The sequence below is a fragment of the Dipodomys spectabilis genome, unplaced genomic scaffold (genome assembly GCF_019054845.1).
Source record: "Dipodomys spectabilis isolate Male_0828 unplaced genomic scaffold, ASM1905484v1 ptg000071l, whole genome shotgun sequence".
Taxonomy (NCBI): Eukaryota; Metazoa; Chordata; class Mammalia; order Rodentia; family Heteromyidae; genus Dipodomys; species Dipodomys spectabilis.
The window spans coordinates 6,891,377-7,003,540 of NW_024870748.1; the positions used below are offsets into that span (position 1 = coordinate 6,891,377).

The 112,164-nt window shown below is 41.8% G+C and overlaps 2 protein-coding genes across 4 annotated transcripts; one reads left to right on the forward strand and one right to left on the reverse strand.

Annotated features, from left to right (window-relative positions):
* The first annotated feature begins 7,043 nt into the window (after positions 1 to 7,043).
* Sash3 (SAM and SH3 domain containing 3) lies at positions 7,044 to 21,465 on the forward strand. The gene is made up of 8 exons (XM_042682407.1): positions 7,044 to 7,321; positions 15,525 to 15,620; positions 16,018 to 16,164; positions 17,855 to 17,996; positions 19,202 to 19,350; positions 19,498 to 19,707; positions 19,826 to 19,976; positions 20,525 to 21,465. Exons 1-8 carry the CDS (start codon positions 7,265 to 7,267, stop codon positions 20,713 to 20,715), a joined length of 1,143 nt encoding a protein of 380 aa, XP_042538341.1. The 5' UTR covers positions 7,044 to 7,264; the 3' UTR covers positions 20,716 to 21,465.
* A 17,898-nt stretch (positions 21,466 to 39,363) lies between these two features.
* On the reverse strand, positions 39,364 to 75,106 carry Zdhhc9 (zinc finger DHHC-type palmitoyltransferase 9). Of its 3 annotated transcripts, none has more exons than XM_042682440.1 (10): positions 74,899 to 75,106; positions 73,048 to 73,345; positions 59,847 to 60,007; positions 54,852 to 55,010; positions 46,623 to 46,760; positions 45,422 to 45,470; positions 44,048 to 44,150; positions 42,432 to 42,535; positions 41,941 to 42,037; positions 39,364 to 41,456 (listed from the first exon to the last, which is right to left on the reverse strand). In XM_042682440.1, the coding sequence occupies exons 2-10, from the start codon at positions 73,212 to 73,214 to the stop codon at positions 41,340 to 41,342; spliced, it is 1,095 nt and encodes a 364-aa protein (XP_042538374.1). In that variant the 5' UTR covers positions 73,215 to 73,345; positions 74,899 to 75,106; the 3' UTR covers positions 39,364 to 41,339. The 3 variants fall into 3 exon arrangements, with proteins under 3 accessions (XP_042538374.1, XP_042538375.1, XP_042538376.1); XM_042682441.1 differs by lacking the exon at positions 74,899 to 75,106 and adding an exon at positions 73,972 to 73,991; XM_042682442.1 differs by lacking the exon at positions 46,623 to 46,760.
* Positions 75,107 to 112,164: the final 37,058 nt, after the last annotated feature.

Here is a 112,164-nt window from a genome sequence, read left to right on the forward strand (position 1 = left end):
TCAGGTTTGGGAGTTTATTACCTGAGCAGTCACTCAGGCAGTTGGGCTTAGAGAGGCTCCAAGGTAAGGTTCTTTTTTTTTGTGGGGTTGGGGGTAGTGGGGAAGGTTCCCAGGGGCTTGAACTCATGTCCTGGACACTATCCTTCAGTTTTTTGCTCAAGACTAGTGTTCTACCACTTGAGTCACAGCTCCACTTCCAGCTTTTTGATAGTGAATTGAACATAAGAGTCTCCTGACTTTCCTGTCCTGGCTGGCTTTGAACCATGAGCCTCAGATCTCAGCCTTCTGAATAGCTAGGATTTCAGGCATGAGCCACCAGTGCTTACCCCAAGGTGAGTTTTAATATTTTCTTCCTGTCACCTGGCGTGAAATTCTTTTTATTAGGGGGAGGAGGTAGTTCTAAGATTTGAATGCAAGACTTCACACGTGCTAAGCAGGTACTCTACCATTCAAACCATGCCGGCATCATCTAGCCTGAAATGTTTGATCTTTTTTTTTTTTCTTTTCTTTTCTTTTTTAGAGCATTTGTCTTTTTTTATTTTATTTATTTATTTTTTATTTTTTGGGTCCAGTCATGGGGCCTGAAGTGTGGGCCTGGGCCCTGTCCCTCAGCTCTTCAGCTCAAGGCTAGCACTCTACCACTTAAGCCACAGCGCCACTTCTGGCTTTTTTCTTTTTGCTTATGTGGTGCTGAAGAATCAAACCCAGGGCCTCAGGCATGCAAGGCAAGCGCTCTACCACTGAGCCACCTTCCCAGCCCTGATCATTTTTCTAAAGAGGACCTTACATTTCCATTTTGCACCAGGCCCCACAAATTCCATCTCCAGTCTATCTAAATAGTTGCTGAATGACCACAAAAACAACAAACATCCAATTCAAACCCCCTATATACAGATAGAGAAACCTCCATAACAGGCAAGATTGAAAAAAGGTCTTGTCCAAGTCCCATAGCCCATTGAAGCCGGAACCAGGGTTAAATCCACAACATCCTGCTTCAGCTCTGCAGTGGCTCCTGTATTACCTGTAACAAACAGGCCTAGGGAGGCCTGCTGTCATATCTATGACAATGGTGATGGTTTACATACCACCATACCCTGCTCTGAGCTATGTTTCTTGAGGCTTTCAATACTTTTGGGAATAGAAAATGGCATGGGAAAGATGATAAATACATATACAGAGAGAGTTTAAATAGTTCATTTTAAGATAACTAAATCAGTCCTCCATCATTTGAGTGCTAGGTGGCTCCAGCTTTTAAAAAAAAAAAAAAAGTTAAGGCCTAGGAAGTGTCTGGGCTGTCTACACTTCACCATCTAACCCACGTCAGCAACGCATTTTACCAAGTCATTGGGCACTTCCTCAAACCAATAGTTGGGCATTTTAGTGCTCAAAAAATAGAACTATGAAAGATGCAGTAGCAATTGCTTCCTCCCTGTCCATCCTTCCTCCAGTCCCCCACCCCAAGGCTCATGAGAGCTGGGAGTGGGAGGTACTCCCTGCCCCCTGAACTTCTACCCAGCCAGCCCTTGCTCTGAGGCCCACCCAGCTCTTCACTTCCTTGTTTCTTTGTGAAACAGGAACTTAGCAAGCAGCTCCAGTGGGGTAGGATAGGTGGTTGAGACAGCCCCAATGGGCCGTGGCAAGGCTATAAGCTGAAAAGCTGGTTTCTCTCATAGTAAGTCTCAAGCAGCTTTAGGCCGTCCTCCTTGTCACATTTCCTATGTTCTAGGGTTGTTTGGACAGGATATAGGCCAAGAGAGTAGTGTGGCACACAGGACTCCCTCTGTGCATGTCATCTGAGTAGTGAACCTGGTCTCTATCACATATATACACACTATGCTCATATGATTATTGTCTTCACAAAAGCCCATCAAAAGTTGTCACTTGCCCAAGGTCACTCAGCCAGTTGGTGATCACAGGATAATTTGAATTGCGTTTGACTTGCCTTCTTTTCTGGGAACTCTAGCTTCTCTTCCTCTGTAGAGCCAAAAAGAACTGTCTTGTTGAGGCCAAGGACCCACTGCACAGAGACCTCAAAACCTTGGGACAGACTCAAAGGTCAAGCAAAAGCAACCCAACCCTGCCCCTCCCTGCAGATAGGCCCTCCAGTGAATCTTGATCATGTTTTGATATGAGCAGTAAAGTCCAGCCTACTCTTCTGAGGATAATTACCACAACTGCCTGTAGGTGCTTTTTGTTTTGTTTTGTTTTTTAAGCTGAGACCTTATTGTAAAGTCAGAACTTTGGAGATGACTGTCTTTGCCTCCTTTTGTGGCTCCAGAGTGTTTTATGACTGAAAACGAGGTGCCTTTCTGTATGTGCCTGAGGAATGGAGGCTCAAGTCTCCTGCCCCTTGTCTTCTAGCCACTTCTACCCTGATTCTCTCCCTTCGCCCCAACCATTTTGCTTTTCCACATGCTCTATCTAAGTTGACCACCATGAAGTTTGCTTGTGGCTTCTAAGGTAGTCTATTTGTCAAAATATAGCTATTTTAAGGGACTATGTGGTCTCTGATTGGATATTAAGAAGATCACTATTTACTATGGCTTACTTAATTAGTACCATCTGAATATCCAATGTTTCTTCCCTGGAACTAACCCAATCCCATTTACCTGTTCCTGGTCATTCCTAGCCACACAGATGCATTGCATTCTTCCACATACTTGTTGGAAGTCAACTTGCATCAAATCCCCAAGGGCAAATTCCATAGGTGTTTAGTTGTTCACCTAACATGGGCCTGTCTATCTGTATATCACTCCCACTTAACCAGTCCATTACTACAGTGCAGTGAACATGACGCCATTTCCAGATGCTCTTGTCCAATTTGCTACCCTCTGGGCTTGCTTCAGAGTGGCCCTGAAGCACCTAGCCTAGCACAGGACACTAAAAATGCTGTAATGGAAACGCTGCAATTCTTTTACCTCCAGCATCAGAGACACATTAGATGAGGGGTTAATAGCATGGGCCCTGGACCAAGGCCTGACCTGCATTTAAAACTCAGCTCCCACCACTTACTGTCTATGCAGTCTTGAACAGTTCATTTAATCCCTTTGTGCCTCAATTTTCTCTCTACAAAATGGGGAAGACAGAGTTGTAAATTTCAGAGTAATTACAATTTTCAGCAGGAATGTGTGTAGGATTAGGGGTAGGAAGTGAGAGGAAGAATCTTTTGGGAAGACTTCCCAAATAAAGGTATTTCTTCATGTCCAATATCTTCATCTCAAAGCAGAAATGTACCCATTCAAGGATGTGAAGGATGCTTTTACATGTGTCCAGATCCCACCTGACCCAAATAGCCATTCATGAGCATCTACCAAAGAAGAATCTTCAGGGCTGTGTTGGTCAGGGCTGCTCAATGTCAATGCAGACAACAATGACTTTGGTGTCTTTGACAATCCTACACCCAGCCTCTGAGGGTTCAGACTGATTTTGCTATTAGTGAGACCCCCCCACACACAAATACACACATCCCACAATCTTGCACTAAATCAAGTTCTCTTGCTTGGCATTTATACTTCCAGACACATCTTTGCAATATGCATCCCACTTGAAGCTATCTTCCTGAGAGAGTTGTGGCAGAATTAAGGAATATTCCCAACGTCTTAAGGTGGTACTTAAGAAAGAACAAAAGTGCTAGGCAAAGGTGCAAGGAAACCTGAGAGTGATTTATTTCTGTGCCTATAGTAAGCTCCAGGGTCCTGCCTGACAGCCCATTATCAAATTTAAGGTTGTTTTGTTCACTGAACTACTAACTTGGGCCACCTCTTTAGCTGAAGGCTCTATGTAATTGGAATGGAACTATAAAATGTAAATGAACTGCCAGGAAGTGGAAATAAGACTATTAAACAAGTGTTTAGGGCCCATTAGCCCACTGGGGCTTGACCCACTTGGGACTCCAGCCAGTATCACCTGTTGATAGAATAAGGCTGAGGAAAGGCAAGTCTGTATTAAAGAGACCCTGGACCCTCAGAGGGTAGGCTGCTGATCAGAGATCAGATCTGGAAACGGGAAAGGAAGACAGGACTAAAAACATTTATTATCTGTCCAGGGGTCCGTCACCTTTCTGTATTCTCTCCCAGGTGCCTTCACCTCCACATTCCTGCCTTTTCCCCCAAGCCTCAACTACCCAGGGGCCTAGTTTGCTGGTGGCTTTTGAAGTCCCTGCGGTTGGTGGTATGCGAGCTCTACTCAATGCTGGGGCTGAGCAAACAGGAAGTGGGCACATCCTGCCCTCTTGCTGGGGACCAGCCACTGCTTGCTGCACAGACCCAAAAGGCTCTGTGAACTGCTCCGTCCCCTGTGTCTACTGGCTGCCAAAGCTGTAGGTATCTGGAGCCAATGAAATCTAGCCTCATCCCAGTCCCAGACTCAGGCTAGGCTGCTCTCCCACCCCAGATCATGCTGGGCCCCAGGCCTGATAAGTCCATTTCCTTCATGGTGCTAGGCTCCTGCAGGCACAGGTCTGCAAAGCCTTAACTAGCCGCCAAGAGCCTTGGGCAGCCTGGCAGGGTCCTTCAGGCGGGAAAATGATAGCCACTGGAAAAAAAATGATCTGGATCTGAAGCCCAGTATCTTGTTATAAGTCTGCCTTGCAGGTGGAGGAGATGGAGCTAAATGAAATATGGTTTCAGCTTGGGAGAGAAGGATCTTATCTTCCTTTAGCACACCTCCCTCCAACAGAAGGATAGTCTAAGGGTGTGGAGTAGGGTCAGGGAAGGAAGTCATAAGAACATCTTGGGAACTGTGGTGAGCTAGGATTTCACAAGTGCCACAGAAGTCAAAAGCCTTTAAAAGATGTATCTCTGAGGGTTCTTTATGATGTCCCAAGAGGTTAGGAATCAAAGTTTGTGATAGATTATGAACTTCAACTCCTCGTTGAAAACAAATACTCAGATTCATGTTACTCCATGTTTATTTCTCTTTTGTTATCTTTTTCTTTTTTTTGCAGTACTGGGATTTAACTTCAGAGCCTTGCACTTATTAGGCAGGTTCTCTAACACTTGAGCCATTCAACCAGCCCCGAGGTATAAATAAATGATTATGTATGTATGTATGTATTCCCTTATAGCACAGTAATTCCTTTTCTAGATTCTTCCTAAGAAAAGAACTAAATGTAAATGAATATTTAACTTAAGGATGTTCAATGAATAGTTAAAAAACAAACCAGGAAGTTCATCAGCCTGGTGAAATAATCATAGTTTCTCTACCCAATGAGATGCTCAACAGTGAACAAATAACACAGTCAAATGCAGGAGTAATACTCATTAGACACTATGTTAAAAATGAACTATACAACTTGTGGGTGGGTACAGGAGGGAAACACTAGGAGAGACAGGGAAGGAATGACATTGTCCAAAAAGAAATGTACCCATTACCTGACTTATATAACTCTACTCCCCTGTATATCACCTTTATAATAACAATTTAAAAAACAAATACAGTTAAAAATATCTCATAGCATGAGAAAATATCAATGAGTTCCATGTGAAATGTAGATAATGAGAATTTTCAAAATATGTTTTTATTTTTACAACTGCTTTTATTTAAAAGCCTGCTTTATTGAGGTATAATTGACACTCAATAAAATTCACATTTTAAAGTGTATAGTTTGGAACCATAACTATAATCAAAATTGTAAACATATCCATCACTCTCAAAAGATTTTATGTGCTCTTTATGATCTCCTCTTCTCCCTTTCTTACCTCCCCAAACCAATGATCTGCTATCTGTGCAGTATGATCTTCATAAGAAGGAAAAAGGTGTGTAAACAGAAAGGTAACGGATTAAGCCAGACGTGGTTGGCTCAGTCCTGTGATCATAGCTACTCAGGAGGCTGAGACCTTGTGGACTGAAGTTAAAGCCAGTCCAGGCAGAATAGACTGAGATTCTGTCTCCAAATAGCCAGCAGACTGCTGGGCTGGAGGTATACCACACAGTAGAGCATCATGAGCAAGAAAGTTGAGAGAGAGCCCAATGGCAGTGGCACACAAAACAGAAAGGTAACATCCTTAAAACAGAAAAGGATACTCATCTAAAAAGGAAGAAATTATGACCGTTTTTTAAAAAAAAATCATTAGCACACAGTTGTTGTACAAGGAAGGTTTCATTGTGACATACAATGTACCCCCACAACCTCCCTCTGTCCCTCTCCCTATTCTCCCCTCCCCCTGTAACAATTTCAACCGGTTTCATTATTCTATTTTCATATATGCATAATCTATAGACAATTCTAAAAATTTTTTATGTGTTTGCTAAATTCTATGTGATGGATATCACATGCTTTTGTAGTAAGAATAAGTCATTGAAGTTATTAAAATATTTGCCACAAGAGAAGAGAATGCAGCTGAGTTGATAGTGCACTTGCTTAGCATGCAGAAGGCTTTATGTCCCATATTTAGGATTGCAAAAAAAAAAAGTCTTCCACAGATAATCCACAAAATGAGCACATAGACATCTGGTAAATTCTTGAAGCTGGAATGATGTCTCTAGAGTGTCTGCTGCAGGGAGGCATGGTGGTTGAAGAAGTGATGACTGTAGTGATGAGGGTTGGAGGGCTGAGAGCGTCATGCAGATGATTATAATGTGTAGAAGGTGATAGAAGCAGTGCTGATAGCTGGGTGCTGAATGCCGAGGTGGTGGCCGTAGGAGCGCCAATAGCTGCAGGGATGACGACTGTGGGGCTGATGGTAATAGGGGGTGGTGGCTCTCTGGTGATGGCTCTTGATAGGAGTGATGGTAGCAGTGGTGATGGCTATTGAAATGATGGCTCTCAGGGTCATAGTAATGGTAGTGTAGTGATCTTGAAGATACAAAATGATCAGGGGCACTGACTCAGGAGCAGTGAGATTGTCCATCTTCTGTTTCTGGATTTTGATTAGTGAGTATAAGGCTTGAGTAGGAACTTCTAGCAGGATCAATGATGATTGACAGGCCAACAACAGGGTAGGGTGTTTTCTGTGATTGTTTAGCCAAAGAGCTGTCTGTATCAGAATCTCTGGAGACTGAAGCTGGGACTTCCTTCCTCCCTAGGGGCCAGCAGGGGCTGCAATTGCCGTAAGAGCAGGTCACGTGGCAGGGCTTCCTGTATGCTGTTGCTGCCGGGTGTCCATGGCCTGCACCCCCAAGCTGTCAGTACAACAGTCAGAGTAGCAGCCAGAGGCTCGGTCCATGCTGTGCCCCCTAGACAGTGCTGGCAAGGCTGAACAACAAGCCTCTGCATCTTGACACCTAGGAGAGCAGGGCTAGAGTTTTGCCAGGGTGGAGAACCATGTTGCGCCGTAAGCCCTCCAACGCCAGCGAGAAGGAGCCCACTCAGAAGAAAAAGGTGAGGAGCATCTTTGGGAGCTAACTTCTTCCTTTCCCCTCTGTGCTCTCCACCTGTGCTGTCCATAATTCTTAAGAGGTGAAAAGAGCAAAAGGCCATATGTTGAGCCTGTAGGTGAGGACCATTCTCCCAGGGGGAAACCAGACAAGGACCCAAATGTTACTACAGTAACTGGAATATAAAAAGGACTTTTAAAACTCTGGAGTAACAGAACTACAGGGTAGAATCCTAGAAATTTGGAGCTACAGAATCTAATCCTACCACAATGGAATAAAGAAGTAAAAATTCGGAGTGAGAATCACAGACTAGAATCTGAGAATTCCACAATGCAACGATCAACTTGATTCCTCAGACTGTACTTAATTCTAACTCCCTTACACTTGGTTTTGCTACCATGTTTGCCCAAGCATAGCCTCTCAGGAACCATCCCACTCTCTGGGTGGCTCCACTAAACTATCCAGCCAAGATATTACCAGATCCTCTGTCCTTTGTCTGGGGCCCACCCCCCCCCACCCCCCCACCCCCCCACCCCCCCACCCCTGCCCAGTATGCTTAGCTCTATTTAGCTCCCAAGGAGATGGGTGGTGTCTGAGTTGATTTCCAGACTCAAGGAAAAAGGGCACCAAACTGTGTGGGATGCAGGGTGACTTGACAGCACAGGGAAGGGGGAACTTGTTTGTAAGGCATGAAAAATGAAGCTGGTGAGATGGTGAATAGGCATGAAAGAGCTAAAAAGGGGAAAATCAGCGTGGGGTGGGGGAGGGGCAGATTTGAAAGGCCAGGAAGGAAGACCTCTGACATAGGTTGCTGAGATGCTCACTCTCCTGGGACAGAGGCTGGACTGGGAGATTCTTGAAAGCTCTGCCAGATCTAGGTTTCTTGGAGGTTCTATCAGATGTAGATTTCTCTTGTTGAAATTGATTTGATGATAGGATTCCCCAGGCAATCAGCTAAGTGCATCCTGCACATCCAGTGGGACCACAGGTCCACTCTAAAAAAGCAGAATGGAGCCAGATCCAAAATCTCAAGCCAAGACCAGGGACTCCACACCCTCATTCTGTCCTCTCTATTTCCCCTGGAGTTCACACCAGGTGTTCTATGGGGGAAGCCCCTATGTCAAGGGAACAGCTCCCAGGCAGTGACTGAGACTGAGTCTCAGGGCAGTGGGGTGTGCATCCTGCCCTATCTCTCAGGTCCTGGATGGCTGCCACTTCCGGCAGTACTGTCCCCACCCCAGCTGCTTCTCTAAGGTTGCAGTTGTGGGGGTGAGGGTGGGGGAGATTCACAAATCTTCCCATGGGCCCTGTCACCTCTGCCCAAACCTTGCATAGTACTAGGTCTAGCAGGCCTGCTATTGGCTGCCATTCCTCAGCGGTGACTGGGGCCACTTCCCCTTGCTCTCTGGATGACGATGGTAGGAAACAGAGACTGCTCTACAGACACTGCTAGGCCCCAAACCACAGGGGAGCTGAGCTGGAGGAAAGAGTCTGAGAAAGAGCTGACACTTTGACACTAGTACCCTGTGCCACCTCAGGTGAAGGTGTCCAATGACCCAGAGAATCAGATGTCATCTTCCTTCTTGCTTGGTTTCCATTACCCAGATTCTGTGTTTGTTAGGTAGGCCTCTGGAATTTCGCCTATGGCTCTTCCAGGAAAAGCGAAATCTATGTGACGGTCTGGTCTGAGACCTTTAGAGGAGGGTAGTCAAGGCAAACTCGTCTCCACCCCTACCAGAGTCTATGCCAGTCTCCAAGAGCCAAAACGAGCTTGCTTCCATGTGCTCTAAGCCACATAATTGTGCAAATGTTCTTAGAAAAGCCAAGCCTCTATAGGCTGGGTGCTGGTGGCTCACGCCTGTAATCCTAGCTACTCAAGAGGCTGAGACCTGAGGATCATGATTCAAAGCCAGCCTACGCAGGAAAGCCCATGAGACCTTATCTCCAATGAACCACTAGAAAACTAGAAATGGCACTGTGGCTCAAGTTGTAGAGTGCTCACCTTGAGCTGAAGAGCTGAGGGACAGCGCCCAGGCCCAGAGTTCAAGTCCCAAGACCAACAAAATCAAAAAACAAAAATAAGCCAAGCTTCCAGAAGGGAAGGACAGCTCCATCACCACTTCTGTGATGACTGTGGGCAAGTCCCTCTCCTCTGGAGACTGACAAAATATGGTGGAGGCAAAAGCATAAATGCAAGGGAAGTCTCTCTTTCGCCCCTGCTTCTCCTCAGTTCTGCCAAATGGAGATTGTGCCATGTAGGGGACAAGAAAGTAGACTTTTGAGTCTGTCATGTTTTAGGTATAGGGTCTTGGACAATTCACTGACTTATTAGCTGCCTTTGGACTTCATTTTCTTCATGTCTGAAAAGGAGAATAACTTCTGATTTACCTCAGGAGGTTATACTGATCACCTGAAACAATAGTATGAGTGCTCACATGTACTCAAGAGCACAAGGTGGGGCCTGCTTTGACATAGACAAACTAGAGAGCACTCTACAAAGAAGAGCTGTGGTCCCATCCCTTAAGGAGAGGAAACAAGACTTAACAGCTCTAGGAGCCACCATGAGAAAGAGTTCCTCAGGTGCCAAGCACTGTGCTTTGTATGTGCCCATCTCTTAGCTCTCAGACATCTCACGGTACCCTGGCAAGGTAAAACAGATAATGTGGACCACCCTATTTTATACCCAAGACTCAGATGGGGTTTTTCTGAAGGTCACACAGCTATTGAGCTGTGGAGCAGGGACACAAGCCAGGATGTATTGACTACAAATTTGTTAAACTCCTACTACTCTCTTGTCCCTTTAATGATTTCCAAAGCATGAAAAAAGGGCCTGAAGAATGGCTCAACAAGTAGAGAGACTTCATAACAAGCATTAGGCTCTGAGTTCAATCCCCATTACCCCCCCCCACACACACACACCACCACCACCACCACCACTACCACAACAACAACCACCACCACCAACAACAACACAACAAACTACTACTAAAAAAAGTCTGTTAAGCATAAAATACTAAGCCCACCAATAGGAGAGCTGTTCAGTGCATATCCAGATGGCTGTAGGGTAAGAGATCTTCCAGACAGCACAGCAGAGGAGGGAGTAGGACTTCTCCAATGGTGAGGATGCAGTAGCTACTGTAGATCATGAAGGAATAGGGCAACCCTGAGGTCAGAACACATCACTTAGTTGCTCATCGGAGTCTTGAATCTCTTCCAAGTTCTTACTTATTCCGTATTGCCTTTCATCTTATTTCAGTCACAGACCAGTGCTGGGTACAGGAAGTGACTTGTCCCTTTCCAATTCCCTCTCAGACTTCCTACTAGGGATATAGAAGAGAATGTAGGCTTCTGTTCAAGTGGTTAGTTGCTCCCTCCTTCCAATCTTTTCTTTCCTCTAACTTTTCCAGTCTAGGACACTACTTTGCCCATGTTCTCTTGCTATATCACACCTCTATCAAGACAACTTCACCAGCATATGCTTCATAATTTCAGTACACGTGGAATATCCATAATCTGAAATCTAGAATCTCCAAAATCTGAAACTTTTTGAGCACCAATATGATACCACAAGTGGAAAATTCCACACTTGACTTTATGCAACATCGCAGTCAAAATGCAAGCATGCTTAAGTATTGTATAAAATTACTTCAAAGCTAGGCTTGGTGGTGTGCAAATATCAGTACTCAGGAGGCTGAGACAGGAGGATTAAGAGTTCCAGGTCAGGCTAGACTACCTTGTGAGACTCTGTTTAAAGAAAGAAAGGAATAACTGGTGCTGGTAGCTTATACATATAATCCTAGCTACTCAAGAGGCTGAGATGTGAGAATCATGGTTCAAAGCAGCCCAGGCAGGAAAGTCCATGAGACTTATCTCCAATTAACCACAAGAAAAACAGAAGTGGAGCTGTGGCTCAAAGTGGTAGAGCACTAGCCTTGAGCCCAAAAACCTTAGGGACAGCTCACAGGCAGAAAGAAAGAAAGAAAGAAAGAGAGAGAGAGAGAGAGAGAGAGAGAGAGAGAGAGAGAGAGAGAGAAGAAAGGAAGAAAGAGAAGAAAGAAAGCGAGGAAAGGAAAGGAGAGAAGAAAGGAAGTAAGGAAAGAAGGAAGGAAGGAAGAAAGTAAAGAAGGAAAGGGAAGAAAGAAAAAAGGAGGGAAGGAATAAACAGAAAAGAGAGAAAAGAAAGAAAAGAAAAGGACATAGAGATAAGAGAAAGAAAAAGAAAAGAAAGAAAAAAGATAAGAGAAAGAAAAAGAAAAGAAAGAAAAAAGAAGAATAAAATTTTCAAGCTATGTATATCGGGAATACATGAAACATGAATGAATTTTGTGTTCAGACTTGGATCCCATCCACAAATACAAATATCACAAAAATTAAAATCTGAAATATATTTAGTCCTAAGTATTTCAGATGAAAGGCATTCAACTTGTAGGCATCGCTGCCCACAGGATTCCTTGGAATGGCTGGCAAATGCTTTCTACAGCTTTTTGTACTGTACCTTTCACCACAGCCAGTGGCATACCCAGCACTCCACCATGCTCCAATCATCCTCAGTTCTCATTCTTGTTCCAACTCCACCTGGAGAAATCCTATCTCTAGTACCTGGTCCATCATCCTCTGAACTCTTCCTCTGCCATTTCTCCCTACAATTCTCCTGGTGGCTCCAAGCAAACTCCACCTGCAGTCAGCGCTGCACTCAATCTCACTTCTCTTTTGGGGTGTGGGCAACTGCATGAGTTCTGAGGTGGCCCAGCACACCAACACTCATGACCTTCCAGAGTCACATCTGGATTTGAGTGACTTCTCTTTCCACTATGAGCTGCGTAGAACCCATCATTTCTCTACATGTCAGTCTCTTAGATGAGATGTAACAAAGGGCTGCCGAACCTGGGACAAGCTGACATACATGTAGCACTTGGCAGTGTGTCAGTCACATGAGTGATGTTTAACTTTTCAATGGCAAGTCTCTCTCTCTCTCTCTCTCTCTCTCTCTCTCTCTCTCTCTCTCTCTCTCTCTCTCTCTCTCACACACACACACACACACACACACACACACGCACGGATCCACAGCACTGAAGGAAATGAGAGAGTTGCTCAGGAGACACTAAGGAGGGGATGAAACCCGAAGCAGTGTGGGTCTCTACAGTGATCAGGGAAGGATTTCTGTAGAATGCTACCTTTGAAACTGCGGTGGAAACCCTTTTTTATTGAAGTTTAACATCCATGTAAATAAGTGCATGAATCATCAGTGTATCACTCAGTGCGTTTCTATAAAATGGACACCCAGGAAGCACCCAGACCAAGAAATAAACACTTCCTGAAGCTTCTCTCATGTCCCTGGCCAGTAAGTATATACTCTCCTACTCCAAGAATAACCAATTTCCTGTTTTTGAATAGCACAGATTTCTTCTGCTTGGTTTTGAACTTGGTGTAGGTAGAGGCATATCACATATACTTTGTGGGCTGGCGTCTTTTTCTCAATAGTGTATTGATGACATCCATCCATATTGTTGGGATAATTGCACTGTCTCACTGACTAGTACTGTTCTACTGTATGACTCTGCCACGATTGATTTACTCATCCTACCATTAATGAGCGTTTGAGTTGCTTCCAGTGAAATTGGAATTTGTAGGAGGAAAGAAACCATGGGTGACAGAGAGCAGGTAGAATTTTTCAGAGGGAGAAATTCCCAGGGTATGAGTGTGGATCTGGGTCACCATGAGGCCCTGGTTTTAATCTCCAGTATATTGGAGGTGGATCACACAGAAGGCTAAGCATAAACTAGCACTGAGTGAGGGACTGTGGTGTCATGTGATGCTCTTAGCACTCTGTGTGTGTTCATTCATTTCACTTTCAACAGCCCAATGAGGTAGACGCTTTGGTCTTCCTTTTTATTGATAAGAACACAGCACGTGAGAAACACTAAGTAACTTATGCAGCTGGGCAGTAATAGAGCCAAATGAGAAAACTGGGCTTCTAGAAAGTTGAATAAGTCTCCCAAGGTCACACATCCCACAGTTGAACTTGGAAGTGTCTAATGCCAGAAATGTAGCTTTCCACAAGGCCATGGACTTGAAAAGGTCAACAGTACATGATACTTGCTCACACACTTGCATGACTCCCAGTGAGTATTCCCCGCCAAAGACAGAATATGCAGAAAACCAAAATGAGTTCAAGGATTTCAATCTAGCCCTGAGTGTAAGCACCCTAGGGTCAATGAAAGGTAGTTACAGTGTTTGGCACTGCCTCTAAGATTGGAGATGGGCCTGGAAAAAGACAACCCTGACTGGCCCTTTCCATTGGTCAAGAACCTGTGATAATCTTTTCCATCATCCTTGGCTAGGGAGTTGCACTGGACTCAAGCCCTAGCACCACCTCTGTGGCCTTTTGGGATTGTGGCACTTGCTTTGGCCTAAAGCTGGGACAGAGGTGCCCTTACACAGGGCTGGAGAGCCAAAGGCCCCTCCTCCCAGCCCCTAGACTGCAGATTAATGACAGGAAAAGGCCCAGGGAAAGAGTTACGATTAGAAAGCAACCAAGCCATGAGCTTACTCTTCCCTAACAAAGCCTGCTTCCGGCCCCACTCCTGCCCTTCTGCTTGCTTTCCAGCCTCACCATTCCCCGGGGCTTCAGGGGCGACTCTCAGCCTCCTAGTCTGCAGACATGGCTAAAGAGTAGTGGAGGGAAGACCATAATAGGCCCCATAGCCCTATAAATAGTGGCCTTGCCTGCCCTCCTTGGGCCCACGCCAGCCTGGTGCCCACCCTCTCTCTGTTCCTTCTTTTCCATGTAATAAGAAGAGGAAGTTATCCAGGCAGCTGCATCCTAGCATACAAGAGGAGGAAATGAATGGAAGATGTAGAAGATGGGAAAGAAAGGGAGAAAAGATGGAAACAATAATAGGAAGGGAAAAATATTAAGGCAGGAGGATGGAGGAGATGCATGGGAACCACAGCAGTCAACCCATGGTCACACTTTCCCCTCTCTATACCCATTCACAACCCCTTAGTGACCTAGTTTCTGGTCAACTACCTCTAGGAATGTGTGACCCTTGACCATCGAATCCTGACTGAGCTTTGATCAAGACCCAAAAGGAATACTGTTGTGCTCTACTACAGTCCACAAAAGTTAGGATCAATTGTACATGTGCTGAGGGACAGGTGATTGTGCCTCTACTCGGTGGGTCCGCCACTAGACACACACCTCATTTAGTAGGAAAGAGGATGCGAAACTTTTGGCTTAGTGTGGGTTTGGGGCTTCAGTTCCTCATGGTCTTATCTTGGGTGTCTGCAGTCTATCCTACTCTATCTGTCTGGCCATCTGTGAACCCTAGTTCCTGTGTGTATCTTCTAGTATTGGGTGTTTATCTTGATACAAGCTCAGCCTCAACTTCTTGTGTCTATGGCCTGCTCTGCTTCATGCTTTGCCCTGGTTTCTGGCTGTTATCTTCATATGCTCATGCATATACAGTTAAGAAAACTCATTTCCTGCAAGCAGTCTCATCAACACAAACATGTCATTCTTGAAAGCCTAAACACCAGCCATTGTGAACAGTTGCTAGCTCATTCCATCAGTGATGAGGTTAAGCTGAGATGAATAAAGAGAAAATGGCAGCTTTGTTTATTTAAATTAGCTGCAATCATTTGTGTTCCAAATCTGTAGGTACTTTCTCTGAGTAAACCTCTACTGTAGTTTTCCAGAAGGTATAATCCCAGGTCTTGCTAGCTTCTGGCAGGATTGTTTTACTTTTCCTGGGACAAAAGTTCATCCAGCTGCATTATGTCTGCCCCTATTGTGATAAGTACAGAACAGGCTCAGTGCAGGTCCAGGGCATGAAGGCCAGAGCCACTGGGTTCCGGAGGAAATTGTTCTGTTAACCTATGGTGAAGTTCTCATATATGCAAGAGCATGTATTTGCTCTGACTCATTCAGTCTTTCACACAAGAATGTGGGACCAAAATTTCAGGCACTGGGGAAAATTTGGACTTAGTCTGAGTTCTTGGGTTCCGCAGTATGGAGCTCGGTATGTGGTCAGCGATAGGGCCAAGAACAAGATGAAACCATGTAGTTCCAAGTACATCTTGACACTTCACCTCATTAGCTCTGGGGCCCTCAGGACACATGTGGCTCTGCCCTGCCCTGGCGTGCACTGATCAGTCCTAGGGCAGCCATTTTAACACCACTGATTGAGACACTCTGCTTCTTCCAGCTCTCTCTTCAGCGCTCCAGCAGCTTCAAGGATTTTGCCAAATCCAAACCCAGCTCCCCCGTGGTGAGCGAGAAAGAATTTAATCTGGATGATAATGTGAGTTTCAGTGCCTCCTGGGGGATCTGGCTGTGGGTTCTGGGATAAGATGTGGGGGGTGGGAGAAAGGAGAAGGGAAAGGAGATATTAGGATTGAGGAGGAGTCAAAGCCCCCTTTAACACAGAAGACCCCAATTTTCCCATGCACCAAACTTCTGGACACTCATTTACATTCTTTCGATTATAAATTAACAGATTAATTAGCAGATTCATGATAAATTAATAGGGCTAAGGAGAAGGTTGGAGCTAACGAGGAAGGGAATGGGGGGGGGACTTTCAGTCCCATCCCCTTTACCATCTTCAGAGACCCCAAAGCTTCTTCATATTCCAAGTCCTTTGACCAAGCAGAGTCTCCAGTGGTTCTGGATCTTCTCTCTTTTTTTTTTTTTTATCATAGATTCCGGAAGATGACTCAGGTGCCCCTACTCCAGAGGATGTCGCAAAGAGTGGCAAAAAACTGGGGAAGAAGTGGAGGGCAGTGATTTCCCGTACTATGAACAGGAAGATGGGCAAGATGATGGTGAAGGCCCTGTCAGAGGAGATGGTGAGTCTGCGGCCCAGAAGAATAGGGACCAGGGGCTAAGGAAGCCACTCAAGCACGGGGTGACAATGAGCACCTGAACAGCCACTACTTAGGCATGAAAACCCTGTTCAGTGCCAGCAGAAAGGTCACATAGGAAAGAAAGGTACCAGCAGCCATAAAAAAGCAGCCAAGAAGTATTGATAGGAACAGAAACACGTTGGGGAAGGAATGAGGGTTAAGGAGGGCTGAAAGTCTGGGTGGTTAAAGCTTTGTGCAAAGGCAAGCCTTTGGGGGAGGGAAAACTGAAAGGGAGATGAGATCACCTGAGGCAAATCCAGTCACCTCAAAGTTTTGCTTGGAACTAGCTCCTGGAATGGGAAAGTCTGATTCCAGGAGGATATAGAGGAAAAAATGCAAATGTTGCTCAATTTTCCATAGATTTATGTCCTGGTAAAGCCATCATAAGTGGAGACTATCCCATGCTAAAAATACATTGACTATACCTGCCTACTGAACATCAGATTTTGGCAACACGGCACCCTGTAGAGTATCAGTTGTTTCCCTTCATGATTTTGTGGCTAATGAGGAACTGTAGTTTGCTTCTGTTGCCTGGCATCACCAGACAGGACCAAACTGCATAGTGCAAGCCTGGGCAAAGATCCAAATTCCATTGCTTTCACACCATCAGCAAGACACATGATTGTAAGTCAAACCATTGTTTAGTTGAAGAATGTAAAGAAAATCAAGAAGGCTGGCCTCAGACCCATGGACAGCTGTGGGGTAAGCACAGTCCAAGTAGTTTAAAGCACATGGGGTGTCTAGGGTGCTGGGCTGGAGGCCCTGAGAAGTAATGTGCTGGAATTAACGACCAGCTTGAGAGAGCAGCTGGTTAAATTGTCAGAAATCTTGCAAGCCAGTTGTTGAATACAACCATCACTAAAAATCAAGTTATACATAGTGATGTTGAAATAAATTCCATTGCAAACAGGGGCCATAACATACCTATATTGAGACTATTTGTGTCTATGGTATCTATGTAGCAGAAATGTCTTAATCTCTTCTACCACCTCAACTGGTAGTTTAACCCAGTGATCATGATGAGGGAGTATTTATAATACAAAAATTGGCAAAGCGTTGGGGCCTTTATTCCCAGATAGTCAGCTATTAAACATCATCCCATTGAAATGCAGTGAGGTGGGAGGAGCTATGGAACAACTTGGTTATGGATTCTCATGAGCCTTGGTAAGCTTACTCTTCATCTCTTAACTCAGGCCAACCATTCTTCTTGTCTTCAAGAGTTTTATTCAAGGAAATAGTGAGGTCTGGCACACAGGAGGACACAGTAAGTTGTTCTTTAGCACCACTGTGTTCGACTAGGCCATAGCAATAACTCTGAGTCCAAGCTCTGCCACCATGGCCTTTTCTGTGTGTATAATAGCAAACTTTCTTCATGTACATTGGCACTAGAAGCTGAAAAACCCCATTCACTTAGTACTAGTGAAACTCATTCTGCAACATAGGCAGGATAGGGGTTGGAGGCATGGCTCAATTGGTAGAGAGCTAGCCAATGAGTAAAAGCGGCTTGAGCCTTGGTCTCAGACCTAAAAATAAGAAGAAACTAAGGCAGAGGTGACAGAGTTCCTCTGCACTTGGGCCTGGTTTATCTGTCCCCCAGTGAGTCTGCTCAAGACTTCTACCCACCTCTTTGCAGGGAGACACACTGGAGGAGGGCTCAGCCTCCCCAACATCTCCAGACTTTGGCCTGGAAAGTCCTGGACATGAGAAGATGGCCTTGGCCTTTTCCGAGCAGGAAGAGCATGACCTCCCAGTGCTCATTCGCCAGGCATCAACAGGTGAGTAGAGCAGGTAGAAGAGTACTTGCTACATCTAGAGAAAAGGTTAGAGTAGTGTCAGTGGGATGGTAAGAAAAATGAATGTTTATTGACTGCGTGCTGGAACTTTCCCAACCTTCACATTGAACTATCATAACAATCTCATAGAATTATATTATCGTCCCCACTTCACTGATATGGAAACTGAGAGGAGTTAAGTGACTTGTCCAAAGTGACTCAGGTCTGCCATAGAGGAGTTTTCACTAGCTGTCTTCAGGCCTTAGAGGGGCCCACAGGGGAGGAATATCATTGCTGTGTTGGAACAGCCTGTTCTCACCCTTCCAGGGAGAGGCAGAGACTATAGCTCTCTGGGCCTCTGATATCCTAGACTGATATAGGAACATAGGATGTCCAGCTATAAGGAGATATCTTGGCCCCAGACTTTGGTTTGGTGGCTTAAGGCACCACTTAGCATTTTCAGTAGTGTGCTGTTTAACAGCTGGTTCTGTGGGGATAAAAACTTGATGAGCTTCCCAGCCTGGAGGAGGGGCCATGGGGCTCTGGGAGGGAGCCCTAAAGTACTGCTTTTCTTGACCTTCAGGCCCATTCCAAATTTTCCTCTTTGTCTGGGTCTACAGACACTTCTGTGTCCCCAACAAAAATCCACTTAAGATGCACATCACTCTGCCCTTCCCAGGGAGAAAGAGTATGTCTGGGTTTCTGCGAGATAGTGTAACTAAATCTTGAGTCTTACTAAGTAGAGAAAGTAAAAATATTAATGCAAAGTGTGACTTTCCTGAGCACTGGAATGGGAGTGAAGAAATGTAGTCTATGGGGTTAGTGCTGCCAAGTTTCAGCAGAGTAAAAGGCCTTGCGTAAGTCACTCGGCCCATCTGTACTCCAGTTTCCTCATCTGGTCATTGGGGATATGAACCTTCTAGGGTTCCAGCTTGCTCATACTTTGATCTGTGAACAATTTCTCTTCCTATTATGAAGTTTTCATTAGCTGCGACCCCAGAGGTGAAGTTCACCTTCTCCAGGTGTCCAAAGGGATGGGTTGACTTCCCCTCCCCCTTCCCTAGCTGCTGCAGTGTGAGGCTTGCCAGAGTGTTTTTCTCCAGCCTGGATGTAGGCATTTCCAAGGAAAGCACCTGTTAGGCTCAGACTTCCCCGGGTGTCTTAGGACAAAGCTAAAACTGCTCCACTCCCTACCCTATCTCCTGCAGGTAGTGAACTTTGTAGCCCCAGTCCAAGCTCTGGCAGCTTCGTGGAGGAACCACCAGCCCCTCAGTACACAGGGCCCTTCTGTGGTCGGGCACGAGTCCACACTGACTTCACTCCCAGCCCCTATGACCATGATTCACTGAAACTGCAGGTAAGGTTGGCGTCCAGGCCCCTCAAGAATCTGGACGGCTGAAGCCACAAAGAAGGCTAGACTGAGCCAGGGTAGCAGAACATCAGCAGAAGCCACAGGACCCTACCCCTCTCTTCCCTACCCTCTTCTCCTCTCCTCCCCAAACAGAAAGGAGATGTGATCCAGATCATTGAAAAGCCGCCTGTGGGCACATGGCTAGGCCTGCTGAATGGCAAGCTGGGTTCTTTCAAGTTCATCTATGTGGATGTGCTGCCTGAGGAGACCGTGGGGCCTGCCCGCACCAGTCGCCGCCAGAGCAAGGGCAAAAGGCCCAAGCCGAAGACACTGCATGAACTGCTGGAGCGCATTGGCCTGGAGGTTTGACTTTAGGCCCACTTGCTCCTGAGTTGGGGGCCTAAGGCTACTGCTACATGTAGGGGGAAAGTTCTAGACAGGGATGGCTTATAAACAGTTGGTGGCTTGCCTTTGTCCCCAGGAGCACACATCCACCTTGCTGCTCAATGGCTACCAGACACTGGAGGACTTCAAAGAGCTGCGGGAAACACACCTCAATGAGCTAAATATCATGGACCCACAGCACCGGGCTAAGCTTCTCACAGCTGCAGAGCTGCTACTGGACTATGACAGTGAGTGGCTTCAGGAGAAAAGATGGGCATTGAGGCCTGTTGGCATTCCAGGGGGCAAAGGCTTGCCCTGGCCTTATATCTTGCATACACATACTGTCCCAGAGCCCCTCCGCATTAGAGAGGCAGTCTCTGCACTTGAATTTGAATGTCAGGGAAACTTGGTGGGGGGAAGAGATAGGGGAAGAAGTTGTAGAGGTGATTGGGCCCCATCCCTTTTTGGTTCAAAGGGGAGACTAAGGTTGGAGAAGGGAAAGCATTTATATAAAATGTCAAATCTGGGTAACAGAGCCAAGATTCAAGCCCCGGTTGCCTGGTTCCACTTCAGAACTAGAAAATTTGGATCTTGTGGGCCTGGAAATAACTCCTATCTGCTTTTTAGCTGGAAGTGTAGAGAGGAGAGGAAGAGGTGGTAGAGGAGGCTAGGGGAAACCTGACTGTATACATGAGATTTCCACCATCACTGCCTCTAAGAGACATCCCAGGGCTTCCTGACCTCCCAAATTAGGACCAAGGCCCCACATTCTATCTTTTCTTCTCATCCTTGGCAGCTGGCAGTGAGGAGGCAGAAGAGGGAACCGAGAGCAGCCAGGAGCCAGTGGCACACACAGTATCAGATCCCAAGGTGGACATCCCGCGTGACTCAGGCTGCTTCGAAGGCTCAGAGAGCGGGCGAGATGAGGCAGAGCTGGCCAGCACTGAAGAGCAACTACATGGCCTTTCCCTGGCTGGAGCACCTTGACATGAAGAAGGCATGGGCTAGGGCTGGGCCTGAGCTACAGAGGCCACAAGGATTGATCCAGTCTCCTATAATGGCCTGGACCAGAAGACTGGTGGAAAGCCTGATCCTTCTTTCCCAGAAGGGCTTATGGCCAATAGCCTGGCCAGAGCCCTACAGGCTCAGCTGAAGTGGGTACGGTGTTGTCTAAAGGCACATCCCACCTGCCCAACCCCTCCTTCCACCAGCAACTGACAGCACAGCCCCCTCCTAGGACCATCCACTCCCAGGCTTGGCCACACCAAGTGGAATACCAAGAGATTTTCTCATGTCCCTTGTCACCAAGACCCCCAAACCCTTCTCATTCCCACTCTGCTGCTGTACTGCTCCTACAAAGGGTGCCGAGTCAGTGTTTCAGGTCATTCTCAAACCCCTAGGGAGGCTGCCCATTTTGTAGGACGCTTTTTAGATATAGGTGAATCCAGAGTCCCCAAAGGTCTGAAGAAAGTTACAGCTACCATTTCCACTGTCTTCCTTAACTTCTTAGAGGTTTGGGCCACTGTATCACTCTGAGACTTGACCCAAGTGGCTATCCCTTGGACTTCTGACCTTAGGACAGGCTGGGGTTAAAATGAATGGCCATCAAGAGCCTTGTCAGCTCTTCATCTTTAAGTGTCTACCCTTTTGCTACTTTCAGCCTGCGACACCAGTGGAATTTATTGAAGAGCCTGGTGGGGCCTTGGGTTGCAAATGAAATGACTTCTGTTCACCTTTTTTGTTGTGGCTGTTTTTGTTTTGCTGGTCCTGGAGCTAAAACTCAGGGCCTGAGCCCTGTCCCTGAGCTTCATTTTTCATTCAAGGCTAGGACTGTAGCACTTGACCCACAGCTCCACCTCCAGCTTTTTCTGAGTAGTTTATTAGAGATAAAGAGTCTCACAGACTTTCCTGCCTGGCCTGACTTCAACCCATGTTCCTCAGATTGCAGTCTCTTGCATAGCTAGGATTACAGGTGTGAGCCACCAGCACCCAGCTCTGTTCATCTATTTTATAGCTTCCCATGAAAGTATGAGCTCAGGTGGAGCCCCAACTTCTCCCAGCTTAAAGAATTATCCATACCTCAGTCAATATATGCCTCCCTTCTGTTCTTATCTTCCTCAAATGAGTTTTCCCAGGTGATAGATGACAGGTGGTCACATCTTGTTTCTAAAGACACAACTGGCCCTTAGAAGCCAAATGCAGATATGGGTATAACCTTGGCCATTTGTATGGACCCTCACAAGCAAAGAAAGGACTGTGTTTGACGATGAGAGTCCACTACCCTCAACATTGCTTTGCTAAAAGTTCTGGTGATGATGAAGTATAGAACGTGGGAAGAGTACCTGTTGGTGGGGCCTCCCTTTATCCCAGTAGCAGTCTGTGCCTTCAATCATTCTGAGAGCTCTCCCCATGTGCAGGACAAACACTGCCTACTATATCTAGGATTACCTAGATGTGACCATGCTTGCTGGCCTACTATCATGAACTTCAGTAAAAGCTAGCTTTGGAGAAGGAGTTGGATGTAAATATGAAGGGGTGGAGGGGGACTTGTTGATAGCAATAAATATAGGAACAACTAAATGTCTCTGTTTACTTGATTAATTTAGTTGGTCACAGGGCTTGAACTCTGGGCCTGGGTGCTGTCTCTGAGCTTTTCTTGGCTCAAGGCTAGTGCTCTATCACTTGGCCCACAACTCCACTTCTGGTTTTTGAGTGGTTAATTGGAGATAAGAGTCTCAGAGCCGGGTGCTGGTAGCCCACTCCTGTAATCGTAGCTAGTAAGGGATTGCAGTTCAAAGCCAGCCCAGGCAGGAAAGTCTGTGAGACTCTTATCTCTAATAAACCACTCAGAAAACTGGAAGTGGTGCTGTGGCTCAAATGGTAGAGCTAGAGCACTCGCCTTGACCTGAAGACCTGAGGGACAGCACCCAGGCCCAGCTCCATGACTGACCAAAAAAAAAAAAACCAAAAACAAAAACAAAAAAACCCTGCAGTCCTTAGATCTAAGTCTCCTGAGTAGCTAGGATGACAAGCATGAACCACCAATGCTTGGTTCTAGCCTTTTTTCTTAATGAGAGAGTTGGGAAGAGGAGCAAATGGTTCACCTTCAAAGATAGTCTCAGCAAAATATCCTTCCACTGTCCTCTTAGGGCCATCTTTTCCTTCCCCAATTATGCCCTTGACTCTATAGACCTAAAGCTCTACCCAATGCCCTAGGTAGTTATGCCCTTCCCTCTAATCAGCCTTCCTGGTAAGAAGGTTCAGGCTCTCATGACCACAGGCTTCACAGAGGTCTGAGAGCACACAGTAAGACAGCTATTTTCCTTATCCCATAACCATCTTTGTGTGTGTGTGTGTGTGTGTGTGTGTGTGTGTGTGTGTGAGTTGGTCCTGGTGCTTGAACTCAGGGCCTGAGTGCTGTCTCTGAGCTTCTTTTTCTCAAGGGTAGTCCACTTCTGGCTTTTTCTTAGTAGTTTATTGGAGATGAAAGTCTTACGGACTTTCCTGCCCAGGCCATCTTTGAACCGCAATCCTCAGATGTCAGCTTCCTGAGTAACTAGAATTATAGGCATGTGCCACCAGTGCCTGGTATAACCATTCATTTTAATAAGAACCTGGAAGAATTTTCCCCCTTGCAAAGAAGGGCCTGCCTGGGGTTGTTCAGAGTGAAAGAGGGGGAGAATTGAGACCAGCAAGGCTTTGTCTCTGAAAAAATGGGGCTCCTGCTGGGCCCCATTAAATGCCCAGTATGATTATACCATCTTCTGGGACGTTCCTGGCTTCCTTTCTGTTTCTGCAGCATTAACTGCGCTTGGGAGAGCAGACTGGAATGGCAGCTGCTACAAGAATGAGGACAAGGCCACCCTCATTCCAGGTCATCTTCTTTGAGCATTATCCTCACCCAAGAAACAAGAGCCCTAATAGCTTTAAATCCCCCAAGGGGACTGAATAATTGCTGACTTCAGTGAACCCAGGACTGAGCACTTTATCAGCACATACATTATCAGTGTCCTTCTGAGTTAGGTATCATCATCCCAACTTGCAGAGGAGGAAACTGAAGCTCAGAAAAGTTGAAGAGGGTGACTAGGAAACCACAGAGCCAGAGGAAAGCCTGATTCCCAAGCCCAGGTACTTAACTCCTATACTTCACTGCTTCTCAAAAGGTTTTGGCTATGGGCACTTCAGAGGACAATCTGAACCTTTGATTCATCCTTTCCTCTTCCAAGTTTTGCCCTACAGAGACATACAAAGACACACAAATACATGGACAAGGATCTTCACAACAGCTCTCTATATAATAGCAAATACTTTAAAACAACTCAAAAGGAGAAATAGGTACATTAATGGTAAATTGATTTGCCATGTAACCATAAATCATAATGTTATAGAAAACTATTTTAATGGTATGGTGAAATCTTGATTTCTTTTACTCTGAAGTTTAAAACTATGTAAACAATACATAGACATTTTGTGGTAAAATAAGCTTCTATTCTATCAAGGAGAAAAGCAAGTATTTAAAATTATTTCTAGGATGTTTCTGCTTTTAATAAAAAAAATGAAAACATTCAGAATAAAGACTGGAAAAATCAGCACCAAATGGCTATAGGCAGTGGTCTTGTGAGAGATGAACTAGGAGATGATCTAGGGTTCCACTGTTCACTTTTTACATTCTTGTTTCTTTTGAATTTCAAAGGAAAAATAAGCATTTTAATTTTCAAAAATTAAAATGCTGGGTGCCAGTGGCTCACGCCTATAACCCTAGCTACTCAGAAGGCTGAGATCTGAGGATCACAGTTCAAAGCCAGCCTGGGCAAGAATGTCCGTGAGACTCTTATCTCCAATAAACCACTAGAAAACCGGAAGTGGCATTGTAGCTCAAGTGGTAGAGCATTCACCTTGAGCTAAAGAGCTGAGGGACAGTGCCCAGGCCCAGAGTTCAAGCCCCACAACCGACAAAAAAATTTGCCAAGGGCAATGAAGCATACCTATAGTCCCAGAACCAATGAAGCTGAGGCAGGAAAACTTCAAATTAGAGGCTAGACTTAGCTACATAGCAAATTTCATGCCTGCCTGGGGTATGTAGCAAGATTCAGTCTCAAAATAAACCAAATAAAGTTGGGCAATGGTGGCTATTGTTTGTAATCCTAGCTACTCAAGAGGTTGAGATCTGAGGATCCTGGTTTGAAGTCAGCTGGGTTAGCAAAGTTTGTTAGACTCTTATCCCCTATTAACCAGCAAAAGGCCAGAAGTGGAGGTGGGGCGTGAGAAATCTAGCACCAGCCTTAATGGAAAAATAACAAATAAAAATAAACTAAATTAACCAACAATAAGGACCAAACCTCTGGTCTCCACTGTAGGTAAGCAAAAAAGACTTCTGGAAAGATGGGAATTAGTAGAAAATAACATACAAAGGGCTTTAAAATTCTACACACCCATATTGGAGGCATTCTTCAAGTGGTAGATTGCCAGCTTAGAACTGAAAGCACCATACACCCAAGGAGCCCCAACCTTTTAAAACTCCTTGGTAAGGCTCAGCAATAGACCACTTGCTTAGCATGTACAAGGTCTTAGATTCAATCTCTTGCATCACAAAACAGAACAAATAACAACAGACCAACTCTGGGCAATTACTTTCAGCTCTAAGCTGATGAAAGGAAAATATCAGAAAAAGAATATCTCTTTCAGAAACATTGAAGTTATACCTTGCATACTCTCAGACCACAAGGGAATAAAATTGGAACTCAACACCAAAAGCCACCAAAGAAAGTCTTGTAACACATGGAGGCAGTAAAAGTCCTGTAACACACTGTTGAATCACCAGTGGGTCATGGAAGAGATTAGAAAGGAAATTCAGATGTTCACGATATTCAACAAAAATGAACACTCAAATTACCAGCTCCTCTGGGACACAGCAAAGGCAGTACTCAGAGGCAAGTTTATAGCTCTGAGTTCCTACATCAACAAATTGGAGAGATCTGAAACCAACAATTTATTTTTTTAATTTTTTTTTAATTTTTTTGGGTCTGGTCGTGGGGCCTGAAACTCTGGGCCTGGGCGCTGTCCCTCAGCTCTTCAGCTCAAGGCTAGCGCTCTACCACTTGAGCCACAGTGCCACTTCTGACTTTTTTCTTTTTGCTTATGTAGTGCTGAGGAATCGAATCCAGGACCTCAGGCATGCAAGGCAAGCGCTCTACCACTGAGTCACCTTCCCAGCCCCTGAAACCAACAATTTATGAGACATCTGAACCTCCTTGAAAAAGAGCAGCAAGATAAACTCCAATCCAGTAGGCAGAAATAAATAAATCAGAATTAAACGAATTAGAACCCCCTGCCCCCAAAAACATAGAAATAATCAACAAAACAAAGAGTTGGTTCTTCAAAAAAATTAACAAAATTGACAGACCTTTAACAAATCTTATCAGAAAAAGAAGAGAACACACCCAAATAAACAAACTCAGAGATAACACCACAGAAACAACCAAGATTCAGAACATTATCAGGGAATACTTCTCAAACCTTTATGCTAATAAGTTTGAGAACTTGGCAGAAATGGACCTTTTCCTAGCAAATATCGACATGCCAAAACTAAACCAAGATGAGTTAAACCAACTTAACAGACCCATATCAAGCATCGAAATAGAAACAGCAATAAGAGACCTCCCATCTAAGAAAAGCCCAGGACCAGATGGATTTACAGCAGAATTCTACAAGGCCTTCAAAGCAGAGCTCACACCAATACTACTCCAAATCTTCAATGAAATTGAAAGAGAAAGTTCACTACCGAACTCTTTCTGTGAAGCCATAATAACCCTCATCCCAAAACCAGGCAGGGACTGATCAAAGAAAGAGAACTATAGGCCCGTTTCTTTGATGAACATTGATGCAAAACTTCTCAACAAAATTTTAGCCAATAGACTTCAACAATTCATCCAAAAACTCATACACCACGATCAAACAGGATTCATTTCAGGGATGAAAAGCTGGTTCAATATACGCAAATCAATTAACATAATTCGTCACATCAACAGGAGCAAGGATAAGAACCACATGGTTATCTCAATAGATGCAGGAAAAGCATTTGACCAGATCCAACACCTCTTTATGATGAAGGTTCTGGAAAAACTAGGAATCTAGGGAACATTCCTCAATACAATAAAGGCTATATATGACAAATCTACAGCCAGCATTATACTTAATGGTGAGAAACTAAAGCCATTTCCTCTAAACTCAGGAACGAGACAAGGATGTCCACTCTCTCCACTTCTCTTCAATTTAGTATTAGAATGCCTAGCAACAGAAATAAGACAAGATGCAAACATAAAAGGGATCCAAATAGGGAAAGATGAAGTAAAACACTCTCTCTTTGCAGATGACATGATCTTGTATTTAAAGAATCCCACAGAATCCACTCCCTACTTACTCAAGCTGATTCAAAACTTTGGCAAAGTAGCAGGGTATAAAATTAACCCTCAAAAATCAATGGCTTTGGGCTGGGAAGTTGGCCCAGTGGTAGAGTGCTTGCCTAGCATGCATGAGGCCCTGGATTCGATTCCTCAGCATCACATAAGCAGAAAAAAGCTGGAAGTGGTGCTGCGGCTCTAGTGGTAGGGTGCTAGCCTTGAGCTGAAGAGCTGAAGGACAACACCCAGGCCCAGAGTTTAAGCCCCACAACCAGACCCAAAAACAAAACAAAACAAAACAAAAAATCAATGGCTTTGGGCTGAGAAGGTGGCTCAGTGGTAGAGCGCTTGCCTTGCATGCATGAAGCCCTGCGTTCGATTCCTCAGCACCACATAACAGAAAAAAAAAGCCGGAAGTGGTGCTGTGGCTCAAGTGGTAGGGTGCTAGCCTTGAGCTGAAGAGCTGAGGGACAGCGCCCAGGCCCAGATTTCAGGCCTCCGACCGGACCCCCTCCCCCCAAAAAAAATCCATGGCTTTTCTGTATGCCAACAATGAGAAAAGTGTGGCTGAAATCAGGAAAGTAACTCCATTCGTAATAGCCCCATAAAAATAAAATACCTAGGAATTAACCAAAGAAGTGAAGGAACTCTATGATGAAAACTTTAAAAACCTGAAAAAGGAAATCAAAACAGAACTTAGTGGAAAAACCTCCCATGCTCCTGGATTGGAAGAATCAACCTTGTGAAAATGGCAATACTTCCCAAGGCTATCTACAAATTCAATGCAATATCTATCAATATCCCAACCTCATTCTTCAAGGAAATAGAAGAGGCAATCCAAATATTCATATGGAACAATAAAAGACCCCGAATAGCAAAAGCGATCCTTAGCAGAAAGAACAGTGCTGGAGGAATATCAATACCAAATTTCAAACTCTACTACAAAACCATAGTAATCAAAACAGCTTCGTACTGGTACAAGAACAGACCTCAGGACCAATAGAATAGAATTGAAAACCCAGAAATGAACCTACAAACCTATAGCCATCTAATCTTTGATAAGGGAGCTAAAAAAATAGAATGGAAGAAAGACAGCCTCTTCAGTAAATGGTGCTGGCAAAATTGGTTAATCACTTGTAGAAAACTAAAGCTAGATCCTTATATATCACCCTGCACCAGAATCAACTCCAAATGGATCAAAGACCTTGGAGTCAAAGCAGACACCCTGAAAACATTACAGGGTGGAATAGGAGAAATCCTAGGTCTCCTTGGCACAGGCTGAAATTTTCTTAATAGAGACCCGGAAACACAACAAATCAAAGAAAGGTTGGACAAATGGGATTGCATGAAATTGCAGAGCTTCTGCATGGCAAAGGACATAGCTAGCAAGATCGATAGAAAAAGCCCACGGATTGGGAGAAGATCTTCACTAGCCTTACAACAGACAAGGGTCTCATATCTAAAATATACCTGGAACTCAAAAAATTAAATCCCCCAACAACAAATCCTCAAAGAAACAACTGCCCAATAAATAAGTGGGCTAAAGACTTTCAGAGAAACTTCTCTGAAGAGGAAAGAAGGATGGCCAATAGACACATGAAGAAATGCTCAACCTTCCTAGCCATAAAAGAAATGCAAATCATGGAGCTGGGAAAGTGGCTCAGTGGTAGAGCACTTGCCTTGCATGCCTGAGGCCCTGGGTTCAATTCCCCAGCACCATATAAGCAAAAAGAAAAAAAGCCAGAAATGGTGCTGTGGCTCAAGTGGTAGAGAGCTAGCCTTGAGCTGAAGAGCTAAGGGACAGCACCCAGGCCCAGAGTTCAGGCCCCACAACCCCCCCCCCCAAAAAAAAGAAATGCAAATCAAAACAACATTGAGATACCACCTCACCCCAGTTAGAATGGCTATAATCAAGAACTCTAATAACAACAGATGCTGGAGGGGATGTGAACAGAAGGGAACCCTACTGCATTGTTGGTAGGAGTATAAACTTGTTCAACCACTTTGGAAAGGAGTATGGAGGTTCCTCAAAAGACTCCACATAGAGCTCCCCTATGACCTAGCAATCCCACTTTTGGGCATTTACCCAATTGATTACAAACAAGACCATATTAAAGCTACCAGCACAACTATGTTTGTTGCAGCACTATTTACCATAGCTAAGATATGGAACCAACCCAGATGCCCCTCAGTAGATGAATGGATCAAGAAAATGTGGTATATATACACAATGGAATTCTATGCTTCCATCAGAAAGAATGACATTGCTACATTTGTTAGGAAATGGAAAGACTTGGAAAAAAATTATATTAAGTGAAGTAAGCCAGGTCCAAAGAAACATAGGTCCCATGGTTTTCCTCATTTGCAATAACTAGTATATGTCTGAGACAAGCAGAAACGGTCAACTAAGTTGATGTTAGGCGAAATGAACCCCAAGATAAGGATTCAAATGTTTTTTCTTTCTATTGTTTCTAACATATTTATAAGATGATTTCTTTGTTGCTTTGTATGTCCCTCTCCCACAGTATAACTCCTGTTTTCACTGTATTTGATGTTTGTATAATTTGTGGAGGGGAAGGGAAAAATAAATTGTTTAAATAGGGATACAGGTAGACCCATTGTAACAATGAGATGTACAAGACATTATGTAGAAAAATGAACTTTAGGGGCTGAGAAGGTGGCTCAGTTGTAGAGTGCTTGCCTTGCATGCATGAGGCCCTGGGTTCAGTTCCTCAGCACCACATAAGCAAAAAGAAAAAAGCTGGAAGTGGCTCTGTGGCTCAAGTGGTAGAGCGCTAGCCTTGAGCTGAAGAGCTGAGGGACAGCGCCCAGGCCCAGAGTTCAGGCCCCACGACCAGACCCCCCCCCCCAAAAAAAAAGAAAAGAAAAGAAAAATGAACTTTACAACTTTGGTGTGGGGGAAGGGGGAGAGGGGGGTGGGGGGGGACTGGGAGGTGGGGAGATGGGAAGGGATGTTAAGAGGAAACAAAGGAGGAGGCAGCAATGCTTGATAAGAAATGTACTCATTACCTTGCTCATATAATTGTAACCCTTCTGTATGTTATTTTCACAATAATAAATAAATAAGAATATATGAAAAATGATATTTTGGAATGCTGTCCTGAACTGGAGGAATGGCTCAAGAGGTCGAATGCTTCCCTAGCATGTACAACACCTGGGTTTAATTCCTAGTACCACAAAAAAAGAATAACTTAGGTATAGTCATTCCAAAATGTACACTTATCACTACATCAGTTGTAGTTGGGTAACAGTTCATGCCGGTAATCCTAGATACATGGGAGGCTGAGATTGTTGGCATCATAGTTCAAGTCCCAACTGGGCAGTAAATAAAGTTTGTAAGACCTCTTCTCAACAAAAAGCAGGACTCAGTGGTGTGTGGCTGTTATCCTAGCTACTGGGATTCCTGATGGAAGTGGTTCATGCTCAGATGCACACGCAGACAGGAAGGGAGACAATGTCACTAAGAACCAGTCAAAGCCAGCCCAGGCAGGGAAGTTTGTAAGACACTTATCTACAATAAAATACTCAGAAAAAGCTGGAAATGGAGCTGTGGCTCAAGTAGTAGAGCACTAGCCTTGAGCATAGAGAGGCTGAGGGACAGAGCCCAGGCTCTGAGTTCAAGCCCCACGACCGGACCAACAACAAAAAAAATAAAAATCAGACATAGAGGGGCAGCTCAGCATCAAAAGTGCCTGCTTACCAAGAACAAAGCCCTGGGTTCAAACGCCAGTACCACCAAAAAATTTGTATTTGCAAACAAGTAAATAAAAATAACCTCCCTCAATAAAAGAAAGAAATGCTTTCCTACCTGGGGACAAGGTTGGGGAGTGGGAGGATATCTCAAGAGATATGGGGCTCAGTTTGGTCTAAACAGGGATGACATGATGAAGTTGTCACACAAAGAATCCAATGATCGCAGAGTTTGGGAAGTTCTGTCAAGGAGGAGAATCAAGGAAATGCAGACAACAGGCCAGCAGTGACTGAAAGACAAGAAAGACTGCTCAGTAGATCTCCAGTTCAGCCCAGATCTCCTGTTCAGCCCAGATCTCCTCATCCAGCAGGGGTTCCAGCACCACTCATCCAGCCCCTCAGACTTCTAGAAGATAATTAGTGCCATGAACACAACAGATCAAGATCTGAGGCTTAAAAAGCTTACTCTTCATATCTACAGATATACCACAAGAAGTCTGGGATGGCAGAGGCCCAAAGGACTGTAGCCTCCCCCTTGGCAGGGTGAGGATAGGCTGCTGTAATGATATTCTTCCTCCATTCACAGACCTCTCCAGGGCAAAGGGACAAGTGGAATCTTCTCTACGGAAGGGAAGTTCTAGAATTTAGGAGTTTGGGCCAATCTGAATTCAAGGCTTAGCTGTTACTTACTAACTAGGTGTAGGGATTGAATCCAGTCTTGGGAACATGAGGCAAGTGCTCGACCACTGGGCTACTTTCCCAGCCTACCTTGTTGGGTTACTTTAGAGTTACTTAACTAACTTAAGCCTCATTTTCCACATCAAAAGATGGGGAACACAGTGCTAGTTCTATAGGGCTTTCGTAAAGATGTAATAGACTAACATGCTAGCACAGCCTCCAGCATAAATGCCCAGTGAATGATAATGTATATGATTGCTTCCATTTGTACTATCCTTCAACTCTGTTTTCATTACTTCAAGGCCCATCTAGTTAATATAGTGTACAAAAATACCTAGCTCTGCCACTTATTGGTTGCATGATATCAGGTAAATTATATGCATATGTGTTTATTTTCTGTAAAATTAGAATAGTGGTCTAGTAATACCACTTGGGATCATTGAGAAGTAAATAACACATTGAGTTTCTGACAATGGCAGTAGATGGTAATTATTTGACCTTTCTATAATCTTCAAGGTACTGAGCTCAAAACTGGGTACAGAGGCCATTTACGTGCATATCTGCTGATTCTTCTGTAGCCCAGAATCAAGCTTATTAGGCTCCCAGGAGGTATTGGGCTTCAAGGATTGACTGAGGATGTCAGATCTTGTGCTCAGAGAGGCTAGTAATAGAAAGTCCTTCTAAAGAATTCAGGCCAGCCATAAATCTTCTCAGTTTGTAGTTGAAGGATCATTCCTGAGCACAAGACTTCCATTGGGCAACTCTCTTGCACCTTCAGGGGAGGTCTGACTCAAGACCACAAAGTTCAAGTCCAGTTCACAATGAGCCATCTTTCCCTTCTCCTCCCATCAGGGCAGGCAGCTTAGGGCACTGATACATGCCTGCTGAACCTTCTTCCCTCTCAGTTACTGGCTATTATGTCTCATAACTGTTAGTATTATCTCCACCTTTGGTCCTCAGCTCCACTCAGACCTGAACTCCTCCCAGCTCTGGAGTTCCTGCCATAGAGCTAGCCCCTCCCTCTCTCCAACCAGACCCACCTGAGCTCCCATCTACCTCACTTCCTACTCCCCCAGACCCTCCTGCTACCTAGATAGCGGAGGCTGCCATGTTCTCTCTCTCTGGGGGAAATATAGCTCCTCTAATAAACCTTATAATAATCTTTCTCCTGTGCCTACCTGCCTCTGCGTGGTGCCCTGGGATGGATGTGTGGGATCCTTTCAATAATCCTACCTAATACAACCTCAGACAGGTTCCAACCAGCTCCCTAAAGTCCTCCACACACTCTCTCCAACCACCTTCAGCCTCTATGGCAATGTGGTCTGATACATGGCACTGCCAGTTGCCTTTCAATTTCTCACTCATTGAGCTCCCCACACAGGCTTTTCACAGAAGTGGAGGCTGTACATTGCCCATTGGAGGCCAAGGGCATTGAAACAAAAGCTCCAAAGTTTTTTCTAAGGGAAAAAAGCATACTGATCACCATAGTTACTGCAGGGCCCAACATCTCCCTTCCCCCACCCCCACCCCTGCCCCATGCACCAGTCAGGAAATTCAGGATGAGGTATGAGGTTTCCAAGCTGGGAAAAGAAGTAGCTCCCTCAGCTCTCCTTCACAATAGAAACCACCTTCACTTCTAACACAAAAGGTGGCCACATCTTATTCAGCCAACAACACAATCAAGTGGGAAGGAACTGCCTCCCCTCTAGACCCAGCCAAGACTCCTCGTCCAGGAAGGACCTTAATAAATGGAATTCTATAGTACTTGATATGTAGGCTTCACCTTTTCCTATAACTTCACAGTGACCAATATAGCATTTGTATACCATTGCCTCTGGGACCTGCCAGGGATAGCGTCAGAAAGGCAGAAAGAGCCCCTGGGCAATGGTCCTCACAAAGGGACAGCCAATTTGACTGTGGGAACCTGGCAAGGCAACTTCCTGACTTTCAGCGCTAAAGAAATCCCACCATCAGTTCAACCTAAGTGCAGGGGTCTAGAGAAAGATTGAAGAGATTTAAGTTTAAAATAAATCTCAATAACCACCCCTATGTCAACCCTCTGTATACCTAAAATGGACAGCTCACCAGCACTATTAATCCAAAATGGCAAACAATCCTAAAGTCATTGTTTCTCAATGAACTTAAAAGGCAATGAGGTCAGCAACAATTTCTCCTAATGTTAACTCTAGTGTGAGTGTAGTCAGTATCCAGTAAGGATTTATTGAATGGTAAATAAATGAGAGACTAATTTCACTCAAATGACATTTGCAATTATTCAGATTTCCCTTTCTGTCTATATCTGCTTAGCAGAGAAGCAGTAGCTTATGCTGGAACTCTGGACTCTAAGTCTGTGTATGCTTGATTTCAATTTTGGCTTGAAGAGTAACTCCTTATGTGGACATGGGCAAGTCACTGTACTTCTTTTGGAAAGGAGTAGAGGGAGAGGGAGAGTAGCAAGGGAAGCAGGGAGGGGGAGAGAGACAGGGAGGGAAGGAAGGAGAGAAAATAAGAGAGGACCAGCAAGCAGTATGGACTACATCAATAGGTATCAATATGTCAACTATGATTAATATGCTCCTTTTGGCCCTGTTTTTCAACAGAGATTATATGTTCTTACAAATAATCATCGTTATCTCTTATTTGGGCACAAAATACCAAGTCAGTAAAGCCAAATAGCTGTTGATATGTAGCCAAATAGATGGGCAATAACTGGCAGCAAAGATGGTGGTGGGAAAAGGGGCTTAAAGAAAGTAAAGGAGCATGGATGTCAAGAAGGTAATTCTACTCAACAATCCAGAATTCTAAAATGACTTCTAAATCAAGGGTGCTCCCATGTCTTAGTCCATGGTAAAGTGTGAATTCTATGTTCTCATGCATTAATTGGTTGTAAAAAAAACATTTAATATTAAAAGAAAAACAGATAAAGGACTTGGACAGATAGTTTAAAGAAATACAAATGGCAATGTGTGTGTGTGTGTGTGTGTGTGTGTGTGTGTGTGACAGAGAAGAGGCAGAATGTGCAAGCTCACCAATGAAACAGACTACACTACACTGAGCTACAAATTTACAACTATTAAATTACTGTATCAATGCTTAAATAAGATGGATTGAGGCAGGCTTTCTGATAAACTGCAGCAGAACAAGCTGAACAGGCTTTCTGTAAGGCAATTGGCCTTATTGAGTCTTTTTTGTTTATTTATTTATTGCCAGTCCTGGGGCTTGAACTTAGGGCTTTGGCACAGTCCCTGAACTGCTTTTGCTCAAGGCTAACATTCTACAACTTGAGCCACAGCACTACTTCCAGCTTTTTCTGTTTATGTGGTGGTACTGAGAAATCAAACCCAGGGCTTCATACACACTAGGCAAGCACTTTACCATAAACCACATTCCCAGCTCATCAAGAGTCTTTAAAAAAGCATTCCCTTTGACTCACCTCCACTTCTATTATTCTAAAGATGTAATCACAAGATATGCTCATATATAAGGAAGTTCACCACAACACTATTTATAATAAAAACTGGAAACTTCTAAATGTCTGACTCTAGGGGGAAAGGGTTTTATTCATGTTATAGAATCATTAAGTATTTTCAAATAGTTTCTGATGATATGGAAAATGCTGTTAAAATGAGATTTTAAAAACTACACTTGTAATTGAATTCTTGCTATGTTTAAACATATACATGTGTAGAAAACAAGAATAACAGGAAACACAAAGCAGCAATGCTTATGTGCATATATATGATAAATGATATCATATATACAGGAACTCCAAGATATGGAAACAAACTAGTTATTATGTCTTGGTGATAATATTATGGGTGATGTTTTTTAATCTCCTTACTTTCCTATACTTTAATAGTTTTTAACAATGAAATATATTTGGGATTTGGTTTTAGGTCTCTTTTTTTGCTGATAACAGAACTTCAACTCCTGGCTTGCACTTGTTCAGTTTCCTTGGTCATAGTTGTCACTCTACCACTTGAGCCACAACTCCAGCCTGGCTTTTTGCTGGTTAACTGGAAATGGACTTTTCTGCCCAGGCTTACTTCCAACTTTGATCCTTAGATATCAGCCTCCTGAGTAGCTAGGATTATGGATATGAGCCACAGACACTCAGCAGTAAGTTATGTTTTTGTTTTTTGCCGGTCATGAGGCTTGAAGTCTGGGCCTGGGCAACTATCCCTGAGCTTCCTTTGCTTAAAGCTAGTGCTCTGCCATTTGAGCCACAGCACCACTTCAGGCTTTTCCTGGGTAGTTTATTGGAGATGAGAGTCTCATGGACTTTCTTGCCTGGGCTGGCTTCAAACTGCAATCCTCAGATCTCAGCCTCTTGAGTAGCTAGGATTACAGGTGTGAACCACCAGCACCAGTATATGTCTTGGTTTGTTCTTAATTTAAAGCACACCAAAGATGTAAATGGAGAGAGAAATGTTCTTTTTTCCCTCTAAGCTTTTCAGATACTTCAAAATAGAAAAGAACCTCTGAAGTAATTTGGTCCAGTGGTTCTCAACTCTAGCAATCCCAATGTTCCCTTGCTACATAATATTTTCTTATGCACCATTTGCCACCCTGAAATGAACTTCAGAATTAAATCTACTTATACTTTCAAGAACAGCAATGATATACAATCATCTTGCATTATCCATGGGGGATTGGTTCCACTGTTCCCCATTCCTTCTCAAGAATACGGATATCTGCTGATAGCAAGTTCTTCATGTAAAATGATACAGTATTTGCATGGAGTAATATGCATACCCTCCTATGTAGTTTAAATCATTTCTCCAATAATTATAATATATAATTCAATGTAAATCCTATGTGAATGGTTTATACACTGTATGGTTTAAAATGATGAAAAAATGTATATATTTAGTACAGATGAAATTTTTAGGGTGCCAATATTGGGTCTTGTACTCAGGGCCTCAAGCTCTCTCTTAGCTTTTTCACTCAAGGCTACCACTTGAGCCATAGCTCTTCTTGTAGCTTTTTGGTGGTTAATTGTAGATAAGAATCTTTGGAACCTTCTTGCCCAGTCTGGCTTCAAACAGATCCTCAAATCTCATTCTGCTGAGTAGCTACCAATGAACACCTATACTTGAAATTTTCTTTGGTTGGTTGTGGGGCTTGAACTCAGGGTCTGGGTGCTGTCCCTGAGCCTCTTTGTGGTCAAGGCTAGAGCTCTACCACTTGAAACACAGTATACTTCTGGTTTTTGAGTGGTTTATTGGAAATAAGAATCTCACAGGGACTTTTCTGCCCAGGCTGGCTTTGAACTGCAATCCTCAGATCTCAGTAGTTAGAATTACAGGTGTGAGGCACCGGTGCTGAACTTATACATGTGATTAAGAAAAATATTTCCTTGGATATGGAGCTGTAGTTGAAGTGGTAGAATGCTAGCCTTGAACAAAAAGAAGCTCAGGGACAGCATCCAAGCCTTGAATTCGTCCCAGGGCCAACAAAAAAAAATATCTTCCACACTAAGGCAAGTTAAATCTGTGGATATAGAACCTACAGATGTGGAGGGCCAATTATACTAATTGTACCATAGGGGAAAACAAAAAGAAAATTATTTAAGATAACATGTATTTCAATATACAAATACCTAGGAAATATAATAAATCCTATAATAAAGTATGGCAGGCTTCCACCTATCTATAGAATCAGTTAGATGCAATCACTAAAAACAGACTAGATGCAATCTCTAAAAACAGACTTACATAGGCAGGTTGTATTGGCAACTTATATATCCATGAATGCTGGCAAGTGGCATGATTTTCCAAAGTTATGAAGAATTCAGTGAATTCCCCAATTTACACAGCTGTTGCATTCCTCAAAACAGTAATATTATAAGATCATTGTGTTTATGAAAATCTAGGCCAGGCTAAATTTTACCAATTTTTTCACCTATATTCATGTTGTATAGGACATCTGAAAATTTTACAGATACAGATTTATGCTTTCCATTCTTTCATATTTATCCAAAACATGAAATCCACCATTTTTGTGTGTGTGTGTTGGGCTTGCATCCTTTAAAACTGGAGATAGTGGGCTGGGAAGGTGGCTCAGTGGTAGAGCGCTTGCCTTGCATGCCTGAGGCCCTGGGTTCGATTCCTCAGCACCACATAAGCAAAAAGAAAAAAGCCGGAAGTGGCACTGTGGTTCAAGTGGTAGAGCGCTAGCCTTGAGCTGAAGAGCTGAGGGACAGTGCCCAGGCCCAGAGTTCAGGCCCCATGACCGGACCCCTCCCCCCCCCAAAAAAAAACTGAAGATAGTCAGAACTTGAGTCCTTGAAGCTATTGCTAAAATCTATCACCTAAAAGCTACAAGAGATTCCTAGAATGTATTCTCAACAGTGATGCAAATGCTTTTTGCATTATTGGAATCATGGCTCTTCTTTAGTAGCACCAAATGAAAATAAATTATTTTTAAAAATATACTGATCCCTTGGTGACTTTCCTTAACTTGGCTTCCCCTTCAGGAGCAGGAAATGACCTGAGATAGAAGAACAGGGTCAGGCTGGCCATGGGAACAAAATGCCAGGTCACCACTGGAGCCAATCCAAATGGTTCCAGAGTAGAACCAGATAGAGGACAGGTCTCTCTTCTCTGGCCCACTACACTGAGCTCTCTCAAATGAAGGGGATCAAAAGGTAGAGGAGGGGCCCAACCATTCACACTAGGCACAAGAAATGAGGCAGAGGCACAAAGAAACAGACAGCCCTGTATTTCTAGAACCATTCAAGTCTCCTTCATTAATTGGCTTCCCCCCGAAAGAAAGATTTCTTTATTAAGAAATACCAGAGAGTGAAAAAACTCCAACACATACACATTTGTAGGCTCACACAAAAGTGCAGAGATTTACATATTAAATTGCATTAAGTCAGAAAATAGATTTAAAAACAAAATACTTTTTCCCAACAAGGTAAAGAGATTTGGTCAGTAGGAAAAGGGGTCTTAGGGGTAAAGGCAGGATGGTCAGAACAGAAAAATGAAATTTAGCTGCTATAGAAATAGAACCCACATCTAACCCCACCCCGCTCCTGGGGAAAATGCAAAGGGGGACATGATGACCTTAGCTAGGGCCAGGAGGACCCCAGAGTCAAAAGAACATAAATTCCAACCACTCCCAGAGGTTTTGGATCTGGGCCAACTATCCTGGCCTGGGGAAGTGGGGTGGGTACATAGGAAACATGAGGAATGGGGAGGAAGGGGAGAGTTGGAGAGAGTGGCAGCCATTGAAAAGATCAAACAATATATGACCTTTTTCCCTGGGGAAAGATCATTCCTTCAACCTCTCCTCTGATTAGAGCTCAGACTAGGGTATATGGGATGAATGGGGCAGATCTTAAGGCCAAGGTCTTGAAATACCAAGAATTATGAAATAAAAGAGAGCAAAGAATAAAGCAGAAATTTAACAGTATCATTTTGCATTAGAAATAAGAGATTTCCATTTTGATCCTTCCCATCAGAAAGAGAAAGCTCTTCTGACTGGTCTAAAGGACAGCAAACGAGTAGCTGAGGTAAATAGAGGGAGGAGAGAATGCCATCCTGGCCCAGGAGAAATGGATTCAGACAGAATGGACTGGCAACTCGAAAGGGGCTCAACATGAGTGACAGGTAGACTGAAAAAACAAGTAACTTCCACAGTCTCCAGGCTTGGTCTTATTATGAGCTAAAATATAACTCAGAGAACAAAAGTGACAGAGGCAGAAATAGAATGAGAAAGAGAAGCAGACAGGAGATGAATCTGAGTCAATCTCCCAGTTTCTCTTCCAATACTCCCTCCCCCCTCTCTCTTTCTCTCTTTCTCCTTTCTTCCCTCTCTCCCTCCCTCCCTCCCCCTTCCCCCTTCATGCTAAACTCAAATTCTACTACAAAGAAAACCAGAAGACACAAGAGAAAATTTGGGAGCAGCCAAATTTCACCAATTCCAATTAACTGGGAAGAGTAAGATAGAAGTTGGTAAGGAGTCTTGATAACAGACCATTTGAAAAGAAATATATACTATCACTTGTAAAGATCACTAATGAAGTATTTCCAAGGTGAGGACCTAGTGAGCCTTTTTTAATAATCAAGATTTATTTGCAATTAACAGTGTCCATCAACCTAAGAACTTCTCCTAAACAATTATAATCTCTCTACCACCTGATCTTGTTCACACTGTATATTGCTTCAAAGTTCTTTCTTCATAGTCAAGAATAAGATAAACTTCGGCCCAGAATATGTTACAGATCAATGGAAAGTTTGAGAGCTATCTCTCCAACCCAAAGGTACCCTGGAAAATGGAAGTATGGATAGTAACAAGCAACCCCTTCCAACCCCCACCCCCCACCCAACACACAAACACATTCACAACCCCGTGGTGGTTCTTGAAATGGAAGGGGAAGGAGGAGGCAGGCAATTTGCATTAGACACAGTTTAATCACCTTCAAATAGATTAAAAGTTCTGGTTTACACCCGCGCCCCACCCCCAACCCCCATAAATCATCCAGACAGGACCCTGGCTTAGAAAGAGAAAAACACAGGTACTCTAGGAAATATAGCCACATATAATACATAAATCTTCTTCCCTGAAATAGTACAGGTCCTGAGCAGAGCTGACCAGGGGGGCCACAGCATACCCCCAGGGTGAAGTGGCTCTAGGACTCTGCCAGTGGAAGTGCTGGAAGAGTGGGGCTTGGAGGAAGCCCCTAGTGTGGTTACCATTGCCCGAGGTGGGCTGAGGCCTTAGAGTGGATTACCCGGGAGGGCAGCAGTGCTGGGCTTTCCCTCACTCAGCCGAGGCTTAATGGAAGTACTGGTTAACCTTTTTTTTTCAGGGGACATAGAGGGAGAGGAGAGGAGAGCCTCTCTGTGCCTTGGTTTCCCCATTTGTGCATTTAGGACCATTGCAGGCCTCACACAACGAATCTGAGGGGGTAGTGTTTAAGTGAGCACTTGAGCTTCCTCTGAGGAAAAGGAATACCAAAGCTCAGACTTTTATTACTGCCATTCCAGCTCCTAATGGGAGCAAGAGTCAAAGGAATAAAAGTAAAGTGGGCTAATGAGAAAGGAAGAGAGATGAGACAGAGTATGAGGGGCTATGCTGTTGGCATCGTATCAATTCTTATTGAGAATAGCACAGGTATTGAAGTTTCTGGAGAATCTACAAGAAATGTAAATACTGTTATCTGTACTACAACTACTTACATATATCTAGTGGGGAAGAGTAAGGATTGGATGTTAGAAAGTTGATGAGGAGAAAGGAGAAGCTACACGAATAAATATAAGTAGAAGGTACCTGCTCTATTCCTAAAAGGACTGGCTGGCAATGCTTGCATTTGTGGCCAGAAGAATCCTCCAACCTCACACTTCAACCATCATCAATGCTAAAGGAACAAGAACCCAATTAGGATTCCCTGGCCGGAGGTCTCTGAGACTGCCTCTGGACTCAGGACATGCACCAGCTTAAAAGGATTTGAGGCAGTCTCAAGAATCTTTAGCCCCAGAATGAGACCAATGACCCCCAAGCAGGAAAGCTGAGATCTGAAGGGAGGAAAGGGGAATTCAGGGAGGTGCCATGACCAAGGCCATGGAAAACCAGTACCAGGGCCTCAGAGACCCATTTGTACAGTTGTCAGAGGTGACTGACATCTTCTGCCACTGCCTTGAGTCCAGAAATTTAAAAAGCTTGCAGCAAGAAAATGCCAGTATGCAATTGGGTGATTAAAGACCAAAGAAAAACAGTAAAAGCTTATTTGTTCTCTGTCTCAGATTTATCTTCTCCCCTGAACTCTTTCATAGCCCTAATTAAACACAAACAAAAGTCTCTTCCATAGATAGACTACTTCTCAGCTTCAGTTGCCTCCTGTGGTGGCTCTGGGGGCTCTGGAGGTGGCATCTCTTCTGGAGTGCTGGTGTCCTCTGGCATCTCATTGGAGTTCATATGATCTGTTGAGGCCTGAGAAGGAAAAAGATAAGATGTTCAACACAAGCTGTGTTCCAAAATCCAGTGCAGAAGTCACAGACACTGAAGTCTTCCTCTGAGGCCTTTGAGCAGAGCGATACTAAAGATGTGCAGCTATTGTTGCCAAACTCAGACCAAAGACCAAGATATCATCTTCTCAGCAAAATACACCTGAAGCTTATTTGAGTTATTTCTTTAAAACTGTCCACAATATTCCTCAAAATTGAGAGGGAGGGAGAGAGAAGGGAAGGTGAAGGGGAGGGGGAAAGGAAGAGGGAAAGGACTGGCTCAATATATGTCAAAAATGAGCAAGTATTAATCTGTTTCAAGGACACAAAGCACTAAAGGCAATGTCAGGGCACACGCAAAGCCAAGGAAGCTGGAGAAATTAGGATACCAAGCTGTCTAATTCTATTTCTAAGAAGTAATTGTAATCTATATGTTATCATTAATTCAGTCATAAATCAGGAACACTTACTGGGCTCTGTGGCAAAAGGCTGCTGCTGGTCTCTTGAGTACTAGGAGGTCGACTTCCACTGTCCTCCAATGGTAAAATACCCCTCCGATCCAGCACACTGAAGAAGACAAAAGAGTTAATCATGGATTTGCCACTGGCTTTCACTCTTCTTCCCATACACAACCATGCTGTGTATATTGAAAAACCTAAATATATATTTGGTAAATCTTCTTAGCACACATCTCCTGTCTTCCATTCACTTTTTGTTCTACAAACCAGTGACTGTCACATTAACTAAAGAACAAACAAATGAAATAAGAATGAAAGACCATCCCTTCAAAATAATCAGCCCATGGCCTATGGTTCCATGTAGACAATGGTACCATGTAACAATCCCTAGGAAATCTATTTGACAACATGAAGCCCCACTCAGAAATGCCTCAGACCAGGTAACAGGATGGGATTGAATGGTTTGTGCCAAGAATCCCAGGACTTTTTAGACCCTTAAGTACCTGGGGGGCAAGGGACCACACAGAACTTCACAGCAGTTCTTTACAATGTTGCCATGACTGTAGGGATTCTGGACACGATTCTTCCCTGTCCAAGATCCTTTGATCTGCAAAATAAAAGTCAAAGCTTACATTTTAAAAAATGATGCTGAAGAAATTCACGCACCATGGGATGATGAAAAAGTTCAGGAGGTAGATGTGGCAATAACTGTACAATTGTGTGAATGAATTAAATGTCAACAAACAGTATATTCTAAAATGACTAAGATGGTACATTGTGCATATTTTATCACAATAAAAAGAAACACATGAAGACAGAGGGATAGAGTGGGTGAGATTAATTGGAATATATTGTAAATAGGTAAGAAGATGTCACAATGAAATCCCACCTGTATAACACATAGAAACAAAAAAATAAATGCATATATAGATGTGAAAATACATTTCCAAGACAAAGAAAAACTCAGATACATGAATATGCACTATTTTCATTAAAAATATATAGTATAAGCTGTGTATGGCCTCAAACCTCTAATCTTAGCTTCTTGGGAAGCAGGGATTGGGATATCAAGGTGTGAGGCCAACATGGGCATAAAAGTTTACAAGACTCCGTCTTAACCAATGGCTGAGTATAGTGGTATAAGCCTGCCATACAAGCTACTGGGGAAGCACAATTGCTGGGCACTGTGGCATATAACTCTCATCCCCACTGAAACAGAGATGTGCAAGTAAAAGGATTACATTCCAGGCTGGCCAAAGGATATAAAGCAAGAAAAAAAATCTAAAGTATAACCAAGGTAAAAAGGGGCTAGAGGCATGACTCAAGTGGTAGAGTGCTCACATAGCAAGCTCAGGGACCTACCTAAATTCAATCCCTATTACCATCAAATACACACACATGCGCATGCGCGCGCACACACACACACACACACACACACACACACACACACACACACACACACACACACACACACACACACACACACACACACACACACACACACACACACACACACACACACACACACACACACACACACACACACCCCAAGTCCAGAAGCCTAAAAATCATACATTAAATAAGATGATGCCTACAAGGTAAAGTTATAGGGATTTATTTTCTTTTTTATGTTCCAGTGTATTTTCTGAATTTTCTACAGTAAATGTGAATGAATTGGTAAATTTTAGAAAGTAAAGATTTATTCCTATCCTTCCCCATTCCAACCCAGAAGCATCAACTAGCCGCTTGTTGGAGGAGAGACTGGAGCAGCATCACACTATGTAGCACAGACTGGCCTTGAACCCAAATTTATGATCTTCCTGCCTCAGCTTCCCAGTAGCTGTGATTACAGGCATGTGTCATCACATCAGGCCTTCAGCTAACCTTTAAGGATTATGAACAGTTAAAGACCATCTAACTTTTGAAATTCTTCTTAATACTCCAACAAGCATTCAGCTCCAAACAAAGCAGTCCACCTTCATTTCCATAGATCTGATTTAACAACCTCTAATATCAGTCCTCAAACTTCCAGACCCTAGAGACTTTGTTCTCTAGCAGGTAACAAGAGCATATGCTTTTGGGAAAAGAATATATGGTACAAAACAGAAAATTGACTCACATCTTCATTAGTTGTCTGGTTGAGAGCCACGAGGAAAGTGTGAAATCCAGTCAGTCCCACAACAGACCAGAGTGTGAAGAAGCAAATGAGAACTTCTAGAACAGTGAGGCTAGGTTAAGGAATTTTGAAGAAGTCACACTAGGGAACTTGATGTATCAATCCATCAAGTTATACCATCCTTACCTCTTACAACAACATCACAAAAGTCAAATATTCATATAAAACAATAGATGAAGTCTAAACTTACTAGACAGATCCTTTATGAAAGATAAAGACTTGTTTATTCACTATATTTTTCTAGCATCTCTAGTATATTTAAGTATTTGCCTGTTTGTTCACCATTGGCTCTTTAAAGAGGATACTTAGGAAGGGGCAAAAGCTAACCACTGTTGACCATCACTGGCAATGGAAAGTTCATCAAAAAATAAAATTTTGGCTGGGTATCAGTGGCTTACACCTGTAGTCTTAGCCACTCAGGAGTCTATGATCTGAGGATTATGATTTGAAGCCAGTCCAGGCAGGAAAAGTCTATGAGACTCTTATCTCCAATTAACCACAAAAATGCCGAAAGTGGAATTATGTCTCAAGAGTTTTAGAGAACTAGCCTTGGGTAAAAGAGCTCAGAGACAGCACCCAGGCCCTGAGTTCAAGCCCTACTACCAACATACACACACAAAGCACAGGGACAGAACCCAGATGCTGACTTTCAAGCCCCTGGTCCAGCAAAATTAATTAATCAATGAAAAATTAGCAGGAAAGAAATGAGATATGAACTGGGCGCCAGTGGCTCACTCCTGTAATCCTAGCTACTCAGGAGGCTGAGATCTGAGGATTGCGGTTCAAAGGCAGCACGAGCAGGAAAGACCGTGAGATTCCTATCTCCAATAAACTACTAGAAAACCGGAAGTGGCGCTGTAGCTCAAGTGGTAGAGCGCTCGCCTTGAGCTGAAGAGCTGAGGGCCCAGGCCCAGAGTTCAAGCCTCATGACCAACAAAAAAAAAAAAAAAGAGATATGGTTCTAAATATCCTTTTCAGAAATGAAGTCACTGTACAAAACAAATCCTAGTGGAGCTTCCAGTAAATGACATACATACAAGGTGTACTGAGGCAAAGTACAACCTGCTAGAGAGACATAGGTCTGAGCTTGGGAGAATCTGGGGGTAGGCAGATGAGAAAGAGGCAAGGGAAAGGCCTTCCTTTTAAGTCTTGGCCATCTTCTAGTCTGGTTGCTACCGTTAGACTATATTTCATAATTTTAGGCTTTGGCACACTCTGATGTCTAGAAACCTAGAAGGTGGGAGAACTGGAGGGAGAAAACATGCTTCAAAGTAGTTTAAGAAGGCTTTACAATGACATAGTGCCAGGAAAGGATATGTTCCAGGAGTTTCTTTCAGCGTCTCCAAGAAGCCAATTTTCAAGGATTCTGTGAAATTAGAAGGAGGAATAGATAGAAAAATTAGTGAATTCAGTCAAAACTATAAAGCACTCTACTGTCTATTCACTTCTTTTCCTCTCTACCTCATGCTATATATAGGCAAGACAGGAGCTCTCACTGGGTCAAGAGTGAAGAGTCTTGCCTCCGTGCAGGCAGCCTCATGACTGAGGAGTTTGTGTTTCCAATGCATGACCACACACAAGATTACAGTTGGGCAGAAGCCAAACTTTGTACTCACTTCCCCTTTTCCAGTCCCCAAATATAGGTATGTAGAGGGATAGTAACCGATGAAAGAAACCAGAAATTGTCCCAAAACACCCTCTCTACCTGTCTCCTGCAAATTCAACTCAAAGCTCCTTTCCAGGAAGCTGTCTTCATCAAGAGAATTCCCTTTACTCCACGCTGCATCTGCCCCTAGCTTGGTCGTAAGTGTGTCTAGTCTGTGTACATGTATACATGTGGGCATGTATTACCAACCTCTCAAAGTAAACTCTGAGCTACTAAAATGCATTTCTTTGGTTAAAAAAAGAAAGCAGCCAGGCTCCAGTGGCTCATGCCTGTAATCCTAGCTACTCATTGGTTCAAAGCCAGCCCAGGCAGGAAAGTCTGTGAGACTCTTGTCTCCAATTAACCACCAGAAAACCAGAAGTGGCTCTGTGGCTCAAGTGGTAAAGTGCTTGCCTTGAGCTGAACAGCTCAGGGACAGTGCCTAGGCCCAGAGTTCAAGCCCCAAGACCAACAAAAAGAAAAAGAAAGATAGATAAAAACCTTCCCCTCCTCCCCAGTGCAAAGTAGGACTTAAAGGCAGAAGAGGAAAGGTTATGCAGAGGAAAACTACATTCCCAGACCTTGGCATCAGAAATGCACAGTTCTCTGGATATAGACCAGTAATCAGGGCTCCAGTCTTCAGAAGAGGATTAGAGTTAAGGCCAACACATACAGCAAATATCTATTGATATGAGCTGAGGTTTATAGGTCAGCTTCAAAGTGGCCCATAGTATTCATTGCTAAGTGGTCCTGAGGTGCCTTCCTAAATGGCAAGTTCCCACCAGAAACCCAATCGCCCCCCATACTCAGCCCTGAAGTCTTATCCCACCTCACCCCATTCTGGCCACAGAGACAACAGCCCTGCATACTCACTGAGGGCCACATAGACGATGTTGAAAGCGAAGACATAAATTGTGAGGAGGGAAAGAGAAAGAATGAAGAGGTAGAAATAGCGGTAGTTCCTCTTTCCAACACAATTTCCTACCCAGGGGCAGTGATGGTCGAAGCGCTCTGTGAGAAAAAGAGAGTTCAATGACAAAGCCTCCTTAGCAAAAGCAATCCTATCATCCATATAATATCTCATTCAAAGACCCCAGGGTAAGCATCTACTTCAGATATATAAAACACGATCATTATTCTTTTCCAAAATATCTTCATAACCATTTCATTAGATTCTCAAAAACACTGAGTTACGTGAAAGGAAAAGGATATACTCTTCCCCATTTTACAAATGGAAAAACTAAGGCTCTGAGGAATTCATCTGCCTTACTCTGCAAAGGCATTGCTTTTACAAATAAAAACCTTCACAGTGCTGAAAGCACATTTCTTGCAAAAGGCCTTGAGTTCAAATCCCAGTACCACTTTAAAAAATCCTTAGCAAGGGGCTGGGAAGGTGGCTCAGTGGTAGAGCGCTTGCCTTGCATGCTCGAGGCCCTGAGTTCGATTCCTCAGCACCACATAAGCAAAAAGAAAAAAGCCGGAAGTGGCGCTGTGGCTCAAGTGGTAGAGCACTAGCCTTGAGCTGAAGACCTGAGGGACAGCGCCCAGGCCCAGAGTTCAGGCCCCATGACTGGACCCCCAAAAAAAAAAATCCTTAGCAAGTTGGGCCTACTAAGTTTAGGAAGAAGAAATAAGTGAAAACAGTCAAAGAAATGTTGTAAAATGAGTAGTGTGGTCTCTATTGACCTCAGCATATTAAAAATATATGTCAACCAGGTGCCAGTGACTCATGCCTGTAATCCTAGCTACTCAGGAGGCTGAGATCTGAGGATCACGGTTCAAAGCCAGCCTGGGCAGGAAAGTCAGTGAGACTCTTATCTCCAATGAACCACCAGAAAACTGGAAGTGGCACTGTCTCAAGTGGTAGAGTGCTAGCCTTGAGCTGAAGAGCTGAAGGACAGTGGCCAGGCTGAGTTCAGACCTCACAACTGACAAAAATAATAATAATAATAATAATAATAATAATAGAAGAAAACACTTGACATTATCAACTTTAGAAAATATATTAAAGTAATCCTGTAGTCCAGCTTCTCCTGATGCAGAGACTGGGAGAATAGCGTTCATGGCTAGTCCAGGCAAAAAGTTAATGTGATCCTATCTAAACAAACGGAGTATAGTATTACCTGTAATATCAGCTATGCAGGTAAGAGGATCAAGGTCTGAGAATTACCCTGGAAAAATCAAGAGCCTACCTAAAAATAAACTAAAGCAAGAAAAGCTAGAGGCATGGATCAGGTGGTAGAGCACTTGCCTTGCAAGCATAAAACCCTGAATTCAAACCCTAGTACCATACCATAAAAAATGGTTTCTGTACATTAAAAAATATTAGAGTCAGGTCCTGGTAGCTCATGCCTGCAATCCTAGTACTCAGGAGGCTGAGAACCAAGGATCACAGTTTGAAACCATTCTGGGCAGGAATTAACCATTGAAAAGCCAGAAGTGGAGCTGTGATTCAAGTGATACAGCACTAGCCTTGAGCAAAAGAGGTCAGAGACGGTGTCCAAGCCCTGAGTTCAAGCCCTAGGACCAGCATGCGTGCACACACACACACACACACACACACACACACACACACACACACACACACAACATAGAAAGAGAAAATTAAAGAAAAAATGGCCATATATATATTTGTACATGACTAAATGAGAAGGCCAGCCTAGGCAGGAAAGTCTGTGAGACTCTTATTTCCAATTAACCACCCAAAAAAGCCATAAATGGAGCTACGGCTCAAATGAGAGAGCACTAGCCTTGAGCAAAAAAAGCTCCAAGACTGTGGCCAGGCCCTGAGTTCAAGCCCCAAGACTGGCACAAAAAAATCTAAGTTCAATTTTTCTCTTTCTTTCTTTCTCTTTCTTTTTCTTTCTTTCTTTCTTTTTCTTTCTCTTCTTTCTTTCTTTCTTTTTTCCCTTCCTTCCTTCTTTCTTTCCCTTCTTTCTTTCTTTCTTTCTTTTTTTGTCAGTTGAGGGGCTTAAAATCAGGGTTTAGTCACTATCCCTGAGCTTTTTCTCTCAAGACTACTCCTCTACCACTTTGAGCCACAGTGATACTTCTGGTGTTTTCTGAGTAGTTTATTAGAAATAAGTCTCACAGACTTTTCTGCCTGGGCTGGCTTTGAACTGCAATCCTTAGATCTCAACCTCCTGAGTAGCTAGGATTTCACGCATGAGCCACCGGCTCCCAGCTTAATTCAATTTTTTATTTAAAATTTTATCCTGGTAAAATATCTATAACATGTAAGTTGCCATTTTTAACCATTTTAAGTGTACAATTCAGGGTATTAGTTGTACAATGTTATACAACCATCATCACTATTTTTTTTAACCCAGATAAAAATTCTATAGCCATTCAACAGTCATTTTCCAGCCTCCCTACCCCCACACTCTGGCAACCTTGAGTCTTCTGTGTCTATGAATTTGCCTATTCTAGGTATTTCATATAAGTGGAATCAAACAATAGTCATCCTCATGTGTCTGCCTTCTTTCACATAGCATTGTTTTTAAAGTTCCTCCATGTTTTAGCATATTTCAGTATATCATTCTTATTTTACATGAATAAGATTAAATTGTATGTTTTTCTTAGTTCACTCATCAGTTGATGGGCACTAGGTTGATTCCTCCTGTTAGCTATTATAAACAGTCATGATACTATGCTCTTTTAGAGGAGGGAAGTATTAACTACCAGGAGGGTGTGGGGCTTAAAAAGACAGTGGATAGAGATGAATATGGTGGTCAAGTAGATTGTTTCATGTATGAAAACAGAGCAAAGCAATAGGTTGGCATTATTTTAGGAAGGGGAAAGTGGGTAAGACAGAGAGAAGGGTATGACAGAGTGGAAGACATTCTCTGCATGGCTATGCATGTCATGATGAAAACTACCTCCTTATGTAATCAATGTATGCTAATATAAACAAACCAACAAATAAAGCTATGAACATTTGTATACAGCATGTTTTGAATAGTTTTCAAATTATTTGGTGTATTGTCATGGGCTGAATTATATCCCCCTGGCCAATTTATATATTGAAGTTCTAATCTCCAATGTGCCTGTACTTGGAAATAGGAACCTTAAAGAAATTATAAAGGCTAAATGAGATCATAAGCATGGGTCCCTAATCCAATAGGTCTAGTGTCCTCCTAAGAAGATGATACAGAAGGAGTGTGTTATCACAGAGAAAAATCCAAGTGTAAACAGCCAGAAGAAAGCCATCTGCAAATCAAAGAGAGATCTCAATAGAAACTAACCCTATTGGTTAGAATTGTGAGAAAATAAATTTATGTTGATTAAGATACCCATGCTACAGTATTTTGTTACAGTAGCCTGAAAAGCCTAATATAAATAAGTACTCAGGAGTAAAACTACTGGGCAACATGGTAATCCTACAGTTAATTAGTTTTGAGTAATTGTCAAACTTTCTTCCACCAGGCTATGCCATTTTATGTGAAGCTTCCAATTTCTCCACATCCTAAGCTTAATAACTTTGATTGCAGTTTTAGAGTCATGAATAAAATAGAACCATGAAAAATACTGAATAATAGTAGATTGCCTAAATAAGCTAGAATCTAACCATATGATGCATTACAGTCACTAAAGTAATATACTCAAAAATATTTATTAAATATTTAGAAGAAAGTTCAGGATATAATGTTAAATCATAAAAGCAGGATTATTAATTCTTATGTGCAGTCTCATTTCACAAGGGACAGAGAACTAGAAGAAAAAAACAACAAAATGGACAGTAAATTTAGGACTGTTTATATTTTTGTACTTCCCATATTTTCTTAAACAAATGTTATGTAAATGAAAAGAGAAATCACTTTTTTTTTTTTTTGCTGGTCATGGGACCTGAACTCTGAGCCTGGGCACTGTCCCTCAGCTCTTCAGCTCAAGGCCAGCGCCCTACCACTTGAGCCATAGCACCACTTCCAGCTTTTTCTGCTTATGTGGTGCTAAGGACTCGAACCCAGGGCCTCATGCATGCAAGGCAAGCACTCTACCACTGAGCCACTTTCCCAGCCCCGAGAAATCACTTTTATATATGCTATGTAGTGATCAAATATACAACTGTAAGAATGATACTTCTTTGGTTAAAGGGCTACAATAAATTTTTTCAGAAAAGTGAAGGGAAATGAAAATAAGAAAGACATGCTAAATGGTTAGGGTTGGGTCTAGATAGGGTTGGGTCTAGATATAGCCACAGTTTAAGCAAACTTGCCATATAAAATATTTGGAAAATATAGATGTATACAGCTGCATGTTTTTTAACAGTATTTCAGTCACTTTCAAGTAATACATACTCATTGTAGAAAACTTGAAAAACTAAAATTAAAAATGATGAAAATAAAATAATTCAAAATTGCACAATTTATAGATAATGAACTATAATAATTCTTGGGCATCTCCTTATAGATTTCTTTGTAGATCTCTAGATAGATAGATAGATAGATAGATAATTTTTTTGTGCCAGTATGAGGACTTGAACTCAGGGCCTAGGCTCTGTCCCTGAGCTCCATTGGCTCAAGGCTAGTGCTCTACCACTTGGGCCACAGCTCTACTTCTAGCTTCTTTTTGATAGTTTAGTGGAGATAACAATCTCATGGGAATGTGTTGGTGGCTCATGCCTGTAATCCTAGCTACTCAGGAGGCTGAGGACTGAGCACTGAGGTATGAAGCCAGTCCGGGCAGAAAAGCCAGTCCGGGCAGAAAAGTCTGCAAGACTCTGATCTCTAAGCACCAAAAAAGTCAGAAGGGGAGCTGTAGCTCAAGTAGCAAAGAGGTAGCATTGAGCAAAAAAAAAAAAAAAAAAAAAAACTGCAAAAACAGTGCCCAGGTCCTGAGCTCAAGCCCCAGGACCTGAGCTCAAGCCCCAGGACCTGAAAAAAATAAAGATTAAAAATTAATTTTAAAAATGAAAAAAGTCTTATGGAATTTCCTGCCCTGCTGGCTTCAAACTGCAATCTTCAGATCTCAGGTTCCTGAGTAGCTAAAATTACAGGTGTGAGCCACCAGTGCCCAGCTCACTTTTTAAATATGCAACTGAGACAACACTGTAAATATATCCTATCTCCTGTTTTTGCCATTTAGCTTTCTGGTATGTGTTTTTTCCATAGCTTATTGTATGAACCTCCTAGAATTCATCTGACCACTCATTATTGTTGAACTATTATAGTTTTTTCCCAATTTTTCATAATACAGTTCCATCCTTAAATCTTACACTATAGCTTCAATTTCTGTTTTGGACAGGCAAGGAAGAGGGTTGAGACAAGTTCTCTCACTATGTGGTCCAGGCTAGCCTAAACCATGTTTTATAATCCAGGCTAGCTTGAAAGTCACAATTTGTGATCTTAATTCAGCCTCCCAAGTACTAAAAGTAGAGTAGTGCACTAGCACACCCAGTGATGTATCACCAATTTCTTGAGATCAAGTCACCACAAAAGGTATCACTGGAATCAAAGGGTATGCATGATTTTTTAAGTAGTTGTACAAAGGAGGTGCCATTTTCTTTTCTTTTCTTTTTTCTTTTTTTTTTATTTTTTTGGTCAGTCGTGGGGCTTGAACTCTGGGCCTGGGCACTGTCCCTCAGCTCTTTAGCTCAAGGGGAGCGTTCTACCACTTGAGCTACAGCACCACTTCCAGGAGGTGCCATTTAACAAAGGGGTTAAGGGGTTTTTTTTGTCGGTCATGGGCCTTGAACTCTGGGCATGGGCACTGTCCCTCAGCTCTTCAGTTTAAGGCTAGCGCTCTACCACTTGAGCCATAGCACCACTTCTGGTTTTCTGGTGGTTTATTGGAGATAAGAGTCTCATGGACTTTTCTACCCAGGCTGGCTTTAACTGTGATCCTCAGATCTCAGCCTCCTGAGTAACTAGGATTACACACATGAGCCACGGGCACCTGGCTGGGTTAAGGCTTTTTTTTTTTTTTTTTTGCCAATCCTGGGGGGGCTTGAACTCAGAGCCTGGGCACTGTCCCTGAGCCTCTCTGTGCTCAAGGCTAGCACTCTACCATGTTAGCCACAGCACCACTTCTGGCTTTTTCTGTTTAGGTGGTACTGAGGAATTGAACCCAAGGCTTCATGCATGCTAAGCCACATTCCCAGTCCTTTTGCTTTTGATGAATCTTATTAGGTTGCCTGACTGAAAGTTTTTCCCAATTTATACTAATACCAGTACAGAGCTAAAGTTTATCAGGTTTCTTTGCTAATTTTCTAGACTTCAAAAAGCATCCTGATGTGGGGCACCAGTGGCTCACACCTGTAATCCTAGTTATTCAGGCGGCTGATATCTGAAGAGTGTGGTTCAAAGCCAGCCTGGGCAGGCAAGTCTGTGAGACTCTTTTCTCCAATTAATCACAAAAAAAGCTGTAAGTGGCACTGTGGGTCAAGTGGTAAAGTGCTAGCCTTGAGCAAAAGGAGCCCAGGGACAGTGCCCAGGCCGAGTTCAAGACATAGGACCAGAAAAAAAAAATCCTGTTTAATATATCTTTCTTTGATTACAAGTAGGGATGAACATTTTTCCATATTAATATATTTCCTTTTTTCTTTTTCTTTTTTTTGCCAGTCCTGAGGCTTGAACTCAGGGCCAGGGCACTGTCCCTGGGCTCCTTTTGCTCAAGGCTAGCATTCTACCACCAGAGCCACAGCATCACTTCTGGCCTTTTCAATGTTTATTTCGTACTAAGGACTCAAACCCAGGGCTTCATACATGTTACACAAGCACTGTACTGCTAAGCCACATTCCCAGCCCAGTAATATATTTCTTGATTTGTGAAGTGTCCACATTTCTACTAGAATATTAGTACTTTTTTAAAAAGAAAAATCAAACTTTTGCCAAGCACTGGTGGCTTATGCTTATAATCCTCACTACTTAGGAGGCTGAGATCTGAGGATCAGAGTCAAAACCAAACCATGTAGGAAGGTCCATAAAACTCTTATATCCAATTATCCACCAGAACACCAGAAGTGGAGCTGTGCCTCAAGTGGTAGAGTGCTAGCCTTGAGCAAAAAAAAGCTAAGGGAAAGCTCTCAGGCACAGGGGTCAAGCCCTAGGACCAGCACAAGAAAACATCAACTTTTGTGAGTTATTTATATTTAAGAATATGAATAAGCAGAAATGATTCTTTATGAAACCTTCATATAAGACATTCTTTATTTTTCTGATCCATTTTAAATGAGTTTTGATGTATAAAATTTTACCTACATTTCAATTTTCATTATAAAAATTAAGATGCATCTCCCCAAACTTTACCTAAGGATGTGGCTAATATGAGGAAAGCCAGGACTCTGGGCATGCTATATGCATACAGAATGTATGCATGTATGGTAGAATTGAAAACATCAGCAGTGTCATACATATGCCCATCAAGAAGTACATTTACTGTCCATGTCTCATCTTTCCCAGGATTTAGCACACAGTATGTAATGTGTACAACTAAACTGCATAGATGTGGTATTCAGTACAGCTATACCAGTCATGCTTACAGTATCAACAGACACAAAAAAATGAAAGGCTTTGCCATCAGAGCTGGTCCAGCATTATCTCATGCTAATTTCATGAACTCACACAAAATGATTTACTAGTTCCTTATCTGTAAAATGGGAATTTCAGGGAGTTGCAACAAGTCCCAAATGAGGGAACAACAGAGTGCTTAGCACAGTGCCTGGTATATAATAGAAATTCCATGAATGCTAGCACCCATCCTCTTCTTGGGAATACTACTTCTCATATAGACCTTCCTTCCTCAATACTGCCCTCCAGTGGACTATGATGCTCCTCCCTCCTCCCATGGGTTAGATGGGCCCCACATAACATAAATCCCATAGAAGAAAATGTAGATTTCACAAACAGTTTAGTTTCCCACTTACCAAAGAGGTTTTGTGTTTTTTTTTTATTTTAAACTGAGAGCCACTTGTGATTTGATCTACTCAAGTACTGTTGATTTTTAAGTTCAGGAGCTTTTTTTCTATCTAAATCTATTTTGTTAACAATCTGAATCTATATTCTCACCTCCTTTGACTTTTCCCAAAAATTTGTGACCACCCTGACATCACTCCCTGTTCAGCTCAGCCTTTCCCTCAAGCAACATCCCCTTGGTTTTACTCACCCACACAGTTGTCACAGATGCTGCAATGAGAGGCCCGGGGAGGTCGGAAGATCTTGCATGTATAACAGTATTTCAGTTTCACAATCTGGTTGTTTATCTGGAAATTCTTGATACGAGGTGGTGGTCGCTGGCCCTGGGGAACCGCACCATTGGTAGCTTCTGTAAATCAACAAAGACAGTTTCATTCATTGCTAGACATTATTTGAGCTCAAAGTCTTACCACATTTCCAGAAACAGTGAGGGGGAGGTGGTCACCAAAGATTCCCAAGTGCCAGGTGCTAATGACTCCAGCCAGTAATCCTATTCAGGAAGCTGAGATCTTAGGATCACAATTAAAGCCAGTCTGATTAGAAAAGTCCATGAGATTCTTTTCCAATTAACCAGAAAAATGTCGGACTGGAGAAGTGGCTTGAGTGGTAGAGTGCCAGCCATGAGCAAAAAATGTGAGCAAGAGTATGAGGCCCTGACTTTAAGTCCCAGTACCAGCACACACATACACACGCAAAACGTATTCTCCAGTCCAATGTCTTCTTTTTGTTTCTGAAGACTTTTTAATTTTTTATTTATTATTGTTATTATAAAGGTGATGTGTAGAAGGGTTACAGTCACATAAGTCAGTTAAGTCAGGGTAGTGTCACCCTTTCCACCTTGCCCCTGCTCTCGCTCAGCTTTTCCATCCCATCCCCACCCACAAGTTGTACAGATCATTTTCAACATAGTATCTAGTGAGTCCAATGTCTTCTTTAGATGAGTATTTCAAGACTAGAATTTCAACCTTTTACAGTATCACCCAAAATTCCACTGAATGCCATGCAATTCTGAAATATATAAGTAAAAAGGTATTTCTTAACAGGCACTGGTGGCCCACACCTGCAATCTTAGCTACTCAGGAGGCTGAGATCTGAGGATCATGGTTCAAAGCCAGCCAGAGCAGAAAAGTCCCTGTGAGACTCTTATCTCCAATTAATGACTCAAAAACTGGAAGTAGTGCTGTGGCTTAAGCGGCACAGCACTAGGCCTTGAGTACAAAGAGGCTCAGGGATAGCACTCAGGTCCTGAGTTCAAGCCCCACAACTGACAAAAAAGTATTTCTTCAAACTTGGTTGTCTGATTACAAAGAAAAGCAATCATAAAGAAAAATGCCAAAAATATATTAAATACCCAATTTTTACTAATAATCAGAGAAATTAAATTAAAACAAAAGATAGCATTTCCACTTACTATATTTACAAATATTAAAAAGAATAAAAATACCCAGGGCTGGAAAGGTGGCTCAATGGTAGAGCGCTTGCCTTGCATGCCTGAGGCCCTGGGTTCAATTCCTCAGTACCACATAAGCAAAAAAAGAAAAAAGCTGGAAGTGGCACTGTGGCTCAAGTGGTAGAGCGCTAGCCTTGAGCTGAAGAGCTGAGGGACAGTGCCCAGGCCCAGAGTTCAGGACCTACGACTAGACCCCCCCCCCAAAAAAAGTATAAAAACACCCATTATAATCTAGGGTTGCAAAAGTTATTCTTCTACCTTACCAGTGAACAATATGGCAGCAGTTAGTTCAGTACTTTGTAATTCAGTAATTCTACCACTAGGGGCTTATCAAAATTACAAAGACATTTATTCAATGGTATACAACGTCTCTTTTCTGTGTGTGCTGGTCCTGGGTTTGAGTGCTGTCCCTGAGCTTTATGTTGTTGTTGTTGTTTTTTGTTCAAGGCTAGTGCTCTACCACTTGAGCCACACTTCCACTTTCACCTTTTTGGTGGTTAATTAGACATGAGTCTCATAAACTTTCCTACTTGGGCTGGCTTTGAACCATGATCCTCAGATCTCAGCCTCCTGAGTAGCTAGCATTACAGGTGTGAGTGACCAGAGCCTGGCTTAAAATTATTTTAAAGCTGAAAGAAGAGCATGGTAAAGTCTGAGGAGTGATGTACAAAGTTGCTAGCATTAAAATGGCTATATTCCTATTAAAGAGAAAATAGGAGGGAAAGATAAAATTGAAGTCCTCCTATAGTAAATTGCCTTAAATGTCTGGATTATGTCTTTTAGCTAAACCCTCAAAAAATCCTTAATTTTCCAGGCACTCATGGTTCATGTTTGTAATCCTAGCTAATCAGGAGGTTGAGCTCTGAGGGCCAAGGTTTGAAGCCAGCCAGGGCAAAAAAGTCTGTGAAACTCTTATCTCTAATAAACTACCAAAAAGCCAGAAGTGGAGCTGTGGCTCAAGTGGTAGAGCACTAGCCTTGAGCAAAAGAAGCTCAGGGGCAGTGTCCAGGCCCAAAGTTCAAGCCCCACGACTGGCAAACACAAAAAATGAATCCTTAATTTCTAGGCCAGAGAATATGAACCCTCACAGCTCATAAGATTTAAAAGTTTGGCAACAAACTGCTTCCCAGACAGACTTCCAGGCCTGCCCATCCACAGCATGTGAGAGTGCCATCTCATTGCTCCCTTGCTATGCAGTATAATTCTAAAAACAGAATATATTTCAATTAATTTTATTTTAAAAATATCTGCCATATGGAACATTTTTCCTTTTTTGCAGAGTGGGGTAGGTGCTGTGAAATCAAACAATAACAGTGTGTCACAAGTCTTAGCTAATTCATTAGAGAATGACATAAGTACCAGCATGCCATCTTAATGTTTCTTTGCATATCCTTTATATTAGGGTACCTGGGAGACAGAGATCATATTTCAATCTCCCAGAGACACTAAGACACATACACAAAAAATCATACAATTTCTTCTCTTCCTACTCCATAGAATATTAAATATATGGCTGAATATAAAGCTGACAAAAACTTGCTAACATAAATATATGCATTAACTAAGAATATACTCTTCTAAAGCAGGGTACAATGCCTGTAATACTAGCTTGTTGATAAGTGAAGATCAGGAGATCACAGTTTGAGGTCAACTCAGGCAAAAAGAAGTTTACAAGGCTCCGTTTCAACCAGTAGCTGAGTGCAGTGGTACACATCTCTCATTCCCAAGCAAGAGGATCACTGCCCAGGCCAGCCTGGTCATAAAGTGAAACTCCATTTCAAAATTAACTAATTTAAGAAGGAACTAGCAGCATGGTTCAAGTGGTAGAATGCTATGTATTCAATTCCCAGTAACACCAAAACAAAACAAACAAAAAGAATATGTTCTTCTATTGAAAGTGCCATGATAAATGCAAAGGTCACAATGTGACAGCTTGAGTTTGAGCCACAGGCCCAGTAATGGAGGAGAAAACGACTAATCATGTTGAGAATCTATAGTGAGATGCCAAAGACTAGTCAAGGTACTGCTTTGACCTTCGGTTTCTTCATATGAGAACAGAAAGCAGTCTATAAAATAATCTAGAAGAAGAGGGAGGAAGAGTGAACCAAATGCAAGCATGGTATTCAGTATATACTATGTTGAAAATGAACTATGCAACTTGTGGGCAGGGACAGGAGGGGGAAACTGAGGGAAAGCAAAGGAAGGGGCAACATTGTCCAAAGGAAGGAATGCATTCATTACCTGATATATGAAATGGTAACCCCTCTGTATGATACCTTAATAATAACAATAAACTTATATTAAAGAAAAAAGAATCCAGATGGAAAAAAAAAACAGCTCATAATTCTCCCTCATGTGTGGCACTTAATTACCTCTGGTCCTACCCTTAGCTCTCCCCAGGACTCTATTTATACATCATACCTGGCTTCTGCTTTCTCTCCACTATTCCCTTCCCACCCATTCAGTTCATATATATGCAAGTCAATTTCTCCTTAACTCACCTAAAATGGTCTGAAATTTTTCAAAAAGAAATGTGCTAATAAGCAGGCACCAGTGAATCACGCCTGTAATATTAGCTACTTCAGAAGTAGATTAGGGATCATGACTTGAGATTCCATCTCAACCAAGAGCTGGGTGTGGTGGCATGTGCCACCACATGTCATTCCAGTGGCATTTGCCACATGTGTCACCATGTCATTCCAGTGACATGGGGAGGTATAAATGGGAGGATCACAGTCCAGGCAAAAAGCAAGATCCTATTCAAAAAACAGGCACAGTACATCAAGTGAATACAATGACTGTCTGGCAAGTATGAGGCCCTGAGTTCAAGCCACAGTGCTGCCAAAAAAATTACAAAGACATGGATATCTTCAAAGCATTTCAAATAAATATAGGGCAGATATAGACTGGTACTCGACTAGCATAGCTTCTCAGCCTTACAAGTCCTAGATCACTTTCTGACTCAAACTACTTTGGTGCAAACTTGAAAAACATTTCGATAGACACTGCTGCTAGTTCGGTAGGATCCCACTCTCTCCTAGTACTTGTATCAAGACTTCTTTCACATTGAGAACAACCAGGATATCCTTCTCTCTAGCCTTGTGATGTTCTACTTTAATTCATGAAGCTATCATAGCTCTAGGTAGTGTAGCATTTCAATCTCTGTCACAAAGACCCTTACCCTACACTATAGACTGTACAGTTCTGAGTTTAAAATTACCTCCTGTACCTCTCCTAGAATTTTGAGTTGTTCCTGTACCATAGCTGCTCCTTCTCACCTTGCTTGTTCCCTAAAACAGGAATTCTTGGTAAGGAGACCTGTGAATGTTCTTCAGAAGATGTATGAGTCCCTAAAATTACATCTCAAATTGTATGTATATGCATGCATATAATACTTAGTGGGGGAAGTTTATGGCACTTATCAATAAAACAAATGTGTAGTGACCCTCCCCCCAAAAAGTAAAAAAAATCCTCTTGGAAACAATGCACCCAGACCTTAGTTAACAAATCCTCTCTGGAATGCAGCCTACCATGGGGGGAAAAAACAGTGTAAGACTTTATAAGCTTGCTATGCCTGCTTTACCAAATTCATAGAGCAGTCATTTGTGATCTCAGACTCCGGATCTTAGAGAGAAAAGGCTTGTAGGCTATGAATCTGCAATTACTTTTATGACTCCATTCCCTTATTAAAAAGATGACAACCATCAAAAGTTGCCATCTGTTTGGAAGACTTACCTATCTCCATTTCTATGAAAGCTGCTTCATCAGGTAGTGCCCTAGGAATCACTCCAGGGTCACTGAAACTAGTCCTCAACAGTGTGGCCATAGAGAAAAGGAAAAGCATGGCAGCAAACACAGGAATGGCAGGAGACAGCTGAGCAGCCAGGTAGCGACACCTAAAGAAAACAAGTAATTCAACAGTTCATTATACTAGCCCTATATTGTTCTCCAAATGTTACAAGGATACCCATCTGGTCTCTACAACAGAATCAACAGTACATCAAAGACAGGGACCATGATATTTACCTAATTTCCCAAACACCTAACAGATAGTTTTGAACACAGTACAAGCTCAACACATATTAAATAACTGGTGACACCTATAACATACAAAGATGGCTTCAGGGAACCTACCTCAAGTTAACCTATGCCTACTATCAGCCTATGTGAACCACATTTTGTCTGCCTCAGGAAAGGCACACATCTGCTAAGGTTGCTTTTACTCTGGGAATGCCCAGGAATTTTCTTTTCTTTTCAAACCTAATATTCTTTTTTTTTATTGTGAAAATACTGTACAGAGGGGTTACAATTACATGGGCAGGATAATGCGTACATTTCTTACCAAGCATTGCAGCCTCCTCCTTTGTTTACCCTTCACCTCCCTTCCCAGCCTCCCCCCTCCCTGCCCAGGAATTTTCATACCCACTCATTTGGCATTAGGATTGAACTTGATGAGAAGGGAAAACAAAAGAAAAACAATTAGGAAGCAGGCTCACAGTGTTGGACACAGGGTATCTCAGCATGCTTTAAGACCAATGAAAAGGTTCAGAGCTGCTGACTGACTCTGCAACATCTGTACCTCATCGCCTCAATTAGTTCAGCTAGTAGGTGACTAAAGACCATTAAAAAAGGAGTAAGACCATCTCAGCCAGGCACTGGTGGCTCACCCCTGTAATCCTAGCTATTCAGAAGGCTGAGATTTGAGGATCATGGTTCAAAAGCAGCTCAAGCAGGAAAGTCCATGAGACTTTTACCTTCAATTAACCACCAAATGCCTGATATGGGGCTTTGGGTCAAGTGGTATAGCACTAGCCTTAAACAAAAAGCCTTGGGAACAGCACCCAGGCCCTTGAGTTCAAGCCACAGAACTGACAAAAAAAATTATCATTATGATTCTGTATTTCTTAGACCCTAATATAAGGGAACAAAGATAAGTAAATCAATAAACACTTATTGATCTGAACTGAATATCAAACCAAATGAATGGGAATATGCAATAAGAGTAATTGCTGACCTATTTTTATCCTCGTCCTGAGGCACATTTCTCCTTGAAAACAGAGATCTTCACTGGAGGCAGACTATAAGTGGATGAGCAAGGAGCAGAGGGAAAGCAGAGAAAGTAAAGCTAAGGAAAAAGCTTACCTCATCAGCATAGGGAGTAAGCAAGCTGCAGTCTATTCAGGGCAAACGTTTAACCCTGGATTGTATATTTACTGCTGTTTCAGAATAACCCTCAGGCGATCCTCCCCTGCCTCCTTGCCACACAAAACTGCATGAGGAGATGAGATCAACTGTGATATTAGACTAAGCAGTTTGTGATGAGATGAACATATTTGTTGAACCTGCAAGATAATTTTAGTAGCTTCTTTTGTTTATTTGTTTGCTTGTTCGCTTGCTTGCTTTTAACACAATCTTTGGTCTTAGCTTGCTTTTTAATGATTTACTTCCTTTTCTTAAAAGCTAAGGGGAGGGGAGAATTTGAGAACTGAAGGTTCTGGCAGCTGGCTTCAGGGTAATTAAGGCTCATGCATATCACTAGCTTGTGGATTACCCTCCTTTCCATTGCTCCCCTTCATGGACACACATAACCAAAAAGCGAACTCAGAAACAAAAATCACCACCACCTACCAGGAACCCCAAGTACATAGGAGAAGCATGAGGCTTTGTTTCATCAGCAAACCATGCAAAATTACCACACTAACAGAAAGCAACCACCTTCCTAGAGATTGCCCACCCATAAGATCTCTTGAAAACAAAGAAGCAATGTCTCTGAGACTGAAAACTATTCAGAGTTCAGGTTTTAATCAAAGCCATTAAAAGACAAGAGCTGATTAGCCATGTTTATTTCTTTTTAATAAAGGAAAAAGATACAGAGTGAGTAAAACCACCACCACAAAAAATTCAAAATTAATGTTGCCCCCTGATCTGAAGAATCCAAGCTTAACCAAGTCCAACTAACACCTGCTTGTAGACCAGACAAAGAACAACTTAGATTTGAATTATGCTACACCATCAAGGATAAAGGTCTCTGTAATGTCCACACAGACTATCTTCTGCACCTGCTACAACAATCCACTCTGTATGTCAACAAGTACACAAGAGGTCCATTGTATTCTTCTCCTCCAGAGATGAGGCTACTACTGGCAGCCAGTTGTCTCTAGTGAATGGGTGTGGCTGGAGAGGCAGATGTGGGACCAGCAGTCCTTTCTACTCAGAATAAGAGGAAATCTAGAGCCAGCATTTATGACTATTGTAAACTACCACCCATGTTGTCTGTCTTTAAAAAAATATCTCCTAAGCCAAGCATGGTAGTACACACCTGTAGTCCTGTAGTCCAAGCTACTCTGGAGGCTGAGGCAGGAGGTTCGCTTGGGCTCATGAGTTCAAGACTAGCCTGGGCAACACAAAAAAACTCTATCTCAAAAATACTTACCTAATATGGGGTGATTGAAGATATGCTGGCAAACAGACAACAAAAATTCCATAAGTAAGAATAAATTCAGGAGACCCACTGCATATAACAGTGCCTATATTTAATAACAATGTACTATAAACTGGGAAACTGTTAAATGTAGACAATAAATGTGCTCAGCACATTTAGGTAACATTCCACAATGTATACATAAATACATCAAAATATCACGTTGACCACCAAAAGTAAATACAGTTTGTACATTTCAATTAATGAATGTAAATACTCCATATGCTAGTTCTATAACTGAAGTAAGCTGGAAGATCTGTCTGACAGGAATAAATTATATGAAGATTTGATAGTAATTCCCAAAGATCGGAGTATCCTCTAACATCCTTAATATGTCTTAGAGAAAGACTGGATCTGTCATCCATGAACATAAGCTAATTGGATTTGAAACTCCTTAGTACTTTCCATCTATATCACTTCTTGGAATAATGATATCCATACACTTTTGGAAACAGAACTCTCCTTTGTCTTCCAAGTTTCAAGAGGTCTTTCTCCTTCCAAGGAGTTAGAAGTTCCTGTTCTCCCTTTATAAATAATGTTCCAGTGCAGTCTTCATTTTTACCATCTGAAGAGACATCATTTTAAGTCATCCTCTACCAACTTCTTCACTAGCCTCTGGCTTCAAAAGCTGGGCTAGACTCCTATATCTTGATGGGCCACATAGTGGTACTGACCAGCAGTAACCAGCAGTGCCAGGCTAGGTTAGTGTGTCACGTCCCATCCCCCATCCACAGCATGCTAGCTCGTTAGAGGGATGAAAATATCACAGACTTCAATTCACATGGAAAAAAAAAAACTCTCAAAAGATTCATGAGTATTGCTTATAAGAGACCAAGCAGATTCTGCTGCAGTGCTATGTCTCAAAGATTAGAAGCTTAGATGGGAGTTCTATATAATACTCTGCCTTAAGTCTCCCTAAGAGCTTTCTTGTTATGTTTTTATGTTTTGTTTGCTCTTTTATCAGTGCAACCACTCAGCCAACAAGTAAGCACTGGCCTACAAAAGGAGAAATAGAAGTTAATTTTACTGGAAAAACAAAACTAACATATGAAACAGTGAAAGAATAAAATAAGCCAAATAATCAAGTGTTAGAACAGCGATTCAGACTCTAAGCACTATAAGTGGACAGAAAAGAGCTCTCTTGGGGAGCTGGTGGCTGCTTGAAACTATTCCAATAGCATCTGTTAAGGAGAGCTTTTAGGAAGAACTGTGATATGAATAAGGTTTTCCTTAAAGTCCTCCCTGACATGATTGGCTATCTTGTTACTACCTATTATAGAATGAATATCTGTGTTGGGCACTGGTTAGCTCATACCTGTAATCCTAGCTACTCAGGAGACAGATCTAAGAATTGCAGTTTGAAGCCAGCCTGGGCAGGGAAGCTCATGAGACTTTCATCTCCAATTAATCACAGAAAAAGCTGGAAGTGGTGCTGGTACTCAACTGGTAGAGTGCTAGCCGTGAGCAAAAAGGAGCTCAGGGACAGCACCTAAGCCTGGAGTTCAAGCTCCAGGACTAGCAAAAGAGAAAAGTATTTTAAAAACACATGTATTCTAATTGCCAAACAAGTAAAACTTAAAGGCAAAAAGGCCACGTTTATGACCAAAAAAAAAAAAAAAAGGCTGTGTGGTGCCAGCGGCTCACGCCTGTAATCCTAGCTACTCAGGAGGCTGAGATCTGAGGATCTCGGTTCAAAGCCAGCTGGGGCAGGAAAGTCCATGAGACTCATCTCCAATAAACCACTAGAAAACCGGAAATGGCACTGTAGCTCAAGCAGTAGAGCACTCGCCTTGAGCTGAAACGCGCAGGGACAGCACCCAAGCCCAGAGTTCAAGCCCCATGACCAACAACAACAACAACAACAAAAACCATGTATTGTGCTGGCTGGGCACTGGTGGCTCACGCCTGTAATCCTACTACTCGGGATGCTGAGATCTGAGGATCACTGTTCAAAGCTAGCCCCACAGAAAGTGCATGAGATGCTTATCTCCAGTAAACTACCAAACAAAAAAAAAGCCACAAGTGGAGCTATGCCTCAACTTGTAGAGCACTAGCCTTGAGCAAAAAAAGCTCAAGGACAGCACGTAGGTCCTGAGTTAAAGCCCCCAGGACCAGAGCACATGAGCAAGCCAGTGCGAGCGCATGCGTGTGCACGCACACACACACACACACACACACACACATACACACACACCCCACATGCTGAGCTTCAGATACTGACTTCCAATTCTCTTAGGCAAGAGAAGAGAGAGGATAGGGAAGTCTTCCTACCACTGTAGAAAAGTGTAGCTCCAGGCATGGTGTTACATCAGAATACCAGTGTCCTATAGAGAATGACTCCTTCTCCTCTAGCACCTAACCCCTAACCCAGATTCTTCTCTTCAATGGAAAAGAAACACTTAAAATTTGTGCAGGAACATGATACATGGTGCACATAGCAGGCAGCCACTGAACCAAAGAACGCTGGAGTCCACTCTCCTGCTTTTGCAGGAAGGATGGTATACAACTCAGCTTCTTCCTCTCTATTCTCTTCTTCACTCTCTTCTTTAGAAACATTACTACTAATAGACACATGTTCAGTATCAGCACATGCTCTGTATCATCTTCTTCCTCCCACTTTGGAGGTAAAAGAGTAGATATGGCTGGACCAGACTCAGCTTTCTTAACTTAAGAATGCTAAGGCAGGGCTAGGAATATGGCTTAGTAGTAGAGTGCTTGCCTAGCATGCATGTAGCTCTGAGTTCAATTCCTCAGTACCACATAAACAGAAAAAGCCAAAAATGGCAGTATGGCTCAAGTGGTAGAGTGCTATCCTTGAGCAAAAGAAGTTCAGGAGCAGTGCTCGGGCCCTGAGTTCAAGCCCCAAGACTGGCAAAAAAAAAAAAAAAAGAATGCTAAGGTAGGCTGGGCACCATGGCTCATATCTGTAATTCTAGCTATTCAGGAGGCTGACATTTGAGGATAAGTTTTAAAGGCAGCCCAAGCAGGAATGTCCATGAAAGTATTATCTCTTATTAGCCACCAAAAAGTGGGAAGTGGAGCTATGGTTCAAGTGGTAGAATGGTAGCCACGAGGGAAAAAACCCAAAAGTTCAGGGACATCATCCAGGACCTTACTTCAAGCCCCAGAACCAAAAAAAAAAAAAAAAAAAATACTAAGGCAACAACAATACCATTGGTCACATGATAAAGACTTTCTACAAGTCCCTCCCTCCTTTGCAAGTACAAAGCATGACACCTCAAGGTTCTTCCAATGACAGAGTCTGCTGAGCGAAAAAGTTTCCTTTAACACTAAACCCATAACTTAAAATTAGCCTCCAGATTTATACTATGTGAAGGCCAAAGAGGGGAAAAAACTCTCTTTTGATTTAGTAGCAATGAAGAAAACAAACCAACAGAGACATTTTCAATTCTGAGGTAGTAAGAGGTCCTCTCTCAGAGGAGGTTTATAACATATATCCCTGCAAATCTACTTAGTAGTTGCCAAACTTCAGTTAAAATAACAAATTTCAAATTCAGTTCAAATTCAATTATAGTATACCTCTGATTAATTACCCAGAACAATTACCTGCTGCCAACTACATTAAGCTCCCAAAGTTCACATGCCAGTATTCTAAGATTTTCCATGGTCTTATCTAATCATCATTGTAAGACCCTTATCTTGGGGCTGGGAATGTGGCTCAGTGGTAGCGGACTTGCCTAGTATGCATGAAGCCCTGGGTTCCATTCCTCAGTACTACATAACCAGAAAACATCCAGAGGTGGCGCTGTAGCTCAAGTGGTACAGCACTTGCCTTAAGCACAGAAGCTCAAGGTCAGTGCCAAGGCCCTGAGTTCAAGCTCCAGGATCAGCAAAAAAAAAAAGACCCTTATCTTCTCATTGCTCCATTTAAGAAGCATCCTGTGGATTACCGTGAATTAACCCAGGCAAAAAACTGTAAGACTACATTTCAGTGAAGGGAAACCGAATGTGTTGTCATGCACTTCTCATCCTAGCAACAACAGGAAGTATAAAGTAGGTGGATAACAGTCCATTTATATGCCCAGATAGAAACTGAGACTCTATCTTAAGAAAAAAAACCAACATGCATTGGGAATGTGGCTTAGTGGTACAGTGCTTGCCTAGCATGCATTAAAAACCTGGGTTTGATTCCTCAGTACCACATAAGCACAAAAAGCCAGAAGTGGCACCATGGCTTAAGTAGTAGAGCACTAGCTTTGAGCAAAAGAAGCTCAGGGACAGTGCCCAGGCCCTGAGTTTGAGCCCCAGGACTGGCAAAAAAAAGAAAAGAAAAAAAAAAAGGTTGGGGGCTGGGCGCCAGTAGCTCATGACTATAATCCTAGCTACTCAGGAGGCTGAGATCTGAGGATGACAGTTCAAAGCCAGCCTGGGCAGGAAAGTTTATGAGACTCTTATCTCCAAGAAACCAGCAGAAAATCAGAAGTTGGCACTGTGGCTCAAGTGGTAGAGCGCTAGCCTTGAGCTGAAGAGCTGAGGGACAGAGCCCAGGCCCAGAGTTCAAGCCCCAGGACCAACAAAAAAAAAAACAGGTTGGAGGTATGGCTCACTCTTCAGGCACCCTAGACCTTGTCACTATGAACATTAGTATTCTGCCCTGTCAAAATTTAGCTTTGATCTATATAATCCCGTTTCCTCAAGCCTGCTTAGTTTGTATTGTCAGATCTTTTTCTATCACATCAATTAATAAATACAGTTTCCCTTCCATCAAGACCATCTATTAGGTAACAAAGTAAGGAACATATGACTCAATTTTTCTTGCAGTCATCATCTTGTCAATGGGGTCTAAGAGTGGCCAAGAGCCAACAATCCCTAATTAACTTGCAAATCTCCTTACACTTGTAAGTTTGCAGTTTAAGATAGGCAACAGTTCTCCTGCAGGGCTGTCAATTTTCTACAAAGTCTTCATTTTCTAGCTTGAGAGACCAAATAACTGAGGCAATACACACAAGTACTAACAAGAAAGAACCCAAAATATGCTGGTCCATTTTTGACTAGTAGGAGCAGTGTTAGTAATATGAATATCTTCCAGATTTTGTAGCCAAGGTGACAGTGAAGCTGGGTGCCAGTGGCTCACACCTGTAATCCTAGCTACTTAAGAGGCTGAGATCTGAGTATCACAGTTCAAAGCCAGCTGGGGCAGGAAAGTCCATGCTATCATTTTTACTAAACTACCAAAAAAGCTAAGATGGTAGAGTGCTGCCCCTGAACAAAAAAGTTCAAGGACAGTATACAGGCCATTCAAGCCCTAGGACCAGCACCAAATAAAAGATGAAAAGTAATGTAGTGTCATTCAGAGATGCAGTATGGTCAACAGATCTTGATAAAGTAATCTCACTTTCATAGGCCTGGTTTCCTTACCCACTAAATGATGAAACAAATCTCCAAAGCCCTTTATATCTCTACTGTCCTGTGATTCTATGGATTCTATGTTAATTTGTGTGTGTGTGTGTGTGTGTGTGTGTGTGTGTGTGTGTGTGTGTGTGTGTGTGTGTGTGTGTGTTGGTCCTGGGGCTTGAATGCAGGGCCTAGTCACCGTCCCTGAGTGTTTTTGCTCAAGTCTAGAGTTCTACTTCTTGGGCCACAGCTGCACTTCTGGATTTGAACCACAATCTTTACATCTCAGCTTCCTGGGTTAGTAGGATTATAGTGCAGGTCACCAGAACCTGGCAAAACTGTTAAATTCCAAGTGCTTCTAGGATGTATTCTGTCAACAACATTTCTTTTTCTACTTACTTTATGTAAAACCTGGAAGAGGGCCTGACAGAGACTATAAACATAGGTGGTAATCCCTGAAAGAGCTTATCTCTAGTTGTGGGGAACAAATAAAAAGTATAATCACCACAGAATTCAGAAATATAAGAAATGTTATAGATTATTTGTTGCAATGAACGTTATGTGCAATTAAAGGAACGTAAAAGGGACAAAATTTGGATGGGTTAGAAGTGGGACAATTACTAAGCAGTGCTATAAAGCCTTATTCAGTTCATCTAATTCAATGACTCTTCTGCCAGTATGCACGAAAAGCACCCATGGGGAAAATTGGTCTAAATAGTGCCTTGGTATGATTTCTTCCACATATGGTATAGTGAGAATATAAATGTTGATCACAGAAGCAGGCTGCTTCTATTAGGAGCCACAAGAAATTCTTAGGAGAGGAACACAAAGGCACAATGCCTATGTGTATCTGATCATATAAAATAATATTTATCGAAATGAACTCTAAGAAATGGGAATGAGTGACAAAGGGTAAACAAATGCAGCACCGTGGTACTCATTAGCTACTATGTTGAAAATGAACTATACAACTTGTGGGTGGGGATGGGAGGGAAAAATTGGGAGAAAGAAATGGAAGGGGTGATTTGTCCAAAAAGAAATATACTCCTGCTGGGCATCGGTGGCTCATGCCTGTAATCCTAGCTACTCAGGAGGCTGAAATCTGAGGATCCTGGTTCAAAGCCAGCTGGAGCAGGAAAGTCCATGAGACTCTTATCTCCAATAAACCACTCGAAAACCGTAAGTGGCACTATGGCTTAAGTGGTAGAACACTCACTTCGAGCTGAAGAGCTGAGGGACAGCGCCCAGGCCCAGAGTTCAAGCCCCACGACCGACAAAAAAAAAGGGAGGGGGGATATACTCTTGACTTAGGTAACAGTAAACCCTATGTATATCACCCTTTTAATAACAATTTTAATTTTTTAAAAGAGCAACAAGAAAAGTCTGAAGACCTTGACTCAACTCAAAGTTTGGTCACAAAATATAGCAAGCTAGGAAGCCAGTTCCAGAAGACAGCATGCTTGATCCTTTCAAGAGGACTATACTTTGCCAGGAAATGTTTGACCAAATACAATAGTATTTCAGTATCTGGACAGCTCACAGGTTGTCAGTGTCATTCTGCTATAATGTCCTGAAACTCTAGACCAAACTGGTGGCTATGTGTTCACCACACAAGCTAGATAAGATTTGAGCAGAAAGGCCTACAAATGGTTCCTGTGCTTAAAGCTGAAATCAGCATACACATTAACACTCCATTAAAATTCTTATTTTTAAGCATTGTATAATTTTCACTCCATTTTTAAACTTAAATACATTTACCATGAGGAAAATTATATTTACATACAGTTACCTACAGTAATCCATACTCTCCTTTATGTGTATTTCACTCTTCCAGTTAGATATAGTTCTAGAGACTTTCAGATTCCTAGAGTTGTGAGAGGTTTGGTTACCAGATAGTGAAATTTCCAATTTGTGATAACAGTCCTGAGGGATGGCCACTCAGCTTCTTCGGAAACACTTGGAGCAATTTGGAACTAACTGCTCCCAGTGGAAAACCTTTTATTGTTTTGTTTTATGTATTCAACATACAGTCTGCCCACTGAAAATTACATACCTCTCTTTTGAAAAGTCTTGATTTATAAAGACAAAATCTAAAAGTACAAGGCTGTCCACTGGCACCAGTAATACTGCATGTTTTTCATTAAGGGTACACACATACCTGAGCAGACTTCTCAAGCCATCTGGCTGACCCAGAGCCTTGTCACAGGCAGCCATAAATCAGCTCACACTTGTATCTAAGCACCTGCTGCAAGCAGGGCATTGTTGCTAAATGAAAATCCAGATGTGCTTCAAAATTTGAACTATTTTCTTACAGGCAAAAATGTAACAGCCAAGCCGGGCACCAAAAGCTCATGCCTGTAATCTTATCTACTCAAGAGACTGAGATCTGAGGATCATGGCTTAAAGCCAGCTCAGGCAGGAAAGTCTGTAAGACTTTATCTCTACTATACTACCAAAAGAACTGGAAGTGAAGCTGTGGCTCAAATGGTAGAGTGCTAGCTTTGACTCAAGGAAGCTCAGGAATAAAACCCAGACCCTAAGTTCAAGCTCCAAGACCTGCACACAAAAAAATGCAACAGCCAGAGGATGTGGATTCTGTGCTCCTGGACAATTTAAGAATGGAAACAGACAGCCATTCATTAGTCAGATGTCCTTACCTGTACACACATATATCCACATGAATATACTTGTACATTTACAAATACAAACTGCATCATTTTCAGTAAAAAGAGATTCATCATCAGGGTCCTTCCTTCTTTTTATTTTTTTGCCAGTTGTGGGGCCTGAAGTCTGGGCCTGGGCGCTGTCCCTCAGCTCTTCAGCTCAAGGCTAGTCCTCTACCACTTGAGCTACAGCGCCACTTCCGGCTTTTTCTGCTTATGTGGTGCTGAGGCATCAAACGGAGGGCCTCATGCATGCGAGGCAAGCACTCTACCACTGAGCCACCTTCCCAGCCCAGGGTCCTTCCTTCTTTGATCAGATTTATACTTTTCTATTCCACTCATAAACTAACACATTTATTTACTTCTGTCTCCCCTCCCCCCAGCCCTACTTTCAAATCATTCAGACAGCTAGAACTGTCTTGGACAGTTTTATAAACAGCCTCACTTTTTGTACCTAGAGGCAAAGTCCAAGAAAAATTGGAAGAAAACTCAACCTGCCTCTGTCAGATAGTAACTTGGCTAATTACAAGCTTTACCCCCATGGGTAGTTTTCTTCAGAAGCCTTCAGGGGCTTTGGTGGAACAGATCCAAGTCAGAGACTCTCGCTGGCTCCACAATATTTTTAAAAAGTTATTGTCACAGCAATAGCTCCAAATCCCAAATTCCACTGGCCATTGAAACTAGATTTCTTAGTACCAGAGCTACCAACTCACTCAGAGCCTGGACACAAGTCATATCTCTATCATGAATGATTCTAATCATAAAAATTCAACCATAAAGCTGTGAGTGACAAAAACAGCAAAAGAGAAGAATGACAGCAAAGCTCAGCTTTGCATTTCTAACAAGAAGCAAGACAAGAATGAAGCAAAGAAACCTTGGGGTCAGAGGTGGGAAAGAAAATGAACTGTCTGATGTTATGCATATGTCTGCCTGCATATGCTCACTCATACCACACAAAAGCCCCTGGTCCATGAACAGAAGCAACACACACATATACACACACACACACACACACACACACAAACTCAGGCTGTAGAGCAGCTACCAAACCTTCAATAATCTGCCAGTAGCTACAGCAAAAGAACCTTTAACAAAGAGCTACTCTGACCCTACTTTGGTAGGCCTGTTATAAATAAGAAACCCTCTCTTGCCCATGATGTTACTCAAACCAGCTGCAACCATAAAAAAAAAGTTTGGAAAATCAGTCCAAAAATCATTCTGAATGTACTGAAAAGATCCATAACCCTTATAGAAGGGGCAAAATGAATCCCAGTTGACCAAAGCTCACTTTGAATAGGAGGGCCAAGGGGGCCCTTTTATCTCCCCTGACCACACCCCAGCATGGGAGTTCCATTTCCAGGACACTCATATACATGAACCACTGCACACCATATCAGGTGTGATTCTCAGTCTACACACACACACACACACACACACACACACACACACACACACACATACACACACATCTCTTAGTTCCTCAAGGCCCTCCCTATAGTAATCCCAAAACAATTAGCACTGCTCCCATCCCTAGAGTGTAGAGCATTCTCAGCACACTCAGTAATCAAGCCACAGTGTCCTAGAATCCAACTGGCCACCTCCCTAGAATAGTGACCTACACACACTTCAAACAGTGGCTCTAACACTCAAGATTGCATCACAGAAAAAAACTCCAAGGCTAGCATCAGACATACACACAATAGAGAGTTGTCTACATTGAATTATTTTGAGTGGAAGAAAAAGAAACTCCCTTTAAAAAAAAAAAGCATCTGTGTGCTATGCCCACAATTAGTCTGTGGTACAGCTAAGGCTGGAACCAATTTGCAAGTTCCCATTTCAGTTGGCTTTTTAATTTAACAGCTAGGTAAGAGAGGGAAATAAAACCCAAAATAACAGAGTGAATATCGTTGAGTGTTATTTTAACAATGAAGGGTCCTTCTAGATTTGGGAGAGGTAAAGAAAGAAGAAAAAAATTGTACTAAGCTCCTGTTACTGAAAGAAGGAAACACATATTTAAAACAAACACCTTTTACATTTCCCAAATTTGTCAGGGATAGCCCCAAATTGGTACTATAAAATTGGTATTGAAAGTCTTGGTCTTTTTAGCAAGTATATATGCTACTATAACCATAAAGTAATGAATTTAGTTGGCATGACCCAAAGACATTTCAGGAAACTCCCAGGAAAGAAGATTCTTCCATTGGATCCAAATCATCAGGGCTGGACTTGCTAGTGCATGCCTATAATCCCAACTACTCTAGAGGCAGAGGCAGGAGGATCAAAAGATCAAGGCCAGTCTCAAAAACAAAACACAAACAGAAAGACTGGGGCATTACTCTAGTATTCTAGTATTACTCCAGAATTCCTAAAGTCCTGGGTTCAATCCCCATATACCACAAAAAAGTAACCATAATCAAACAACTCATTGGAAACTCACTCAAAAGCGAAGAAGAGTGTACATGTCCCCAGAATGAGGAAGAGGGTCAAGTAGAAGATGCCCTTTTGCCGGGCCATCATGACCCGACCATCACAGCAAAAGGTGTTTCTGCCAGGAAGTTTCTCCCATTTCCGTGTCACCTTCTTTCTCACCACCATCACAGACATGATTGGAGTCTTGTTCCAAAATGAGCTTTGTGACTACAGGAAGGCAGAAATGGAGGCTGAGCCCAGCTCTGATACCACGTTATCTATTGCTGCTACAGGGTCAACCATCATCAAAAGTCGAATTTCTAGACCTAAGGAAAAGAAAAAAAATATGAGGCAAGAATAAGAAATTGCAGTTGAATTCTCATTTCCCAGAAGCAGAAAAATGAAAAGTAGGGATTGGAAATTTTCATTTCTAATCTGTTTGTACTGTACAGAGAAACAATGAAAAATTCTGCAAAAAAGGGAAGGGGGCCAGTATTTCTGAAATAAATCCTGTTTCCAAACTAATACTGATGATTTCATAATCCTAGAACCTTGAGAATAGAGCAGATTTTAAACTAACACAAGTAGTTTATTCTGTAAATTAGTAAAGAGAAAGGAAATAACTTATTCAGGGTCATATAACAGCAAAGCTGAGACAAGAAAACATGTCCACTGATTTCCATCCAACCCAGGACACTTTCCATTATACCACAATGTTCTTTAATCTTCATTAAGAGGGCTATAAAAATAAGGTTTCTGTCCTTCCTTCCCCTCTTCCATTCTATACCTTCTTTCTTCTATTAGCCACTCAAATATGAATCACATCAAGGAACAAGTCACCTTTTGGCTAGGCACTGGTGGCTCATGCTTGTAATCATAGCTACTCAGGAGGCTAAGATCTAAGGATTGCAGTTCAAGGCAGTGGGAACAGGCAAGTCCCTGAGACTCTTACCTTCAATTAACCAGTAAAAAGCTGAATGTGGAGCTGGCTCAAGTAATAGAGCACCAACCTTGAACAAAACACCTAAGGGACAAAGTAGGTGAAAGGTTGATTTTTGCAAGAAAGATACTGGAATGGTTGGCAATTGATGATGGGAGAAGAGACAGCAGGTAAGACAAGTCATAAGGGCACCTTCTGGGACATTTCTTAACTACTATTCTGAATTCCCAGGCCTACCCTTTCTCAAGCACGGCCATCCTTCTCCTGCTCTCAGGTATGGGGCTGTGGCCTCTATTTACTGACACCACATGCCCCACGCTGGCAAAACGAGGCGGAAGCCTGCAGCCTGACTGACAAGAGAGAAACAACCAACTCAAGATCATCCTGGGCTGAAGAGGGCAAAGGTCCAAAAAGGTACTGACAACTGAGAAAGGAAAATAGAAGGTGTGAGGCTGGAGAAAGGGGAGGAGACAGCAGAGGTACAGAGAACACTTCCTTTGTGTAAAACTAACCAGGAAAACAATCCCCTCCTCAGGAACTGACCCAAGTGGGAGAAGAGAGGTCGGAAGGGGAAGCTGGCCTGAAAGAACAAAAATTAAAATCGATAGGAAGCCTCCACCAACCCTCCAGCCGAGTACCAGAGGCCGAGTCTGGCCCAGCCCGCGGGTGCGGCCCTCCAGAGGCCCGCCCTGCCTCCGCCACGCAGCAGACCACCGCCCCAGGCAGGTTGGGACACATGCCACATCCATAAGCTCACATTTCCACACCCTCTACACACTCACACCCGCCTCGCCACGTGTAGTCACCCCGAGCCCGGGGCTCTGCCGCTGGCGAGTTAAGAAGGGCGGTGCCAACGTGTCCGATTCCCCACACAGCTGAAGAGGATACAGCCCACCGCGCAGTCCAGCCCCGGAGACCCCCGCCCCCACCCCTTGTTACCTGAATGAGGAAGCTCGAACTCGGCCGCAACTGAAGGCAGGAAGTAGATTGTCCAAGGGGACCGCAGCAACTGCCAGAGGTGGCAGTGGACTTCTCCTCCCAGGCAGGGAGGCTGCCTCCTCCTGACAAGGGGCCCCAACGGTCAGGGCCCTAAACCAGCTGTGGCAACCGCCCACCGCTGGCCGAATGGAACGCTCCTCACGTCACCAGGTCGCTCCAGTAGTTGCTCGTTCTCCATTGGCTCAACAGCCTCAGCGCCCCCGCCCTTGCCGCCCCTGATTTCAACTACCATTGGTTATTCCAGACGCCACTCGACGATGCCTCCACCCTCTCCCCCCTCCCCTCTCCATGCTACATTCCCACCTGCCAAGCCTCTGCCAACCTCTCCTTGGGGCTGAGCGCCAGTATAGGAAGTGCTTCCTTCTATTAATATAGTTATGCAAAGACAGAGGCGAAGGGTGGTGCCAAAGGACATGAGGAACCAGACCAACCGCCACCCACATGTACACGTGGTAAGATGCTGAAGCAACACTAGCTCCCAGATATGGATGCTCATACTGAAATATATCTTCCATGGGCCTCCCCAACCCTATTTGCATTAAAATCAATCATAACTCAGGATTTTAGAGCTTATAGGCATAAAGTCAAGTCCTAGTCCTCCCAAGTCCCATTCAGTAGCCAGCTTGTTCCAATCACTCTTCTCTGCATCTCCAAGGCTTTCAGAACAAAACAAACGCACATAGAAAAGGAGCTTGAAAGGGATAACCATTCCCAAGAACATAGAATCATTTTTCCGTGTCATAAACAAATATTTGACATTAAGGCAAGTATTTATTGATGCATTGAATTTATGTCACCTCTCTTCAGATGACAAAAATTCCTTTACAATGAAGTAAAAATTTCCCCCCAAAAGCTTGTAAATTCTTATTACAGATAAGCTTATGATAGCTGGGAGTGGAGGGAACTCCAAGGCAGGATTCCTATCCACCAACCAGATTGTTTCCTTCTGCCACCATCCCTCTGCGTGATACCATCCTACTGAGACCAGAGTAGGAAAACCAATAGATATCCATAATATTATAGTACAAGGTGAACATTACAAAGCTGTAAATCTGTTTCCACTATTATAACATTTATTTTCCAAATAATAGAAAAGACTGCAGGTGGCCTCTCCTTACCTGCCACACTACTAGTAGAGAGGGCATAGGTTTTCCTGAGCTGAGAAGTTTCCCTAAGGTGAAGGTACTAAGAATTACTATAGAAGACATGCCAAAGTTCTTCCCAAGGAAGTTTGTTAATAGTTTTAATGAAGGACTACATACATAATCAAAAACTGTTTTTCCTTTATAGTGTTTGTTCATACGATATGAAACAAAAAGCTACATAATGAGAATCACATTAGATGTTTTATGGCACCTTTCAATCAAAAAGTTAAGAGAAGTTAAAAATCATGACCTAATTGTCTTGAGAGATGTTTTATAATAAATGTGTAGAAGAAAATACGTTTTTATAAAGCTTCTATTATTCCTGAGCACTCAAGCTGATTAGAATCATTGGTTTATTCCTTCTGAAGTATATGAATAGTATTATGGTTCCAATGCAACCCCTTTGGATTCTGGAGGTCGTTGGTACTACACACAGTTGGTATGGGGAAATGTAACATCTCTCAGCCCTATCAGCTCTCTGGATTCCCAAGCCTGTCTGTATCAGATGCCATTAGGATCATATGATCAACCCAGCTGCCATCCCTCTGAGTGTGAGCAATCACAATTAAGCCTCCACAGCACTCAAACATACTTTGTCTATAGCTCAGGTGCAGGTGAAGTCTGAGAAGTCCTGCAATGGATGTATCATGGCAACACATTCCTTTGAGCTCTGCCTTTCCATATCTTAGTTCACATTCCCTGTGGGATTAAGTGTCAATGCAAATCAGGCTTGTTTTTTTTTTAATTTTTCAAATCTGATATTAGTTATGTTCCCCACTAGAAGAAAATTAAGGCAATGTATATGGGCAAATATTCCATAGCACTTCCTTCCTTTTAATTACATAATTTAAAATCTTATGACCATAAACTGAGATTGTTTTTCTTTTCTCTTTTCATCAAACTTCTCACAATATGCACCCAAATTAGGTTCTGGCTCCTTTGAAGGGAACTTCCAGTCATTCAATGAGCATTAGAAACACCATTTCATAAGACAACTCATAGTATGGTAACATATATTCTGATGTGCTTCATTAAAAATCTATCTGTAGTGGCTGGGAAGGTGGCTCAGTGGTAGCGTGCTTGCCATGCATGCCTGAGGCCCTGGGTTCGATTCTCCGGCACCACATAAGCAAAAAGAAAAAAGCCGGAAGTGGCGCTGTGGCTCAAGTGGTAGGGCACTAGCCTTGCTGAAGAGCTGAGGGACAGTGCCCAGGCCCAGAGTTCAGGCCCCACGACCGCACCCAAAAAAAAAAAATCTATCTGTAGTGCGTGTGTGTGTGTGTGTGTGTGTGTGTGTGTGTGAATTATTGGTGAAGGGACTCATTTCCTGAATATCATGACTGGGTTGGAACATGCTTGTTAGTTGCTCCAGAGAGACCATTCAGACCACAACCAAAATTAGACACACAAATCAGCCTCTACCCTGTATTTGAGCTTATGATGGCTCTTTTTTTCTTTATTTTCTCTAGCCTCACCCCTCCTAACCTTCCCACATTCCTTCTCCATAAGCATGCCCCTTCCTACTCCACCTACCTGCCTTGCACTCCTCTCCCTAATTTCTGGCTGTAAATAAAGCATGCATTTGTAGAATGAATTGATAGGCAAACAAACCATGGAATCCCCTGCCCACACATGATTAGTCAGTATTCTTGAGCAATATCTGCTTCTCAGAGGCCTGAGATACTGTTGCTGACCTAGAAGAGGCAAAAAGATATGCAGCATAGAAGAAGCCTAAGTCATACTGCCAGATGAACAAGTTCAAATCCTGACTTTGCTACTTAATACACTGTGTTACCTTTAGCAAGCAACTTATCCAATTTATGCTTATTTTCTAATCTATAATATAAACCTATTACAGAGAGGCCTCTATATCAGACAGTTGCAGATCAAAAATACCTGGAAGGCCGGGGCTCCGATGGCTCATGCCTGTAATCCTAGCTACTCTGGAGGCTGAGATCTGAGGATCAGGGTTCAAAGCCAGCCCAGGCAGGAAAGTCCATGAGACTCTTATCTCCAATAAACAATTAGAAAACCAGAAGTGGCTCTGTGGCTCAAGTAGTAGAGTGCCTGCCTTGAGCTGAAGAGCTCAGGGACAGTGCCCAGGCCTACAAAAAAAATCTGGAAAATTGCACCTGTACATACTATGTAGATTTTGTTCTTGTCATTATCCTCCAAATATGTGGTATAACAACTATTTGCATGGCATATATGTTCTATTCACTATTATAAGTAATCCAGAGATTACTTATTTTTTATGGTGTTCATAGGTCACATGTAGATAACACTCCATTTTACATGAGTGTGTCTTGAGCATCTGCGGATTTTCATATCTGTTGGAGTCCTGGAACCACTTCACTGTGGATACTGAGGGACTACTACACCTACTTCAGAAGCTGTAAAGGAGATTAGAGATAACATATGTTAAGGGACCAGCATGTAAGAGAAACACAGTAAATGCTAAATGTTACATAGTGTCTCTGGAACTGCCATTTCCTATCTTCCTCCTTTAGTGACACTGTTGACTGAGGACAGACAGGTAAGGACAATTAGATTCAGTGGGCACTGGTAGCTCATGACTGTTATCCTAGCTACCCAGGAGACTGAGGTCAGAGAATCAAGGCTGGTACAAGGCCAGTTTGAGTGGACAAATCTGAGACCTTTACCTCCAATTAATCAGCAAAAAGCATGAAATGGAGCTATGGCTCAAGGGGCAGAGGAGAGAAAAAAGATAAAAGAAAAATGAGACTCGTTCTTCATTCTTCCCTTTGCTAAAGCTAGCATACATGTGCCACCCTGGTTTCATGGTTTCTAAGATTATCATTAAATTCAACCCTTGTCTGACTGGCTGCTTGATTTATCTCCCCAGACCCTGATTGAGAAAAGTTTTGCAGTAATCTTGTTCAAGTAGTATGCTGTTCTTTAATATCATCTCTCAAAGTACTCTCAACATACTGCCACATTGTTTTAACAGGTGAAGTACATAGAACCGCTTTCACAAAGCACACTGTGTTCACAGTACTATGATGGGATTGTTGGCTCTCTCTGAGACAAACAGAACCTTTAAGATGCCTGCACAAAAAAAGGCAACCATAAAAAGCCAGTTAAAGCCAGGCATCAGTGGCTCACACCTGTAATCTTAGCTACTCAGGAGGCTGCGATCTGAGGATCATGATTCAAAGCCAGCCCGGGCAGAAAAGTTCATGAGACTCTTATCTCCAATAAACCACTAGAAAACCGGAAGTGGTGCTGTGGCTCAAGTGGTAGAGCGCTTGCCTTGAGCTGAAGAATGCAGGGACAGCGCCCAGACCCAGAGTTCAAACTCTATGACGGACAAAAAAAAAAAAAAAGCCAGTTAACTGCCTGGGCTAGCAGCTGGTGGCTAAAGTCTGTCATACCAGATATATAGGAGGCTGAGACCTGGAGATTCTCCATTTAAAGTCAGCCTGGGCAGAAAAGACTAGGAGACTCATCTCCAATTAACTAGCAAAATACTAGACTAGGAGTGTGGCTTAAGCTATAGTCAATCATAAACAAGCAAGACAAATAAGAATACGAAGTCATGAGTTCAAGCCCTGGCACAGACACACACACACACATACACACACACACACACACAAAGTTTGATACAATGCAACTGAAGCCAAGCCCCAGCTATTGCTTCTGATGCCTATCTGCTCCAGCTGATTCCTAAGTTGGTTTCTTTTTTCTTTTGTTAGTCGTGGGGCTTGAACTCTGGGCGTGGGCACTGTCCCTGCACTCTTTGAGTGCTCTACCACTTGAGCCACAGCACCACTTCTGGTTTTCTAGTGGTTTATTGGAGATAAGAGTCTCATGGACTTTCCTGCCCGGGCTGGCTTTGAACCGTGATCCTCAGATCTCAGCCTCCTGAGTAGCTAGGCTTACAGGCGTGAGCCACGGGCGCCCGGCTCCCAAGTTGGTTTCAACTGTGGGCTCCTTTCTTCCTTCCTTCCTTCCTTTCTTCCTTCCTTCCTTCCTTCCTTCCCTCCCTCCCTTTCTTCCTTTCTTCCTTCTTTCCTTCCTTCCTTTCCTTCCTTTCCTTCCTTCAAGTGGTAGAGTACTCGCCTTGAGCTGAAGAGCTCAGGGACAGTGCCTAGGCCCAGAGTTCAAGCCCCATGACAGACAAAAAAGTTAACGTAGAGAAAAATAGCTGAAGGAGTGATTCAAGTGTTAGAAGGCCTGCCTAGCAAGTGCAAGGCCCTGACTTCAAATCCGGTACCACTACAAAAGGCATGAAAAAGAAGAAGAAAAGAGGTCAGGCCTTGGTGGTTCATGCCTTTATTCCTAGCTATTCAGGAGGCTGAGATCTGAGGATCACGGTTCAAAGAAAAGAGAAACATCAGATGATAGTATATTTCACAAGATAAGAATTGCAGAAAAATGTGTTGACTGAACACAGACCAAGACCAATTAGGGAGCTGACTAGTCCAGAAAACTACAGAGAATGTAAATGGAGGACTCTGTGGAAAAGGCAAGTCAACCAAAGAATGGTATGATTAAAAGCTAGGGATATTGGAAACATAATAAAGATACAGAAGGCAAGAAGCAAGCAATAGTGGGTGGCTATAAAGAAATCTTAAGAAAGACAAACTCTATAGAAGAAGTCTATGTGTCAAACGCAAAGACTCGGTTTAAACTGACAAAAGAAGTAAGCTTCAAGAAGAATTGAATGTATTCTTAGCAATAAAAAATGGAAAAAAGCTAGAGTGTACCAGAGATATGGTGAAGAAAGCATATATTTATTCTACCCAGAGCAAAAAAAAAAAAAAAAAGCAATCACCCAAAATGCCACTTTCCAATAATGAAGGCAGTAAGAACATGGAACAAATAGAGGTTGTGACATTGTGACTATAAAGAGTAAAATGTAATCAGGCCATAATCTTTGGCTTTCTAGTAAAAAATTAGTTACATACTAAGAGTAAACACTTCATTTTCAAATTTTTTAATCTAATCTAGAAGTAAAAAAAACAAGTAATTTAATTATGATTATAAAGAATATCTGAGCATCAGTCACTCATACCTATAATCCTAGCTATTCAGGAGGCTCAGGAGGCTGAGATCTGAGGATTGTGGTTCAAAGCCAACCCGGGCAGAGTCTATGAGACTCTTATCTCCAATAAACCACAAAAAAAAAAAAACTGGAAGTGGCACTGTGGCTCAAGTGGTAGCACACTAGCCTTGAGCTGAACAGCTCAGGGACAGAGCCCAGGCCCAGAGTTCAAGCCCCACAACTGACATAAATAAGTAAATAAGTAAATAAATAAATAAATAAGCAAAAGTTGACAAAATGTAAAAGTGAAACTTGTACAATTTGGGAAGTAGAATTAGAAGAGGTGGAAGGATGTATAGAGGGAATAATTTTTAATTTTGTAATTTTAGAAAGTATAGAATCCGGAGACAAATATCTACAAAAGAAACAAGAGGCTTACACATCTTATATACTGCACAAAAATAACCAAAAAACCATGCAAACTAAAAGCTGCATCTTAAAAGAGTAGTCTGTGGGAAGGGTAACAAAACAGAGAAAACACTAACGGTCACATATTTGGAGAAAGAGAGAGTGATGCTACAGTGTAAGTGAGCAAAACTATTAGAACAGGAAGTCCATAGATGATGTCTAGAGTTGCTAAACCAAAGAATGACTTAAAGAAAGTGGATTACAGTTGTCCCTCACTATATCTCAGTTCACTTATTGTGGCTTCAGTGTATCATGGGTTTCTTTCTTTTTATTTTCTTTTTCTTTTTTATCAGTTGTGGGGCTTGAACTCTGGGCTTGGGTGCTGTCCCTGAGCTGTTCAGCTCAAGGCTAGTGCTCTACCACTTGAGCCACAGTGCCACTTCTAGTTTTCTGGTGGTTTATTGTAGATAAGCGTCTCAGGGACTTTCCTGCCGGGGCTGGCTTTGAACCATGATCCTCAGATCTCAGCCATCTGAGTAGCTAGGATTACAGGAGTGAGCCACCAGCACCCGGATATCACAGGTCTCTTTGAAAAGATACATAGTGTTCCCTCGCCTATTGCAGGAGTTATGTTCCAGAGACTCCAGCGATAGGTGAAAATCCACATAAAAAAGCAGCGTTAATTGTCCCTCACTATATCTTGGATTTTACTTCTTGGATTTTCACCTATTCCGAGGGTCTCTGGAATGTAACTCCTTCAATAGGTGAGGGATCACTGCATTGCAACATTCCCCTGATTTGCCTACTGTCACCCTTGCCCTCTTCTAGTCTATCATCAACACAGCAATATGGAAATTCTTCTAAAACTTAATTCAGCCAGGCTCCAGTGACCAATGCCTATATCATGGTTCAGAGCCAGCCCTGGCAGACAAATCTTGGAGACTTTTATCTCCAGTTAACTAGAAAAACTTTAGATTGGAGGCTCAAGTGGTAGAACACCATCTGTGAGAAAACAAGCAGAGCAAGAGTGAGAGGTACTGAGTTCAAGCCCCAGGTCAGCCCCAAATTAAAGAAAAATAAAGAAAACTAGCCAGCACCAGTGGACAACACCTGAAATCCTAGCTACTCAGGAGGCTGAGATCTGAGGATCATAGCTAAAAGCCAGCCTGGGTAGGAAAGCACAAGAGACTTATCTCCAATAAACTACCAAAAAATCAGAAGTCGAACTGTTGCTCAAGAGATAGAGCCCCAGTTTTGAGTGAAAAAGCTCAAAGTGGTTGAACAAGTTTACACTCCCACCAGCAATGCAGTAGGGTTCCCTTCTAGCCACATCCCCTCCAGCATCTATTGTTATTAGAGTTCTTGGTTATAGCCATTCTAACTGGGATGAGGTGGAATCTCAATGTTGTTTTGATTTGCATTTCATTTATGGCTAGAGAGGTTGAGCATTTCTTCATGTGTCTATTGGCCATTCTTACTTCCTCTTCAGTGAAGTTCTTCAACCACTTTGGAAAGCAGTATGGAGGTTCCTCAAAAAAACTCTATATAGAGCTCCCCTATGACCCAGCAATCCCACTTTTGGGCATTTACCCAAATGATCACAAACAAGACCACACTAAAGCTACCAGCTCAACTATGTTTATAGCAGCATTATTTACCATAGCTAAGCTATGGAACCAACCCAGATGCCCCTCAGTAGATGAATGGATCAAGAAAATGTGGTATATATACACAATGGAATTCTATGCCTCCATCAGAAATAATGACATTGTCACATTTGTTAGGAAATGGAAAGACTTGGAAAAAAATTATATTAAGTGAAGTAAGCCAGGTCCAAAGAAACATAGGTCCCATGGTTTTCCTTATTTGCAATAACTAGTATATGTCTAAGACAAACAGAAACGGTCAGATAAGTTGATGTTAGGTGAAATGAACCCCAAGATAAAGATTCAAATGATTTTTCTTTCTTGCTATTGTTTCTAACATATTTATAAAATGATTTCTTTGTTGCGTTGTATGTCTCTCCCCCACGGTATAACCCCTGTTTTCACTGTATTTGATGTTGGTATAATTTGTGGAGGGGAAGTGTAAAAACACATTGTTTAAATAGGGATACAGGTGGACCAAATGCAACAATGAGATATACAAGATGCTATGTTGAAAAATGAACTTTACAATTTAGGCAGGGGGGAGGGGAGGAAGGGGCCGCAGTGTAGTTGAGGAGGTGGGAGGAAAGGGATGGTAGGGGGAAAACAAAGAAGGAGGCAACAATGCTTGATAAGAAATGTACTCATTACCTTGCTCACGTAACTGTAACTCCTCTGTTCAGTATTTTCACAATAAAAAACTTATTTAAAAAAAAAGCTCAAGGACAGCACCCAAGCCCTAACTTCAAGACCTAGTTCTAGCATAAAAAAGAAAAAGTATATATTTCTTTTTTTGAACAGTCCTGAGGTTTTGAACTCAGGGTTTGAGCACTGTCCCTGAGCTTCTTTTGCTCAAGGGTAGCACTCTACCCCTTGAGCCACAGCGCCATTTCTGGCATTTTCTATTTCGCTGATGTTAAGGAATCAAACCCAGGGCTTCATGCATGCTAGGCAAGCATTCTACCACTAAGCCACATTCCCAGCCCAAAAAGTATATATTTCTTAAACCCTCTTCTCTAAATGGGGAAGGAATCAGGTAAAACTGAATCCTAGTCAGGCTATCTACATATGTTGCTATTCAGCAGCCTTTCTGTCCTTCTGCTTAAAAGTATTACTATTTTTGAGTTGCATAGCTATTCTGGTATCTATCACAATTTTCTGCAGAAATTTAAGCTCTTTACTCTTACAAGGTTTATTTCCTAATTGGTTGTGTATGTACAGTAGCATATTAGTCAACCCAGGCAGCCATAATAGAATACCATAAACTGGGTGGCTTAACCAACTTCTAGAAGCTAAAAGTCCCAGATCAAGGTACTGGCCATTTTCATTTCTGGTAAGAGCTCTCTTCCTGCTTTGCAGATGGCCACCAGCTTGCTAAGTTTCTCACATGGCCTGCCTTTTGTGGTGCTCTGAAAGACAAAACTCTCTCATGTCTCTTTTCTTTTTAGAGTGCTGTCCAATTAGGATCCTACTTCTATTATCTCACATAAACTTTATTACCTGCTCATGAGCCCTGTCACATTGGGAGGTTAGTACTTAAACATATAAGGGGGGAAGGGCCCAATTCAGTCCATCACAGCTAGTTCAATAGCAAAGCAGAATTTTTCATTGTTTAATAAATAATTATGTTATCTGAGATATATGTGGGAATGTGTATCTTACATATGTATCTTACACACATTTAAATTTGGCCAAGGAGAGAAGCAAGCAGATTGTTTTGTAGTAATTAGTGGGAATGATGTATAGAATGCATTTTAGGGAAAGAGGAAGAAGGATGTTAGGAGGAATAGGTGAAATCATGTGGTAGCAGAGGAAAGAAAGAACATCAACATCTTGAACTCACAGATTCTAACTGGGCAGTGGTGAAATGCTAGCAAAGACTTGTGCCAAAGTACATAAAAAGTAAATAAATTGCACTGGACTGAGTATGTTTCTTTGCATTCTCACTCCTTATGATATCCACTGGGTCAAACCTCTGCCTAGCTGGCTGGAATAAGAACATAGCCTAACCTGTCCCAACCTGATTGCAGGCTCACGGGAAAATGGCAGCTATGTCCATTTAACTTACTCTCTCCAGTATTCTTGGGCAGAAAATCATTTAAATGCTTTTGATAGTGATGATTATAGAGCAAAATGGATTATAAATGGCTGCTGACAAATTTCATTGTAACAACTTTTATAACCCCATTATTAAGGAGATGAATATCTTCATATTCCTAAACAAGAGGTAATCACATGTCTAAAGTGTCTTTGCCCCTCACTTATTTTGTTAAAATGTTATTCTCATTTATTCTTCATCTTTCCCCCTTGGTGTGCATTAGTTACTATGGAAACATCAAGATACCGTAGTTTGAACATATCAACATCCCCAAGTTCTATTAGAGTATGAAAGCAATTTATATCAACATAGGGGGAGGGAGTTGTTGCTGAGGTTTACAAATGAATGCAAGACAAAGAAATGCATAATGCTGCCAGACAAACATAGGCCCTATTTAGAAAGAACCAGAGAAGAGTTAAAGGTCATCTCACCTACTTTATTCTGTGCACCAAGATCCTATTATCAGTGAAGTCTCCCAAGTAAATACATTTATTTATAAGTAAATACATTTATTCATATCAACTCAGAACTTCAGAGTAATAGTTTTAAAAATTATTCAAGAATTAATCATATTCACACTATGGAATTGTATATTACAGAACAATTGACTTTATTATGAACAAATATAAGATACACATACACACATAAGGGGATGGGAATGTGGCTTAGTGGTAGGGTGCTTGCCTGGCATGCATGTAGCCCTGTGTTTGATTCCTTAGTACCTCATAAACAGAAAAGGCCAGAAGTGGCACTATGGCGCAAGTGGTAGAGAGCCAGTCTTGAGTAAAAGAAGCTCAGGGAAAGTGCTCACACCCTGAGTTCAAGCTCCAGGACTGGCAAAAAAAAAAAGAAAGAGGGCTGGGAAGTTGGCTCAGTGGTAGAGTGCTTGCCTTGCATGCATGAGGCCCTGGGTTCGATTCCTCAGCACCACATAAGCAAAAAGAAAAAAAAGCCGGAAGTGGCGCTGTGGCTCAAGTGGTAGAGCGCTAGCTTTGAGCTGAAGAGCTGAGGGACAGCGCCCAGGCCCAGAAAAAAGAAAGAAAAAGAAAACATATACACATAAAATACCTATCAACAATGAAGATCACATTTCAATCATCAAATTAACCAATCTGCATATATCTGTATGTATTCCTTCTGTCTTTCCTCCCATTGCAATACACCAGAGGCTGGGCAAGGTGACTGACACCCATATTCCCAGCTGCTTGGTAGGCAAAGATTTGGAAGATCACAGTTCAAGGCCAACCTGAACAAAAAATATTAGCAAGACCCTATCTTAAAAAACAAACTGGTCCAGATGCCAACGGCTTATACCTGTGAACCCACCTACTTAGAAGGTAAAACCTGTAAGATTGCAGTTCAAAGCCAACCCAGGCCAAAAAAAAAATCCATTTCCAATTAACCTGCAAAAGGCAGGACTAGAAATGTGGCACAAATTGTAGTGTGCCAGCTGTGAACAAGAAAGTTGAGCAAGTTACAAGATCTTAAGTTCAAGACCCAGCACCATACAAGCTAGATATAATAGTACATGTCTGCTATAGTACATGTCTGCTAATTTAGTTGTGTGGGAGATATAGGTAGGATGATGGCTTGAGGCAAGCCCTAATTAAAAAAAAAACAACGGGGGGGGGGGGGGGGGAGAATGGGAAGGGATGGGAAGGGGAAACAAAGGAGGAGGCTACAATGCTTGATAAGAAATGTACTCATTATCTTGCCCATGTAATTGTAACCCCTCTGTACAGTATTTTCACAATAAAAAAAAGAAAATAAATAAATAAAATAAAAATAAAACAGACCCTATCTGAAAAATAATTAAAATAGCTGGGCGCTGGTGGCTCATACCTGTAATCTTAGCTACTCAGGAGGCTGAGAGCTAAAGATCACGGTTCAAATCCAGCCCAGGCCATGAGATTCTTATCTCCAATTAACCACCAGAAAACTGAAGTGGAACTGTGGCTCAAAGTGGTAGGCCACTAGCCTTGAATGAAAGAGCTCAGGAATAGTGCCCAGGCCCTGAGTTCAAGCCTCATGACCTACAAAAACAAAAACAAACAAAAATGAAAAGGGCTGGGGCATGGTTTAAGTGATACAGGCTTTGTTTAGCAAGCATGAAGCCATGAGTTCAATCTCCATTACTAACAACAACAAAAAAATTAAATCAGAATGCCAAAAGAGTTTAACCACACTTGAGATTTCAGCTACTATGATATGTGAAAGATACCCACACTTGTGTGTACTATACATGTTTCACATATGATTAAAACTGAATGCATCATTTATTAGTAAAAAACAATCTGCATAGAAAACAAACAGTGACTAGAGTAAAGAGACTGTTTACAGGATGGGAGAACATCTTGGTCAACTATTAATCTGATAGGGGCTTACTAACCAAAATGTGCATCATTAATTAAATGCCCCAAACCCAAGCAATCTAATTAATAAATGTACAAATGATATGAACAGATAGTTCTAAAAAGAAGAACTAAAACTGGTCCAGAAATACATAAAAACATGCTTAATGTTCTTATCCATGAAGGAAATACAGATCAGAACTACACTGAAGCCAATGCCTGTTGCTCACACCTGTAATCCTAGCTACTGAGGAGGCTGAGACCTGAGGATCAGAGTTCAAAGCTAGCCCTGGCAGGAAAGTCCAATTAACCACCCAAAAAAGGACAGAAGTGGAGCTGTGGCTCAAGTGGTAGAGCATTAGCCTTGAATTAAAAAAAAAAAAAAAACACCTCAGGGACAGTGCCTAGGCCCTGAGATCAAGCCCCAGAACCAGTACAAAAACATAATAATTGGGCACAGTGAGATTTTCAGAAAACTATCAAACCATTTAAAATCCAGGAAATTAGTCAAAAGCATTCAGAACATTAAGTTTTTGTAGCCAGTCTCTGGTGGCTCACGCTATAATCCTAGCTACTCAAGAGGCTGAGATTTAAGAATTCAAAGCCAGCCCAGGCAGACAAATCTGAGACTGTAATATTCAATTACCCAGCAAAAAGTGAAGGTGTGGCTCAAGTGATAAAGGACCAGCCTGGAGGGAAAAAGCAAGCAAGAACCCTGGAGTGTTTATACAAGAGAGGCTATTGAACTTCAGCCAGAGCAGAAAGGTCTAAATTCAAGCTGTTTCTGTGCTCTAGGCTCTATACAGTGCTATGGCTTTGGTGTTAGACAACTCGTGGCCTCACTGTAGTTGAAGTCGGTTGCTGTAATTTGAAGCTCTGCAAAAATCTTCCATGATTGAAAGCAATCTCTAGGGCAATCAGGAAAGGCCAGATTCACAACTACCTAAGGATAAGGATGCAGTACTGAACATAGCCACTAGTCAAAGATTGTGTGTGTGTGTGTGTGTGTGTGTGTGTGTGTGTGTGTGAGAGAGAGAGAGAGAGAGAGAGAGAGAGAGAGAGAGAGAGAGTGTGTGTGTGTGTGTGTGTGTGTGTGTGTGTGTGTGTGTGTACTAGTACTTGAATTTAGGGTCTGGATGCTGTCCGTGAGCATTTTTGTTTTTGTTTTTCTCAAAGCTACTGCTCTACTACTGTGAGCCACAGCTCCACATCCAGATTTTGGATGGCTAGTTGGAGATAAGAATCTCACTGAGCCAGGTGCCTCTGGCTCACACCTGTAATCCTAGCTACTCAGGAGGCTGAGATCTGAGGATCACCGTTCAAAACCAGCTGGGGCAGGAAAGTCCGTGAGACTCTTATCTCCAATAAACCAAGAGAAAACCAGAAGTGGTGCTGTGGCTCAAGCGGTAGAGCACTCGCCTTGGGCTGAAGAGCTGAGGGATAGAGCCCAGCCCAGAGTTCAAGCCCCACGACCGACCAAAAAAAAAAGAATCTCACTGACTTTACTGCCTGAGCTGGACTCGAACTGTGATCCTCAGGTCTCAGCTTCTATAGCAACTAGGATTACAGGTATAACCCACCAGTGACCAGCCACCAGAACCTGGCCCAGAGATTCATTTTTCTGTTTGTTTTAAAATAGTAGTCAGAATTTTGCGTTGTTCTACAGGAATTTGTCCATATTATCTCATATACCACAACCAGAAACAAAGTTCTAAAAACTCCAACATACCTGGCAATAAATAAATTATAGTACATTTATGCAGTAGAGTAATTTAAGGTTCATTTATAGTTAAATACAATTCTGGTAAAATAGAATAATGTTAAATAATCATTATATTTTTGTAGAATAGGACATCAGGGACAGGAAAGATGTTCCTGAGGTATTGATACAGAATAATCTTAAGTTATATTATTTAATCTTTTAAAGCAAGGAAAAGAAAAGGGGGCTTGGCATGTTATCATTAAGTCATTAAAAAACCTCTACAAGAGGGCTGGGAAGGTGGCTCAGTGGTAGAGTGCTTGCCTTGCATGCATGAGGCCCTGGGTTCGATTCCTCAGCACCACATAAACAGAAAAAGCTAGAAGTGGCACTGTGGCTCAAGTGGTAGAGTGCTAGCCTTGAGCTGAAGAGCTGAGGGACAGCGCCCAGGCCCAGAGTTCAGGCCCCATGACTGGCAAAAAAAAAAAACCTCTACAAGAATTCAAAATAATTTAATACTTGGATTGCTGGGGGGGGGGTGGAAAATAGATATTCAAGGTATGAAAATGAAAGAAAATCATCATTTTGGCTGGGAATGTGGCTAAGTGGTAGAGTGCTTGTCTAGCATGCATGAAGCCCTGGGTTTGATTCTTCAGTACCACATACACAGAAAAAGCTGGAAGTGGTGCTGTGGTTCAAGTGGTAGAGTGCTAGCCTTGAGCTGAAGACCTCAGGGACAGCACCCAGGACCAAAGTTCAAGCCCCACGACCGAATATAAAAAATCTATTTAATGCAAAATTGCATATATAGTAAAGGTGAAATACAGAAGAAAATTATATGAAACACAAAGAAAAATAGCAAAATATTAGTTATGACTAAACTACATTACAGTCAATATTATATTAAAAGTAAATGCAATAAGCATAGTCAAAAATTAAGAAATCATAAGACTGGGTTAAAAATATATCTAATCTCAGTTACTCAAAGATGGAGGTTAGGAAGATCATGGTTTAAGACCAGACTTGGGCAAAAATAGTGAGACCCTATCTGATAAACACCTCACCAAAAGAAAAACAAAGAAAGAAAGGAAAAAGGCGAAGACTGGGTGACCAGCAACTGAAAATAATAAAACATTATCTATTTATAAGCTCACAGTTCTATAAGTCTAAAGACAAGGCAATATGAATCTACAAGTAAACACACTGGACATGATAAATTATATGGGACTCTAAACATTCACACAGTGAGACCAAAAGAGATGATCACAAAGGCTCAATAGCTGTAATGTTTATTGAAATGAACTCCAAGAAATGGAAACAAGAGTGTTTTTGTTATTTTGCTTTTTTTCTCCCCTTTGTTGCTGTTTTTTATTTCTGTACCCTTTGTCTTGTATATAAGTTTATCTGTTGGGTGGAAGGCAAGGGAGAGCCCAGAAATGTTGGGACAAAGGGTGAACCAATGCAGCAGCTATACTCACTAAAAACAAAAAATAAAAATAAAGACAAGGCAGGCAGGTTCTCTACTTTAATGTCTCTAAGGTGTAGCCATGCTGAGCTCTTACCTGGAAACCCTAGAGAATAATCCACTTCCAAACAAAAGAAACTGCTTCCAAGTTTATTCAAGTTTTGTTGACAGAATTCAGATCCTCACAGCTGTAAAACTAAGCTCCCCACTTCCTTGATACGTGATACATGGTACTCACTATTATCAAGTAAACAATATCTCAGCAAATACTTTTTGTGCTGTGAAGCTGTGATAGCCTTGTGTGGCACTTCATTGAAATGTTTACCTGATTGAGTCAGGCTTGGCTGGTAGCCTTCACATAATAAGACTGACTGGGGACTTTAATTATATATAGTAAATAAATCCCTTTATAATAGTACTTGGGTTATTATTTTTAATTAATTAATTTTTAATTGACAAAATTTATACATATTTATGTTACAGAATGTAATCTTTTCATATAAATACACATTGTAGAATAAGTAAATAAAATTAATTACAATGTATATTACCTCACTTATTATTTATTTGTAATGAGAACATAATTGTTGAAAAGACTATTATTTCCACATTGAATTGTCTCAGTATGTGTGTCAAAAATCAATCAAAAATAATAGAATGATTTATTTAGGACTGTCCATTCTGGTATATCTGTATTTCTATCTTTATGTCAATATCAAATTACCTTGACTATGATGACTATAAATACAACCCAAAAGAAGACAGGAAATGAGAATATAAATGGAATAGTACTGATGGAAAAGTAGAAAATATAAAAAGAAATAGATTTTAGGGCTGGGAAGGTGGCTCAGTGGTAGAGTGCTTGCCTTGCATGCATGAGGCCCTCGGTTTGATTCCTCAGCAACACATAAGCAGAAAAAGCCAGAAGTGGCACTGTGGCTCAAGTGGTGGAGCGCTAGCCTTGAGCTGAAGAGCTTAGGGAAAGTGCCCAGGCCCAGAGTTCGGGCCCCACTACTGACAAAAAAAGAAAAGAAAAGAAAAGAAATAGATTTTAATACATGGCATATAGAAAAAAAAAGTAATAGATTTACACTAAAACATATAAATAAATAATCATCTTAAATGAAAATGGTCTAGCCAGGTGCCAGTGGCTCACACCTGTAATCCTAGCTACTTAAGAGGCTGAGATCTGAGGCCTGCACTTCAAAAGCCAGCCAGGACAGGAAAGTCCCCTTGAGATTCTTATCTCTAATTAATCACTCAAAAACCAGAAGTGGCTCTGTGGCTCAAGTAGTAGAACACTAGCCTTGAGCACAAAGAAGCTCAGGGATATTGCCCAGGTCAAGCCCTACAATCAAAAAAAAAAAGAAAGAAAGAAAGAAAGAAAGAAAAAGAAGAAAATGGTCTAAATACTGCAATCAAAATCAAGTATTCATTGGGTGCAATGGCTCAAATCTATAATCCTAGCAATTTGAGAAGCAGACGTCAGGGAGTTATGGTTCAAGGCCAGTCCACACATTAAAAAGTACTCCACTAAGAAACCATGAGACAAATACATTTTTCCTCCTTTAAGTTGTTTATATTAGGCATTTTGGTCACAGTGATGAAAAAAAGTACTCCATACTCCATCTAACTCAATGACTGGAAACAGTTTCTGGGCACAGTAGCATGTGCCTGTCATTCCCCTCTACAGAAGAAGTGCAATTCGGAGAATCATAGCCCAGGTCAGTCTGGCCATAAATCAAAGCCCTACTTCAAAAATAACCAGAGCAACATTGCTGCACCATTAACAAAAGCTAAACTATGGAAACAGCCCAATTGCCCAACAATAGGCTGAGTGGATCCCCTCAAAATGTAGCACTTACACACAATGGAATTTTACACAGTCATTAGAAAGAGTAATGTTATCTAATTTGCAGAGAAATGGATGGACCTAGAACAAATTATGTTAGTAAGGTAAGTCAAACTCAGAGGGACAAACAGCCATGTTTTCTCTGACATGTGGAAGCTAGATCTAAAATACCTCTGGTCATGATAAGTTATATAGGTCTTTAGGCATTCACACACAGTGAGACCAAAGGAGGATATTCTTAGGAAAGGAACACAAAGGTGTAATGCTTATGTGCATCTGATAATATAAAATGATATTTATCTAAATTAGCTGCAGGAAATAAAAACAAGTTTTTTCTTCATTGTTTTCTTTTCCTTTTGTCTTGTTTGCTCATTTATCTGTCCTTGGGAGGGTGAGGGGGCACAGAAATGGAGGGACAAAGGGTGAAGAAATGCAGCAGTGGTACTCACTGGACACTATGGTTTTAATGAACTATACAACTTGTGGTTGGGAATAGGAGGGGAAAATCTGAGAGAGAGCAAAGGGAGGGGTGACATAATCCAAAAAGAAATGTACTCATTACCTGACTTATGTAACTGTAACTGCCCTGTACATGACCAGTATGATAGCAATAAAAATTTTTTAAACAAATTAAGGGCTGGAAATGTGGCTTTGTGGTAGAGTGCTTGCCTAGCATACATGAAGCCTGGGTTAAATTCCTCAGTACCACATAAACAGAAAAGGATGGAAGTAATGTGTGCTCAAGTGATAGAGTGTTAGCCTTGAGCAAAAGAAGCTCAGGGGCAGTGCCTAGGCCCTGAGTTCAGGCCTCAGGCTTGGCAAAAAAATTAATAGTTGGAGTGGGACATGGTGATCCACATGTAATCTCAGCAATCAAGAGGCTGAGGCTGCAACTAGAGGTGTGGCTAAAGTCCTATAGCACCAGTTGTGAGCAAGAGGCTGAGACAGGCAAGAGGATCAAGCATTTAAGGCCAACACAGGCTACATATTGAGAAATGTAATTTGGTTTTTTCTTTTTTTTGATCATCCCACAAAAAACTCAAATGCCTTTCCTAGTGAATTGTAATAAATACTTACTGAAAAAATAAGTCATATCCAGTAGAGTAGACATAATCAAAATGATAGACAATAAGAAGTTTTGACACAATGGCAGAGAAATTGGAATGTAAATCGGTACACCGCATCAGAAAACAGTTTGGTATTTCATTATCATGCCTGGGTATATATCCAAGAGAAATAGAAACATAAGGCCACACAAACAACTTGTACACAAGTGTTTATCATGTACATAACAAAGTAATGCCATCATAATACATCAAATAGTCAAAAAGTAGAAAAAGTCCAAATACCCATCAAGTGATAAATGGGTAAATAAAATGTGTTTATCTATATAGAACATTATTCTGAAATTAAAACATATAAAGCGCTTATCTGAATACTGGTGGCTTATGCCTGTCATCCTAGTACTCAGGAGGCTGAAATTAGGAGGATCATGATTCAAAGCCAGCCAGAGGAGGTAAGTCCACAAGACTCCAGGTAAATCCACAAAGCTAGGGAAACATGGTTCAAGAGGTAGAGAGGCAACCATGTAATGAGAGGCCCTGAGTTCAGACCCTGGTACTGGCCAAAAAAAAAAAAAAGATCCAAACTACTTATATAATTATACATAAATCTGGAAAACATTATGCTAACTGAAAGAAGCCTGTAACAGAACACCACTTATTGTGATTCTACTCATATGAAATGTCCATAATAGGTAAATCTTTAGAGATGTAAGAAGTATATTAGTGGCTGCATATTGGCTAGGGTTAAGGATATGGGAAGTTATGGTTAATGGATACTGAGCTTCTCTTAGGGGATACAAGATGTTCTAAAATTGATTGTGGTAATGATGTCACAATCACATGAATATATAAAAGAAAACCAGTGCTTTATGTATTTGAAATAAATTGTATAATATGTGAATTGTATCTTGACAAAGTGGTTAAAAATTCCAAACATAACCAAATCAAATTAAACAAAATATATGCAGAATAATACATCATGATCATTTGAGGTTTCTCCCAGGAATGGAAACTTAGTTTAACCCAAGCTGTGGCTCAGGACCGTAATCCTAGCTAAACAGGAGGCTCAGATCTAAGGATCAAGGTTCAAAACCAGTCCAGCAGGAAGTCAGAGATTTTTTTTATCTCCAATTAATCACCAGGAAACAGGAAGCAGAGCTGTGGTTCAAAGTGCTAGAGTGCTAGCCTTGAGCAAAAATTGCTCAGGGACAGCGTCCAGGCCCTGAATTCAAGACCCATGATAGACAAAAAGAAAAAAAAAAATCCGTATAAATTACCATATTAACAAACTGAAACAGAAAAAAAATGTAATAATCTCATTTACACAAGAAAATGCATCCAAATTCATTCCTAATAATAACTCTCAGTAAACTACAAACAGAAAGGAATGTTCCTCAAACTGATAAAAGAACTGTAACAAAAAAGAAACCTTATGATGAAAATGTTACTATACATTGAAAGACTAAATGCTTCCCCTAAAGTTAGAAACAATATGGGATGTCCACCTCTCTGTTCAGTACAGGTCCTTTTCCTGTAAGTTAAGGAGAAAGAAATAACACCATAAAGACTGAAAAGGAACAAGTAGGGCTGGGGATGTAACTTACAGGTAAGCACTTGCCTGGCATGTGTGAATCCTTAGGTTCAGCACACACACACACACACACACACACACACACACACACACACACACACACACACACACACACACACACACACACAAATTAGAAGGAAAGGAAAAAGTAAACTTACTTTTTTGGCAGATTACATTTTTATGTAGAAACTAGATGGAATCTACAAAAAGTTTTAAAAAGCTACTAACCCTAATAAGCAATCTTTAAAAGATTTCAAGATAAGAAAATAGTATGGGGGGAAAAAAGAAATTAGTATGGAGTTGAAGGTATGGCTCAGTTGGTGCTAGCCAATGACTGCAAGTGTCGGGTTATGAGTTCTAGCCCTGGTCTTGGACAAAAAAAAGAAAGAAAATAAATCAGCATGCAACCTGGGCACCAGTGGCTCATGCCTGTAATCCTAGCTACTTAGGAGGCTGAGATCTGAGGATCAAGGTTTGAAGCCAACTGGCAAGTAAGTTCAGAAGATTCTTATCCCTAATAAACTACCAAAAGGCCGGAAGTAGAACTGTGGATCAAGCAGTAGGAAGCTAGCTTTAGCAAAAGAAACTCAGCTCAGGCCTTGAGTTCAAGTCCCAGGATCAGGGAAAAAAAATCAGTATGCAGATAGCAATTCATTTCACTATACACTAATATTGAACAAATGGAAATTTAAATTTTAAAAATAGTACCTAAATAAATGGAAAGATGTACCTTCTCATGGTTTATAAGATTTCATATTGTCCAGGAGCAAACATTTCTTGAAGGAAGGTCAATAAATATGTAAAGAAATGCTCAACATCTCTGTCCCTAAAAAAATAAAAAATGCAAGCAGGTGCCAGTGGTTTACATTTGTAATCCTAAATACTCAGGAGGCTGAGATCTGAGGACCGAGGTTTGAAGGCAGCTCAAGTAGGGGAAGTCTGAGAGACTCTTATCTCCAATTAACCGCAAAACACCAGAAGTAGAGCTGTGATTCAAGTGATAGAGTGCTACCTTGAGCAAAATGTCTCAGGGACAGCACACAGGCACCAAGTTCAAGCCCCAATGCTGGCACACACACACACACACAGACATGAAATGTAAATCAAAATAACACTGAGAATCCATTCTCCCTCAGTAAGAATGGCCATTATCAAAAGCAAATGCTCGTGAGGATGTGGGAAGAAAGGAACCTTAATACACTGTTGGTAGGACTGCAAACTAGTACAACCACTATGTAAGGCAGTTTGAAGATTCCTCAAAAACTATCATTAGAACTACTCTATGATCCAGCAATGCCATTTTTGGGCACTTATCTGAAGAAATATGTCAGATTATAATAAAGTCACCTGTATACCCATGTTCACTGCAACACTATTCACAATACCCAAGTTATGGAAACAGTCCAGATGCTATACAACTAACTGGTTAGTGGATCAACAAAATGAAATACATGGGCTAGAAAGGTGGCTTAGTGGTAAAGTGCTTGCCTTGCATGCATGAAGCCCTGGGTTCAATCCCTCTGTACCACATAAACAGAAAAAAAAAAACAGAAGTGGTGCTGTGGCTGTAGTGATAGAGTGCTAGCCTTGAGCACAGAGAGGTTCAGGGACAGTGCCTAGGGACTTGCAAAAAAAAAAGAAATACATATGAATATTATTCAGCCATAAAGAAGAATAAAATTATGTCACTTTCAGGAAAATGGATGGACCTGGACACTATTATATTAACTGAAATAATCCAGGCTCCATGTTTTCTCTCATTATTTATTTATTCTTTTATTTATTATTAATTTATTATTTATTTCTCTCATAGTATAACTAAAATATAAACATATATACACACACATATATAAACATGTGATCAATCTGATTGAAGTACATATACCTATGTGAGTAATTAACATGCACCTTAACAAAAAAGAATATTAGGACATTGATGAATGTCTTGCCTGGGGTGTAGACACTGATGGGAGAAGAAGCAAATGAACAGAGAGGGAGAAGGAAAATAAACATAGCCAAAATGCTTTATGTACACGTATGAAAATGGAACAAGGAAAGTCGATGAGACTGGTTTAGGAAGAGGAGAGGAAAAAGAATTATAGATAGGGTTATCATGATCAAAATGCGTTGTATACATAAATAATATTAAAATGAAACTCCTCATTACAACTAATTTACATTAATGAAATAATACTGTCAGGTGACAATTGTGTCCAACATCCATCAAGAGATTCAACAGAATCTTAATCAAAATCCCAACACATTTATTTAAAATAAGAAAAATACTTTCAAGTGAAAAACCTTAATAACTAACTTTTTAAATAACAAAAGTAGCACGTTTACCAACTTTTAAGACCATTCTGTAATAAAAGAAGGCAGAGGGCTGGGAAGGTGGGTCAGTGGTAGAGCACTTGCCTTGCATGCATGAGGCCCTGGGTTCGATTCCTCAGCACCACATAAGCAAAAAGAAAAAAGCCGGAAGTGACGCTGTGGCTCAAGTGGTAGGGCGCTCGCCTTGAGCTGAAGAGCTGAGGGACAGCACCCAGGTCCAGAGTTCAGGCCCCACGACCAGATCCCCCCCCCCCCAAAAAAAGAAGGCAGAAGTCCTTAGATTTGGACCTCTTTGCAACTTGTGGGTGGGGACAGGAAGGGGAAACAGAATTGTACATATTACCTGACTTATAAAATGGTACAATACCTGAATGATAACAATAAAACTATGATTTTTAAAACGACTAAATTCTAGGAATGGGGTAAGAAATATACAAGAAGAGGGTACAGAATCTGGTACTGCCAAAGAGTAAGGAAGTGCTAACCCAAAACAAAACACAAACAGAACAAAACCACTTTGATGAAGGTTCCTGTGTTGAAAGGGACACAGGAACCAACAGAGAGTTCCCAAATATCAAAGCTGTAATGATTTCAGCAACAAAATAAAGTTGTACTGAGTTATAGTCTAAAACACAAAATAAGTGCCCATGAGTCTGTACTGTTGTAAATAAATGATCAAATACGCTAACAGATAAGGTAGAAGAGTCAAATCTCACATGCAGAAGAATCCCAAATAATCTATATAGACTGTTAGTCTAACTATAATCTAGTATAACTCTCCAGTCCTTGAATGTGAGCTGTACATATTCACTTGTCTCCAAAAAGAAAAATATGGAAGCCAGGTGATGGTGGCTAAGATCTGAGGATTCACATTTAAAGCCAACCTGGACAGGAAAGTCCACAAGACTCTGTGTGTGTGTGTGTGTGTGTGTGTGTGTGTGTGTGTGTGAGAGAGAGAGAGAGAGAGAGAGAGAGAGAGAGAACAAGAGGAGAGAGACACTTAAATGGGGAAAACCTGACAAATACTCCCTCAGCCAGGCACCAAGGGCCCTATTGACAGTGAAAAGTGATGTTGTTCGCTTTTACTCAATATAACATGATGAAATAGCATGCTGCCTCTGTGGCCTTCCTCCCTTAATCTAAATCTGTTTGTGAGGAAAACAATAGATAAATATTAGTACAGGGGTATCCCACAAAATGCTTGACCCTACCCCTGAAAACTGTAAAGGTCATCGAAAACAAGGAAACTCTGAGAAACTGTCACAAGCAAGAAGACATAATAATAAAATGCAATTTAATATTCTGAATAGAGCTAAGTGCTTGATGATCTGTAATCCTACCTATTCAAGAGGCTGAGATCTAAAAATTGAGGTTTGAAGCCAGCCCAAACAGACAAATCCAAGAAGCTTATCTCCAATTAACCAGCAGAGGGATGCAGAGGAATGGCTCAAGTGGCAGAGCTCTAGCCTTAACCAAAAAAGCCAAGTGCAAGGCCTTGAGTTCACACACACTATACACAAACACATACACACACAGACACACAGACACACACACACACACACACACACACACACATACATATGGGATAGGAACACAGAATAGGAAAAGAATAGGTAAAAGTTAAAAAAAACGAATAAAGCAATCTTTTGTTAATAATAGTGCATCCAAATATTATTATGATACTAGGAAACCAGATCTAAATATATACTAAAAAGGATAGTTTATCCTTACCACATAGGGTTTATCCTGGAATGCCCAGTTAGTGGGACATTGAAAAAAGTCAGGCAGTGGGGGTGATGGTAACATCAGTGGTAAAGCCCCTAACTGACATGCATGAAGGCTTGAGTTCCATACTCAGCACCAAGAAAAAGTAAAAATAAAAAGGCAGTCAATGTCATTTAGCACTTTAGCAGAATAAAGCTAAAAATTATATATTCATTTTACTAGATGCAAAATAGCATTTGAAACAATCCATGTCCATTCATGATATTTAATTTTTTTCAATAAACTGGGAATAGAAAAATTCCTGAATCTGATAATAAAAATCTATGAAAACCTTACACAGCTATCATATCTAATGGTGAAATATTGAGTCATTTCCCTAAAAGATGGAAGGAAGGAAAGCATGTTGTTTTCACTCAGTTCACCATTGTTCCAGAAGTTCTAACCAGTGCAATAAAGCAAAGAACACAAATGGAAGCTATTCAGATTAGAAAGGAAGAAATAAAACTGTGTTTACTTATAGATGGCATGATTGTTTACTTAAAGTTTCAGGAGACTTCAAACACCAAATACTAGAAATAATTAGCAAATATGGTGACATCACAAGATACAAGGTCAATATTACAAAAAGTAAATGTATTTCAATGTACTGACAACAAAAATATGGAAATGTACTTTTATAAAATATCATTTATAACAGCATCAAAAATCCTTAAGAATAAAGAAAATAAAGGTGTGCATTACTTCCATGTTGAATCTATAAAACACTGCAGAGAAAGACTGTAGAAGATTTAAATATATATAGCACTATATCATATTTATGGATTGGAAGATTCAATTGTCTTCAAATTTATTTATACAGTTAATTCCAATTGAAGTCTCAGCTGGAGATTTTCTTTCATACAAATTGACAACCTGGTTCTAAAAGTTATATAGAACAGAAAAATTACTGCAATAACCAGAACACTTTTTGAAAAATAAGAACAAGGATACAAAAACATGTGCTACCTAACTTTAAGGCCTAATACAAGGCTACAAATACATAGATACCAAAACATCATATTCAAGCATGGCAGTCCATACTTTTAATCCCAATATTCAAGAGGCTAAGGTAGGAAGATAATAAGTTAGAGGCCAGCTTGGGCTACACATTGAGACTCTGTCCCAAACAAACAAAAATAACCACCAGCTGGGCGCTGCTGACTCCCACCTGTAATCCTACCTACTAAAGAGATCTGAGGATCGAGGTTCAAAGCTGGCCTGGGCAGGAAAGCCCATGAGATTTTTATCTCCAGTTAGCCACCAGAAAACCGAAAGTGGTGCTGTGGCTCAAGTGGTACAGTGCTTGCCTTGAGCTGAAGAGTTCAAGCCCCAGGACCGACAAAAAACAAACAAAAAACAGCATAGCTGTAAAACTTCTAACAAAAAATGTCTAACATGGTTATAGTGTAGCAATACACAAATAGATCAATGGAAGTGATCAGAAACAGACCTACACATTTATGCTCATTGTGTATTCAACAAAGATGCAAAGGTAATTTAATGAGGAGTAAAGGAACAAATGCAGCTTGAAAATTTATGGTAAATAATTCCTCAAATCTGGTGAAGCAGTAACAAAGCTCAGAAAGGATTTTAAAATGCTTAGGTGCATGGTAGTCGAACCAGTGAATATCAACAATGAAAGAAAATCTTTAAAATGCTGAGAGAGAAACAGCATACAGAACTGCATACAAGGGGATGGAAATTTGTGTAACTGTTGACTTCTCACAAGAAACTATATAAGTCATTCATAAACTGAAAGAGTTTTGGAGAGGAATGGTGCTGATGGCTGCACAACAAGGTGAATGTTCTTACAGGCACAGAAATGCACATGTGAAAAGGGCTGAAAGTGAATGGCTGGAAGCATAGCTCAAGTAGTAGAACACTTGCCAAGTAAACTGAAAGAGCCTGAAAAAATTGGTGAAAATGAGGGTGAATTTCATCAAAGTACATTACGTGCATATATGGAGATAGCAGAATAAACTACTCTTCGAACAAATAATATTTTTGTTCCAGGCCTAGGACTTGAACTCAGTGCCTGACTGCTGTCCCTGAACATTTTTTGCATAAGGATTGGCATTCTACCACTTGAGCCACAACTCTACTTCTGGCTTTTTGGTGGTTTGTTGGACATAAGAGTCTCATGGACATTCCTGCCCAGGATGGCTTTGCATCATGATCCTCAGATCTCAGCCTTCTGAGTAGTTAGGATTGCAGGAGACCACCTATACAAATACTCTTTTTAAAGTTAACATGGGATATCCTGTGCCCCATCCCAGCACACAGCCAGAACAGGAAGGCTCTGGCTCAGGCTACAACAGGCCTGATCAGAAGAAAGTCCCTCTGCATACACAACGGGGCTCAAGTTCAAGCTGGCCGGAAGACTAATCTCTAAACACAAGATAAGGACTAGAGTGTAAATCTGCTCCCTTAGAAATGGAAGTAATCAGAAGTGTTTTTATTATTCTCAATAACCAATGAGCCGATTCAGAAAATGGACCATTTTTAAAACTATAATTTTCTGTTGACTTTATTAGTGAAAAGAAAATTGTTCAATATGTCCACAGTCATTGAACATGAAAAGATAATAAGGAAGTAAAGCAGTGGATACAGTTGCGACAGGGAAACTCCTGCCACATAACCAGAACAGAGTCAACAAACAGTCTTGCCAGAGGGAAAGCAAGAGCACCAGGGAAGGTAAACCACCACGTCCTGGCAGCTCCTCACTGGGCTGGGGTTTGTAGTCTCTGTTGCTAATACAGCTATTTCAGAAAGCAAAAGGGGACCCACCAAGGCCACAATCCCAATTTGACTCATCCATCTCACTGAACACAACAAATGGTATATGCAACATGACCTCTCATGTCACATTTTACTACTAGGCAGGTTATCACATTCACCCCCAGGAGAACCAGTGTCTGCAAGAGCAGACCCAGCAAGACAGATGGGAAGTAGCCTAATAAGTGCGACTGGGCATGACAAATAGACGGGGAGATCAGAGGAAGAAAGAGGTGGAGTCAGCCTGGGCAGTGCCTCAGCAGGACCCATCTGCTGCCAGATCCTCTAGCCAAGGACACACTCCCACTGGAAGGAAGGGCAGCAGGGGACTCTGGGGAGCCCGCATTGCCTTTGCCTGCTAGATCCTACAAAGAAATGTCCTAAAGCTTTAGGAAGCTTTAGGACAGTTTAGGCCCTGAGAATAAGCGGGGCAGTCAGTCACAGGATGGCAGAGGGAAGAGAAGGTGGGGATAGGTGACACAGATGCTTCTGGTACCAAGCCCACAGGACCAACTTCCTACTGAGCCATTCACCTGGAAGTGGGGACTAAACTAAGCTTCCTGCCCAGATGAAGCAGCCAGGAGCAGCAAAGAACCTGGAAAGGCTTTGGGCAAGGTCAGGCCTGGGGCAAAGGTTCAGGTTTGCATTTCACCTTCTTCCCACATTGCCAGACCTTTAGAGGAATGCTGCCAAAGGGCACAGACCTAGCTCCTACCCAACCCCAAAGGACAAGCAACAGCAAGTAGGAAATCAAAAATTGAATGTGATCAGGAAATACAGTTTGGAGGCTTAAATGGATGTTTAAAGAAAGTTACTATAAAAACAACAAATTTGGGATGACACCTAAGGGGAGAGGGATACATGGAAAGAGTAACAGTAGGTGAATATAGTCGTGAGACTCAATGTATTTACCTGGAAATGGAACTAGTAAATGAGGGTATGAAAGAAAATGAGCTAGATTGGCAGGGAAGATGATAGAAGAGGTGACTCTGATCAAGATTCATTGCACATAAATGGACATGTTAAATTGAACTAGTTGAAGATAATTTTTAAAAATGAAAAGAACTGGGAGAGAACAAAGGAAGGGGTGACATTGTCCAAAAAGAAATGTACTCATTACCTGATTTGTGAAACTGGAACGTTACTGTACGTCACCTTTATAACAATAAAAATATATTTAAAAAAGAAAATCATGAATGATTGAAAATAACAATTTTTTTGTGGGGGTCTGGTCGTGGGGCCTGAACTCTGGGCCTGGGCACTGTTGCTCAGCTCTTCAGCTCAAGGCTGGTGCTCTACCACTTGAGCCACAGCGCCAATTCTGGCCTTTTCTGCTTATGTGGTGCTGAGGAATCGAACCCAGGGCCTCATGCATGCAAGGCAAGTGCTCTACCACTGAGCCACCTTCCCAGGGCAAAAATAACAAATTTTTAAATGGAAAAAATGAAAAGAAAAATAAAAGTAAAAAATATAGCCCAGAATAATTATTTTTGTAACACAGGGTTTTAGGATTCATGCCCACTTCCCTCTGAGGCTAGAGAGGAAAACTTGGCCCCTAAATTTTTAAAAACAAAAATATATTCTGCCCTAAACTGTGAAAACATTTTGTCTTAGGTTTTTCAAAAATCAATAAATTTACCGGGCATCAGTGGCTCACACCTGTAATCATGGCTCCTGGGGAGGCTGAGATCTGAGGATCTCAGTTCAAAACCAGCCCAGACAGGAAAGTCCTTTAGATTCTTTTTTATGTTTTTTAATTGTAAAATTAGTGTACAGAGGAGTTACAATTACATGAGTAAGGTAATGAATATATATCCTATCGAGCATTGTTACCTCTTCCTTTGTTTTTCCCCTACCATCCCTTCCTTCCCCACCCTCCCCAACTCTCCCCTCCCCCTCCCAAGTTGTAAAGTTCGTTTTCAACATAGTGTCTTGTATATCTCATTGTTACAATGGGTCAACCTGTATCCTTGTTTCAGCATTTTGTTATTTCCCTCCCCTCCCCAAATTAGAAAAATGTATATACAAGATGCAGGGCACTGACATCAAATACAGTGAAAACAGGTGAAAACAGGGGTTATACCTCCTTTAGACTCTTATCTCCACTTAATTAGCAAAAGGCTGGAAATGAAGCTGTGGCTCAAATGGTAGAATGTTAGCCTTAAACAAAAATAACTCAGGAATAAAACCCAAGTCCTGAGTTCAAGCCCCAGTACCAGCACAAAAAAGCAGTTCAAGCTGGAGGCATGGCTCAAGTTGCAGAGCACCTACATTTAGTGGAAAGGCTAAGCAAGAATGTGAAATCTTAAGGTGTAACTACTCTGAACATTTTAAACACTATCGAAATGGAAACATGGTTTTTTTCCCCCTTCTTATTGTTGGTAGTGGTGGTGTTTTTGCTTTTGTTTTTTTTCTTTTTAGAGAGACCAAAATTGGGGCACAGAAAGAGAAGAAGGAAGGGTGAACAAATGCAATCATTGTATACACTATGTGGAAAATGTTCTATGCAATTTGTGGTCATAGATGGGAGTGGGAAATGGGGAAATTAGAGGAAGGGGAGACATTATCTAAAAAAAAAAGAAATGTGCACATTATCTAACTTATGTAATGGTAACTCCACTGTTCAACACCTTAATAACAATAAAATTATATTTTCTAAAAAAGAATGTGAAGGCAGATGAATGGATCCAAAAATTGTGGTATCTATGCACAATGGAATATTATGCAGCCATTAGAAATGACAAAATAGGGGGGGGGGGGGGTATGATTGGGTGGGAGGGAGGGGGGAGGCTGGGAAGGGAGGTGAAGGGTAAACAAAGGAGGAGGCTGCAATGCTTGGTAAGAAATGTATGCATTATCCTGCCCATGTAATTGTAACCCCTCTGTACAGTATGTTCTCAAATAAAATAAAATTAAATTAAAAAAAAAAAAAAAAAAAAAAAAGAAATGACAAAATAATGGCATTTGCAGGGAAATGGATAGAGCTAGGAGGAATCATGTTGAGCGAGGTAAGCCAAGAGCAAAGAGACAAACGGTACATGGTCTCCCTGATAAGTGGATGCTAAATCCAAAATGTTAGGTGATACGACAAAACTAACAGGACTTAAGAAACAAAGAACTCCCACTCATCTGGTTGAACCACTACTAAATATCCCCATGCTGCTGATCACATGTATGGTGTATATGTGTACACCGTTATATGTTATAGACTGTGATAGACAATTTGCTCCAGGAAAGTTAGAACGAACTTGTGACTTTAAATGAGCATCATTATTCCACAATACTGTGAAACTTGGGAAATTATGTAATCACTTAATCACAATTAAAAAAAAAAAAGAACCTGGGGAAGGTAGGGAGGGAAGGGATGGTAGGGGGAAAACAATGGAGGGGGTAACAATGCTCAATAGGAAGTGTACTCATTACCTTGCTCATGTAACTGTAACCCTCTGTATAGTATCTTTAAAAAAAGAATGTGAAGGGGCTGGGAAGGTGGCCTCACATGCATGAGTCCCTGGTTTGAGTCCTTAGCACCACATAAACAGAAATAGGGGCTGGGAAGGTGGCTCAGTGGTAGAGCGCTTGCCTTGCATGCCTGAGGCCCTGGGTTCGATTCCTCAGCACCACATAAGCAAAAAGAAAAAAGCCGGAAGTGGCGTTGTGGCTCAAGTGGTAGAGTGCTAGCCTTGAGCTGAAGAGCTGAGGGACAGTGCCCAGGCTCAGAGTTCAAGCCCCATGACCGGACCAAAAAAAAAAAAAAAAAGGAAACAGAAAAAGCCAGAAGTGACACTGTGGCTCAAGTGGTAGAGCGCTAGCCTTGAGCTGAAAAGCTAAATGACAGTGCCTAGGCCCAGAATTCAAGCCCCATGACCAACAAAAAAAAAAGGATGTGAGGTCCTAAGTTCAAGCCATAGTACTATGTGTGTGTGTACACACACACACACACACACACACACATACACACGTATAACACACAAACACAAAATCAATCAATTATTTTTTTGCCAGTCCTGGGTGTTGTCCCTGAGCCTCTTTATGCTCAAAGCTAGCGCTCTACCACTTAAGCCATAGTGCCATTTCCAGCTTTCTTGAGTAGTTTATTGGAGATAAGAGTCTCACCAGGACTTTTCTGCCCAGGCTGGCTTTGAACTGCTATCCTAAGATCCCAGCCTCCTGAGCAGCTAGGATTACAGGAGTGAGCCCCTGGCACCTGGCTCAATCGCTTAATTTTAAATATATTTCAATGTACCTTTATTAAAAGACAATCATTTTTCAAGGGCAAGAACATAACTCCTACAAATATACAATAATTTTTTTTGTATGTGAACCAGGCTTGGGGCTTTAACTTGGGGCCTGAGAGTTCTGGGTGTGTTTGCTTCAAGGCTAGTACTCTACCACTTGAACCATAGCTCTACTTCCAGCTTTGTGGTGGTTACTTGGAGATAACAGTCTCATGGACTTTCTGATAAGGCTGGCTTCAAACTACAATCCCCAGATCTCAGCCTCCTGAGTAGCAAGGATTATAGGTGTGAGCCACTGGCATCCAGCTATCAAATGAATATTTTTAAGCTAAAATAGCAAATTTGGGGGTTTAAAAAATATTTTCCTATAATGAAAAGCAAGTAGCTATAGAAGTCAAATGACAGTGGGAACAAAACCTTTAAAGTACTGGAATAGATAAGAAAAGAAAGATCAATCTGGAATTTGGTATCTAGAAAAAGCATCCTGCATGAATGCAGTTAATCAGAACACTCCAACTGTGCTGGAAAGTGGTGCAGCTGCTTTGCAAAACAGATTAGCAGTTCCTCAAGTGATTAAACAAAGTCATCATTACATTGCCCAGCAATACTCACAAGAATTAAAAACAGTCTAAAAAGGTGCTTGCACATGAATGTTCAAAAGAGCATTCATAATGCTATTATACCTAAAGATGTAAACAATGGACAAACTATGTCTTAACCATTCAATAAGGAATGGGATCAGACAGATTGACACATAGATAAACCTTGAGTGTATAACCACTAGGTTAAAGAAACCAGTCGCAAAAATTACATATTTTATAATTCCATTCATGTGACAATCAGAATAGGGAAACATACAGAGACAAAGCAAATGAGAGTCTGCTTAAGCCTAGCAAATGCAGTAAAAGGGGAGCGGAGAATTGGAAGAACAGTTAAAGTATGCAGAGTTTCATGTCAAGGTGATGAAAATATTCTAAAATTGATGATGACCACACATATTTGTGATTACATCAAAACTCTTAAATTGTATGTTTTACAAAAGGGTAATAATTCCATAAGCCGGTTATGAATACAATACTTCTTGGTTGATGTCACCCTTTCCTTTGTTCTCCCACATTTCCCCCTCACATTCCTACTCTCGAGTTTTGTACTTTTTTAAATAAATTTTTTTTAAAATGTGGCTTAGTGGTAGAGAGCTTGTCTAGCATGCATGAGGCCATGGTTTTAATTCCTTGGAAACACATAAAAATAAACAAACAGAGTTTTGCTAAGTAGTTCAGTTTGGCTTCAAACTCCAGATTCTGCTGCCTCAGTCTCCCAAGTGTTTGGATTACTGGATGTATACCACCAAACCCAGCTTAATTGTACAATATAAATAACTAAGTTGTATGGTATTTGAATCATATATCAACCTGTATTTGTGCATGTGTATATGTGTGTGGGTCCTGGGGCTTGTACTCAGGGCCTGAGCACTGCTCCTGAGCTTTTTTGCTCAAGCCTGGCACTTTACCACTTGAGCACATCTCCACTTCTGGCTTTTTGTTGGTTAATTGGAGATCAGAGTCTCATGGACTTTCCTACCAGGACTGGCCTCAAACCACAATCTTCAGATCTTAACCTCCTTAGCAGCTAAGATTACAGGTGTGAGCCACTAATGCCCACTTCAGCCTGTACTTTAAAAAAAAATAAAGGCAAAGTGAAAATATTTTCAGATTAATAAAATTTATGAGAATTCATCACCAATAGAGCATCTAAAAAATTAAGACTTCCAGGCCCTTTGGCTCATGCCTATAACTCCAGCTACTTGGACATAGGGTGGATGGAATTCAAGGCCACTTTGATGCAAATGGTTATTGCTTTCCCATCTCAACAGGAAAGCTTGGTGTCCACAGGGCTGGAGGTGTGATTCAAGTGGCACAGTGTCATCAAGAAAGCTAACCCCTAAGTCAAGTAAGTTCAAGCTAAGAGGACCTGAGTTCAAATCCCCAGTGCCATCAGAAGAAAAACTAGGTTTGGTGGTGAAATTGGTACAAAAGGGCAACAAAAATCCTTGTAGTGACTGACTTTTCCTGTACATTGACTGTATCAATATTAACAGTCTACTTACATTGTTCGAATAGAATTTTGTAAGATGGTATCATTATTGGAAACGGGGGAAAAGGACAAATAGGATCTCTGAATTATTTCTTAAAAGAATCATTTGAATTTAAAGTATCTTAAATGAAAATTTTTAAGAAGGAGTTGAATATAACGGTGCCTGCCTATAATTCTAACACTTGACTTTGGAGGCTGAGACCGGAAGATTTCAGGTTCAAGACCCTATCTAAAAAATTTAAATTTAAATTTAAATAGCTCAGAAGCTGGGGAGTGTGGGTGGCCTCCAGAAGACATCAAAGGAAAAAAGGGTGGGGGGGAAGCTTCCCACAAATTTTAAGGGGGAAAAAAATCCTGGCCTATACCTTGCTTTTAGTCCAGTGAGATCATGTTGGGAATTCTTTTATTTATTTATTTATTTATTTATTTATTTATTTATTTATTTATTTATTTATTTATTTATTTCCCGGTCGTGGGTCTTGAACTCTGGGATTGAGCACTGTCCCTGCGCTCTTCAGCTCAAGGCGAACCCTCTACCACTTGAGCCACAGTGCCACTTCCAGTTTTCAAGTGGTTTTTTTTTTTTGGAGATAAGAGTCTCATGGACTTTCCTGCCCAGGCTGGCTTGGAACTGTGATCCTCAGATCTCAGCCTCCTATATAGCTAGGATTACAGGTGTGAGCATCAGCACCCAGCTTCATGTTAGGACTTCTAATCTCAAGAAATGTAATATGATAAATTAGTGGTTTTTCAAGAAATTAACAAAAAATAAAGAGTATATTGGACCTCAAGAAACATAGTATGATAAAACTAGTGGGTTGTTCTTGCCAATCCTGAGGCTTGAACTCTGCCTCTGGGCACTGTCACATAGCTTCTTTTGCTTAAGACTAGCGCTCTACCACTAAGCCACATTCCTAGTCCACTAGTGTGTTTTTTAAGACATTAACAAACAGTTGAGCACCAGTGGCTCATACTTGTAGTCCTAGCTACTCAGGAGGCTGAGATCAGAGGGTTGCAGTTCAAAGCCAGCCAGGGTGGGAAAGATTCTTACCTCCAATAAGCAAGTAAAAAGCCAGAAGTGGTGTGGTGGCTCAAGTGGCAGCACACTACCTTTGAGCAAAAGGTACAGTGCTCAGACTCGGAGTTCAAGTCCCGGTACCAGCACAGAAAAAAGAAAAGAAAAGGAAAGGAAAGGAAAGGAAGGAAGGAAGGAAAGAAGGAAGGAAGAAGAGAGAGAGAGAGAGGGAGGAAGGGAGGGAGGGAGGGAGGAAATAGGCCTGGTGCAATTCTAGCTACTCAAGAGGCTTGAGATCTAAGGATCATGGTTTGAAGACAGTCTGGGCATGAAAGTCCTGGTTAGACTCTTATCTCCAATTAATCACTCAAAAACTGGAAATAGAGCTGTGGCTCAAAGTGGTAGAGTGCTAGCCTTGAGCAAAAAGAGCTCAGGGACAGTGCCCAGGTCCAGAGTTAAAGCCCTAAGACTGACCAAAAAAAAGAAAGAAAAAGAAAAAAAGAATATACTGACATCAAGGGTTCTCAAGTACCTTTCACGATTCCTATTGCTGACTATATAGTTGATCTCTGCAGTTGAATATTTTATGCCCAATTCTCCAAACTACAAACTGAACTTTTGGTCTCACTCTCCAAAGTATGCTCCCTGCTTTACTAGTCTTCTACATCTTCATAAATAGTCTATCACCTGATCTTTTGTTCAAGCCAGTAATGTAAGCATAATATTTCTCTTTCCTTTACCTCCCAGAAAGGTCTGACAGGCCACTTCCCTCCTTCAAGCTAACACCACCTCTTGCCTTTTGCTCTACTGACCATCCCCCCTACTTCCTGTCTTGCTCCTCTCCAATGCATTTCCCCTAAACAGCCAAAATATTTGTAAACTTCAGAATGTCATTCTCCTATATAACCATATTTGTGGTCCATTTTAACTAGAGTAAAATTCAAATCCTGCCTTAGCTTGTGAGAGCCTCTACCCTTGTCTGTTATTACCTTCTTTTTTTGTTTTTTGTTTTTTGTGTGTGTATGTGTGTGTGTGTGTGTGTGTGTGTGTGTGTGTGCAAGTCCTGGGGCTTAAACTCAGAGCCTGAGTGCTGTCCCTGAGCCTCTTTGTGCTCAAGGCTAGTGCTCTACCACTTGAGCCACATCACCACTTCAGGTTTTTGTGGTTTCTTTTTTGTTGTTGTTGGTTGTGGGGCCTGAACTCTGAGCCTGGGCACTGTCCCTCAGCTCTTCAGCTGTAGACTAGCACTCTACCACTTGAGCCTCAGCCCCACTTCCGGCTTTTTCTGCTTATGTGGTGCTGAGGAATCGAACCAAAGGCCTCATGCATGCAAGGCAAGCACTCTAACACTGAGCTACCTTCCCAGGTTCAGGTTTTTATCTGAGTAATTTATTGGAAATGAGTCTCATAGACTTTCCTGCCTGGACTGGCTTCAAACGGCAACCCTCAGATCTTAGCCTCCTGAGTAGGTAGGATTACAGGCATGAGCCACTGGCAAGTGGCTTGTAATTACCTTCTTGTTCTAAGTGATCCAACCACACTGACCTTTCAGTTTTTGAAATATGGCAAGTTCTTTCCAACCTAGATGGACATTGTTTCCTTTGCCCTGTTCATTGTTCCCCAGTTCTTTGCAAAGCTGGCTCTTTCTCAATGCTCCCAGTTCTCAGCTAAAGTACTGTATTGATTGACCTATAATTTTACTTAAGAGAGAAAGGGAGCAGCACTGTAGTCAAAGATGTGAAGGTTCCTAGAGAATCTCCCTCAAGATGTATTTACATACCGAACACACTGCTTTTACTTAAAGTATAGATCAATAAAAAATCAATGTTGTCTAAAATGCTCTTATTCATACTTTATATAAGATTAAGAAAACATCATCTATCCATAAAAATATAATTTGGAGTACCTTGAGGAATGTGGTGACTGGAAGAGGATGGAGATAATGACTTAAGAGTTTTACATTTTATCTTGGTGCTAAGAGTCTACTGGCATTTTTTAATAGGGCCATGATATAGTTCAATTACAGATTTGGATGAGGAGATTCTAAAAAATAAAGATCAAGCTGGGTGCCAATCGCTCACACCTGTAATCTTAGCTACTCAGGAGGCTGAGATCAGAGGATCTAGATTCAAAGCCAGCCCAAGCAGGAAAATTCATGCGACTCATCTCCAATTAACCACCAGAAACCAGAAGTGGCTCTGTAACACAAGTGGTAGAGTGCTAGCCTTGAGCTGAAGAGCTGAGGAACAGAGCCCAGGCCCAGAGTTCAGGCCCCACGACTAACAAACAAACAAAAAAAAAAGGCAAATTCACTTAAGAAGACCATGTGGGATAAATTAAAAAGGCTGAGACCAAAATGCTAAGGAGCATCATCATTTAGTGTTAAGTACATCAAAAGTAACTAGCAGAGAAGATCAAGAAAGATGTTCATGAAGCTAAGATACCAGGAAAGAATGGTCATGAAACCCCAGATTGGAGCATTAACAAAGTCAAAATTTTCTCTAATCCCACTGGAAAGGAAACTCTAGCTTCATAGAGTTGGTTTGTTCACCTGTGCATCTCTAGTGCTGGGAGACCTGGCTAATAAATACTGAAAAGCATATCCTGAATAAATAATAAAGCCAACTATTTAAAAAAACATAAAATTATTAGAACACAAAAA

Excerpts from the sequence above, each read along its gene's own strand:
- Sash3 (XM_042682407.1), top strand. The coding sequence starts at position 7,265 with ATGTTGCGCCGTAAGCCCTCCAACGCCAGCGAGAAGGAGCCCACTCAG. Across the intron at positions 16,165-17,854 it reads AGGCCCTGTCAGAGGAGATG|GGAGACACACTGGAGGAGGG; the intron begins GTGAGTCTGCGG and ends ACCTCTTTGCAG. Across the intron at positions 19,351-19,497 it reads ATGATTCACTGAAACTGCAG|AAAGGAGATGTGATCCAGAT; the intron begins GTAAGGTTGGCG and ends CTCCCCAAACAG.
- Zdhhc9 (XM_042682440.1), bottom strand. The coding sequence starts at position 73,214 with ATGTCTGTGATGGTGGTGAGAAAGAAGGTGACACGGAAATGGGAGAAA. Across the intron at positions 55,011-59,846 it reads TTTCATAGAAATGGAGATAG|AAGCTACCAATGGTGCGGTT; the intron begins GTAAGTCTTCCA and ends GTTGATTTACAG. Across the intron at positions 44,151-45,421 it reads CTGAAAGAAACTCCTGGAAC|TGTTCTAGAAGTTCTCATTT; the intron begins ATATCCTTTCCT and ends ACCTAGCCTCAC.